This window comes from Populus alba, chromosome 3 (genome assembly GCF_005239225.2).
Source record: "Populus alba chromosome 3, ASM523922v2, whole genome shotgun sequence".
Classification (NCBI taxonomy): Eukaryota; Viridiplantae; Streptophyta; class Magnoliopsida; order Malpighiales; family Salicaceae; genus Populus; species Populus alba.
Window position 1 is genome coordinate 351,103 of NC_133286.1, and position 105,377 is coordinate 456,479.

Sequence of the window (105,377 nt, forward strand, 5' to 3'; positions counted from 1 at the left end):
GAAGGCTTGGCTTGAGGCATTTTGGTCAATTAAATTACATCTATATTATATTATATGGCACTTGTGTTTTAAATTCCATGCTTCCTAAAGATTTTGTATAAAAGCCTGACAAAATCAATCTTAAACTTAATAAAGAGAAAAGAAAAAAAAACTTTAAGGATGGAAATAAAATTATATTATACGGACTAAGATTTTTTTTCAAAAAAATAATATTCTTTTAGTTTCTTTTGTCAATAAAAGCCCCTCAAAATCAATCAGGAATTTCTAAATACTATTGAATAAAATGATAAACAAATGATAAATAAATGGTCGATGAATAAAATGATAAAACCCTCTCAAACCGAGATTAAAAAAAAAAAAAAAACACCATTTTCTTTTAGTTTTTCTTTTTATTAATTGTTAATATAGTTATTTGTTCCGAGTAAGATTTAAGAAGAATATATTTAGAATATTATTTATTATCTCACAAAAGGATGCATATAATATTTATCATTGTTACTGCACAAGTCCTTGACTTTTGTGGTAAAAGCTAAATCTATACTTCTTTGAATCAATAAAGAAGAAGAAGAAGAAGAAGAAGAAGAAGAGAATAATATCTTTTCAAGTTCCTCTTCATACATATTTTTGCACGTTATTAATTATGCTTATGGTAAATATTTGTGTATCACTTCCCCAAGTTTTTGAGAATAAATTTTTGAGCAAGAAAAATCTAGAATATTTATTTTTGTGTTATAAACTACTTTTCAAAATACTTTTTACTCGAAAAGATATTAATTTCATATATTTTTTTTATGTTTATAGATGATTTTAATTTGTTAATATTAAAAATAATTTTTTTAAAAAAATATCATTATAACTCATTCTCCATAAACAAATACTTTTAAAACTTATTATGCATCACAATATCAAGCTATTTGATCAAAATTTGTTCACTTTTCTTCATTTTTTTTCTTTTCAAATCTCACTCTTAGATTTCAATTGGATGAAATTTCAAGGCCAACGTTAATTTGGTTTCTCTATCTTTTCAATTGGAAAATGTGAGCAACAAAAAAACATCCTGCTGGAACTATACCGACGAATTTTGTCGGTATAGTTCTAACTTTTAAAGGATTCACTATCAATTATTAATGTCTATACAAATTTATTCATATAAATTTATGAAAATTACAACTCCGTAATAGCATTGATAAAAATTAAAATGGACCCGTTCAATAAGCTATTAATTATTTCACATCAACACATGTAATTCGGTAATTCAACAAAGTTACAATAATTTACAAATAAATACAATTTTACAAAATCTAAAACAAATCATAACAAGTCTAAAATTATACTTTCATACTACAAGTTTGTTTGAGAAATAACAATAAACATGTACATATACTAACAAAATAAATATACTAAAAAAACAATAAAATTAACATTTAAATGTTAATTTTTTTAAAAAAAAACATAGATTTACTTACAGAAAATAATAAAATCTACAATAAATCAGAACACGGATGTTGTGATGACAAAACTTAAAGAAATATGACTATGTTGAGAAGAGGGAGATTTTTTTTTTTTTGGGTGGTTGTTTGCAGTTTGGAAGGGGAGTGTTGGAATTGGAAAGAAGAAGGAGAAATAGAGGAGTAGAGGAGGAGAGGGTCGGAAGAGTGGTGATATATTCACTTTTACCTATGGAATCACCGACAAACTCATTCTACCGGTGATTGAATTGGTCACGTCACTGTACGAAGATTCGGGTTTGAATCCCTCGATGATTCTGTTAGTAAAATTATCTGTGAAAAGTTCCACGTTAGCGAACCACTTTTTTTTTTTTTTAATCCTAACTATTCCGTCTGTAATTCCGTCGGTATATATCAACTGAATTACAGACGGGATAATGTTCGTTGGTAATTATCACTGCAATATATCGACATAATTATTCCATCGATAATTCTGTTGATTTTAGATGAATTTCTGGTAGTGACTCCTACCACGTCAAGCTTTGTTAGGATATTGTGCAGATGGTGTGGTGCCCAGGAGCACATGCATTTTAATTTCTCTGGTTTTTTCTTTTCATTTGCAGCTTTAGTGCTTTTCCTTTGAATCCATAATAAAGAAGGATTGAGATGCTAAAGAGGAAATGATTAAGATTTTGAGATGATAAAGAGGATAGAGTATGGAAAATTACCTTTGAGTGATACAGAGGGAATGGGGATGCCCAGTGCCCGCCCACGGGATAAAGAGAATTGAGACTTGAATTAGATAATAAATTCATCTGACTATAAACTCTTAACCTAATGTTCATGTCAAAGACTGATTTTGTAATTTAAAAAAAAAAAAACCAAATTGCTTAGAATAGAATTAGTTTATACATTAGCTGATTGCGGGTTACATTTTTTAAAAACATTTAATAAAAAAAAATCCAAAATGTAGAGAACTAGCTGATATTTTTATTAATCTTTAGTCTAATAAGTTAATTTTAAGATCTTAAAATCTCATAAAAAAAATCAGGAATTTCTAAATACTGCTGAATAAAATGATAAATAAATGGTTGATGAATAATAATTTGTGAATCATCAAACCGAGATAAAAAATAAAACACCATTTTCTTTTAGTTTTTCTTTTTATTAGTTGTTAATAGTTATTTGTTCCCAGTAAGATCTAAGGAAGAATATATTTAGAATATTATTTATTATCTCACAAAAGGATACATATAATATTCATCATTCTTTTCTTCTTCTTTTTTTCCTTTTCAAATCTCACTCTTAGATTTCAATTGGATGAAATTTCAAGGCCAACGTGAATTTGGTTTCTCTATCTTTTTTTATCATTTTTTTCTTTCTTTCTTATTTGGTTTTTAAATTTTTTATTCACCACTTTACTTTATTCTTTTCTTCCTCCATTAAATTACAGATACTGCAGGAAGGAAGCTTTTAGGCATGCACCTTATTCAACGTGAAACATGTTAAGATCATTCAATAAGATATTTAAATTTAATTTTAATTATATATATATATATTATTGTGTTACATTTTTGAATAAATTATGTTATAAAGTCTAATACTATTATTAGTAGCACATATTCTTAATTGTTCGATAAATTGGCTTTTTTTTAATGTATTAAGGTTTTCCTAGTTAAGGTTCTAATTGCTAGCTTTTACTCATTAATTACATGAAAAGAAATCTAATATTTTAATATTTTGCCTCATCATTGACGATAATAATATAATTTAAAAAGAATTCTCAAATTTAATTTATAAAGATTTCTCTTTTTTTTTTCCTTCTTTGTTTTTTGAATGGAAGATAGTGACTTGATAAACATAAAACAAAAATATAAACAAATTGCATAGGCAGCATCAACCATTATAAAGAAGGTGAGATGCTAAAGAGGAGATGATAAAGAGCATTGCATACCGAAAATCATGTTGAGTGCTCAAGAGGAAATGGGGATGCCTAAGTGTCCATGGAAATCACGTGGAGTTTATAGAAAAAATTAACGAATTAACATTGATTCGGTTTGATTTAAATTTAAAATTGAATTAGACTCCACTACAAATTATTAATTCAAACAGTCTAACCAAAGAATTACTTTGTAAAAAAAAAAATATTATTTAGAGTAAAACTAGTTCGAAGGCTCGTGTAACATTATGGACGAGGCATTGGTTTTTTATTGAGTAAATGCAATCTTAATTTTTTTTTTTTTTTAATATATGCTCAATGTTAATGTTGATATGAATTATAGGTAAAATAAAAGCAGAAACAGAATTTTCATAACTAATATTGCTCTAATTGTTGAAAAGTGGCATCAAATAATAAATAAATCTGATGTATTTTCTATTTTTCAACATTTTAAAACACTTGTTGAGCATCAATTTTCACTTCAAATTAAATATGTTCAAACTGATTGAGGCGGTGAATATTGTAAGTTAAATAAATTCTTTTAGACCATTAGTATTCGTCATCGGTTAATCTGCCCTCATACTTGTTTTTGTAACCCATTTTTGGTCCCCCCATAAAAAAATACAAAAAAAGAAAAAAATATATATTATCAAAAAATATAACAGTGAAAAAAAAATGCCAGAGCGCCCTAAAAATGCTCAAAAATTGATTAAGGATGTTCAAAAATATAAAAATTAAAATTTGACGGTATATCATTGACTGATGAGAGCCCTATTGACAAATAAAATTCAATTTGAGGAAGAAAGGTCCAAAATTAGAAGTTTATGGACTCAATTAAATTTTATTGGAGGTTTAATTGAATTTATGGAGAGTTTAATTGCAAGAAAAATTGATTTTGGAGTTAATTTGGGCTTTTATTGAAAGAAATTAAAGTTTTGGGGTCAAATTATAAATTTTGAAAGTTAATTTGGTAAAATCAGAGGTTTAATTGAAGAAATCCGAGACCAAGGACCAAAATGCAAAACGCACGCAAATTGAAGGCCTACTTTGAATCTGATGCATTTTGGCGCCAATTCCCATTTAAATGAAACGACGGGTTTTTGAAAAAATGGCATCGTTTCATGCACTGTTTGTAAAAAAAAAAGAGGAGGGGGGGACCAAAACGGTGTCGTTTTAAAGGCATTGTGTGTCTTCTTCTTCCCCTGGACGCCCGAAGCAGGGGAAGAAGATTTTTCTTCCTTCCTTTGTCACCACCACCGACTCCTTCAAAAAGACGGCGCCTCACCTTTAAAAAGACACCGACTTGCTGACCACTTTCCACATGTTGGACAGGTGGTGGAGGGGCGGCAACACAGTGGCCGCCCCAGCCACGTCCCCCCTGTTTTTGCCTATAAAAATAGGGGAGGAGGATGAAAAAAAAAAAAGAGACGAGGAGGAGCCCGAGAGAGGGAACAGACCAAGAGAGAGAGAAGATAAGAGAAAGAAGAGAAAAGAGAGGGGAGGCCGAAAGAAAAACAAAACAGAAGAAGAAGAAGCAGAGAAGCAAATGCAAAACAGAGGAGAGAGAGGGAGAAGAAAAACAACACCGCAGGCCACCGCGAACCACCAGCGCCGTTGTCTGTCGCCTCTAGCAACTCCGTCAAAGACAACAACCACTGCAAGTGAGCTCTTCTTCCCTTCTTTCTCTCTTACTTCGTCCCTGCAATGCCTCCACTGTTCACGTAGCATGTGAACAGTGGAGTGCACTATTTCACATGGGCCAGGTTCGGCCCAACCCCTATAGTTGGGCTTAATCCAGCCCATTTCAAAAAAACTAATCAAAAGAAAAAATATTTTTAATATATTTGTGATTTTTCCACCTTTTGATTTATGTTATTTTGATTAATATTGGGTAGTATTTTTATGTCGTAAAAATACAAATCCGGCATTAACATACTTGATTTTGCGTCAAAACTTCTAAAAATACAAAAAAAATGTGAAAAAAGAGAAATAATATTTTTGTTCATACGACCAAGTGTCTCAAAGTTAAAAAATCATATTGTATTTTTCATACACCAAAAAACAATGTTTTAGCATGTATTTTGGCTTCAATAACCAGTTTATTAAAGTCAAGAGAACATTGGCCAAAATTTTAAAAACAACAAAAATTTTATTTTGTTTGATTTTAGTATCATGGATTATGAATTTATACGTAAAACGTATGCTCGTTACTAAAAAGATATTTTCTTTTGACGACTTAGAATAATTAGGTTTTTACCCGATAAGATAAGGATCTCTTTACAGAGGAGGGCTTTTCTTAAACCATAAACGAACCGATAATTAGAAACCACAACACGACTTTAGATTTTATCAAACAAAACAATGCATCTTACCTTAGGTAGGGCGTTGTTGGGGTGCTAATACCTTCCATTTACGCAACCAGTCTCCGTATCCGATCCCTTAGACCAGTTAGGGTTCCTAATGACCAAAATACTATGTGGCGACTCCCAGTCTATATTTTTCTGATAAGAGACAAGAATTCCTTGCCTCTCTACACATTTGCCAGGAATATACCATTCCATGTTTTTCCTTTAGGGTGAACGATCGCCACGCCACCGCATACATTTGACACTTGTAGTTACACATTTTTGGGCCCCACATGCTGGAGATGGTTATACCTCTCTTGAACCAAATAAAGGAGTTTATTTCATGATTGTTAAGGAATTGACAAAAGCAAAGAAGAAAGAAATGTTTTTCGAACCTTATTTAAGTTGTTTTCTGCCCTCTTTATCCTCCCCTTTTGCTGCCAAAATCATCAGGTTGCTTAGACTAATTATAAGTCTTGATAATGCTAAATTCGTTCGCATAATTTTTTTTGTTCCAACTTAGGTGTTGTAACCCATTTTTGGGTCCCCGCACAAAAAGGAGAAAATACAAATAAAAATATATGTTCGAAAAAACCCAAAAAATAATAACAGTGAAAAGAGGATGCCAAAACGCTTAGAAAATGGTCAAAAATTGATTGGGGAGGTTTAAAAATACTAAGATTGAAATTTGACAGTATTTTGTTGACTGGTGAGAGCCTTGTTGATAAAGAAAATTCAATTTGGGGAAGAAAAGTCTAAAATCAGATGTTTATGGACCAAATTTAATTTAATTAAAGGTTTAATTGAATTTATGGAGGGTTTGATTGCAATGAAAATTGATTTTGGAGTTAATTTGGCCTTTAATTGGAAGAAATTAAAGTTTTGGGGTCAAAATATAATTTTTGAGAGTTAATTTGGTCAAATTATGGGCTTAATTGCTTAAATATTGATGTTTGATGGCCAATTAGGGACTTAATTAAAGAAATATGAAAGCAAGGACCAAAATGAAAATCGAGCGTAAATAGAGGGGCTGCAATTAAAACAAATCAGGAGCAAAATTGAAGAAATTAGAAGTTTATTGATCACTTGAGGGTTAAATTGAATAAATTCGAGACCAAGGACCAAAGTGAAAAAGAAGGTCAACTTCAAGGGCATTGTTTGAATTTTGCAAGGATGTAATTGAATTGATTTTTACAATCAAAATTGCAATTGAGGACTCTATTGAACAAATCACACATTGAGGACCAATGTGAACTCTGACACGTTTTGTCGCCTTTTTCCTTTTAAATGAAACGGCGTGTTCTGTCCAAACCAGCGTTGTTTCATCCACTGTTTATATTTTAAAAAAAAACCGAAACGATGCCGTTTTGAACGGCTCTACAGACTTTCTTCTTCCCCTGGACATGTAGAGAAATAGGGGAAGGAAGTTGCGTTCCCCTATTTTCACCAACTTCTCTTTCTCTTAAAAGCATAAAAAAGACGTCGACCAAGGACCCATTTGCCCACATTTTCCATATGTTGGAGGGGCGGCAGAACAGTGGCCGCCCTGTCCACTTTCTCCCCTATTTTTTGCCTATAAGAACAGGGGAGCACAAGCAGGAAAAAAAAGGAGACAAAAGAGAGAAGAGAAGATAGAGGACGGAGTAGGAGATAGAGGGGAGGAAACGAAGAAAGAAAGTTAAAAAAAAATAAAGAGAGGAAAAGAGAAGAAGCAGAGAAGAGAAGGAAAAATAGAGGAGAGAGAGAGAGAGAAGAAGAAAAAACAAAATCGAGAGGGGTAGAGGGAGAAAACGACCGCCTCCAGCTTAGTAGTGCCACCGTTGTGCCTCCTCTCCATCGCCACCATCAACAACAGCTCGTCGAGCAAAGGAAGTAAAGAAGAAGAAAAAAGCAGAGGATCTCGCCTCTGCACAGAGGAAGAAGGAGAAGCAGCGCGCCACCGTGCCCCAACCACCCCGAGAAGCGTCGTTGCCACCACCACAGTTGCTAGAAGGACTGTGAGCCACCACAGGTAAGCTGTCTTCCCTTTCCCTTTCTTCTTCCTCTTCTGCATCTTCTCCTTCACTATCCACGTTGCATGTGAACAGTGGAGAGGCCCACTATTTAAATGGCCCGACAAACCCGCCGTAGTCCAAAATGTTTGGGCCAGGACGAGCCCAAATAAAAAAAAATCCTTTTAAAAATTGTAAATTTTCCCATGTTTTTAGACTAAATTTTGCTTAATATCAGTCTTTTTATATGTCATTTTGAAAAAAATACGAATCCGGTATTAAAATACCCGATTTTCGTCAAAAACTTCCAAAATACAAAAAAATTTAAAAAAGAAAAATATATTTTTGTGCATACGGCCTAGTGTCTCAAAGCTAAAAAAATCATATTGTGTTTGTTATACACTAGAAAAAAATGTTTTGGCATGCATTTTGGCTTTAATAATTAGTTTATTAAAATCAAGAGAACATTGACCAAAATTGCAAAAACAACAAAATTTTTATTTTGTTTGTCTTTTACTATCTGTGGTACGACATTACATGCAATACGTATTCTAGATATTAAATTATTTTTTTTGGACGCTAGAACGGTTAGGTTCTACCCCATTAAGATAATAACCTCCTTATTAAGGAGGGCTTTTATTGAACCTTAGACATACCAACAATTAGAAAACACAACAAGACATTAGATTTTATCATACATTCAAACAATGCAGTCTACCTTAGGTAGGGCATAGTTGAGGTGCTAATACCTTTCCTTTACGCAACTAATCTGCGTACCTGATCTTTAAGACCAGTTAGGGTTCCTAGTAACCAAAATTCTAGGTAACGACTCCTAGTCCATATCTTACTGATAAGAGACAAGAATTACTTGTCTCACCACATTTGCTAGGGATACCATTACATTTTCCAAGATAGGGTGGACGATCGTCGCGACGCCGCACACGTGCAACATTAAGCTCTGATTCTGACTTGGTTTCATACAATATATGACCATCTTAGCTATATTCTGTCACTCATGACATGTTGAAGGATTGACCTACATCTTTATTGGGTCCTACGGCTCACTGTTCTTGTGGAAGACTCTCAATTAGATTTGGATGCTCGACATTGTCAGTTTCTTGAATTAGATCATGAAATCCTTTTTGACCAATCAGATTGCAGCCAGATTCTGTTCTACAAAATAAATTTATCCCACTTTGGATCCTTCATCAAAATTGTAGTCTTGTATACGTAGATTAATTTGGGCTTTTGAATTGCTTGATTTCGATATCAAAAGCTCATGATATTCTCATTTGAATATCTAACATAAAAGTAGAGAATTCTGTCATGAGAAGGATTCTTACCCGAGTTTTGCATTAAAGACTCTGCTTCTATCACAATTTTATTGGTCATTGCTTTTAGGTCATACGCTCAGTCATATTGGGAGGCTCGGCATTGTCAGTTTCTGAATTAAATCAGGAGACCCCCTTTTAATAACCAGATTGCTGCAAAATTCTGTTCTTTAAAATGATTTTTTCTGACTTCGAATCCTTCATCAAAGTTGTAGTTTTAGATGCTTAGATGAATTTAGACTTTTGAATCACTTGATTTTGATATCAGAAGTTAAAGATATTCTCGTTTGAATATCTAAACGTGAAAGTAGAGAATATTGTTGCAAGAAGGATCTTGACCTGAGTTTGCAGGTTTGATTCGAGGGACCACATTTAATGTTTCAAGAATTTGTTGGGTTAATTAAAGACTATTTTCTTAGGACATTATTTGATTTCGTTCGAGGAATAAAAAAATAGGGACTGGATCAGGAAACATCAATAATATATGTTACTTGGTAGCGTAAAACAACCCCATAAGATTTAAACACTTGGCTTGTGTGTATATGTTAAACCAAATAAAAGCATTGTTTTTCTTTCCTTTTTTTTCTTGAAATCAAATTTTAATTCACTATAATAATAATAAATATTAAAAAAACTATGACAAGAAAAAAAAATCTAAGAATTTATACGACATATAAATAGATCCTATTTTAAAATTACTATCCAATTAACTTCTAAATCCTTATTTTGAACATCGTATTAATTAAGTTTTTATTTACTTAGTTTGGTTTCATTATTTATTGCTAACCCTTTTTATTAACTGAAATTAAGGATTTTGAATAATTAAATATTGTGATTTGGTTTAATTATTTATTGATAACCTTTTTATATTGAAATTCTCTAACTATTTTGTCTTATCAGTAGGTGACATTATTATTCATTGTTGCTTGCCGAGCATTAATTCTTTTTTTATATTTGTTTACTTTTTTTTGTTAGCACTTTTTAATTTTTCCATTTTCTTTCCATCATCACCATAGATCCCATACAACAAAATCATATTACTACAAACCTATATGCTTTAAACTTTAATCTTATAATCATAATTTGTAGATTATTATTTATTTATTTTTGTGGCATTCCTTTTTTGTTTATGAAGTATCAACTTCATATTATGTTTTCAAGTTACAAACTCAAGTAAGATCAAGAAAGATTTGACTTGGATTTCTTTATGGCTTACAAAGAGTTAGATATTGTTTCTTTGGATCCTTTTCTTTTATTGTTATTGGCTTGAATATCCAAAGTACAGGATCAAGGCATCTAAAGACTCCCTTCCATGGCAAGCAGATATAGAGCAAGGAGCACATGTTTGTGTAATGAAAATATCCATCTTAGGTTATAATTAAATGTCTCTATGAGCTTTGTAACTTTAGGACTTTTCCTTTATTAGGGGGTGAAATGGGGATACATGTCAGCAATTGATGTTAAGAAGCGTCTTCTAGCTAATGCCTTTCTAGACTTCTCAAATGAGTGGTTTCTTCTTCTTTCAGAGAGCTACATCCCAGTCTACAAGTTTCACCATCATGTATGCATATCTCATGCGATCAAAACATAGCTTTATGGAGTCTTTTATGAGCTTTCCACTCATGGATGTGGCCGCTACTTCCACCAAATGATTCTCGAGATTCAGCTCCATCAATGGAGAAAAGGTTCTCATTGGCTTGCAATCCAAAGGGACCTAGCTATTTATATAGTCTCCGAAACCAAGTACCATGTTGTGTTTAAGAAACATTGTTTTTCCTTAACATTACAGAAAGTTTGATGAACTCTACAAAGTTGGAGGCATGTGTTTGCAATCAAAATAGCTCTAAAGGCTTAAACAAAAGGCTTATAAAACATCCATCATACATATTGGTGATTCAAGGAGGAGTCATCTTAAAGAGAGAGGGGATGATACGTTCTAAGGAAGGGTTGAACAAGAAAATTCAGATTCTAGTGTAATTGTGCATACTGTAAAGTTTTATGACAACAATCATAATTCTCAATCCGATTGTTGGATTGGGTAGAAAATGTACCTAGAGTTTCCCATAATTGTTTTCTACGTTTGAGAAAAATTTTAGGTCAATCAGAGTTTTGAAAGGCCTTATGATATAGGTCAACACAGGTTGAATGAGTTTTGTTATTTACTTTATTTTGATTTGTGAACTTCCTATTTGGAAATGATCATTTTCCTACAAGAATGTGATAGTTTGTTTTGGAAATTTCCTAGTTCTACGAGGATTTTTAATGGGCTGCAAAGCTATTGGTATTTAATGATAGATTGGTCAACTTATTTTGAGGAGTTTTTTAATCCTACAAGGAAGGTTAAGGATAACAACTAGTTTTCTTTCAAAAGAAGTACAAATACAAGACTGCAATTAAAATTCTCTTCTATCTAAGAAACTACTTAGGTGACAACTTCTCCTTTAATTTCTATGATTATTGGGCAGCATTGTAGGCTATAAATAAGCCTTGTATTAGACTTGTAATATTTTCTTTTCTTCTTCTCTTCTCACGGCATCATAAGAATCAAACTTATAAACTTTATTTCTTTTACATCAGCTACAGCCCAAGGCTTGTTTGGGCTTAATTAATATTTTGTTTTTAACTAGAATCCAATACTTGTTTGAATCAAGGTTTGGGCTTAATAGCATTGGTTTTGGGTTAGTTTTGTAAGTGGGTCAATTCAGCCCACAAAAGTAGATCCATCAGGGTTAATTTCTCAAAAGTACTTAAACTCTTGTAAACCTTAGTTTCCACACCTTTTGATCAATAATAATTCTGAATTTTTCTCAACTTAACGTGTAAAAGTGATTATTGCATCCTTTGGTTCTTGAAAGAATTAAAACGAACTTACTAAAGATCAACTAGATAGATGGCGTCATTCGATACAATTCCACTAGTATCGATGCATTGGGATAAGTTTTCATTGTGTCACACTCCTATCAAACATTTTTTAGCTTTCTGGGATTAGATTTTAATCTTGATTGTGGGTTGTATGATCGCATGATCATGAGGTTTGCATCAAGACACTATAACATAGAGTATGTCTACCTTGTCAAATCATGTTTGTTCTCAATACTATAGTCATGATTCTTTGAATAGAATTTGAAACTTTTTTTCAAACGCAACCTAACTTTTTTACAAGCTGGGTTAATTTTGGAGCAAAATGTGAAAAATTTGATAGTATTCAATTGTTAATGAATAAGATTTAATATTGAAAGATCACTTGTGTATGTAAAAAACCTCATGTAAAACTTGTATAGGTAATCCTTATACTTTCATAAGTTTAATAAGTTGATCTTTTTGGAGGTTGGTTTTCATCCTAGAAAAAGATGGGTATGTTGCGGCGCCATACCAAACATGTTGCCAAACATACTTAATCCAATAATCCAAGGGATGAAGACAGTACTTTTAGACAAGGAACATATTTGGTATTAGAAATGAGGCATAATCATTATCAATTGCAAAAAGTAAATAGAGAAATTAATTTAAGCAACAATAACAAGCAAATTAATTTGAAACACTCTTTATTTCATAAGTAAGAGTCCAGTCTAGGACCAAAAACACAAGCTCCCCACAGGGAGAGGAGATTGCAACATTCCAAAGGGATGAACCAAAACTTGTAAAAAAAAAAAAAAACAAACAAAAAACAAGAAGCACCAGAGCTACTCGAGACACTCAATCCACACATACTAGGTAAGGTAGAAGTGGGTAGGGATACTATGGATAAAACCCAGTTCAGAGACCAAGAGAGAATGGGAAGGTAGTGGATTTCAACCAGCTACTACCAGTGATGAAGTTGCGAGCAGTAAAAGCTTGAGCCTCAGTTGCATCGGTGATCACCTTGTATCCTTTCCAGGGAACCCTTCCTGCGGTTCCGGCACCGGCCCCACTGTTTTCGTACTCTGCAAAATGTAATGTGTTAAGTGCGAATCTGCCCTTCCACTCACGCCATCCGGCCGGGCTTATCACATCACTTATGGATGATTGCATGATAACAGTCCTCGAATACTCCTTCCAGGGTCTACCAAGATACGCAGAGAAATTACTCCTGGCATGCTGTAGATCAGGAGTAGCACCGATTCTAGACTTCTGAATTACAATGCCAGTCTTTTGATTAGGATCACTCCTCCCTTGGGCAGTTATTGTGATTGTTTGTCCTGGATTGGGACGGCGAGCACGGATGTCACAATCTTGGAAAACAGCTGCAGAATTGCCGAAAATGAAATCAACCGTGCCTGCTATGTAGCAGTTTGTGAAGAACTGACGGTTTGAGTGGACATGGAGGGTGTTTTGGTAGGCCACCATGCCACATTTGTAGAACGCTGCAAAGTCAGACTCAACTCGTAGTGCCACGGCTTGGTACTTGGAGGCGCCGGCTGTGTTTTGGAAGGTTATGTCTCTGGCTAGGAATCCTTTACCCACCACGGCTGCGAGGTTCATCAAGATGTCCTATTAGAGTCTTGCATAGAAAATAATTAGGAAAAATAAAATAAAATGAATGGACATACCAACAGTGGCAGAATGGTAGGTTGTGCCGCCATCAACCACATTCCTACTTGATGTGATGATAGTTTTTTTCCTTCCATCTCCAAGAAACATGATGTTGGTTTTCTCACTTGGAACTTCCACATTTTCCCTGTAGACACCTGCCTTGATTTTGATAATATACCTCTTAGCGCTGTGCTTAGGTGCATCAGCAACTGCAGCTGACACTGTCCTGTACTTCCCACTGCCATCAGCTGCCACCACCACGTCTGGAGTCAGCAATGATGATTGGAACAGCCGTCTGTCCGTTACCGACAACCACTCCGGCCACCCTTCATCGCTGTCGTCCTCCTCCTTGAGCTTCCTGCTTGTGGTCTTGAGCCTATTGGCAATGGCTCTTGTTCGGTTAAACCTTCTTCTTCACATTTTTCCTCTAGAATGTTGATAGCTGAAAGGGTTCGTTGAAGGCCAACTTCTTGATTTCCAAATACAAGCTTATTCCATTGCCTCAATTTGACTGCAATATGATTAAGCTTTTTGAGAAATTTAAAGCGGCCAGGGTGAAGGGAGCATGCATCATTCCAGAAGCTTTCAATAATGTGCTTGAAATTTGGGTATTGAGTCCAACAGTCCAAGAAACGAAAAGGACGCCATCCATGGTCTTGCAAGAAGCTACATAGAATTAGAGGGCAATGATCTGAGAACTCTCTTGGAAGTCGTCGAAGAGATAAACTGGGGAAGTGAAGATGGTAGGTTGAGCTTGCGAACATTCGATCTAGTTTGCTCTTGGACCTTCCTCTAAACCAGGTAAAATAACCTTCTGCTAAAGGGTATTCAGTGAGCTCACAAGACTGCAGGAATCTGCTAAAAGAATTTGAGCCTGCAGGATGACAAATTCCACTGTTTCTGTCTTTCTGAGAGAGCGTTTCATTAAAATCTCCTGCTATTATCCATGGAACTTCAAAATCATGCTTCAGAAGAATGAGATCCTCCCAAAGTTTTTGTCTGTCCTGATAGTTACAAGGAGCATAGATGCCAATAACAAAGCAATGAAAATCACTGTGAACATGTTTACCATATAAACCGATCCAACCATGACCATATTCAATATTAGAGACTTCAAAGTTAGTGCTTTTCCACATAGCAAGCAGACCTCCTTTTGATCCTTGAACATCATTACTAAACCAACTCACATGATTTTCATTCCAAATACGAGATACAAAACCAATGGAACAATTAGCTAGCTTAGTTTCTAGCATGAAACATATATCAATCTTATATTCTGCTATTAATTTCGTGATTCTTCTTCGCTTCCTCATCATGCCCAAGCCACAGGAATTCCAAGAAAGAATATTCATGACAGAATTAAAAGGCCTATCTGCAAGGATGAAAACTTACTATTCATTGTTGTTTCTGCCAATCTTCCTTCTCCTTTTCTAGCTGTCTTATGATAAGACCAGAAAATTGTTCCAAGAGAGCTGAATTACCAAGACCCAAAGCTTCTCCCAAATGGATCATTTTGTTGACTTCATTGTGGGACGACTCTGCTGCATATTCTTTCAGGTTACGGGTATTATTCACCCTGATGTAAGAGTCTATAGAAGATATGCTTGCTGAAGAGTGCAAGGAGAGGAGACTCCCAGTAGAGGATATTTTCTTTAGTCTTGGTTGTTTGGCTGTTGGGGTCTGTTGTTGGTTAGAAGTAAGAGGCAAGCTTTGGATTTTGAAGTGGGATTCTAAAGAATCATCACTATTAACAGGGGTATAAGGTTGTGGCGAGAAGGAGGCTCTTTTGAAAGCCATGCTTGGATGTTCTATTGGGCTTGCTGAATTCACATCGTATAAGACAAGGCCCCGCTCTGGTTGGAGTTGAATTTGGGAGAGCTTGTTGGTAGTGAGACAGTGGTGGGGAGTTCTAGGAGCCGCTATTTCTGGAAAGAGATCTTCAACAACAATATGTAGTCGTTATGTGTTGTCAATGGCATTTATTGTGGCTGCAAAGCTATGATCGTAGACCTCATATGTCCCATGTCGGTTGTGCTTCCTTACCTCCATTGTGTGTCCCTTGTCATCAGATCCACAATTCTTATCAGCGATACCTACCCTGCAAATGTTGTCATCTCCTGCCAAGTCAAAAGTCAGATCAGTGTACACTTCATCATCTGAGTCACTGTCAGCACTATCTCCCTGAAGTAATGTGGTTTGAAATTCTGCCATCGAGTATGAAATTCCTTTTGCCTCTGGATATCTTAAAAGTTCAATCTCATCCAGCTGTATGTGTACTAATTTGGAGTTTAGCATGAGAGCTATAGAGTCGTGGATCTCCGGCAAGTGAGTACCTATAAGGATTTTCACACTGTGAAGTTCAGAGATTTTTAGGCTGGTTTTGTCAAAACCTATCACCCGTCCATGGTTCATGAGAAGGTTTGAGATACATCTCAAACTCCAGCCAGAGATAGGCAAATGAGAGATAGAGATCCATGCTAGACGACTCTCTGTCACATCTTCTTCCGTCCACGGGTGAACTTCATCAAAGTAGAGCCTCCAGCATTCCATACCTTTCTGCATGGCTTGTTGCATAGATTTCTCATCATCAAAACTTATGATTGCCTGTGATCCCCCCAGGAAACGGAAAGCAGAGAAGCAAATGCCTAGCTGAATTAATCCATGTCTGATTTGTGCATAATCTACTCCCTGAGATATCTTGCCTATAAGACTATTTCTTAACCATAGAATTTCCTCATCTGTAGTGTTGAAAGAAATGAAGTTATGAGGACGTGGTGTGGCATTATCAGACGCTTGATGCACTTGACTCCCTGATCTTACTGCCTCAAGATAGCTTCGGTTGTCTCTTACACGGATGGGGGCCTTGGCTTTGTTGTTGAGCTTGGGTATTTGTTTCCCTGTTCCCATTATTTTCTGTTTCGTCACTTCATCTTTTCTTCTGTGCTTAGCCACATTAACTCTCAGCTTATAGGAATCAAACCATATGTCATTTAAGCATTCTAGCAGAGTTTTGTCTGACAGATTCGAGAGGATGGTGACGAAGCCAAAATGCTTTCCTGCTTGATTTGTTTTTCGAGAAACAAACAGCTTAATAACTTTCCCCTGTTTTCTGAAACAGCCTTTAAGCTTATGGTAATCGACCCAACTTGGGAAGTTTTCAAAGTAACATTGTAGTTGAAAATCACGGTAGTTTGTTGAAGTCTGAGTGTTTAAGGTGATGGATGGTAGCTGAGGCTGGGGGTAATATGGCTTGTATGGAAGGTCAAGTTCATTTTTGTGTTTGTGAGAAGGAATTAAGTTTGTCTGGAACGGTGGCTGGGTTTTTTGAGAGAGAGCTTTCCCCTCCATGGCTGGGTTGAAAAGTTCTCTTTGTTGTTACTGTTATTGTATAGGTTCTTACCTCTTGAACCGATCCCAAATCACAGCTTCAATCCCCACCCCAACCAATCTCCTCTTTCCCGTGGTCTTCCATCCTCAATTGGGAAAGGATCCAAATCAACAACCGGTCCGGGAGATTGTTTGTGCGATGATTTCTTCTTAATTGAGTTTCGATTATTGTCCTTTTTTCACAGATCTGCGTTTTTTTTCTTCTCCTCCTTTAGATTGGCTTCTTTCGAATCTGTCACTGTTTGTTGCCCGAGAGTTCATCCCTGTAGCACATCTGGTTGTTGGGCATCGCCAGCGCTGATGGCGGCTGGATCTCGGTCCAGATCTGCTACACAAGTTCGAGTCTTTCTTGCTCTTTCAGATTTATCTCATTTTGGTTCTGTAGGGGCTGCCGTGTGGTGACCACTGTTGGAGGAAGATGAAGAAATCGATGGTGATGCTGACCTCCTCTGCTTCTGTGTTCTCTGCTCCACCGTTCGGTTTCTCTTCAGTGCTAAAGGAGATGAAGAGATCGGGGAAGATGGGTGTTGATGTGGTGGTAGACCCCTGCTTCTGGAGAAAGGAAATCGATGGTGATGCTGACCTCCTCTGCTGTCTGTGTTCTCTCCCTAAAGTAGATTACTACGATAGAAATGCTTAGGTGCATCAGCAACTGCAGCTGACACTGTCCTGTACTTCCCACTGCCATCAGCTGCCACCACCACGTCTGGAGTCAGCAATGATGATTGGAACAGCCGTCTGTCCGTTACCGACAACCACTCCGGCCACCCTTCATCGCTGTCGTCCTCCTCCTTGAGCTTGCTGCTTGTGGTCTTGAGCCTATTGGCAATGGCTTGAGCGTCTTCGATCAACCCCTTGATCAATGACAATGTATTACTACACATCTTTCCAGCATTATCTTCACTGGAACCAAGAAAAATATCCCTTAATTTCCTAGATATCGTTGAATGAGAGAAACCATCGAAACACGAGTCTTCATTTGATTTACAAGCACTCACTTTAGTTGTGAGCTCATCAGCATATGATTGTTGTTGAAGTTTTTTATTGTTGGGGTTGCGATTGAGCTCTCCCCAAACCTTGTCTAGATCGGCAAGACTGCTGTCGTAATTCTTCGTACAATCCTCGAGAGCGGTCTTTTGTTTTTTTGTAGGATTTTTGGTGGATAGGATCTTATTCGCTTCGATCTTTTTGCTATTAATAGCATCTATAGTTGCGTTTATGTTTTTCAGAATAACTGCCTTGGGATCACCCGATTTCGCGGAATCATCAGGGAAACTGGTAGCTGCTGAGTAGCACAAATCAGGATACCTTGTGGAGTTGCATGAGGCCATCAGCAAGGCATGAGCAGCATCATTTTTGGTGGAGTTTTTGTGAGAATTCACGCCAATGGCAATGGCAATTATAGCGGCAACTAGTAAGAAAGAAGCCAAAATAGCAAGGACAAGCCTCTTGTTTTTCTTGGACATGGAAGTGTACTGGCCGGCTTGGGTCATCTTTTTTGGTTTTTGGTTTCTTGGAGGATAGTGAAGTAGGGTTTATGGACTTTCAAAAGATGGTGTGGTGAAAGACTACACCATGAACCAATATATAGAGGGAAAAAAGGTAAGTAATGTGGGAATATTTCGATTGTTATATTAATAAAATCATTTTTGATAGTGAATAAAACAATAAATTAGGTTATTTGTCAAGCTTTGTTAGGATATTGTGCACATGAGCAGCACATGCATTTTTCTCTGTGTTTTTTCTTTTCATTTGCAGCTTTTGTGCTTTTCCTTTGAATCCATATTCAGCGTCAACCATAATAAAGAAGCAGAGATGCTAAAGAGGAAATGCATGATTAAGATTTTGAGATGATAAAGAGGATAGTGTATGGAAAATTACCTTTGAGTCATCCTGAGGGAAAATTACCTCCACATCTAGATAATTATAAAAATAAATTAAGAATAAAATTGAAAAAACTTCACCATTGATATAAATAATTATTCTCAAGGATTTGTTTTAGTATATAAGTAACTAGTTCGAAGGCTTGGCGTGAGGCATTTTGGTCAATTAAATTACATCTATATAATATTCATCATTGTTACTGCACAAGTCCTTGACTTTTGTGGTAAAAGCTAAATGTATACTTCTTTGAATCAATAATAATAAAAAAATAAAATAAAAAAAGAGAGAAGAAAAGAATAATATCTTTTTCAAGTTCCTCTTCATACATATTTTTGCACGTTATTAATTATGCTTATGGTAAATATTTGTGTATCACTTCCCCAAGTTTTTTGAGAATAAATTTTTGAGTAAGAAAAATCTAGAATATTTATTTTTGTGTTATAAACTGCTTTTCAAAATACTTTTTACTTGAAATGATATTAATTTCATATATTTTTTGTGTTTATAGATTATTTTAATTTGTTAATATTAAAAATTAATTTTAAAAAAAAATCATTATAACTCATTCTCCATAAAAAAATATTTTTAAAAATTATTATGGATCACAATATCAAACTATTTGATCAGAATTTGTTCACTTTTCTTCATTTTTTTTTTTCACTCTTAGATTTCAATTGGATGAAATTTCAAGGCCAACGTGAATTTGGTTTCTCTCTCTTTTCAATTGGAAAATGCGAGCAAAAAAAATAATTCTCGCTGGAAATATACTGAAAATTTTATTTCATCGATGATAGTTATAATCTTCAAAGGATTCATTATCAATTATCAACGTCCATACAAATTTATACATATAAATTTACGGAAATTACAACTCTACAGTAGTATTGATAAAAATTAAAACGGACTCTTTAAACAAGTTATTAATTATTTCACCTCAACACATGTAATTCGGTAATTCAACAAAGTTTCAATAATTTACAAACAAATAGAATTTTATAAAATCTAAAACAAATCATAACAAGTACAAAATTATACATTCATACTACAAGTTTGTTTCAGAAATAACAATAAAAATGTACGTACACTAATAAAATACATATACTAAAAAAACAATAAAATTGACATTTAAAATTAACATTTAAATGTTAAAATTAAAAAATATAGATTTACTTATAGAAAATGATAAAATCCACAATAAATCAGAACATGGATGCTGTGATTACAAAACTTAAAGAAATGTGACTTGTGTTGAGAAGAGGCGGATTTTTTTTTTAGGGGGGTGGTTGTTTGCAGCTTAGAAAGGGAGAGTTGGGATGGGAAAGAAGAATGAGAAATAGAGGATGAAAGGGTTGGCAGATTAGTGATATATTTACTTTTGCCGACAGAATCACCGACAGACTCATTCTGCCGCTGATTCCATCGACAATTCTGACAGTAAATTGGTCACGTCACTGTACGGAGATCCGAGTTTGAATCCCTCGATGATTCCGTTGGTAAAATTGCCCATGAAAAGTTCAACGTCAGCAAACCGTTTTTTTTTTTTAAAACTCTGACTATTCCATTTATAATTTCATCGGTATATACCGACCGCAGTATTCCGTCAACTTCATGATCAATGCCAATGTATTACTAGACATCTATCCAGCATCATCTTTACTGGGACCAAGAGACTTCCAGAATTTCCTAGATTTCCTTGAATGAGAGAAACCATCCAAACATGATTGTTGAACTGATATACAAGAACTCCCTTTTTTTTTTGTCGATAATTCCGTTAGTTTTAGGCGAATTTCTGGTAGTGACTCCTACCACGTCAAGCTTTGTTAGGATATTGTGCAGATGGTGTGGTGCTCAGGAGCACATGCATTTTAATTTCTCTGGTTTTTTCTTTTCATTTGCTACTTTAGTGCTTTTACTTTGAATCCATGTTCAAGATGGAGAGATGCTAAAGAGGAAATGATTATGATTTTGGAAAATTACCTTTGAGTGATACAGAGGGAATGGGGATGCCCAGTGCCCACCCACGGGGTAAAGAGGATTGAGACTTGAATTAGATAATAAATTCATCTGACTATAAACTCTTAACCTAATGTTCTTGTTAAAGACTGATTTTGTAATTTAAAAAAAAAAAAAACAAATTGCTTAGAATAGAATTAGTTTCTATATTAGCTAATTGCGGGTTATATTTTAAAAAAAAATTAATAAAAAAAATATCCAAGATACAGAGAACTAGCTGGTATTTTTATTAATCTTTAGTCTAACAAGTCAATTTTAAAATCTATTGATTGAATTCATTATTCACCTCGAATTTAAAATTATTATTCTAGCTAGTTTTGTTATTTTTTTATATTTTTTTTTCAGATTCCTTATTATTTTTCCGTTATATTTGGGGATTTTGATAGTGAATAAATCACTCCTACACTAACGTTGCCGAGGCGGGGAAAAATGAAGGTTCTGAGTATTTCAACCGGGATCTATCAAAGTTAGATGAGTTATGAGTTATGCCATCAATAAAATAAATTATATAGATAGCATAGCAAATGTATTTTCAAATCAGTGAAATAGAGCTAAGTCTAAAACATTAAGTTTGTTCATGTCAGACTAATAACTTGGCAATTCAATACAATTAGGATCAAATTCAAATATTTGTATTATAACCTGTTTTTAAAATATTTTTTACTTGAAAAGATATTAATTTGATATATATTTTTTATGTTTATAAATAATTTTAATTTATTAATGTTGTCGAGTTGGAAAAAAAATGAAGGTTTTGAGTATTTGAACCGAGATCTATCAAAGTTAGATGAGTTATGAGATATGCCATTATTAAATTATGTAGATAGCATAGCAAATATATTTTCAAATCAGTGAAAGAGAGCTAAGTCTAAATATGAAGCTTGTTCATGTTAGACCAATAACTTGACAATTCAATATAATAACTTTTAATCTCATTATAGGATCAAACTCAAATATTTGTGTTATAACCTGTTTTTTAAAATATATTTTACTTAAAAAGATATTAATTTGATATATATTTTTGTGTTTATAGATGATTTTAATTTATTAATATTTAAAAAAAAAATTAAAAAAAAAATCATTATAACTCATTCTCAATTAAAAAATATTTTTAAAAATTATTATGCAACACAATATCAAACTATTTGATCAAATTAGTAAATTTGTTCACTCTTTTTTAGAATAACTTTTTGAGTAAGAAAAATATAGAATATGATATTTTTTTTATCCGAAAAGATATTAATTTGATATTTTTTTGTGTTTATAGATGATTATAATTTATTAATATTAAAAATAAAAAAATCATTATAATTCATTCTCCATTGAAAAATATTTTTTTAAAATTATTATATACCACAATATCAAACTATTTGATCAAATTAGTAAATTTATTCACTTTTCTTCTTCATTTTTTTTTTCTTTTCAAATCTCACTCTTAGATTTCAATTGGATGAAACTTCAAGGCCACCGTGAATTTGCTTTCTCTATCTTTTCTATCCTTTTTCTTTCTTTCTTTCTTTCTTTTTAGGTTTTTAAATTGTTTATTCACTACTTTACTTTATTCTTTTCTTCCTCCATGAAATTACAGATACTCCAGGAAGAAGCTTTTAGGCATGCACCTTATTCAACGTCAAACATGCTTTTTTTTTTATCATCTAAAAGCAGATGTGTTAAGATCATTCAATAAGATATTTAAATTTAATTTTAATTGATGAATATTTTAGTTTGAGAATATGATTGTTGTGAGAGAAAAAAATCTTTGATTAACATGTTAAAATTCTTTAAAAAAAAAAAAACAAATCTTGGTGTTGCCCCAGTTATTTATATCAAATCTGACTATTATTGTGTTACATTTTTTAATAAATATTTATGTTACGACAACAATATAATTTAAAAAGAATTCTCAATTTTATTTTTTATTTCATATCAATGAACAGGAATTATTTCTTTTTTCTTCTTCTTCTTCTTCTTTCTTGTTTTTTGAAAGGAAGATAGTGACTTGATTAACATAAAACAAAAAATATAAACAAATTGCTGAGCTAATTAATCTAATCTTAGAATATGAAAGAAAATGTAAACAAATTGCATAGGCAGCATCAACCATTATAAAGAAGGTGAGATGCTAAAGAGGAAAGATGATAAAGAGCATTGCATGCCGAAAATCATGTTGAGTGCTCAAGAGGAAATGGGGATGCCTAAGGTTCCATGGAAATCATTTGAAGTTTATAGTTAACTTTAATTCGGTTTGATTTAAAATTTAAAATTGAATTAGATAAGAAAATGACTCCGCTATACATTATTAATTCAAATAATCTAATCAAAGAATTACTTTGAAAAAAAAAAATATTGTTTAGAGTAAGATTAGTTTGAAGGCCAGTGTTACGTTAGCATTGTTTTTTTTATTGAGTAAGTTATAATCTTAATAATTATTATTATTTTGAATATATGCTCAATGTTAATGTTGATATGAATTATAGGTAAAATAAAAGTAAAAACATAATTTATATTGAAATTAAGTGAAATTAAGGATTTTGAATAATTAAATATTGTGATTTGGTTTAATTATTTATTGCTAACCCTTTTATATTGAAATTCTCTAACTATTTTTTCTTATCAGTAGGTGACATTATTATTCATTGTTGCTTGCTGAGCATTAATTCTTTTTTATATTTGTTTACTTTTTTTTGTTAGCACTTTTTTAATTTTTACATTTTCTTTCCATCATCATCATAGATCCCATACAACAAAATCATATTACTACAAACCTATATGCTTTAAACTCTAATCTTATAATCATAATTTGTAGATTATTATTTATTTATTTTTGTGGCATTCCTTTTTGTTTATGAAGTATCAATTTCATATTATGTTTTCAAGTTACAAACTCAAGTAAGATTAAGAAAGATTTGATTTGGATTTCTTTATGGCTTACAAGGGGTTAGATATTGATTCGTTGGATCCTTTTCTTTGATTGTTATTGGCTTGAATATCCAAAGTACAGGATCAAGGCATCTAAAGACTCTCCCTTCCATGGAAAATAGATATAGAGCAAGGAGTGCGTGTTTGTGTAATGAAAATATCCATCTTGGGTTATAATTAAATGTCTCTATGAGCTTTGTAACTTTAGGGCTTTTCCTTTGTTAAGGGGTGAAATGGGGATACATGTCAACAATTGATGTTGAGAAGCGTCTTCTAGCTAATGCCCTTCTAGACTTCTCAAATGAGTGGTTTCTTCTTCTTTTAGAGAGCTGCATCCCACTCTACAAGTTTCACCATCATGTATGCATATCTCATGCGATCAAAACATTGCTTTGTGGAGTCTTTTATGAGCTTTCCAGTGATGGATGTGGCCACTACTTCCACCAAATGCTTCTCAAGATTCAACTCCATCAATGGAGAAAAGGTTCTCAATGGCTTGCAATCCAAAGGGACCTAGCTATTTATATAGTCTCCGAAACCAAGTACCACGTTGTGTTTAAGAAACATTGTTTTTCCTTAACGTTATAGAAAGTTTGATGAACTTTACAAAGTTGGAGGCATCTGTTTGCAATCAAAATAGCTCTAAAGGCTTAAACAAAAGGCCTATGAAACATCCATCATACATATTGGTGAATCAAGGAGGAGTCATCTTAAAGAGAGAGGGGATGATACGTTCCAAGGAGGGGTGAACAAGAAAATTAAGATTCTAGTGTAATTGTGCATACTATAAAGTTTTATGACAATAATCATAATTTTCAATCCGATTGTTGGATTGGGTAGAAATTGTACCTAGAATTTCCCGAAATTGTTTTCTACGTTCGAGAAAAATTTCAAGTCAATCGGAGTTTTGAAAGGCCTTACGATATAGGTTAAAACATGCTAAATGAGTTTTGTTATTTACTTCCTTTTGATTTGTGAACTTTTTATTTGGAAATGATCATTTTCCTACAAGGATGTGGTAGTTTGTTTTGGGAATTTTCTAGTTCTACAAGGATTTTTAATTGGCTGCAAAGCTATTGGTATTTAATGATAGATTGGTCAGTTTATTTTGAGGAGTTTTTTAATCCTACAAGGAAGGTTAAGGACAACAACTAGTTTTCTTCCAAAAGAAGGACAAATACAAGACTGCAATTAAAATTCTCTTCTATCTAAGAAACTACTTGGGCGACAACTTCTCCTTTAATTTCTATGATTATTGGGCAGCATTGTAGGCTATAAATAAGCCTTGTATCAGACCTGCAATATTTTCTTTTCTTCTTCTGTTCTCACGAGATCATAAGAATCAAACTTACAAACTTTATTTCTTTTACAGAAGCTACAGCCCAAGGCTTGTTTGGGCTTAATTAATATTTTGTTTTCAACTAAAATCCAATACTTGTTTGAATCAAGGTTTGGGCTTACTAGCATTGGTTTTGGGTCAGTTTTGTAAGTGGGTCATTTCAGCCCACAAAGGTAGATCCATTAGGGTTGATTTCTCAGAAGTACTTAAACTCTTGTAAACCTTAGTTTCCACACCTTTTGATCAATAATAATTTTGAATTTTTCTCAACTTAACGTGTAAAAGTGATTCTTGCATCCTTTGGTTCTTGAAAGAACTAAAACGAACTTACTAAAGATCAACTAGATACATGGCGTCATTCGATACAATTCCACTAGTGTCGATGCATTGGGATAAGTTTTCATTGTGTCACACTCTTATCAGATATTTTTTAGCTTTTTGGGATTAGATTTTAATCTTGATTGTGGGTTGTGTGATCGCATGATCACGAGGTTTGCATCAAGACACTATAGCATAGAGTATGTGTATCCTGTCAAATCATGTTTGTTCTCAATAATATAGTCATGATTCTTTGAATAGGATTTGAAACTTTTTTTCAAACGCAACCTAACTTTTTTACAAGCTAGGTTAATTTTGGAGCAAAATGTGAAAATTTGATGGTATTCAATTGTTAATGAATAAGATTTAATATTGAAAGGATCACTTGTGTATGTAAAAAAACTTATGTAAAACTTGTATAAGTAATCCTTATACTTTCATAAATTTAATAAGTTCATCTTTTAGAGTTTGGTTTTCATCCTAGAAAAAGATGGGTATGTTGTGCGCTCATACCAAACATGTTGCCAAACATACTTAATCCAAAAATCCAAGGGATGAAGACACTTTAGACAAAGAACATATTTGGTATTAGAAATGATGCATAATCATTATCAATTGCAAAAGGCAAATAGAGAAATTAATTTAAGCAACAATAACAAGCAAATTAATTTGAAACACTCTTTATTTCATAAGTAAGAGTCCAGTCTAGCAAGGACCAAAAACACAAGCTCTCTACTGGGAGAGTAGATTGCAACATTCCAAAGATGAACCAAAACTTGTAAAAAAAAAACAAAACAAACAAAAAACAAGAAGCACCAGAGCTACTGGAGACACTCAATCCACACATACTAGGTAAGGTAGAAGTGGGTAGGGATAGCATGGATAAAACCCAGTTCAGAGACCAAGAGAGAATGGGAAGGTAGTGGATTTCAACCAGCTACTACCAGTGATGAAGTTGCGAGCAGTAAAAGCTTGAGCCTCAGTTGCATCGGTGATCACCTTGTATCCTTTCCAGGGAACCCTTCCGGAGGTTCCGGCACCGGCCCCACTGTTTTCGTACTCTGCAAAATGTAATGTGTCAAGTGCGAATCTGCCCTTCCACTCACGCCATCCGGCCGGGCTTATCACATCACTTATGGATGATTGCATGATAACAGTCCTTGAATACTCCTTCCAGGGTCTACCGAGATACGCAGAGAAATTACTCCTGGCATGCTGTAGATCAGGAGTAGCACCGATTCTAGACTTCTGAATTACAATGCCAGTGTTTTGATTAGGATCACTCCTCCCTTGGGCAGTTATTGTGATTGTTTGCCCTGGATTGGGACGGCGAGCACGGATGTCACAATCTTGGAAAACAGCTGCAGAATTGCCGAAAATGAAATCAACCGTGCCTGCTATGTAGCAGTTTGTGAAGAACTGACGGTTTGAGTGGACATGGAGGGTGTTTTGGTAGGCCAGCATGCCACATTTGTAGAACGCTGCAAAGTCAGACTCAACTCGTAGTGCCACGGCTTGGTACTTGGAGGCGCCGGCTGTGTTTTGGAAGGTTATGTCTCTTGCTAGGAATCCTTGACCCACCACGGCTGCGAGGTTCATCAAGATGTCCCATTAAAGTACTCGTGCATAGAAAATAATTAGGAAAAATAAAATAAAATCGATGAACATACCAACAGTGGCTGAATGGTAGGTCGTGCCGCCATCAACCACATTCCTACTTGCTGTGATGATAGTTTTTTTCCTTCCATCTCCAAGAAACATGATGTTAGTTTTCTCACTTGGAACTTCCACATTTTCCCTGTAGACACCTGCCTTGATTTTGATAATATACCTCTTAGCGCTATGCTTAGGTGCAGCAGCAACTGCAGCTGACACTGTCCTGTACTTCCCACTGCCATCAGCTGCCACCACCACGTCTGGAGTCAGCAATGATGATTGGAACAGCCGTCTGTCCGTTACCGACAACCACTCCGGCCACCCTTCATCGCTGTCGTCCTCCTCCTTGAGCTTCCTGCTTGTGGTCCTGAGCCTATTGGCAATGGCTTGAGCGTCTTCGATCAACTTCTTGATCAATTCCAATGTATTACTACACATCTTTCCAGCATCATCTTTACTGGAACCAAGAAAAAAATCCCTCAATTCCCTCAAAGGCGATGAATGAGAGAAACCATCCAAACACGAGTCGTCATTTGATTTACAAGAACTCGCTTTAGTTCTAAGATTTTCAGCGTATGATTTTTGTTGAAGAAGTTGATTGTTGGGGTTGCGTTTGAGCTCTCCCCAAACCTTGTCTAGATCGGCAAGACTGCTGTCGTAATTCTTCCTACAATCCTCGAGAGCAGTCTTTTGTTTTTTTTTAGGATTCTCGGTGGATAGGATCTTATCCGCTTTGATCTTGTTGCTATTAATAGCATCTATAGTTGCGTTTATGCTGTTCAGAATAACTGCTTTGGGATCATCCGATTTCCCGGAATCATCAGGGAAACTGGTAGCTGCTGAGTAGCACAAATCAGGATACCTTGTGGAGTTGCATGAGGCCATCAGCAAGGCATGAGCAGCATCATTTTTGGTGGAGTTTTTGTGAGAATTGACGCCAATGGCAATGGCAATGATAGTGGCAACTAGTAAGAAAGAAGCAAAAATAGCAAGGACAAGCCTCTTGTTTTTCTTGGACATGGAAATGTACTGGCCGGCTTGGGTCATCTTTTTTGGTTTTTGTTTTCTTGGAGGATAGTGAAGTAGGGTTTATGGGCTTTCGAATGATGGTGTGGTGAAAGAGTACACCATGTACCAATATATAGAGGGAAAAAAGTAAGTAATGTGGGAATTTCGATTGTTATATTAATAAAAATCAATTTTGATAGTGATATTAAACAATAAATTAGGGTTATTTGTGTTCACCCACTACAAGATTTCACTGTTTTACTAATGGATCTAATCCATCGATGTGAAATTCAAACTCTGTTGGTAAATGTTTTACCGACTAAATCACCGACGGAAAGTATCCGTCAGGATGCCTTTCGTTGGTAATACAACATTCCGTCGCTAACTCTGTTGGTAAAAAAAAAATATTGTCGATGGTTTTATAGACGGAAAATGCAAGCAAAAAAAAATTCTCGCTGGATATATACCAAAGAATTTATTCCGCTGATAATAGTTATAATATTCAAAGGATTCATTATCAATTATCAATGTCCATACAAATTTATATATATAAATTTACGGAAATTACAACTCCGTAATAGCATTGATAAAAATTAAAACCGACTCGTTAAACAAGCTATTAATTATTTCACCTCAACACATGTAATTCGGTAATTCAACAAAGTTTCAATAATGTACAAACAAATATAATTTTGTAAAATCTGAAACAAATCATAACAAGTATAAAATTATATATTCATACTACAAGTTTGTTTGAGAAATAACAATAAACATGTACATACATTAACAAAATACATATACTAAAAAAAATTAACATTTAAATGTTAAAAATTAAAAAAAATATAGATTTACTTATAGAAAATGATAAAATACGCAATAAATCAGAATACAGATGTTGTGACGACAAAACTTAAAGAAATATGATTTGTGTTGAGAAGAGGGGGATTGTTTTTTAGGGGGGTTGATTGTTTGCAGTTTGGAAAGGGAGAGTTGGGATGGGGAAGAAGAAAGAGAAATAGGGGAGGAGAGGGTCAGCAGACAGGTGATATATTCACTTTTTCCAACGGACTCATTTTGTCGGTGATTTCGTCAGCAATTCTGACGGTGAATTGGTCACGTCACTATATGGAGATTCGAGTTTGAATCCCTCGGTAATTTCGTTGATAAAATCACCTGTGAAAAGTTCCACGTCAGCAAACCATTTTTAAAAAAAAAAATTTAACTATTCCGTTTGTAATTTTGTCGGTATATACCGATCAACTGAATTACAGACAAAATAGTATCCGTTGGTAATTATCACCACAATTTAACGACAAAATTACTCCGTCGATAATTCTGTTGGTTTTAGGCAAATTTCTTGTAGTGACTCCTACAACGTCAAGCTTTGTTAGGATATTGTGCAGATGGTGTGGTGCTCAGGAGCACATGCATTTTAATATCTGTGTTTTTTCTTTTCATTTGCAGCTTTAGTGCTTTTCCTTTGAATCCATAATAAAGAAGGATTGAGATGCTAAAGAGGAAATGATTAAGATTTTGAGATGATAAAGAGGATAGAGTATGGAAAATTACCTTTGAGTGATACAGAGGGAATGGGGATGCCCAGTGCCCGCCCACGGGATAAAGAGGATTGAGACTTGAATTAGATAATAAATCCATCTGACTATAAACTCTTAACCTAATGTTCTTGTCAAAGACTGATTTTGTAATTTAAAAAAAAAAAACAAATTGCTTAGAATAGAATTAGTTTATTATCTAATTACGGGTTATATTTAAAAAAAAATAAAAAAAAAATATCCGAGATATAGAGAACTAGCTGGTATTTTTATTAATCTCTAGTCTAACAAGTCAATTTTAAAATCTTTTTAATTTAATGAATTATTCAGCTTGAATTCAAAATTACTATTCAAGCTAGTTTTGTTATTTTTTCTTACTTTTTATGTTTTATGTTTTTTTTTTCAGATTCCATTTGAACTATCTAGTTTTGTTATTTTTCCTTTATATTTGGGGATTTTGATAGTGAATAAATCACTACGCTGCCAAGTCGGGAAAAAAAAATGAAGGTTTTGAGTATTTGAACTGGGATCTATCAAAGTTAGATGAGTTATGCAATTAATAAATTATGTAGATAACATAATAAATGTATTTTCAAATCAGTGAAGTAAAGCTAAGTCCAAACATGAAGCTTGTTCATGTTAGACTAATAACTTGACAATTTAGGATCAAACTCAAATATTTTTGTGTCATAACCTGTTTTTCAAAATATATTTTACTTGAAAAGATATTAATTTGATATATGTTTTTGTATTTATAGATGATTTTAATTTATTAATATTAAAAATGAAAATATTAAAAAAAAATCATTATAACTCATTCTCAATTAAAAAATATTTTTAAAAATTATTATGCAACACAATATCAAACTATTTGATCAAATTAGTAAATTTGTTCAGTTTTTTTTTAGAATAACTTTTTGAGTAAGAAAAATGTAGAATATGATATTTTTTATTCGAAAAGATATTAATTTGATATTTTTTTTGTGTTTATAGATGATTTTAATTTATAGATATTAAAAATAAAAAAAAATTATAATTCATTCTCTATTGAAAAATATTTTTTAAAATTATTATATACCACAATATCAAACTAATTGATCAAATTAGTAAATTTATTCACTTTTCTTCTTCATTTTTTTTTCTTTTCAAATCTCACTCTTAGATTTCAATTGGATGCAATTTCAAGGCCACCGTGAATTTGCTTTCTCTATCTTTTCTATCCTTTTTCTTTCTTTCTTTCTTATTAGGTTTTTAAATTGTTTATTCATCACTTTACTTTATTCTTTTCTTCCTCCATGAAATTACAGATACTGCAGGAAGAAGCTTTTAGGCATGCACCTTATTCAACGTGAAACATGCTTCTTCTTTTTTTATCATCTAAAAGCAGATAATGTGTTAAGATCATTCAATAAGATATTTAATTTTAATTTTAATTGATGAATATTTTAGTTTGAAAATATGATTGTTGTGAGAAAAAAAAAATCTTTGATTAACATGTTAAAATTCTTTTTTTAAAAAAAAATCTTGGTGTTGCCCCAATTATTTATACCAAATCTCACTATTATTGTGTTACATTTTTTAATAAATTATGTTACGACAACAATATAATTTAAAAAGAATTCTCAAATTTAATTATTTTTTTTTTCATATCAATGAACAGGAATTATTTCTTTTTCTTCTTCTTCTTCTTCTTCTTTGTTTTTTGAATGGAAGATAGTGACTTGATTAACATAAAACAAAAAATATAAACAAATTGCTGAGCTAATTAATCTAATCTTAGAATATGAAGGAAAATGTAAACAAATTGCATAGGCAGCATCAACCATTATAAAGAAGGAGAGATGCTAAAGAGGAAAGATGATAAAGAGGATTGCATACCGAAAATCATGTTGAGTGCTCAAGAGGAAATGGGGATGCCTAAGGTTCCATGGAAATCATTTGAAGTTTATAGTTAACTTTAATTCGGTTTGATTTAAAATTAAAATTGAATTAGATAAGGAATCCGCTGTATAATCTAATCAAAGAATTACTTTGTAAAAAAAATATTGTTTAGAGTAAGACTAGCTTGAAGGCTAGTGTTACGTTAGCATTGTTTTTTTTATTGAGTAAATATAATCTTAATTATTATTATTTTGAATATATGCTCAATGTTAATGTTGATATGAATTATAGGTAAAATAAAAGTAAAAACATAATTTTCATAACTAATATAGCTTTAATTGTTGAAAAGTGGTATTAGATGATAAATAAATAGCATCCTCGTATGGCTTGTGTGCCTATGTTAAACCAAATAAAAACATTGTTTTTCTTCCTTTTTTTTCTTGAAATCAAATTTTAATTCTCTCCAATTAATAATAAATATTAATTTTTTTTTCATTTTTCTCTCCATCATCATCATTGATCCCATACAACAAAATCATATTACTATCGACCTATATTCCATCAATCAAGTGCTTTAAACTCTAATTTTATAATCTATTAACCTTTTTTATATCTTTATAATCATAATTTGTAGATTATTTTTTTAATTTCTTTTATGGTATTCCTTTTTGTTTATTGAAGTATCAACTTTATGTTTTCAACTTACAAACTCAAGTAAGATTTGGCTTGGATTTCTTTTATGGCTTACAAAGAGTTAGATATCGTTTCATTGGATCCTTTTATCTGATTGTTATTGGCTTGAATATCCAACTATTGAAGTTATTATTCAAAATGATCATCAAAGATTTTAAAACTATTTTTAAATATAGATATCATAAACTCATGTAATTTTTTCTTTAAAATCCCCATGAGTTTTAAGGGGGCATATTAAAAAAAAATCAAGAAAGTATATTTTAGACTAATAAAATCAAATTAACACAATCACTAATTATAGAAAAAATCAAGCACGGGTTTTGAATAATTAAAGATTATAATTTGTCATAATTGCACGATTGTAAAACCTAGTGATCAGGGTGTTATGTCTTTGAATATATATGGAAACATCTTTCAGGCAAAACAGTTTGTCTCATGACATCAACTATTCTGGACTGCCTATGTGGTGCCATACAAGGAGGACTATCCCTTTGACATAGTCCCTAAAGTGGCTTTCATGTTTTTGACCAGGGGGCCATAGGAATCAAGTGGCATCCTGTTTGATGCAAGGTTGTTAATTATGTTTCGTTTCGTCTAAATGATCAAAATACTTCATACCAATTTAAAAAATAGAACAAAACGAAACAAATTTCATCTTATTTTAAATCTCGGTCCGTTCCGGATTTTTCGACTAAATTCCGCTCGAAACGTTACGATTTCATTCCATATGTTTCGTTCCACTCTTAAAAAGTCATTAAATCAAATTGAACCTTACTCAATTTCATTAATTAAACCACCTGATTATAAAAAGCTTTTTTTCATTACTATTTTCAATAGCAATGATATTAATAATAATATTGAAAATTATTATTACTGTTTTCATTAACAATGATATTAATTTTTTAAAATTAGATTTATCACTAATATATATGATTTATATTTATGTTGTTTTTTTTCATATTTATACTTTGTAAGAATTTGAGCAAAATAAAAGATGTTTTACATTCCATTGGCCACTTAATAACATTAACCTAACTTTATATTTAAAATGTTTTAACAATGTTTTTGTTAAAACATTTTACTTTCATAATATTTTGATATTTTGTTTAAGTTGAATTATTTTAAATTAAAGATCTATTTAATATTAACTATTTAGAAAAATTTTAAATTTTAAAATTATATTTGTTTGGCATTGTGTTTGTATTGCATAATTTATAATTAATTTATCTTGAATTTGAATTATATTTGTTGAATATATATATATATAAAGTACAACCCCGAAATAGTACGCCGAAACACTTTGAAGCTGAAACATTCCATTTTAATTGAAAAAATAAAACACCTACCGAAACGGAATTGATAACCTTGGTTTGATGAACTCTATCAGGAATCATGGGGCACCATGTTCTTACAGCTCAGAGATTATATTTCTTTGTTGCCTCTTCGCTCGGAAGTTTGCTCCAGGTGCTTTGGAGCCCTCGCTTAAAATGGCCGCAGAGGTCATGCAGTACTGATTTTGTTTCTCAATCTTGTTCCAATGATCCCACATACAGCTGTAAGAAACCAGAATAAGAAAAATGCACGATTTCATAAATTAATGAAATGGGTTCAAAATTCTTTGGTATCATCAGTGGTCACACAAATGACCTAAAAATTTACGTTGGTCCAGCAGATTTACATGGAAAGACAAATGCGCTAACATTTACAAATCAATGGGACATCTTTATAAATATGAAAATAAATATGAAGAATTGTTCATCTTACAATACTGATGCATTAACCATTTCCTAGACTAACAGTGGCCCTTCTACCATTTATGCTTGCAAGTGAAACTACAAACCAGAGAATCAAAACCTGAGAGAAACAGGCATTTTATCAAGTCATTTAATGCCCGTGAGTCATGCTGCTGCCTGCCGGTGGCTGTGTTGCCATTCAAGGGCTGCTGACGGATACTCACCAGCCATGTCTGGAAGTCCATTTGGCTGGTACAGAACAATAACAATAACCAAATATTAGGAGAGTATGGGAATACAATCTACATGTCCAGGAAACTCAAAAGAACAGCTCAGCCAATTTATAAAGTTTCTTTCCACAACACCTAAATGAATCTAAACATGCACATCTAAACTTCCAGATTCTGAAGTGAATGTTGAATTATATAACAATTCTACAGAAAAAAACAAATGTAGATACACCATTCTGTATGCGATATTTATAGACATGGTCAATGAAAATCAAATGACAGAGATAAATGAACCAAATGTAAGAGTACATTAAAAAAAAAAAAATGTACTGAAATGAACTAGTTCAATGTTTTAACTGCTTATCTTGCTATTTGTACATAATTTTGAGATAATTACTTTTTGGGAAGTTTTGATTTTGTTAGAGAAGCACACGAAGGAAAATCAAATCCATCTGTAATTCCTTTTCAGATGGATAATTGACGCTAGAGGGGGGCCATCTAAAAGTATCAATTGAACTACTAAATCCTTTTCCAGGGTCTTGTCAAAGGATCTTGGTACAAATAAGGGAGGTATACCTTTCCCTCAAATGAGCAAAATCTACTCAGCAACAACAATGGTTTAGAATTTTCTGTCAGAACCAAAATAGAACAATGAGCAAAGAGGATTGCATAGCAAGGATTCAAGCAGTTACCAGCTGCTGGTTGTCTTGCCATTCGTGTTGTCCAACGATCTGAGAGGATCCTACAGGATGGTGTCTGACCACCGAAGGTGATCCATAAGAATATTGACCTCCATTCTTTGAGGATTCAAATGGTACCTGTCCTGACATCTCTGGAGATTCATTTGGATGGCGTTCAATCACATGCGAGGTTCCTGATGGCTGCTGTTCCATATTACGAGACCATGATGCCTGCTGTACCCTACTTTGAGAGGACCATGATGGCTGCTGCTCTCCTGTGTGAGAGGACCATGATGGATGCTGTCCTGTCTGAGAAGACCATGACGGATGCTGGCCTGCTGCTTGAAATGACCATGATGCCTGCTGTCCCCTACTTTGAGAGGACCATGACGGCTGCTGCTCTCCTGTTTGAGAGGACCATGACGGCTGCTGTCCAGTTTTAGACGACCATAACGGATGCTGTCCTGTCTGAGAATACCATGACGGATGCTGGCCTGCTGCTTGAGAAGACCGTGACGGATGCTGGCTGGCTGCTTGAAATGACCGTGATGGCTGCTGGCCTATTGTTTGGGATGACCATGTAGATTGTTGCCCTGTCATTGTAGTTGCCCATATCAATGATTAAAGAACAGAATGAACACGATTCAATGAGATTTAAAGAAGACAAAAGAATTACAACTTAAAAAAAGTTATTATTATAAACATTTAAAGAAAAACAGAATGAAGTAGATTCATAGAAGATAAAGCTTCAATTGGATAATCACTACCTTGATAAGGTCTTAATGGAGGTTGCCGATCCATATCATGTAATCCCGATGGATGTATCTGGTCCATGTTATGGAATTCTGATGGATGTTCCCTATTATGAGATCCTAGTAGTGACGGTTGCCCTGTCATCTGAGGAGATCCTAAATGTGCTTGTCTTGACATTGGATGGACACCAAAGGACTGTGATCTGGCAATCTGAGATTCACTTGAAACTGATCTTCCTGTCATCGGAGGATCCATATTATGTAATCCCAATGGATGTTTCTGATCCATATTAGGGAATTCTGATGGCTGTTGCCTATTATGAGATCCTAGTGACAGCTGCCCTGTCATCTGAGGAGATCCTAATTGTGTCTGACCTGACAATGGATGGACACCAAAAGACTGTGATCTGGCAATCTGAGGTTCACTTGAAACTGATCTTCCTGTCATCGGAGAAGGTCCTAATGGCTGCCCACTTGCCATTTGAGCAGGTTCATGTTGAGAAGACCATGAAGATTGTTGTCCTGCTGTTGTATCTGCCCATATCAATGATTAAAGAAACAGAATGAACAAGATTCGATGAGATTGAAAGAAAACAAAAGAGTTACAATTTTTAAAAAATTAATTATTATAAACATTTAAAGAAAATCAGAATAAAGTAGAAAGCCTATATATATACACATACGATAAAAAAGATTCACTGCTTGTAGTAAAATAACAAAAAAATAACAACCTGATCATAGAAGTTAAGGCTTTGATTGGATAACCATTACCTTGATAAGGTCTCAATGGATGTTGCTGATCCATATTATGTAATCCTGATAGAAGTTTCTTATCCATATTATGGAATTCTGATGGCTGTTGCCTATTATGAGATCCTGGTGATGGCTGCCCTGTCATCTGAGGAGATCCTAATTGTGTCTGTCCTGACATTGGATGGACACCAAAGGACTGTGATCTTGCAATCTGAGGTTCACTTGAAACTGATCTTCGTGTCATTGGAGAAGGCCCTAATGGCTGCCCACTTGCCATTTGAGCAGGTTCATGTTGAGAAGACCATGAAGATTGTTGCCCTGCCATTGTAGTTGCCCAAATCAATTATTAAAGAAACAGAATGAACAGGATTCAATGAGATTTAAAGAAAACAAAAGAATTACAACTTTAAAAAAGTTGATTATTATAAGCATTTAAAGAAAAACAGAATAACGTAAAACACATACACACACACACACGTGATAAAAAAAGATTCATCCCTTGTAGTAAAAAAACAACTGATCATTGAAGTAAAGCTTTGATTGAATAATCACTACCTTGATAAGGTCTCAATGGATGTTGCTGATCCATATTATGGAATCCTGATGGATGTTTCTGATCCATATTATGGAATTCTGATGGCTGTTGCCTATTATGAGATCCTCGTGACGGCTGCCCTATCATCTGAGGAGATCCTAATTGTGTCTGTCCTGACATTGGATGGACACCAAAAGACTCTGATCTTGCAATCTGAGGTTCACTTGAAACTGATCTTCGTGTCATTGGAGAAGGCCCTAATGGCTGTCCACTTGCCATTTGAGTAGGTTCATGTTGAGAAGACCATGAAGATTGTTGCCCTGCCATTGTAGTTGCCCGTATCAATGATTAAAGAAACAGAATGAACAGGATTCAATGAGATTTAAAGAAAACAAAAGAATTACAACTTTAAAAAGTTAATTATTATAAACATTTGAAGAAAAACAGAATAAAGTAGAACGCAAAATAACATTTAAAGCTTCGATTGGATAACCACTACCTTGATAAGGTCTCAATGTATGTTTTTGATCCATATTAAGGAATTCTGATGGCTGTTGCCTATCATGAGATTCTAGTGATAGCTGCCCTGTCATCTGAGGAGATCCTAATTCTGTTTGTCTTGACATTGGATGGACATCAAAGGACTGTGGTCTTGCAATCTGAGGTTCACTTGAAACTGATCTTCCCATCATTGGCGAAGGCCCTAATGGCTGCCCGCTTGCCATTTGAGCAGTTTCATGTTGGCTTCGAGGCTGTCTTGCATAAGCAGGTCTTGAAATGTTAATCCACTTACTTTCATCCAAAACACTCTTAATCTCACTAGCCCGTCCAGCATTTCCAAAAACCTCAATTAAGAATTCCTTCAATGCAGGTGGAATACCAACACCGTATTTAATCATTTGGTCCAGCATATCCTTGCTTGCATCTAATTCACCAGCACTACAAAGCCCTCGAACCACAACATCATAGATTGAGGAGTCTGGTTTAGGATCTTTGTTTCCCATTTTGGTCAAAATCTCTGCAGACTCCACTTCCTTGCCATTCTTAATCAACTCACCAAATACCCTAGTCCCAAAGCTTGCCACAACTCTCAAACCAGCATCTGCCATTTTATTGAGCGTTCTCAAAACATCATCAATCTCTTCCCTCTTTAAATATGCATCAATTAAAGTCCTAAAAGTCACGACATCAGGGGTCAAGCACTTGGCCAACAATGCTGCAAAAAACTCCTCTGCGTGCTCCATCATCCCATTCTCGCAAAATCTTGCGATAATATTGTTGTACCCCGCAACATCCATTTGAAAAGGCTTAGACCCTGACTTTGCCCCCACCTTTTTAAACGTATGAATTGCCTCCTCAAACCCTGCTTCCTTGAAGCACTCATTCACTATTATATTAAAAGTATCAGAGTTTACGGCTTGGTGAGTCGGTGGGGTATGATTATCCAGCATATGCTCAAACAAAGCACAAGCAGCCTCTGTCTTCCCATATCTAACCAAAACCTCCAAAATGGTATTACAAGTAGCAGGCACCACCTTAAAATTTTTATCCTGCCACGACTTGTAACTTCCCATAGCCTCCTTATCCTTCCCTTGCTTAAACCACCAATCCATAAACGTGGCATTAATCACTCCATCATAAACCAAGCACCTCTCTTTCAACTCATCAAAAAACTCATTAGCCTTCTCCAAGTTCCCCAACTCCAAAAACCCTTTGATAACATTATTGTAAACTAGCGAATCTGCACCATGCCCTTTAGCCAACATCTCCCTCAACAAAGCAACGGCATCCTCAATCCTCCCAGCATCAATCAACCCTTTAGTCAAATGCCTATAGGTCACTGCCGACGGTGAAAACAGAGCTGTCTCAATTATACGCCTATAAATCTCAAGCCCCAAATCAACTTTTCCCTCATCACAATGCGCATTGATCAAATTATTATAAGAAACAACATTAGGCACTATATTATGTTTTTCAAAAAAGAATTTAATTAGCGAAACTGCATCATCATATCTGCATATCAATCACAATACAATCATTAAACATCACAAATTACATTCACAACAATAACTCGCAGAAAACAGAAACGCCCACAATATATAATTTAGCTTAGTCTGTATCAAAGAATGTACCTTTTCGCGCGATACATAGCAGCTATGATGGCATTGCAAGTAAAAACAGTGGGGCGAGTTCGGGAATAAATAGAATTGCGAGCGACAAGGGAAGCAGTGTCGAGATCATAAGCGCGGATTAGGGATTGGACCCGATTGTGGAGGTTAAGGCGATGGCCAGTTAATGCGTTTGTGGAGTCAGGGAGGCGAGGAGCGTTGGGGTCAGGAGGGGGAGGGGGAGGGTTGCTTTGCATTGCTTGGAATGGAGGGTCGATTCGGAGACGACGCCTTCTTTTCCTACGATCTGCTGCGGCTTCTTCGGCGGAGGAGAAGGCGAGTGTGCGGGACGGTGGAAGGAGTGGGGAAGTCGAGATTGGAGGGCTAAGGTTTGGGGTATGATCGAGGGGAGAAAGACTGAGGTGGTGAAGAGCACGGATTAGAGGGTGATTGTTGATTGTTAAAGTAGCGGAGGAGCGACGGAGGAGGAGGAGGAGATAGAGGGACATCTTTTAGTGTTTTTGAAGGAGGAAGTGGTGGTGGTGATGAGTCACTGGTGGCAGAGACTAGGGAGAGGGGGTGCGAAGCAGAGGAGAAGAGGGTTTAAGGCTTAAACCCTGTAGTGAGGATTTAACATCAACCCTTGGAAATGAAACAGCTTACGGTGTCATTTAGGCTGTGTTTGGTTGTTGTTCTAATACACACACACACTAATATTTGAGCTTTTTATTGTTATTTTCCCCTAAATAATTATATTACAACATAACTACAAACCTTAAAAAGCTAATCCGAAATAGCTGATAAATAATTCGTTTATTTTAATATTATTTTATTTAAAATATATTAAAATAATTTTTTTATCTTTAATATTAGAATATTAAAATTATAAAAAAAAAAATCTTAAATAAGTATTAATTTAATATTTTTTATTTCAAACACTCAAATGTCGTGAGGTAAATTTTTTTATTTTCCCATAAAATCTAGCTGTAAAAAGAATACATCAAGAAAGATGTTTGATCATTGATGAACAGAAGCTTGAATAATAAGAAGACAGATTTCAATAAATCAAAAATTATTCTCAAGATACATCAAGAAAGATGTCCAGAACCACTCCTTTCAAAACCAAATCTGTAAGAATCTCCAAAACCAATTGTATTTACACCATTTAAGGAATCAGACCCCTATCTATGGAAACCAGCTACTGATACAATGGGTGTATCTCCCATTTCTTTTCTAGCTGGGGAAGATAAAGACCAAAGAATCATAACATTGCAATAATCTCTTTCAATGCTGGCTTGCGAAACATTCGCCCCGTTTCTTCCGATCATCATCGATCACGCCTGAGACCTGGCTGTTTAGAGATCTTCTAGCGTCACCAAGAAAATGCGTCAGCATTAACATTCACTTGATAAACACAGTTCAGTATCTGGTTTGGTTGGCAAACTGTTGATATGGATCAACCCAACATCTGTCCTCATTCACTGCATCTTCCCATCTCTTGTGGAAGATGTTCATCTCAACATATGACTGTGTCCTCACCTGCACAACACAACAGCACACTAAGCAAAATGGTTGAAGGTAAGTAAAGTATATAATGAGTACAGAGATTGAGGAGAAGAGTTAAGTTTGCAAGATCTGCAGTTCATTTGAACAAAAAGAAACCGAATCTACTAAATAAAACAAGGCAAAAAAAAAAACAGCATACTTGGGGTCTTTTATCAACTTCCTTGGACTCAGACGGTAGTACCTGCAATATACAAGACATGAACAGCCATTATTTGCTGGCAAAGATCCTGGTGTGTCATTACAGAAAGTTCAGATAACTCCATTAAGCTACTGTGTTTCCAAATTAGTATTTGCAAGAAAAATGAATTTGGGCATTACTTGTAAGAAAAATGAACCTGGGCATCACAATTTAACAGTATGAACTTCATAGTACAGTGCAATAGAAAATCCTGGTTTGTTCAAAATCATTGCAGCAGATTATCCAGCCTATCGAACTGGTGATTGCTATTATGTTTTATTCATGTAATATTTATAATCTTGTTTTGGATGAATTCGATGATGTTTGTTTCGTGTAATATAATTTCATGTACCAACATTACAACACACCAAAGCATGGCATCAAAGGAGGCTTTAAACCACACAAAGGTCTAACTAATACAGGCAGCAACAGGCAAGCCACAAGAGTTTGTAAGACTAGACTAGCCTTTGCTAATTAATCCAAGAACGAAGAGAAGAAGAAGAAAAAATAAGCAGTTATAGCATCCCACTCCTACAATTATGCTATCATAAGGAATACAAGAAATACTTGCCTCACTTCCATTGAAGACGCCGAGGGTCGAAAGACCAAGATGAACTACATACTCAGCATCAACCACGCCAACATTTTTTGTCCAGTCACCCTAAGAACTAGAAACATCACTACCGTAGCCAAACACAAAGATCCTTTTTTTTTTTTTTTTGACAAGCAGTAAAACCAAGGGAATCACAAAATGAATAGAAATTAAAGGGTTACTTGTGCACAATGACCAAGTTTTCTATCCAGGCCCCACGCATGAATCAAGTCATTCTGCAAAGATTAAAAAGCAAATTAGAGATGATGGAGCAGCTAGGTACTACTTGATCTGTAAAGCACAAAAGTAAATTGTGATTAATTCCACAGCCAAGCCAAGTAAGGGATGTAAATTTAAAGGGCAAGCACTCCACTCTAACATAATGATTAAGAAATAAAGAACACCATCCTTCTATTTGGATCCATTCAATCTAATTAGCAATATACCTCTTCTTACTGAGACAAAGTGGTCAAGATTTCAATTTGTTGTGGGTTGTTAACTACTGAAGTTCACAATTTGGTTGAGTGCCACAAACACACCCATCATTGTCATGATATGGAAAAGATTCAATCATTCAAGGGTTTGATACCTGGATCATGTACCATGTACATCGCCAAGCTGCCTTTGAGAAGACAGGTGCCATCATTTCCACCCATCTGCATAGAAAGAATTTTTTTTTTTTTTTTTTTTTTTTGCAACATAAACAGTGTACTTGTTCAATTAAAAAAATCTTTTTCCAACAAAAAGGCTACTCTTCTGCAGCAAAATTCACAATTATAATGATATTGCAATTACAAACTACAGAGATGGTCATTATTTAAGATTTACCCTGTGCACGGAGGCAAAGTGCTATTGTTATAACACCTTCCTTTGCCTTTGAGCTTCAATATTTTCCTGTTGAAAAATCAACCTAAAAGAGTTAAGATAGAAGTCTATCCACCATCCACAACTAATTTCCTGAAATGAAAAGCATCTATACTGGACAATCATACAGTACAATAATAACAACCACAGATTACAAGGACTTCTCTTCTAGAAGCCGAGGCTCCCTCCTTTGATAAATATCCTATGGATTCATGATGCATACATACATAAAGCCATCACAATGCGAAGAAAATAGACTTCATTGCTAAAAGCACAATGGAGTCAGAATTGTCAGTCTGCATGATGAAGCTGAGCCAGACAGATTATGATGATTCTCTAATTCCTACAACACCCTGGAATAATTTTCAGTGTTGGCATGCTCATAAACCTTAAAGAGCCTTGGACCTATTATTTTGAATTATCATAGACAGGTAGAAGTAAGCATTAGAAGATTAAATGACTGCACCTTTACAGATATTCCAGTTATTTAAAACAATCTGACCAGGGAAAAGAACAGCCCAAACAGGAGGAGGAAATTTTTAAGAGAAGAATTACTTCACATCTTAAGAGTCACCTTCATTACCACAAATTCACAATGGTTGATTACTGGATAACCTAGAAAAGTAGGTAGCTGAAACAGAATTGGATTGATTCAAGCAAAATTTGTGTTTGATTCATATGGTAATACTTTTACATTCTTAGTAATTTCAGCTTTGAGTGTGCTTGAAGGTCTTGGATAGTAACAATAAACGCTCTTCACAAACAAAGATGCCAAGAAGAATTTTATTAAAATGTTTGTATCCAAGTAAACTCCATTGCAATGCTCTTCATCTGCTCGACAGAATTTGATGGCATACAGTAGCTAGAATGATCAGTGCAACCATTTAAATCATTCCAGAAAGGAATTTATTCTAATTTACACAAACCTGTGCGCCCTGGAGTTCCTTGTACGTGTAGTAATTGGATTATGAATGGTAGATCTAGCAGGATCAAGTGCTGGCTGTGATACTTCTAGTCCCTCCTCTTTAACAATTGACAGATATCTGCAATGAATTCAACATGTGCGATACTTTTCATGAAATCACAATCCACAAAACCACTTGTAGTCCTATTCAAAAAGGAAAAGAAGAAAATAGAAGTGCTCGTCAGCTTATATCACTTGGTATTTAAGATGTTTAACTTGTTTGACCTAAGTCAGCAAGGGCATTCAGTAGTGAAAAGACTCCTTTTCCATTACAACAAGAAAATAACATGCGCGACAGGAAAGACACATTCAGACAAGGAGCTTTCACTGTTTTTGAGAATTTCACTAGATGTGAATATTTTACTTGTATGTTAAAAAGCATGGGCACCATGACCATAGAAGATGGCCATCCAAGTAGTAGTTAGTAAACATTGGGATACCCTTTTTAGGAAACAAAATGGAGACACAGTACCACTTTTCATTTCCAAGAATGCTTACCGTCTTGGATTAAAATTCTCAACTCCAAGGTCTTCATCCCAAAGAAATATATAATTGTATTCAGCAACTATATCAGGATGCAAGAAACGCTTGGCAAACCACCTGTGCAATCAAAGTAACTGTTCATCTAAGGATGGATGATATGAGATGGTATAAACAATACTTAAATAGACATGTGCACATCAACATGAACAAATGCATGGCAGTGTGTCCTGCAAATGCATATAAACATATATGTGCCAATCTGTGTGCACATGACCAATTCCATTTGTGATTCAAGGAAACATCAATTTGGGATGAATCAAGCTTACCATTTTGTTTGATTTACTGCAGATACATGGATGGCACTGTCACTCCATGATAAATCTCTCCATTTGTCCACAACACCATCATAATGAAAAAGCATCACAACAAAATCACTTAAAGGAAACTGCAGGAAAAATATATATATATCAAGTACAAATATGCACTAAATATTTGAACACCAGCAATATATCAAGATTGGCAGCCACCTTTGTAACAATTCGGTCCACTATTTCCTTTTGCTTTATTCCAACTGCAATTGCTAGCAAGCTCGCTGAAGGTTGTGGATTGTCCTGGAAAAAACAATGCCATACTCGATAAGGAAAGATGAGAAAGGTTTCCATCAGGGAATACAAGAAACCATTTCTGAAAGTTGATTCTGTCTAGTTCTGGACTGCTAGAAGAAAATACTCATTTGGATTTTAAATCTACAAGCGCTTTACAAATTAACTCAAAGACTACATTTCCAAATCAATCTAATGAAGACCATATCCTCATATTTGAATGACGTATGTACTCAAGTTCATGTGTCAAATCTTGTCTGAAAGAGCAGACTAACCCTTTTTTTAAGGGAAAAAAAAACAATTAACTATGGTTTAAGATAGTATAAGTCAACACGGAGCATATTGCTTGTTTTTGCAGTGTACTAATAAAATTTAGAATAGTTCATGTTATCCTATCCCTGGTCTATGATGCGATGTTAGATCTTCAATGTCTACCAAATCACGCTTCACATGTAAAGGAACAACACCATTACCCTTCTGAGTAATGTGATGCAAATGTAATTGCTATGAGCTAGAAAACTATCATATAAATGACCTGCAGCGCTTAAAGACTTTGATGAAGATGAGGTTCCTTGCACCCACTAACCATTCTGATGAACCTAATGTTCCTTCTCAAATATAAAGAGCATCAGAATGGAATTTACTTACATCGTTCAAAGAAGAGCCCCATAAAGGCTGCATTTTATAGTTAGATTTCTCGTTAACTATGCCTTGAGGCAATGCCACACTTCCAGAAGGCCTGCAATGATCCTGAGCAGAAAAAAGATAGAAATCATAAAGAAATTCAAGTCTTGATGAACCACTTTAAGATCTTTAAAATGTCTTTTCATTTCAAACTTTTTCTAAAAGAGACAAACCTTGCATTCATCAGATTTCTGCATCGCCTCAATCAATTTCCATGCATTCAATCTCTGCATGGATGAATACCAGTAGAAGATCATCTTGTAAGTATGTTTTAGATCATCTAAAAATTTGACACATTCAAAACAAATCAAGGACAGGCTAGTAAAATTTCAATCACTTGAATCTTTTATGTCTATAACAGCTTGGTTAGTCTCCAACTAGAGCAGACACACCACACTACATTAGTCTGCTAATGGACCAGATACAATTTCATTTTAAGATCACAGTTCAAGCCTGGATTTTCCGATACCAAAATCATATATCCCAGGTGCTTTCAATGTACATAACACCATTAATTCTGAACCTCATGGCAGTAACTTTCCAATTCAAATAAACTAGACAACAATTGCTAAAATACCCAGAAAACACCCCTTGCTTAATTTTCCAGTAACTTTCATATTAAATGAAAGAAACAAAAATTGACAAGAAAACCAGAAAATCCCCCTTGGTTAATTTTCCAGTGTTTCTGTTCATCCCAACATTTCATTCTTCATTACGTAATTTTATCTCTTCATTTAAAGGACAGTCTGTCATGTAGAAATTGACTGCCTTAACTAAAAGCACTAATCAATATCAACTTCTAAAAAGAATCAATTGAATAGTGACTTTGTATGTGACGAAAAGAAGGTAGAAACTCAGAAGAAAAGGCCCTTAAAATTTCAAGAACAAAGCTAACATAAAATCATTCTTCTATTTGTAAATAAACCTCATTCAGGCTCTGCCCTAGAATATTAAAATCTTCTTAAAAGATCATGCCACCATCATTTCACAAAAGTAAATTTTAACAAAACACCACCATAAGAGATACTTACTTCCTTGTACTGCTTCCCAACAAATGCAGAACCAACAAAGTAAATGCTACATATCATAGAAACTGCAATGAGGAGACTGCAGAGGCATGATCCTTTCTTAGGATCTGGTGGTGCAGAAGCCTGAGAAGGTAATGGAACATGAAAACATGAAAACTTATAATCTCATTTTGTTTCATGGGAGCAGGGCTGTAAATGTCCATGCAAAGGAAAAGAAGTGCATAAAACAAAGATTCAGTTGATGAAAAAAGAAGTTCTATAAGTCTGATAATCATGAGCACTCTTCCAGGCATGTTTGATGCATTCACCAATATGCTTCTCAGAGGACAGTCTAACAATACAATCCTCAAAATTCTAGCAAGTCAGCTTTAATATTAAGAAGCAAGACCAACCAAAATCATATTGAGGTTTGAGTGACCTCCATGTATCTCTCATGGTATATGGTCATGACCCGGGGGAAAAAAAAGTCCACATAAAACCTAGATATCCGACAACTTAAGAAAGCAGTCATCAAGTTATTGACTCCCAACACTGAAATATATAATGAAGTAATTCACAGACAGAAAAATAAAAATCACATCTTGGGCTGATGTCAAGTAGGACATATAACTCCAAATCCAAAACTTAGTTTGTCTGAGGAAAACATCACATGTAATTTCACATCATCAGCCAAACATTTTAGCAACAAATGAGAAACAGTGGTTCTAAACTCTAAATCAGTGGCTTAATTTCTAGACACTGCACCCGTAACCGTAGCATTGCAGATATTACTGTTGTGGTTTATTCCTCAACCATTTCTGTCAGAAACTGAATAGCTAAACAAATTATCTCTGTCAAGATTTGAAATTGTCTCACAATCAGTTATAGAAAAAGTTTAGAGAATTGAACACATAACTCTTTAAACTTCAATAAAGACAACAAGTCCTATGTGCAATCATTAAAATATAAGTCCCAATTCAAGCACCAAGACAATTTGAAAACAATGACCTCTTACCTTTTCTTTTTAATATAATAAACGGCAACAACTTTGGCTAAAACTAAGGTAAAGAAACAAAAAAAAAAATGAAGTTCTACAGCAATAGAAACTCTAACTTGAAATGTTCTCCACTCAACCATAATATAAGAGAGAGAAAGTAACACTCTAATAAAAAATCCACATTTAAATCACAAATAACAAACCTGAGAAACCAAAATTTTTAACTCTCTCTGCATCTCCTCTTTTTCTCAGCAACCAGACAAAAGGTCAAAGAAAAGATGTTTCAATTTCCAAACAACAGGGTCATCCATCCATTTCCATTTATCCCACCATAATTATGATAAAGTAAAACAAAACAAAATTGACTGCTTTAACCATACCCGCTGGATAACATCAGCATCCAAATATAAAAATCAATAGAATCAGTACTGATTGAGACTACTTGTCACAAAACAATCAATAGAAACATCTTGAGGTTCTGGTGACCTCAGAATATCTCCCATGATATTTTGCCACCGCCGGAAAATAGAAAGTAGAAAGAAAAGAAAAGCCCTCCTTCATAACCAAACAATCAACAACTTAAAGCGTTCAGAAAGCCATCCTCAAGACATAGACCAACCACTCATGAAATATTAACAAAGAATTCACTGTTGGAAAAAAAAATCATATCTTGAACTATTACCAAGTAAAACAAACGGTCAGGTGGTGAAAGTAAGAAACAGGTCACAGACAACTTCATCTTGACAAAGTAGAAAAGAACTGATTTCCAAAGTTTAAACCCGTATTGCAAATATCATCATTTCAATTCTCTCTGATGAAAACTGAGCAGCTAAAGGCCACGACTTTTGGTCAAATTTTGAAATTGTCGCACGAGTCAGTTATGGCACAAAGTTTAGACAATTGAACATATGAACGAACACTTTAAAGCTCTTCATGAGATTACAATTCCTGTGAAGTAAATGTTCGAATCCAAGCATCCACTCCTTCCACGATGGAGAGGATTGCCAGCAAAACCTCTTCAATTATGGCTATAAAAGCAAGGTCTTGTTTTATTATTATTATTATTTGGAAAGCCAATAAAATAAAATTTGAACTTGAAAGCTCAATTTCATTTCAAAAAGAGAATAAAAATTTGAAACGTTTTCCAAGGGATCCTAAGATGAACGTTTCTCATGCAAACACAAACTAAAGTAACAATTTTTAAGTCTAGAGAACATAAACAAACACATAGGATGAGACCCAAAAGTTTGAAAGCTCCTCTGGTTCTTCCTCGGCAATCAAACAGAAGGGAAAGAAAAGACATGAAAAAGTCATACTTTCCCATTTAAACAAACATAGACGTATAAAACGATATATTTAGAGAGAGAGGAAGAGAGAAAAAATGCAACAAGTCAAGTTCACAACCACTAAAGCTCAATAATTTAAACGAAAAAGAAAAGGAAAATGATCACAGAAATCATCCCAAAACCCACCAGACTATGCATGTGAGAGAAAGAGTGAGCTTACACAGTTAAGAGCCTTCATTTTGCTGGAACAAAAATGAGAAGCAGCGCGGTGTCAGAAAGAGAAGATGCCCCAGAAAAGATGGAAAGAAAAGGAGGAGACCCTATTTTTATTTCTTGGTGATAAATGAAAATGAACATGAAAAAGAAGAGCTCTGTAGTTGGGTAAAGCTAAGGGTCTCGAGGAAAGTTGATGAGAGAAAGTAAAGCAGAAAAGGCAAAAAGAAGCCAAAATCCACCAAAAAAACAAACATTTTGTCAAACTCCGTAACAACTTCCTTCCACGAACGACACCATAATTGTTAAGCCAAAGCAAGGTAGGACACAGGAGCAGAGAGAGTACTTGGTGAGAGACACGGATTGTGGAAAAGGCAAGAACACGGACATGCTAGAGAGGGAGGAGAGAATGTAGGGAGAGTGGGGAGGTGTGTAACTTACACTAAGTTAGTTCTCCAACTTAAATTAAGTTATTCTTGAAAAGGAGAGAGTGCATTGAAAATATATTAAATTAATTTTTAAAAAAATATTTTTTAATAATATTAATATACTAATAGTAAAAATAAATTTATATCTTAAAAATTACAATGTATCCTACTATTAAAAGAAAATTGATAAAAATCTTTATCAATCAACTTTTAAATTACTTTTTTTAACTTTAAAAAAATATAATTTAATTAATCAACTCTAAAATTACTTTTTAAAAATTATTAGTTTGAATTCAATAAACCTTATACTCATTAGAGGTTTATATTATTATTAACTTTAGAATTTGTGAGATTAATCGAGATACATGCAAATTAGTTCGAATATTTATATTAATAAAAAAAATATTTTTTTATTGTTTTATTTATTAATAATATGTTATAGTTATTGTAAGATTTGTATTATATATCCTCCAAGATGCTATATGATTTGCAACATTTAATTTTATTTATTGTTTTTTATTGGGTCATGATTAGTGCCCTGTGGTGAAATCATGCCCAAGCCCATGTGATTTTTCTTCATATTAATTAGCATTAGCATGCCAATTATCCAAAATTAATGAAATCATATAATATTGTACAATGAAGATTCCTATAATATTTTAATTTTGAAAAGCTAGGACTAATCATGACTGAATTAATTAATCAATAATTATAAAAAGTAAAAGTTAAAAATCACAAAAAACAGTTTAAAAAATATATATTTAATATTTTTCAAATAAAAAATAATTTTAAATATATTTTAAAAACAGGTATAAAACAATCGAAATAAACCTCAAACAACTAAACAATTGTATAGAAAATTAATTATTATTTTATTTTATTTGAAATTGAGAAAAAAAAAAAACTCTCAAAACCATGCTGATTTTTCTTTTATTATGTGAATAAAATGTATACATATGATATTAAGTTTCAATATAATATTGAGATTTTTTTTGCAAATATAAAAAATTTAATTTCAAATCTCTCTACTCATTTATACTCTAATCTATACACGTTTAATTTCAAGACTTGCTTAACTATTTCTTCTTCTTCTCAAGTAATTATTCAGACAATATATACATCTGACTTATTTATTTTCCATTAGCATATATTGTTTTCAATTCGAGTTCAAATTTTAGTCATCCAAAACAACAACAAGAAAAAAACTTATATAATTAATAAAAAAACAATTTCTTTTTTTTTTTATCAGACCAGAATATGTGTCTGAAAGAAGCAATCGCTAAGGAGATATGCCTAGAACGAAACATGCACCTTGCATCTGACAGACATGTTACCAACATGTATGTCTTTATACGCACTCTCTTGGCTCTACCATACTTGAGAAGCCATTTCTTCGCGGGGATGCCTGCAGCTGGGCCTTCGAAATCAATTAACGCTTCCATCCGAAGGTTTCTGAGTGCTCAGACACAGCCTGCACACTTTGAGGAACAGGTATGCTACAAGTTACTGGTGTTAGAGGAGGAGAAAAGGTTGCTAGCAGAGAATTTGAGGGCTTGATTTGGCAGTTTGAGTAATGGCCGCGGATCCTTCTTCTTCGTACAAATTGAATGCTGCTTTCTTAATTTGATAATGAAAATGAAATGCAGCAGATGGGGTGAGGATTGCTTTCGTTTACTTGTACTGTAAGATGGCTAAAGAATTCAGATTTTGATTCATGGTGGTATATTGTGGGTAATATAATTCTTATTTTCTGATGATAAATTTTAATTAAATATATCTTTGCAGAAATAGTTATAAAATCAGACCCCACACATAATCCAGCCTGAAGCAAGCTCAGGTTGAGTTGATGAATCCAGGTTTAAATTTTATTTTATTTTCATGTTAAAACGATACTGTTTTGGAAAATATAAACTTATAAAGAACTGGGTTTAGTTTAAGAACACTTGTGCGATGATGGTTGGTGTTTAATTTGTACCTTCGGCTTAATTTTGTGGGCTCTAACAGTAAAACTTTTGTGTGAAAAAACAAACTCGATCAAGTTTTTCTTTTTTATCGTATCAGAAAGCCCCAGGGCTAGAAAGAGCTTCCATGCTTTCTCCTCTTTCTTTCGTCCTATAATTACGAGAAAACCCCTTCTTCCTCCTCCTCAATAATTCAATGGCTGCCGCTGCTGCTGCTGCATCTTACAAGAAATATGAGACAAGAAGCCGAAACCCAGACCCGAAAACCTCTCTTCTTTTAGTCATCGACGTTCAAAACTACTTTTCCTCCATGGTCAATCCCATCCTACCTCAACTTCTTACTACCATAGCCCTCTGCAGACGGTCCTCCATCCCTGTTCTCTTCACTCGCCACAACCACAAGTCTCCCCCCGACTACGGCATGCTTGGGGAGTGGTGGGACAACGACCTCGTTCTTGATGGCACGGTGGAGGCAGAACTCGTGCCAGAGATCCGACGTCTCGCGGGACAGAACGAGGTGGTGGAGAAGAACACTTATAGCGCGTTCGAGAACACGGGGTTGCAGGAGCGGCTGGTGGAGATGGGTGTGAAGGAGGTTATCGTGACGGGTGTTATGACTAACTTGTGCTGTGAAACGACGGCGCGTGAGGCGTTTGTGAAAGGGTTCAGGGTGTTTTTCTCCACCGACGCGACTGCCACGTCGGATTTGGAGCTGCACGAGGCCACGTTGAAGAACCTGGCTTACGGGTTTGCTTATCTGGTCGACTGCGACAGGCTTCAAGATGGGCTCTTTGGTAAATAAATAAAATATAAATTAATTACTCTTTAATCGCGTGCTTTAGCGCACTTTGGTTTGTATTTATCTTCTTGGAGTTGAGCTTTTCTTTTCTTTTCTCTTTACATGAAATGCATGATTGTGTGTTTTACGCACACATAAATAAAGGTTTCGTTTGCCATGATTTGTCAAAACTGGAAATTAATAATTATGATAAAAATAAGTATTTGATATATTTATGAAATCATCAAACTGAAATCTGAAATCTATATGTGTGTGTGTGTGATCGATTAATTGTAACCAAACTTGTTGGTAGCATACTCAAACAAGGATTGGAAATGGCTTTTAGATGATTCGCCATGAGGCAGCTTGAGAAAACGAGCAACTTTGGCGAAGCCAGCATGGTGCACAGGCACGGAGTCTTCCTTGGCTTGTAACTTCATTTCCTGCCGGTGAAGCTCCGGTCTTGACAGGGCCCACTGCATTGCCCAGATGGCCAAAGGCCGCATGTAGCACAAGGATCTATACTGGTCAATGGTGTTCCAACCTTCAGGAGTTTGAAAGGAATATCTGCAGCAGACAACACAACATCAGCCTCTTGTTACTCAGCATTCCATGGGTTATATTATACATGAAGTTTAGGGTTTCATGTGTGTTTGTCTAAGCAGCCGGTTGTGTTTCAAACCGTGGTTTTGCACAGCGGTTTGAAAGACGGTTGGCCGCATAGACAAACGAGCTCGAACCTACCCGAGTCCTTGTTCAGCCCACACAGCCTCGTAGACTCCACTAGCAGTATGAAATGCCATGTCTGTCAGGTCTTCCTGGATCATGGTTGCAGCAACTGCGTATGTGACTCCGGACCATATTTCTCTTGACTGCATGCTTGACATGTCAACTGTTCCATCAGGTAGCATCCCATTTACAGCCCCTCGTTTCCCATCCTGCACCTTCAGGACATTGTAATTATAAATCTTCTCCAGTGTACGTCGAGCTTTGTCCTCGTCAACAATAGGCGAAAGTCCGCATGCTCGTGCGTACCTGCCAACAAAACCAATTGGTGGAGAAGTTAGAACTCTCAAGCATGGACTAATCTTCATCCTGCAAGTAATCTATGGAAGTAATTTCATGTCTGCCTTCTGTGCCTTTGAAAGAACACATAAGAGCTGTTTCTGCTGCTTTCAGAAGCAAGTGAAATGCTCTGGAAACTTCAAGCAAGCAATCTACATGCAAAATGATCTAAAAAGGGCATAATTGCAACGCACCATTGTCCGGCCAATTGATCTGCTTGAATGGATGAGCTATTGGTACCACCGCTGTTGTCATAATTGAAGTAAGAACCATTCCATAACGTGTCATACACAATCTTTGCCTTCTGAAACCTACACCAAAAATATTCTGCAGAATCCTTGTCTCCTACTTCCCATGCCAGGGCTGATGCAGCCTGCAAGGCCGCCACCCATAGCCCACCACAATATGCACTAACCCCTGACAACGACCACGTATCATATGTCTGATCAGGAAAGCCGTCGTTCTCAATCATCCCATCACCATCCTTGTCAAACTGGTCCATGTAAGCCATTGCAACATAAACCGATGGCCAAACAGCTCGTGCAAACTTCTCGTCTCCGGTGGCAATTACATCCCTGTAAACCTGGAGAACGAATTTTGGATTCAAGTCTTTCCAGCGATCAGTGTTGTGGAGGTTGTAGGCATTTACTTCAAACCATGGGTCATGGATCCCAATGTCATGAGGGACAGCTCCAATAACCTTTCTGGGGACACGCTGCCCATCTTGTAGCAGTGGCATCATACTGGGATCATGCATCATAACTGCTGCCGCAAAGTCCCTTTGAATGCTCAGCTGAAGCTTGGGAAACAGCATAATGAAGGCGAAGGATGCATAAAAGTGAACATCGTAGGTGTTCCACATGTGATACTCGATCCCTTCCAGATAAAGGAATTGACCAACATTCTCTTCTCCTTCTTGTAGTAAATTAGTTCCAAAAGCAGAATTGGTTGTTAAAGGAGTGTGGATTTCCTCGAGTACAGAAGTCATCCTTCCAAGAATGTCAACAGCAGTATCACCTTGATGGCTCAGGTTGGAACCTGCCCTGTCGAGAGAAAACTTACTCCCTTCAATAGTTGCTAAGCTATGGAATGGAGGGGATCCATCTGAAATAAATAAACAAGCAATTACAACGTTAGCTAGTCAATAAATTGAAAATTCAAGATATTGATAAACGCTCGAAGGACTGCAAGACAAGAGGCTCCATCATCCACATACCTGTCCAAATTGTCCCTCCTGAATTAAGATAATAGAGCTCATTAAAGAGAGTGCCAGGATACCTGCAAGGAAGCATCGAAATAACTTCAGGTTCTGGGTTTACATGAAATGAGAAAACACTGCACACTGAAGCTAACCATTCAGGAAGTCTCTTGTCTTCAAGAATTGGTCTTTGCCAGGCTTCTATCTCTGACTCCCAAAGGCCATGCTCTGTATTCCAAGGAAACATACAAAATAGGGAATTCAGACGAATTTATTTTCTCGCCAATTCAAGATTGTGGTTGCCAGATGTCAAACCAATCTCCAGACTTCCAATTCACAGTCTGGGTTTAAAATGTTTTTGGTCCACGATTGCATTTTTTTTTTTTTTAAAGCAAAGCGGTATCATCAAAGATGACAGGATAGGAATTCACCTAGAATAGCATCATGTGCAATATTTGCAGCAGCATCTCCATGAGTACCATAGAATTTTGTGTAACGCCTGTTTATGAAAACTTTTTAGTGTACAGATAACCTTCCAATCTGTAGGCCACTTCAGACAAAGCATTTGGCAACCCACCTGTGGTAAGTCCTTCCACTCCCAAATTTTACGTCAGGGCAGTCCCATGCCAATGAAAAAGTAACTGTACATACACCATCTGGTGGGACTGTTGAGGTCGCTGCAATGGCTGCCCCAATAGATGATCCTGGTTCCGAAGGCACCGGCTTTCCAGGTGAGTTGAGGTTGTCGAAGGATCCATGCTATTAAAACACAAAATGCACATCAAGTTTGGTAGAAAATGATGACAGAAACGATACTAATGAGCAGGCTCAGGGTTGTTCCTTCTGGATCATCACATACACCACTAGAGCTAAAATAAGGAATTGTGTTATCTTTCCTCTTTAAAGGAAGGATATCCTCCAGAAGCTTTGGTATATTTGGGGTGTGGAAAATGGAAAGCATGAGAAAATCGTTAGTGTTTAGAGAAAGCCTGAAAAACCATCAGTAATAAAGTATGCATTCACTTGTAGAGAATCAAATCTAGCTGTAATGAAAGCCAAAATGCCCCAACCGTTCTCGATCACACTGGTTTTCAACACGTACTCTCATCATCTTCTTGACTTTTCCATTCAATAAGATTTGAAACGGAGGCTACCTGATTACAACCAGCCCCTATACCACATGAACTAATGCCCAGGGGAAGAAATACCTGGTATATAAGTTCTCATTAAGCAGAATATCTTGTCTGATCATCACTTTCCCAGTGGAAACTAAATGCTAGTTGTAGATATAAAAGGACCCGAAACATTTGACAAACAACTAGTTCCTAGTCGGGAAAGCAGCGCTATTTTTTTGCGAAAGAAGATAGCTAAAACCTGGTGAAAGTACATGCAAATATGAACAGACAACATCCATATATTGTATGACATAAGGCTGTAATTTTCCTGAATCCCCTCATTACGATTTGAAGATAAAAAAACCAGTGGGATTTTAAGTAGGCGTTGTTAGCAGAAGACACAGAATTATGCATTTGAGAACATTTTCACAAAATGAACAAAGTACAAGTCTGCCAACCTCTTTTACTTCATTCCACATTTCTTTGGCTGTGACACCTTGTGAGTTTCCAGATATCACGAAGGAAGGACATTTTGAGACATGAACAACAGGAGTCTCTTGTGCAGCGATTGCAAAGGATACCGAGGGATGCCCGTTTGCTGTCCTGTATTAGTAAACAAGATGGGTTCATTACAATAAAATTTCAACACATGCCATAAACTGACAAACAAATCCCATCAAATCTCGAAATAATATAAATTTCCAAAGAAAGGAACTTACTTGTGATTCAGAAGTAAACAATGTACACCATCCTCCATCCTAGAAAATCAATAATCTTGTTGATTAGCGTCAGTTACAAGCATTACATGCACATCCACATGCTTTATACACAGACACAAAATAAAAGAACATTCATGACAGTCTTATATTAACAGTTATACTGGAAATTACAGCAACATAATTTTTTTTTAAAAAAAAAAAAAAACCACCATATGCCTTACATATTTGTTGAGTTGAGGTGCTGACCAGAAAATTCAGAAACCCCTCCAACAGAATTCTGGAATGGGCACAAACAATAAAGTTGCATGAGTGTTGGTGGCTTCTCAGTTGTCAGACTACTTTGTTGGATCTTGAGACATATATTTAGCACTCATTTGAAGAAATAAACAAAGAAATGTGCCACAAAATAGTACACACAATACAAAAGCATCGGTGTAAAGGTTAAAAAAATGCAAGTACTTACTGCCCATGTGAAAAGCAAGGTGACATCTGCAGAAGTCTTCCCAGAATTGTAGAGCTGGAAAAAACATTTCACTGTTAGTAACAGGGTAGACTGTACTGAATCTCGAAGAATCAAACTTTGTAGAGACGCATTCCAACCTTGAAGGTAAAAACTGATGCAGGGAAGCTGCTCTCTTTGTAATTATGAGGAATAATAGGTGAAATTTGACGACAAACAACCCTGAGTTCTGGATCAGGTTCGCCTGCAATCAAAGAGGAGGGCATCCAGATATAAGATAGTATATCCAAAATGGCAGGCATAATAATTTAATATGTATACAACTTGAAATGTACATTACCCTCATATACAGTCCAAGCCCTGGGGTATAAAGCATGATATGTGGAATTATTTCCCTTCAGATTCCAGTCCCAAGATTCAATCCCTGAGCCTGCAGCTTCTCTGATTACATAGATGACATTCAGTAAGTTTATATTTTACAGTTTTTCGTTTCTTTGTCTGTATTTCTATCGAGGTCAAGCTCAATATTAACTGATTTCCGAGTTGAATAAGAAACAACATTCATGTTGTAAACTAATCAGGAAATAATGCAATCACTTACTCAAGCACATCTGGACTCCTTGAGCAAAGTACACTGGAATATTTTTTACCATTTGAGCGCGAAACAAAAATCTGCATGCAGTAGCATTCAAATAAAGAAATCACACATCATTTTGCAAATGAAAAAAGGTTCACAAATTCCAAAAAATTATTTGCCTCGTGAATATTAATTTGTGGCATCTTCATTTCCCATTCATATCTTGTCTTAATTCAACAAAAATCATCGACTAAGGGCAGCCTCAACCAGAGGATGATTGAGTAGGAAACAGAAATAAGTGAAAATTTAAACGGGATAAGCAAAATACAGTCACAACCACCGAAAAACATTTGTGGAGGCTACAGGATTATCTTATAAGTCAAGTTATATTGATGATGGTAGCGATTCATTTTTCTTTTATAATTGCCTCTAGCAAAGAAATGCAACAGTGCAAGTGAGAAGATCGAGTATTTGCTGAATGCAAGAAACAGAAAGGAAAGGTATCCAGAGTCGATCTTAAGCAATTCGCTTTAAAGGTTCAAGGTTAGAGAAGATACATTTCCCCTATCCCAAATACCTTCAGCAAAATTGGTGTTTTAAGACATTTCAAGCAGATAGAGAGCCAGTAATGAAAACAACTCAGTCTGACATAGAGCCACAAACATGACTGTTGTGTTCTGCATGGCTAGACATTATCAAACACAGGAAAACTAACAACTCTATGTTGACTTCTAGCAAAGGATTGCTTGGACAAAATACTAACAGTTCCATAGATCGCAAAACAAACATATTTCTCCTCGTTGATTTTGTTTCATTACAGGTCCCCCATTAGACATGGATAATTTCCATTTAACTAGTCACAGCTTCCCAATGAAATGAAGTGTAAAAAACATGCATTGACAATTCTTTTTTCCAGGAATTTTGAGTTAAACTTACAGAAAATTGATTTGCTAAAACAGGTTTTTCTTCGCATATTCTAGGGAACAGTTGCCAACGCTGAAATTCACCTTTGTAACTTCTTCCAATGCTTCCTGAACTGTAAATTGTTAATTTTATTTAAAACAAGAAAAAGAAAACAGGTATTAGAAGGGAACTCATTAAGAAGATCAATGAACTTTTACAGCAACAATGTAGCAGATGATGCACTAATTTCACATCGCATCGGATAAACTCCTGTCAGCCATAGGCAAACATGATATCAATATAGTTTATCAAGAGTACAAACTTGACTATGAACATATGAATATTCTACCATATGTTGCCTATTACACAAAACTTTCAAATAAAATGCATGCAAATCATTATTTCAACACATTATTCTATTCTAGTTTATAGATGACTAGGTAGTTCTAAATATATAAGATGACAAGCTCGCATCCACCTTGCTAGAATGAGTCTGATGTCCAAAATAAATAGTGAATGGATTGAGTTAAAGTTTGGCTTTCCTAGCCATACAATGAACAAATATAAATGTAATTTTTTTTTTTATGAGTAAGCACTTGCCCAATACCGCCTACTGGAATGCCAAGACAAGATGTCACATTGCGCTTAGCAAATGGATCCATATAAAAACCCCCCTGCAAAGAGTGAATGCAATGATTAGTTTGTTCTTTGTGGTTCCTCACCAAAACTAAACATATCAAGGTACAATGGGCAATTATGATAAAAGTTATTACCCTTTTTCTGGCATTTTCTTCTCGGATATGACGCCATATCCGAATACCTATAGGGGCCTGCCAAAGCAAAGAAACCATCTCATGGATATAGATAACAAGGACACATTTTCCACCTAAAAGATGTTGATGATAGAAAACAAGGGATGTTATGAAGTCTCAGAAGTGTGGAAAGGTCTCATTACATAAAACAGAGTCGATTTGGTACTTTGGTATGCTTCATTTGACTCATCTCGCATCATCTTTTTCAATAAACAACCCACTTAAAGAACAAAGGAGAATCATTCAGGTGTGCACGATTCAAAACTACAAACATAGCATGTTCACTATAATTTTTCATGAGTTAGCACATCTTTCTCTTTCGAGATATACATCCCAAATTTACCATTGTGTCATCTGCTAATGTTTCACGCACGGCATTTCAAATATCCGTAGAGAATTTCACTCCACAACAAGGCCTTTCCATGACAATGGTTTGAGTTTGTTTTTGAAATAGACATGATAATAAGGAAGACTAGCATCTGTAAGGCAGAAGGAAGAACCCATTTATTATCTAAATTGGAACACGTACCATTAAAAGTTTCTCTTGCAAACTTAAAGTGAACTCCGAAAGGACAGTTTCGTCGCCGTCTAATTTCCGCTGCCAGGTCAGTGGTGCAGGTTTCCCAGCATCAACCTTAATCCAGACATTCAAAGGGGAAAGAAAGAACTTAGATACAAGACTAGCATTGAAAGGTTTAATTATCAAACAACTGTACTCTTCCAGATGACAACATTAAAAGTTCCAAAAAAAAAAACCGCCAGACATTGGGCAAAAGGATGACAATAAACTCAAAGAACTGCTGTTACAGAACGCAGAAGAAAAAATGTCCAAATACTGAAGAACTCAACTCAAAACCTGCTGAAGTCAAACAAACACAATTCAACCCTTCCAACCAAGCAGAGAGAAAAACCCGTTTACATTATATATAAGCATACCTTATCCACCGGATAATTTGAAGGTTCTCCTTGTTCTTCATGAAAACCATTCCCTGGTATCTTTCTCTCAAACATCTTTCCTGAAATAACCAGAAAGTTAGCCCGAATGGGTTTAGACAATGCAATCAATACTTCCCTTTCCTTTAAAAATAAGAGCACCAGCAGATCCTATCTTTTGTTTTGGTAAATTAGGAGACCAATGTCCTAAAATCCTCACCTTCACAATGACCACCATCCATCACACCCAATAACAATACCAACTACCATTATATTATAATAGGTGCCTTGCAGCTAAAGATCAAATTAATCAAATTGCAACAACTCAAGCTCTATTATTTTAATTCATAATCATTATCATAAAGACATAAACCCAAAACATCCCTTGCTCGCTTAAAATGCCGGCCCCTTTAAGGGTTTTCGTCTGGTGGGACCCATCAATGGCTGATTTTATTGGGAAAACTGCAAGGGTTGGATACTCAGGGATGAACACATACATGTCCACAGTCCATTATATTATAATCGGTGCCTTGCAGCTAAAGATCAAATTGCAACAACTCAAGCTCTATTATTTTAATTCATGATCATTATCATAAACCCAAAACATCCCTTGGTCGAATAAAATGCCAGCCCCTTTAAGGGTTTTCGTCTTGTGGGACCCACTAACTCAGTCCACTCCATCAATGGCTGATTTTATTGGGAAAACTGCAAGGGTTGGATACTCGGGGATGAATGGCGCGCGCACATACATACATACATACATGTACATACATGTCCACAGTCCACCCCGTCAATGGTTGACATCATTCAGAAAAATACAGCGCTACCCTTCCCAGACAGATAGATTCTTGTATATAAACATATACAGATTGTATGCTGTCTACAAGAAATTCTTGTAGTGAACTGCATGACAGACGTGCATAAATATATTTCAATTGATTTCACAACATGTACACCACATGGTTTAACAAGCCATTGACAGTACAGTACAGATAACAGAGAAACAAGGAGAGAAATCATCAGTTTAGCAAGAACTGCATCGAAACAGGAATGCATAATTAAGAAAACTAACCTGGAGAGAAGTGGGATCGCTTGTGTAGACGGTTTGGTTTCAAGACTGAAACTGCAGGCTATAGAGGGCTTGCAAGGAAGTGGAGATCCTAATATCCCTTCTTACCATTCATCTTTTCTTCATTTGAATAGCCAAAAACATTGACCATTACTTTGAATGATGTCTAGAACATGTGGTGTTTAAGGATCTCTCTATTTACTTTTCTTGTAATAACAACAACAGTTGTTCTTGTTCTCTGGCCCCACATCTTTGATTAAGAGACAGCAGTTGTCGAGAAAACAAAAACTTGACGAAGAGCTTTTATTACAATTATAAACCATCCATATTCCTTGATATTTGTTCTTACTTATCTCTCTTTTTCTATTATAAGTATCTGCTTTCAGCATCTAGAAAAATCTTTATAAATAGATTATTATAAATCATTAATATAGTGGATTGCTACAAAATTAAAGACAAACATCTTCTTTCTTGTTGCTTTCTCAGTCAAGCATCTGGCCATTGATTTGTCGTCTATGTAGTATACAGTATTATAGATTAGGGATTGTCACCAATTAAAGGATGACAAGTTTTCTGAGGATTCCATTATTGACTCGAGAAATTAGTGAATTTATCTTTTCATCATTTTGAAATCATTTATAGATTTTTCTTCATGAGTTTAGTCGCGCGAAGGCTGTCTGGAGAATATGGTTGTAACGTGTTCTTAAAAGATTTTAAAAATTTTTCGTTTAAAATTAATTTTTATATATTTTTTTATTATTTTAATATTAAAAATAATTTTTTAAAAAAATATATATTTAACCAAAAAAATTTAAAAATAATTATTATTACACTAATAAACACCCATTAAAATCACTAAATTAAAAAAAAAAAAAACACAATAAAAACAAAACAATATTCATGACAGGGAGGTCCATGGCAACAAAGAGTCATACGTAAGTTAGCCCAGGTCCACATACACACCACACATGTGCATCACTACACAAAAAAGTCATAACTAGGCAAGTCAATGATATTTTTCACGTGATTTGATTTTAGATGTAGTTATTAAATCTATTCCAAAAATAATGGATTTACTTGAAAAATTCAGAATTTAATTTGGGCTGAGCTGTGATTTGTACAAAAAAAAAAAAACTTAGTTAAACATCATATAAACCTTTAAAAGTCTACACTAAAATACTTTCAAGAAAAATAAAAATAATATCATTTTAATTAAAAAAATTGTCACAAATCATACCTAGGTAAGCCTAATGTCCTCAAGTTTCATATTGACAATCTTGTTTTTTATTTAAGCATTCTTATTAAATATATAGGTTTTTCTCAAAAAACCTGCAACTCAAAACATGACACGAGTCAAGTTAAAGTTTGAACATAAAAAAATATTAACTTGGTCAAATCCAATCTAAACCTAACAGATCAATCTTTACTTTTTTTCTTTCTTTTTTTTTACAAGAGATACACAATACATGGATAAAAACATAAAATTTAATAAAATATTTTTCAACTTCTTTTCTATAAAATTTTCAATATTCCAACTTATATCCTTACTAGTCAATCTTTAATTTAAACCGTTAGATTTGATTACACAAAAAAAATTAAAAATATAAAATATAAATTATAAAGTGCTTGGCATGCTATACAATAATGATCAGGATATAACAATTTTTTTGTGAAGTTTGTTTGCTTTATTTTTAGACAAAACAAAAACCAATTTTTATCTCATCCAGGGTTATTCTTATAGAGAAATTTTTGTTACACTAAAAGAGATATGACAAGCTTATTTGATACTCCGCACAATGGTTTATCTAGTTGATTAGGGTTAAAATAAAAATAAAAATAATTATTATCATAGTTTTAAAATCTGACTTGGGAGTCCACTCAGGTCCAAGCATAGGTCACAAGTCGGGTTAACTATTGATTTAAGTCAAAATAAAGATAAAAATAATTATTATCATAGTTTTAAAATCTGACTCGGGAGTCTACTCGAGACCAAGCATGGGTAGCGGGTCGGGTTGACCATTAAATTGGGTAAACAAAAAGATAAAAATTATTATTATCATAGTTTTAAAACTTGACTCGGGGGTTAACTTGATGTCAGGCTCGGGTCACAGTTTGGGTTAATCATTGACCCAGGCTAGCCACATTATAAAAATAGTTATTATCAAAGTTTTAAAACTCGACTCGAGAATTGACTTGGGGTTAGGCCTGATCATCTAGGCTCGGGCTAGGGGCTGGGTCAACCATTGATATAAGTCAACATATGGATAAAAATGATTATTATTATAGTTTTTAAAACTTGACTCAAGGGTTGACTTAGGCTCGGCTAGGGGGTTGAGTTAACCATTGATCTCAGTCAATATATGGATAAAAATAATTATTATCATAGTTTAAAAATCCAACTCGGGAGTCTACTCGAGACCAAGCATGGGTCGTGGGTCAAGTTGACCATTAACTTGGGTAAACAAAAAGATAAAAATAATTATTATCATAGTTTTAAAACTTGACTCGGGGGTTAACTCGATGTCAGGCTCGAGTCATAGTTCGAGTTGACCATTGACCCAGGCTAGCCAAATTATAAAAATAGTTATTATCAAAGTTTTAAAACTCGACTCGGGAAATGACTTGGGGCTAAGCCTGATCATTTAGGCTCGAGCTAAAGGTCAGGTCAACCATTGACCTAAGTCAACATATGGATAAAAATGATTATTATCATAGTTTTAAAACTCGACTCGAGGGTTGACTCAAGCTTGGCCAGGGTTCGGGTTAACCATTGATCTTAGTTAATACATGGATAAAAATGATTATTATCATAGTTTTAAAATCCGACTCGGGAGTCTACTTGAGACAAAGCATGGGTCGTAAGTGAGGTAAACCATTAACTTGGGTAAACAAAAAGATAAAAATTATTATTATCATAGTTTTTAAACTTGACTCGGGGGTTAACTCGATGTCTGGCTCAGGTCACAGTTCGGATTCACCATTGACCCAGGTTAGCCACATTATAAAAATAGTTATTATCAAAGTTTTAAAACTCGACTTAGAAATTGACTTAGGGTTAGGCCTGATCATCTAGGCTCAGACCAGGGATCGAGTTAACCATTGATCTAAGTCAATATATGGATAAAAATGATTATTATCATAGTTTTAAAACTCGACTCGAGGGTTGACTCAGGATCGAGTCTAGGTCACGGGTCACCCGACCTTTGACTCAGGTCTACATGATGATAAAAATGATCATTATCATAGTTTTAAAACCTGACTTGGAAGTCAACTTGGGAAAAAACCTGGGTCATGGTCTAGGTTAACTAATGACCTTTGTCAATGTAAAGATAAAACTTAAAAATGATTATTATCATATTTTTAAAACTGGACTCGTAAATTGACTCGGAACCAGACTCGAGTCACAAATCGGTTTGACCATTGACTCGTATTAACTTTAGAATAAAGATGATTATTATCATAGTTTTAAAACTTAACTCGAGGGTTGGTTTAAAGTTAGGGATGATCAACCAGGCCTAATCCATGATTTAGATTAACCATTGACCCAGGGTCAATGTAAGAATAAAAGTGGTTATTATCATAGTTTTAAAATTCGACTTAAGGATCGACCGGATTATAAGTCGGGTTGACCAATGGCTCATGTCTAAGTAATGATAAAAATAATTATTATCATGATTTTAAAACTTGATTCGAGGGTTAAATCGAAGCCAAAACATGGGTCACGTGTCAGTTTGACAATTGATTTGGGTTAATATACGAAATAAATTGATTATTATCATAAACTTAAAACTTACTTGAAGGTCAACCCAGTGCCATGCTGGGATCATAAGTCGGGTTTGAGATCATAAACCAGGGCTTTATGAGTCATGTTGATCGCTGACTTGTTGTAAGCGTTTTGGGGCATTAGGCTTAGAGATGGGCTTGTGTCACCAAGAACAAAACCATGAGGACGGTAATGGCCAAAGCGGATAATATATGATAGTTTGGGCTGGGCTATTACGGGGTTAACCATTAACTCGAGTTAACCTTGAAATATACATAGTTATTATTATAGTTTTAAAACCTGACTCAAGAATCAACTTAAGGTTAGGCTTGATCAATCAATCTCGGGTCACAATTTAGGTTGAGAATTGACCCGGGTCAATGTAAAGATAAAAGTAGTTATTATTATAGTTTTAAAACTTGACTCAAAGATCAACCCATGCTAGGTTCGAATCACAAGTCGGGTTGACTACTGACTAGGGTCTAAGTAATGATAAAAATGATTGTTATTATAGTTTCAAAACTTGACGCATGGGTCAAACTTAGGGCCAAAGCATGGGGCGCAGGTCAATTTGACCATTGATTTGGGCCAGACTTGGGTCTCAATAATGATAAAAATAATTATTATCATAATTTAAAAACATGATTCAGGGGCTGACTTGAGGCTAAAGCATGGGCCAGGTTGACCATTGACTTATGTCAAAGTAAAGATAAAATTGATTATTATCATAATTTTAAAACTCAACTCGAGGATTGACCTAGGGCTAGGTTTGAGTCATAGGTTGGGTTGAACATTGACTCGGGTTAACGTTAAGATAAAAATTATTATCATCATAGTCTTAATCCCAAGATAGTGGTTAACTTGGGGCTAGGGCTGTTCAACTAATCCGGCGTCACGAGTTGATTGACCATTGACTTGTGCCAATGTAAAAATAAAAGTGATTATTATCATGATTTTAAAACCTAACTAAAGGGTCGACCCTAAGCAAAATCCAAGTCAGGAATCAAGATGGTTAGCTTGGGTTAACCCAAAGTAATGTAAGAATAAAAATTATTATCATTATAGTTTTAAAAACCAACTTGAGAGTTGACCCAAGGTAAAATTCGAGTCACTTATCGGCAGGAAATTGACCCAAATCTAAAAAAAAATTAAAACAACCTTTTTTGACCAAAAGATATATATTAAAAAGTCAATAGATTTTTTTACCTATATTTTATCTCGAGTTGATCGAGTCACAAGTTGATTTGAGTTTTTGATTGGGCCATAGATTACTTTTTTTTTCTTAAACCCGAACTAGTCCAGACCATGTGTTAATTGATTCTTGTCTAATGTCTACCAAACACAAAATAAAATAAATTGTTTAGTCCTATCCAAAACACACCAACACAAGACATGACTGCTATTTGTTCAATTCAATTCATTCTAATTAGTATTGTCCAAGACACTAAACACAACCTTAGCGAACAATATTTGAAAAAACTTGACCATGGTCTTTGGAGTTTTTATCTCAATTTGGTCCCTAAAAATTTATATTTTTACATTTTAATCCCTCAACTTAATCTCCATCATGTTTTAGTCCCTAAATTATGAGGCATGAAAGAAAAAAATGTCCAAAAAACAAGAGAAAGCTTTTAGACAGCCACATTCCAGAGAACAAATAAATTCGACATATAATTCTTTATCCATAAAACATTTAACGCAAAATAAATAAATTCTGTTTGTTTGTACAATCAAAGTTTGCTGGAACCAAACAGAGCGAGTCACACTAATCCCTGTCCCTGGATTCGCTTAGCCTGATGGCCAATCGCCTCCTCTTTCATTTCTTAGCTGTATCTTTTTGAAAAAAAAATAAAAGACAGCTCGCCGTAAACGCCGCCAAAGCAGAGCCACGTAGGAAAGGGGTAACCACGGAAGCGAAAGTCTGGAATCCAAACCTTTAGGTTCGGATTTCACAGCTGGAGACAGGCTGTCTCCAACAAAGCCCCACTTAACTACATGGTCTGTCTTCCCTCTGGTCTCTCCCTACCTTTCTCTGTCTCTGTCTCTCGCTCGTTTCGTGTTTTAAGTTAGGGTTTTCTTGATCTCGTTTAGTGGCTGTTGGAATCTTCATTTCTCTTCACCAGATCAAGTTTCTCTGATTTGTAAGCTCTCGATTGATATCTTTTTTTTATCATTTTCGTTATCATTTTATCTGTTTGGATTTTTTCTTGTTTTTCGATGAGATGTGTTTATATTTATCTTTTCTTTTTACTTAGTGCATGATGATTTGGAAATGCCGATTATCGTATGAGGATGTTTTTTGTGTTTTTTTTTTCTTAAGCTTTTGTGCATGTTTTATGTTTGGTTGCTGAGAAAGAGAAAGAAAATAGAAGGAAATGAAAACGAAAAATCTGATCATGCTTTTCTTTTTTGAAATTGGAGAACTGAAAATTTTACTGAGGTTAATGTTTTTGAGATCTATATAATGTGGAATATTGAGATTTAAATTTGTTTTTGTATTTTCCGAAGAGGAATTAATGAGGCTGGAACTGTTTTTTTTTTTTTTTTTTTACAAGAACATGCGCGGTCGTGTGTATTATTCACAATGCAGCCTGATGATAGTTGGGTTAATTATCAATTATTTACTGCATGCCAGTGTTGTTCTTACCTGGAAATGGTTTTTGTTTTTGCTTTTGGTGGTGTATAGTTGTTTAATGTTTTTTTCTTGGAATTCTTATGTTAATTTACGAATGTAACTGCTAAAATGCATGATGCCAAATTCGGATGAATCTAATCATTTTGGCTGCTCTTGAATGTCATGGAAAGTATGATACATGTGATTTTGTCCGAGTCCTTGTAAAATGTGGCCCTTGTATAGGCTTAAATTTGGGCAAGATATGCTCATTGCAACTCGTCAAATATGCGATTGGTTGATAAGCAGCCTTGTTTTTTGCAACATGACTCGCTTTCTTGCTGGCTTACGTTCAATTATGAGCTTCTCCATATGTTATTTTCTTGTTAAAAAAGCCTCCATGGCTTTTAATTTTGTTTGATGCTTCATTGTCTTAATAAAGCCTTTCTGAGCTTGGTACTTGAAGGATTTGGGCATTGATATATAATTGACAAGTACGATTGAAATTTGAGTCCTTTTCTGAGTATTTTCAACTTTCATGCTATAGGGGACTGGGCTGGATAGCTTGAGCCAGACAGAAAAGATTATTTGAAGTAGTGATTTGGTGTGTTAGCTTGGGATTGGCTAATGCCTGTCTTCATGCATGGCTTTGTCATCATTACTGGAGTGCATGGTGATGGTTAATTGCTCTGAGTGACCTGTTGGTTTGGTTTTTAACAAGCTAATTCCAGTATTATTTTTGGAACTGCCAATAAAAATTAATCCTCGGAAGGAAGTGAATACACGACCAGAGGAGGATTCCTTGTATCCATGCTGGTAGAGAGCATGCGTGGAATTCGTGCTTCGGGTAATGCCCCTGACGAGTGCTGCTGCCGATGCATTCGGTGTGGTGACAATTTGTCTAGTCACTATTTTGATTCTATTTGGTTTGTTGTGCATTGCCTACTCATTTTACTTGCGCTCTCGTGTTCGTAGTCAAGGCTATTTTCAACTCAGTTATTTTAGTGGTCCCTGGATCATCCGAATCATATTTATTTTGTTTGTAATCTGGTGGGGTGTTGGTGAAATTATCCGGTTAAGTTTGTTGAGACGGAAGGGAAGGGTGTTGAATGCCCTTGACTACAAATGGCAGGAAACTGTCTGCAAAGGCTACATTGTCTCGAATTTGGGTTTTGCAGAGCCTTGCTTATTACTCACCCTCATGTTTCTCCTCCGGGCTCCCTTACAGAAGATGGAATCGGGAATTCTTTGTCGCAAGTGGAATGGAAGAACTGCTGTATATGTTGTTCTCTATTGCCTTCCAATGTTTGTCCTTCAGCTGCTTGCTATACTAATTGGACCGCTATTACGCAAGGATAAGGGTATATCGAAAAGGTTTCCTCATTATTTTACCTCTGCTGCTCATGGGATGAAAAATGCTGCCGCCTCTGATATTGCGCTTTGCACTTACCCTTTATTGAATACAATGCTTCTTGGTTTTTTTGCTTCTGCATTGACTGTCTACCTGTTTTGGCTTGGAAGGCGGATTTTGAAATTGGTCATCAATAAGGGTTTGCAGAAGAGAGTGTACACATTAATATTCTCAGTTTCAAGTTTCCTTCCATTGAGGATTCTCTTACTTGGACTATCTGTTTTATCTAAACCAGAGCATTTTCTATTTGAAGCTCTTGCGTTCTCAGCCTTTCTTGCCCTCTCATGCTGTGCTGGGGTGTGTATTTGCATGCTTGTATACTATCCCGTCGCTGATTCTTTAGCACTGGGGAATCTTCGGGACCTGGAGGTGAGTAGAAGATATGCTGATGAGCACAATGAAACCATTTCCCTTGATGCAAACCAAAACCATCTGGAAGAAAGTACTCATATAAGCCCCGGCAGAAACTCTGACGCCTCAGCTAAGCGCGGATCAATCTCTTTCAGGGCTTGCCAGGGAGATGAGACTCCTTCAGGGCCATTCGTGGAGCTGAGCCTTTTTTCACCTGGTCGAGATGCGACTCCACCAGGTTCGCCTCCGCTGCTAGGCTGGCCTATGCGACCACTCGTGGACCCAAAGACTGGGCAAGGAACTGAGTTCTCGTGGTGAACATCAATTTTGTGATAAAGAAAAAACTGATTGTAAAGGGTTAGTTCCAATAAGGATTTTTATTCTTGGTTTGTTGTCTATTTTTTAGATTTTGCTGGTTTTTGATTCCATGATCTGCTGCTTCCTTTTTTTTATTCCTCCCTTTTTGTAACATTCTTAATCCTGATTTCTATTTACCTCCTCCTTCCGAGCCCCTCTTGAATGAAAGCAAGGTGCTTCTCTTCCTATCGCTCAATGATGTGATTATAATTTTTGATCCACAGGTTTGACGGTAGATTTGGATGAGTCTGAGGGAAAACTCAATTTTTTTATTTAATTTATGATCATTTTTATTTATTTTTGTAGAAGCTAGCAGTGGTATTGGTTGGAGATGAAGGGGGTGTTTGGCACTTGGCAGTGTATAATATATGTTTTTTAAAGCTTACGAAAATAATATTTTTTTAGATATATATATATATATATATTAAAATGATGCAAAAATATTTTAGGTTGTACTAAAATGTCAACGAACTAAGAAAAAAAAAAAAAGTAACACCTAATGTAATAATTACTTCACTAAAAGAATTTTATAATAATTCAACCTTAAAAAAATCAAATATTTTAGGTTGTACTACTGAAAAATTTTGAAATATTATTTTCATTGCGATATGTGTTTCGAAGAGCCTAAAGGGCCATCTACTCATCTCTCTCACTCACTCACACACGCCACTAGTGAATAATGATTAAGTTTTCGGCAAGAATTCGCAGTTAATAAGACGCAAGCATACTGTAGATGTCTCTTGACCAGTTCGTTCTTGCAAAATACCGTCTTTTTCCATCGACCGAGGTACGTCACCGGAGAATCTTGGAGAAGGGAATGCAGCTTCAGAGCTCAAATATAGTATTTTTCAAGTTTGATGTAAACGTCATTGCTGGGTTCTTGTAGCGGGAATTAATTCGACTTCGATTTTCAGGGGAAATCATCGATGTTTTACACCTGTTGGGGCTATGGTATCGGGTGCAGATCAAGCCCCCCCCCCCCCCCCCCCCCCCCCGACGAGTTGCTTTTAAGCTTCTCGCTAGTGTTGTGATGAACTTTGTCTACTGCACAAATTAACCGCAGAAAATGTCGAAGTATTCTACTTTCGATTCGAAGACTTCGCCTTGATGACTACGAGTGCCAACGAAGATTGAGAATTGAAGGCATGGTCAGATACTGGATTGGTGTTGTAGGCAAGTTCAAGATTTCCTGGTGGTTGATAATTTTAGTAATCTTTTGCTTTCATAGCTTCTGTCTTCTGTGGACAGACTAGAGTGGTGGTGCCAAAACCAGAGCAATTTTTGACGATGTTTTTGAAAGAGATGAGCAGCTAACAGTGGAATCTTGTACACGCTGCTGGTGTGCAATGACTTTTAATTAAAAATATATTAAAATATTTTTTTAAAAAATTTAAATTTAAAAAGCACAGAAGTGATCTGTTTTCTAGAGAGCTATCTGGATTTTGTTTTAGCTAATTTTAAGCTAAAATTTAGTTATAAAATAAAGAGCATGGACGCTCGTAGCATTCTTTTTTGTTTCATTGCCTGTCATGTTATAAAAAAAAAAAAAAAAACACTAAAAAACAGAGGTGAAGATAGAAATAACAGCACAACAGCCTGTCAAAACTCAAGTTATTTCTGATTTTCCAAGGTTATTATTCAGATCCGAAATATGCTCTATATGTTTGTCGCACAATAACTATAAAAAGTAAAAAATTATCTATTTTGAAAAGAAAAGAAAAGCTTCCATGCTTTTGAATACTTTTCTAAATAAAATAATAAATAAATAAATGTTTTTCTGTGCTTGCTCATTTCATCAATCTGTCTACCTGATTGGTGATCTGGGTTCTTTTTGAAATGCCCAAATACTTTGTTTTTTTTTTCTTTTTTTGATCTTTTATTTTGGGATTTGAGTGGTTGTTCTGAGTTTCTTTTTTCAAAATCTTATTCTGGGGGATTTACCATTGAGTCTTGTGTTTCCCATTGGTTTCCTTTGATTTGGATGAGGGTTCCTCTTCTTGTGTTGAATTTGATATTAAAGATGAAGACTTTTTGGTTTTCAAGGACTGCATTGATTGATCAGAGGCAGAGCATTGGAGAAAGAAGCCATTTTGATTGATGGGTTGAGATATTTGGGGCTAAATGCTACAAAGGATTGGAGCCAATAATACCAGTCAACACTGTTGAGAATTGTGGATTGGGATTATGGGCTGCATTTGCTCGAAAGTCAGTAGAGCCACTAAGTATTTAGAGAGAAGAGTCAAAAGAAAAGAAACAACCAAGCCTGCCAAACGGTTAGTTTCTTTATCCAAAAGCGATGAAGTTGTGGTAGAGGTTGATGGTAATGCTAATGGTTCCGCGGCTAGATTGATATCCGATCAACCTGGAAATGATAATGCGGAGTCTACTCCAGTTTCATACGATGAAGGAGAAAAAAAGGAAAAAATCGAACAGGTTAATAATCATCAAAGGACTACTAGTATAGTGAGTATGAGCAATGGAGAGAGAGGAGCACAAGTTGTTGCTGGTTGGCCTTCCTGGCTGACCTCTGTGGCTGGAGAAGCAATCAATGGATGGGTGCCTCGAAGGGCAGATTCATTTGAGAAGTTGGATAAGGTCAGTTTGGTGTTTGTCTCTATGATTTGGTTGTTTTTGTATGGTTCATTGATAATGTGAGTGATTCGTCGAAAAAAGTTGGGTTTTCACCCCTTTTAATGTACTTGTATGAACTTACTTAATTGCAGCTGTCTCTTTCTGGTGCATGGGTTTTTCGATGCCTCAGGTTTAAGCTTTTGCATTGGTCATTGTTTCAAAAGTTGGATGTTGTCTTTTTACACTTTTGTTTCCTGTTTTCCTACCCTCGAGTACTTTGATAATCTTGTAAGAATAAATGATTTATTCACCCCTAAAAGTTTTTGAACTTCGGCAAAAACGATGAAGCATGGTAGTCTGAGGGATGGAGGTGCTGTAGGAAATGAGTCGTGTCCCTAGAAGAATGGCCTCTTCCCTGAAGAAAGCTTTCTTCTATGTTCTTAGATAAGCACTCCTCTCTCAGATTTGTTTGTTTCAATCAGTTTTGAAACTGAAAGTTCCTCAGCAACTTGGCATGATTTTTATTTGATATGCAATGCTTGTTTTCCGAGCAACCACCATTTTGCCGTTAAATGTTGGCCGCTCTTTGGTTTACTGCCCAATTCTTCACCCAGTTAGTTAACTTTCCTGCAAATAATGCAGATTGGACAAGGAACATATAGCAGTGTGTACAAAGCTCGTGATCTTGAAACAAACAAGACAGTGGCATTGAAGAAGGTGTGCTTTGCTAATATGGATCCTGAAAGTGTTCGTTTTATGGCGAGAGAAATCATCATTTTGCGTAGGCTTGATCACCCAAATGTGATGAAGCTTGAGGGTGTCATTGCTTCAAGAATGTCTGGCAGTTTGTACCTTATATTTGAATATATGGAGCATGACCTTGCAGGGCTTTTGGCTTCACCAGGGATTAAATTCTCTGAAGCGCAGGTTCGTGCTCTTTCTCATTTGAACTTTAACTGCTAATAATAATTGATGATGTATTATTGTGGATCCTAACACAATTTGACAAAAAAAGGAAGAAATTATGACACTCTAGAGTGGCTATTTCAAGAACAGTTTTGAACTTTTTTAAAAATGTCAAGATCCACGGTGAAAACTTGCCTAATTTAATATATTGAAGCGACTATCTGAAAACCACCTAATTTACCGCGGATTAGCTCTGTGAAATGGCCTTGGTAATCTATAGTTACCATTTATGGTTTTTCTTTGTTGAACCACCAGAAAGGCAACAAGATGAAAACCTCTAAAATGAAGGAAGTTAGGAGATTTTTACCCTCCTTTAGAGAAGCTTGTTGTACACGCAATGATGGTTTTCTACTGAATTTTTGTCTCTGTGATGCATTCTTGCCCAATTTCAAAGATTTTGCCTTTTTCTGGATACTATTTCTTAATAGAAAATGAATGGATTTGGCTAATATGTTACTGAAGTTTTTCTTATCATTACAGGCTAATCTAGATTTTTTCCCTGTAGATTAAATGTTACATGCAACAGCTTCTTCATGGACTTGAACACTGCCACAATCGCGGGATATTGCACCGTGATATAAAGGGCTCAAATCTTCTGATTGACTCTAATGGCAATCTCAAGATTGCTGATTTTGGACTGGCAACTTTTTTCTCTTCACCTCAGAAGCAGCCTCTAACAAGTCGGGTGGTTACATTGTGGTACAGACCTCCAGAGCTTTTGCTTGGTGCCACAGAATATGGAGTTTCTGTGGATCTTTGGAGCACTGGTTGCATTCTTGCAGAATTGTTTGTTGGGAAGCATATCATGCCTGGAAGAACAGAGGTAACTCCCTTTTATTTTATGGCAATAATGCCTTCATGTATTATAGACTTTGTTAACCATATTGAATCGTTTATTATTGATCCTTGACTCAAAGTAGCTATTTTCTCGTGGTGAAATACCCTAAACTATGCATTATGCGACTAGAAGAACACTAACAAAAAAGTTTCCTTTTAATGAAGAAGTATTTCCGCCTGGTGATCATCTCATGAATGCTGTCTTGATAGACCTGCTGATCAAAAAATCAGTCTTTGAGTATTGTCCATTAATGGCCTAACCAGTTTTTGGCCACAGTGACCTTGATCACCGCAATGGTGGTTGTATGATTTCTTTTTGGTATGTGGATTTTCCTGAAGATGGCTTCTACATATGAGAGCAGCAAGATCAGCATCATGACTTGATTATGGCATTGTTTAGTTTCGAATTTAGGATCACTGGCAATTGGGTTCCTGAAACTTTTGTGCTCTTACATTCAATGAAATTATCTTAATCCATCATGCTGTGGCTGTTCAGATTTTCTAGAGCTTATATTACTGTCATCTGTTGATTATTATGACTAGGAACATTTATCAAATAATGTTCATAAATCTTGGCATTTCGCCAAATTATTTGGGTGTTTTCGGTGTTAAGATCTTATATCTATCATATGTAGGTGGAGCAACTGCATAAAATCTTCAAACTTTGCGGGTCACCTTCTGATGAGTACTGGAAGAGATCAAAACTGCCGCATGCAACCATTTTCAAACCTCAACATCCTTACAAACGTTGTGTTGCTGAGACATTTAAGGACTTTCCTTCATCAGCTTTGGCCTTGCTAGATGTCCTTCTTGCTGTAGAACCCGAGGCCCGTGGGACAGCTCTTTCAGCACTTGACAGTGAGGTAATCTGAGCTCTACATTACAATATGATTGCACCTTGTGAATTCTTGTCGAGTCTTTAATGTTTTCAAGTGTGACCCTACTTCAATTGCTATATTTTCACATATTTTCACTTGGCCAAAAGGAAATCCGAGTCCTGAATGTCTGTTTTTAAAAGTTTTCGGCTCTTTGTCCATGCATTATTGATGAAAAAGAGGTACCATCGCTAATGGTGAGGATAGTGATTATTTATGATTTCCCTTTTGGCAGGTTAACTGCCACAACTTGTTTATGCACTTCTATTTCTATTGGTGGTATTGTCACGGTTTATGATGCTTATATTGACCTTCTTTGCATTCCTTTCTGTTAATTTGCAACTTGCGTGCTTAAATGATTAAATCTCAGGATTTTTTTCTCTTCTCCAGTTCTTCACGACAAAGCCTCTTCCTTGTGATCCATCAGCTTTGCCGGAACACCCACCAACGAAGGAGTTTGACGTTAAGTTCCGGGATGAGGATGCTAGAAGGTAAGGAATATCCCTACTTTATTTTCTCCTGACGTCTGTCTCTTTGACAAGAGCTGGACGAGGCCTTCTTATTGCATTACATCAAAAGCAGTTAAGCTGCTCCTTTTCCCTTTGTTATTAATAACAAAAAAAGTTGTTTCTGTGACGAATATAGCTCAAAGTAATGACAATGTTTGTTTTTGGATCACTGTTATGCTTTAATTAGATACTTAACCATTGAACCTGACGACTATTTGTTTAGCTTACATCACTAATATAAACTTGGCAATAAAAAGGAATATAAATCTTGAGCTGGAAAAACACAGACGGTTCTTGAATTTCTAATTGGTTCAATGATGGAGAAATCCTCATTTAGGATCTTCTATCTATTCACTCATCATTAAAGTCTATTTTTTCTGCACTTTATTTATGCTACCTCTTTATCATCTTGCAACCAGGAGGAGAGCAGCCGGAGGTAAAGGGCGTGGATATGAATCAACTAGAAGGGGTTCAAAAGAAAGTAAAGTTGTGCCAGCACCTGATGCCACTGCGGAGCTGCAAGGATCCATACAGGTAAGTCTTGACAATACTTTCCTGAAGCTTCCTACAGTCATTTATCTTATGGAGAATTAGTTTCTTAGGTAATGGTTTATCTTTGTTTTATGTCTGATATAGAAGCGACAAGGACAGTCTAAACAAATAAGTACTAGTGAAATTTACAATCATGAAGAGGATGGTGTTTCTCGCTCTCCCATTGGGCCTGCTACAGGAACAGCAAGAAATATTTACTCACATCCTGGCCAGTCGGTGCATCCTATGAACCTTGGATCTTCACATAATATGAACATCAATGAAACTTTCAGGGCTCCTGGGCAAGACTTTATTTCTTCAAGGCAGGCTGCGGAGTTGAGAGCTCAGAGATCTTTCAATGAACGGGGAGCGGTCCAGCTGTCTAGATTTTCTAACTCAGTTGCAGTTAGAGGTGATTCACAGTTTCATGGTAGCAGTTCAACCAATCTGAATTCGCACTGGCCAGAGGGGAGTTTTAATGCTAGATATAACAGTCTGGATGATTCCTCCCACGGTCAATCAGACAGGCCAAACTTCTCCAATAAGAAGCCTGGTTTGGATTCTACAACGGTAATCTCCATTCTTGTTCTTGCCATGATTCATTCAATTAAAGAAGTTGAAAATAACAACAAAAACCATGACTCCTCTCATACAGCCACTCGTTTTTCGAGTGAAACTGGACTTTGTGAGCTTCTAAGTTAGATTACACGAAAAAATAATTTAAAGGTAAATGGAAGGTTTATTGCTTACTGCTCTTGATATGAGTTGTTGAGGAGTGACACTGGCTCTTTCAAAATCCATGAAAGTGTGAATCTCAGCGATGTGCTTGCAAAGTTAATTCCATGCATCCCTTGTTTCAGAACAGAGACCTTGAATGGTTGTTCTGAGACTTCTCTTTTACTTGGAACTTTTTGTAGACGTGTACTAATCACTCGCAGTTTTTGCTTGTGGCCTCAGGGTTACTCAACAAAGATAGGCCATGTCCACTACTCCGGACCGTTGGTGCCTCAAGGAGGAAACATCGAGGAGATGCTCAAAGAGCATGAGAAACAAATCCAGCGAGCTGTGCGTAAAGCTCGTTTGGACAAGAACACCGGTGAAAGCGGACACACTGAATCACTGTTTTATCACGGGAGAATAAATGGTAGATGACCCCGGAGAAGATTTGACGGAGCATCGCAAATGACATAAATTGGGGCTATTCCTTTGGGAACACAATGACGATTATGGAATATCAGAGGCAACTTTCCATAACTGTCATGACCTTGAACCACAAAAGGGAGATGCATGAAACGCCAATCAAATCCATCACTAACAGGCCAAGCATGTTTAGGCCAGATCACTATCTTTGGTCCTAGCATTTTCCGGTTTCAAAGGTATGCTTTGTACAGCTGAACATCTGATTTTTTGGATCAATTTTCCCCATTCTGTGGAGAGGCTGCAACAATCCCATTTGCCACTCCAAAATGTTGCTCAAGTTAGCTTTATAACTATACTACGTAAGTGTAACTTGCTCTTTACTTTGCCCTAGTTGGGCACAGATGGATAGCAATATAATGAAGGAAAAAAAAAGATTTATTTTGATCCTGGATTTTTTAGCTGTGTTTCCTTTGTTTTCAGTCACCAATACACTACAGCACAAACTAGATAGGGTAGCCATTTTCGAAGCAGTAAGAAAAAAAAAATCTAAACACGCTCGTTTTTGTTTTTAAAATATTAAAAGAACGACAAGTTATATTGATTCGATTCCACCTGAGCTTATATGATAATTACATATTCTGGTTTATAAACCCAGCAAGGTTAAATTATTTTATTATTTTAAATTTTTTTTTTATTTAATTATATGATAATAAAGATAAACCCTGTAGAAAAAGTAATCAAATTTTTTTTTTTTAAAAAAATAAATAAATGATTGCATAAAAAAATGCTTGCTAAAATCTTAAAAATAATTTTCAAAAACAAACTAAAATTTTAATTGTATTTAAAAAAATATATATTATTTCTCGTGAAAATTAAACATTAACTTAATTGAAATTTTTTTTTTTTAGAAAAGATTACCATATAAAAAAGGAAAAGATTGAAATAATTATCAATCTTGTATTCAGCAACATTAAGGATGAAATTGAAAAGTAAAAAACATTTCCTGACTAAAGCCAAAAAAGGACAGGGTTGACACTATAATTTTCTTAAAAACAAAAGGGCTACCATTCTTTATTTATTTTAAATTTGGTCCCCTCACCAACCCCCCGATGTCTAAATTCATTCAAGAAAAGACGAAAGCAGCAACAAATGAATTCTTTCTATTCAATCCGTTCCAGGTAGCCACAACACCACCATCAATGGTTTCTAACCAACCCCTAAAATATCCTCTGAGAATGCACTGAAGACCACAGCAACGATGTTCTTGCCGCCAGCAATCTCACAAGTCAGCTAGGATTGAGAAAATCATACGGGATTTCAATCACTAGTGTGTGTATTTAAGTATAAAGACATTGATTCAAATGATTCATGTAATTAGGACACAGCAGAACTTCAAGCTCGAATGCATGCATGCATGTTCATGCTTCTTGCTGCTTGCTGACAGGTTCTATGTTTTCAATCTGTCATTGTTTGCCAGAAAATATCAGCAATCACAAAACTGGGGCTTCTTTGATTGTTTAGATAAGAATAAAGATCAATGTTTTTCAAAAATCTTGTCCTTTTTGTAACACTTACCTACTCAGCTTGTTGCAACTTACAACACTGAAAGGCCACAGTAAGATCAGTTAACAAAAAGATAAATGAGAACGCAGAACATTAAGAAATTTTTTTTTTTCTCTTCGCAAATCTCATGCTTTCTTTGTAAAAATGTGTAGAGGACACCAAATATCAGTTGATCGTCATTGTGTATCAATCAGATTACAAAATTTATACATCTCCAGAACTGCAAGCTATATCCTGACCATGCATAGCTTCACATTATGATACAGTAGATTTGGTTTGCAGTTAAAAAATCTACTTCCAAGTAGTTTTGGATTAAAATAATGGCAGCCGCTATCCTCACCCCTCTATATCCAGTGGTAAAAGGTCAGAGCAAGTGTAGCAGGCAGTTTGAACCTACTCATTTGGTAAGCAAAGCCATCGGTTATTTTGAAGGTCATGTGAGCATTTGATAGACGTATTCATCATAAAACAAGCAAAGTGTTGAATTGACCAGATGGGGAAAAATCTGTGATATGACAGAAATACACATATATTGACTGTCCTCTACTTGCACAATGATCAAGGAGGATAGCCATATCTGTGTAGAATATCATTTTGGAAGTCAAAAGTTTATTTTCTGCATCTATTTTAACCCTTCCCGCAGAGAAGGAAGAACAATCCCTTTTAGAAAATAGACCTAATATGACCATGAAACAAGAATTAGAAATAATTTTAACATCATAAACAAACTAAGAAGAACAGTTTACAACAATCCACCAAACTTGAAGACATACCAACAACAGGGTTGCTTCATCCGAAAACTTGGCAGCTATTTGGTCTTCATCAAGTATCTATCCAATTCAATGTCCCTTTCCTTCATGTCTAAGCATCAACAAGCAATCACACCACCTTCACCTCTCAAACTCTCTACTTCTCAACTCTCCCTCTCCCTCTTCCAGCTCAAACCTACTCAAATATAATCTTACATGCAGCTTCAAAACCTCAGAGTATCCAAACCCCTTTTATTTTTTATTCCAAATCTGAAAAGAGAAGAAACCTTTTTTTTTTTTGATTAAAAAAAAGGGCTGGGAAATATGAGGCCTAAAAGCCAGCAAATCTCCAACCTTAAGCTGCTCCTCCTTGGTGTCTTCCTTGCTTTCTTCGTGCTTTTTGTGTTACGATCAAGCATGTCGTCTTCCCAGGAAAGTTCGTCTCCCACCGCTCAACCAAAAACCTCAGATTCCATGAAAGAAGCTAGAGCAACAAATTGCTCACAGGGATGTAGTAAGGTCCCACGCTTCCTAACCCAAGCTCTCATTCACTACACAACCTCAACCATCACCCCACAGCAAACACAGAAAGAAATATCAGTGAGTGCCAAAATTTTAGAAAAGAAGTCTCCATGTAATTTCTTGGTTTTCGGCCTCGGTCATGATAGCCTTATGTGGAGTGCACTCAACTACGGTGGACGAACAGTTTTCCTTGAAGAAGATGAAGCTTGGATTGCGCAAATTAAACGCCGGTTTCCTATGTTAGAGTCTTATCACGTCACATATGACAGCAAGGTGAATCAAGCTAACAATCTCATGGAGGTAGGCAAGGGGCCTGAGTGCACAGCAATTAGTGACCCAAAGTTCTCTATGTGCCAGCTTGCCTTGAAAGGTTTGCCTAGTGAAGTTTCTGAGATAGAATGGGACTTGATCATGGTTGATGCACCAACAGGGTACTATGAAGAAGCACCAGGGAGAATGACTGCCATATATACTGCCGGAATGATGGCAAGAAACAGGAAAGAAGGAGAGACCGATGTTTTTGTGCATGATGTGAACAGAGAGGTGGAAGACAAGTTCTCCAAGGCACTTCTTTGTGAAGGATATATGAAGAAACAAGTAGGGAGGTTAAGGCACTTTACCATTCCTAGCCACAGGGATGCCTTGGACAGACCTTTTTGCCCAGAGTAGATTTTTCTTTTCTTTTCTTTTTAATCTCTTTTCCTATGCAATTTTTGTGCATCTAAGAACAAACTTGGTGTCATTTTCAAAGAACATGCATGGCTTCTGTTGAATGTTGAGTAGGCAGCTAAAACCAAACTGGAAGTTTCTCTACATTGTGATTGAATTGATATTTGATAAATGGCAGAGCATAATAAGAAGGTACAAAAGATTGAAGTTTCTCAAGTCCAACCAGTGTCCTTTGATAGGAACTCCTCTTATGCCTGATCATTCTCCAAGTATTGATCAAGAAGCTGGTCATTTTCAGATGAGACATTCAATTTTTTGTTTTTCCAAATTCATCCATAAAATAATTACCAGTTTGTCCCTGACAAAACTCCTGTCACAGTAGATTTGAAACTATAATTATTGAGAGCAGAGCTACAATATACAAACCTGACAGAATCAATATCTATAGCTGCGATCAGATGCATGTTAAATAAAAGGTATCAAAAAAGAAATGAATTACAGAGAAAACAAGATAGTATAGTAAGGAAAATGCTTTTATAGGAGAAAAACTTGACCCTCTCTGGATTTTCAAAACATCTATATCTGGTTTGTAGGAACCAATAATAGAAAAATCAACATCATAGCAACACAGGATGACAGTTAATTCACTGATAGAAGACCTTTTACAACTGCAATCCAGGAGCAGATTTCTCCAAAGCAAACTGTATTGGCTACCTGATTACTTTAAAGAACTAGGTAAGAATTAAGATAATCTACAATCCAGTAAGTATAAGCAAGCTATACGGAGACAATATTTAGTTGGACAAAAAAAGAAAAATCTGTTCCAAAACAGAGATGGAATCAAAACAAGCTGATAATGTCAGCACATGCCGAGGAAGGCATAGGCTGAGCTTTAAATTGATACCAATATAATGTTACCATATATAATCTCAGGAATGTATACATCTTAGGACTCTTAATGTTAGCTATAAAGATTATCTTATCATATAAAGATGCTGATTTTTGGGAAATGGGTTAGACTCCTTGTACAGCAAAACCTTCTATGTATAAGGGAGCTCGGGGTGTGCAGATCCGGGGGACAGCAGTTTTCTTTTGGAAGAAAAACTCTCTTGGTATTTGGTGGTCAGCTGAGTGTATTGACAGAGAAGTGATTCCGCAAAATTACTTGATTCAAAAACTCTCTTGGTATTCTAGTTTTGGCTGGGTATATTAACATATAACTCATAAGAAGAAATTAGCATGCATGCTGACAACTTTCTGTACTTATTTAAGCAAGAGGGGCGTAAGGTAAAAGCAAATAGAGTTAACATCAGAAAATCTAAAGACAAATGCATGCATGTGATTATATTAATTAAAGGAAACAGCTTGCTGGCAGAGGAAAGACAAGTCTCGCATCAGCTAAAGCCATGTCCCTGAAGATAGATTTAAATTGCAACTGAATGAGTCCTCTCACTGTATCAAGAAGACAGCAGTCGGATTTCCAGGAGAGGGAGGATTCTGATCCAGTACAGAGGACAAAGCACCAGCTTTGGCTTTAGCATCGTGGTCTGTTGCAGACAATATTTCCACCGACCCCAGACCAATTTGCCTCTTGATCAAGTCCAGGTTCTCCTGAAGAACCTCAATCTCCCCAAACGGAAGCTTCAGATTCAAGGCTTGAGCCCCGATAGCTATAGCTTCGTCCTTTTTTAACCTCAAGAAAGGCATACAAAGCTTTTGCACTTTCTTAAAGTTAGCATCTTGACCAACTGAACTTTTTTGCAGTGCCTCCAATATCTCCTCATCTGGTGCAAAAGTACCTGTTTTCCTGTCAAATTTACTACGAAGTATATTCAAGCACTCTGCTTTCCATCCATCAAACTCCTCATTCACGTATATCAAACTTGTTATCTTCTCTTCAGTTAGAGTAGCAACTGGAGCTGCCTTCTTATTGGATTTCTTTGAGCCCGTGATTTGCTTTTGAAGAAGCTTCCTCATCAAAACAATCGAGTCTTGCAAGTACCTGTTGGCAGCCTTAAGAGTTTCATCTGGAGAATCAGCTATAGGCCAGCCTGCGTTCACTGCTAATCCATCCTTCATCAAAAGCTCCCTCCAAACATGTTCTGCATAATGTGGGCAGATAGGAGTAATAAGTCGTGTCTGCACATCAATAAAACGCCATACCAAGCCATGATTCATGCCCCCGCTACCACAAGATAACCTGTACTCGTCTCTGGCAGCTTGGAGATCATAGAATCCAGTCTTTAACGCCTCTCTGAACATGTATTTTTCATAATTCTTTCTTGTCGTTTCAACAGCAATGTTTATTTCATTTTCAAACACCCGGTCAGCAAAGGTAGATGGGGGACCAGTTCTCAGGGATGCCTCTGCAGCTAGAACCTCTTCAATCCATGCAATCTCTTTAGTAAGGCGAAGGATAGCAGCATTCGCAGTCTCAAATACAAAGTTGGCATCGTCCACACCATCTCCAGCATCAGCCAGACTGAACCGAGTAGCATCCGCAGAGAATTCATCAATGGCCTGACGCAGCGTCTTGAAATTTCCTGTAGACTTGGACATCTTCTCAGAATTGAGCATAATGTGTCCATTACACCTGAATCCACGTGGCCAGTGATGCTTAGCCATGATTGCTGTGTGGTTGAAGACGCAGAACGTCAGATGATTCTGAATGAGGTCCTTCCCAGACACTCGAAGATCAAATGGGTACCAATATTCGAACTCCTTCTTCATCTTATCAAGAACAGACGAATCTATTTTTGATGATGTGGGGTATGGACCATCACAGAAGATGAAATTCCAGACATCATCGGTCATTTCTTCAGGTTTAATAGGATGAGCCTTGTTTGTACCGTACATGTCCTCGTTATGTAGCAAGTGAGCAACAGTGTAATAAGCCATGTAAATAGTAGAGTCAGACAATGATTCAACAAGAAACTCTGGATCCCATGGAATGCGAGTCCCAAGCCCAAAAGATCTTGAGCACGCCCACCGATTTAGCCAGCCCAAAGTATGCTCAAAGCCATGTTTTGTCTCATCAGAGTAGAGATTCATCTTGGATAAGCACTCCTCAGCTGATTCCTTCCATTGAGGATCATCATAAGTGAGGTACCATTGGTCCGTCAGAGCCACAACACATTCATCACCAGACCTTGACATGACACGCTTCTCAGGCTCACTGTACATGACTGCCTCACCTGTCTCAATGAGCTTGGTCCTTAACAATGACTTTGCATCTTGAACTTTCTTCCCTGCATATTCTCCAACAAGCATTGTGCCATCAGTAAATCCTTTCAAGTACGTCAACCTCTTGGCTTCAGCAAGCTTCTCTTTGTCATTTTGGCTCTTAATTTTCAGGTCCAAGCAAACCTTTTCAGCAGCCTTATCGCCCAATTCTGGAATGTTGATTATAGGTACAATCTCAAAAGGCACTACCCACTCATCCTTCACGCCATACTTTTCCCTGAAAGCTGGTTTCGCTTTCAAAACCCGCAATGCCATATAATCATCAGGGGCATCGCTAGGCACACTGGTAACAATCCCTGTACCTTTGTCTGTCAGAATGGTCAGCATGGGAAGCGCATAAATGACCTTGTTGAAGGAAAGCGGAGACTTCAATGGCAGACCAATCAGATCATATCCAGTCAGGTCAACCAAGCAACTAGGGTGTTTGGGGGTCTTTGAGAAGCCCTGATAGGCAAGGTTGAGGGCAGCTCTTTCTGTCAGGATGAAGACATCAGTATCATTGACTTCAAAAGCTCCATAATTGCCATCAGGCAGTACCCATGCATTTGTTTGTCCATACATAGTCTCAGGTCTCAATGTAGCAGCAGCTAGAAACACTTTTCTTCCCTCCAATGCTTTGAATTTAAGTGGGAAAGGGGGCAACACTTCCATCTTGACAAGAGTGTAATCTTGGGGCAACACACCTTCACCGCTTGCCCTGTCATGATCTGCACATGGTTGGTCATCCAAGGGAGAGTATATAGTGTATCTTTTATCTTTGATAATCTTCCCCATGTCCTTCAACTTCCTCATCTGCCACTGCACAAATGAATCAAAATATGGATTCATTTCTGTTGTAATAAATGATCTTCTCCAATCACACCCCAAGCCAAAATCCTTCAGATCTTGCATGGCCAGTGGCGGAAAGTAAGTCAGCCATTTTCCTGGTTTCTGGAACTCTGCTATTTCACTGTCAGACAGCCCAAAACTGCGCATAATCTCCCACTGGAACATCTGTCCACCTGATTTCGACACAGCCTTGGACTTTTTGCCCCTGAACTTATCCGGAGGTGGACCTGCACTTGCATCCTCAGGCTCCGGTTGCGATTCCACTGGCTCCTCTACCTCTTTCGAGAACAAGGGTGGATTGCCAAACTTCTCAATCTCCCTTGCAAGCTTATCTGCTGAGGCCTGTATAGGCATACCGGTGCAGTGAAAACCAAATGGAAGGAGCACGTTAGCCCCATCCAATCTATGGAAAGCAGCAGCAAATTCAAGCTTGGAGAGCGAAAACGCATGTCCAAGATGCAAGAACCCATTCATATATGGAAATGGGAAGTTGCCAAAGAACTTCTCGCCTGGTTTAGCTGGCCCTGCACCAGGTTCAGCCCGGAAAACATCTTTCTCATCCCACCAGCCACGAACCTTCTTCTCTATCTCCAACAGCCGGTCCCTCCTTGTGAAAGCTTTTCCACTCTCGGTTGCCATCATCACACAAAATCGACAAGTACTGCACAAAGGAAAAAATAAACATAACACCTCAGTCAAACACCTAAAATCAAACCCCGTGAATGAATATCAAATTGATATAAGCTTAATTTACCACATGAAGTCAAACCCCAAAATTTCTCAAAAACTACATATATTCACTCCCTTTCAAAACTTAAATTACAAACACGTAAAAGACCAAAAATATTAAGAAAGAAAACCCGACGCCGGCAATATATTTTCATGGCTCCATCATGAACTTGGAAAATAGCCAGAGCACATTATACACATACCAAAGAAAACGAAAAAAAAAAAAAAGAAGCCAACCTTCCAATAAACTGAATTAGCCCACAAAATATAAATGATTAATTATACCTTAAAGCAATAAAAATTACAACTTTAGAAGAAATAAAGGAAACCCGGTTTAGCTTTGATCATCCGAGACAAGCATGCACGACAAAATAGAAAGGAAAAAAAAAAAAAACAGTGAGTACCTGTTTTGCTTCAAGACAGATCGAAGAAACAAATTCCGAGGAAAGACTTGAAGGTTTTGCTTATGAAGAGCCAGAGGGCCAAAGAGAGACTTTATAAACAAATGCAGAATGAAGTTGCTTGGAGAGCAAGGATTTGACAGTGGCTTTGCTGCTGAGAAGAAGAATAACGCTGAAGGTTGTCTGTCGGGTTCAGAGAATCCAAGCCACTCAGCTCACGGAATCTGACCAGAGGGAAAACTAAGTCCACCAAATTTACGTGTGATTCCAATTTAGTACCCAAAGTTATACATCACGCAATATATATTGCCTAATTAGTATGATTTTAAGTTTTTAATCAGAGAAATTATCACACAATGGATGAAGTTGAAAGAACTTCCATATATCAGTAAATTTGATCACTTTATCTTTAAAATTAAATTTGGAGTAAGAACATTTAGCCATTTGTTATATAATTGTGCATTTCTTAAAAAACAAAAAAAAAAAAACATTATTTTTTATGTTTTATTATATGAATCGTCATCTTCACCGCGTAGACAAATGGTTGTAATAGCTAAATACCTTTATTAATGTCGAAAAGCTGGAAAAAAAAAAAAAAAAAAAAAACAAGGAAGAATAGGATTTCAATGCCATTTCAAAATTACTTTAAAAAAAAAATTATTTTTTTATTTTAAATTAATATTTTTTTGGTATTTTCAAATGATATCAAATTTTTTTTTAAAGAATAAAAAAATATTTTTTGATGAATTTTCAAATAAAAAACATTTTGAAAAGTAATCACAACTATATTCCCACATAAATTTTTTAACCTGGATTTTTAACCCAAACAACTAATTTTACTTATTTATTTTTATTTGAACCAATCCATATATAAATTAAAAGAACTCTAAAACGTGTGGGGAAATCACTGTAGCAGCTGTATTTTTTATTTTTATTTTACAGAAGTAGTTTTTTTTTTTTTTTTTACATTTTTTTTTCCTGTATCAGTTTTTTAACTGTAGCTTTTTTTTCTTTTTTTGGTTACATTTTTTTTTTTCTTTTTTTTTACCCAAAATTGACTTCTTTGTCTTTGTTTTTTTCTCTTTTTTAATTTTTTTTTCAAAATTATCTTTACTAATTTTTTTAAATATTAAGCTGGTTAAAAATTTAACTATATAGTTTTTTTTCTTTAAAACATTATGGATTGCTATAATATTTTTATACATTGGTTTTTTTCTTTTTATGATTTTTTTTTTCAACATGATCCTTGTAGATTTTTTTTTATATATTAAGTTGGTTGAGAATTTAGCTTTGTAGTTTTTTTTTTAAAAATAATATGGATTGCTACAGTGTTTCCCCTATATAGTTTTTGTTTTGTTGCAGTGTTTCTCTATATATTTTTTAAAAAAATTATATTTATTGAATTTATTTTTTCAATATTGAGCTGAATGATAATCTGGCTTTAGCTTTCCTCACATGTTTTTTTATTTTTTTATTTGTTTTTCTTTTTTTTCAAATTGTCAATTTTTGTATTTTTTTTCAAAAATTTTTTTTGTTGATTTTATTTTTTTACTATTGAACTGGTTGAAATTATAGTTTTTTTGTTTATTTCTTTAAAACACTATAGCTTTCCCAACGTATTTTTTTTTTCCGCTTTTGTTTTCTTTTTTTTACATGTTTTTTTTTCATTTATTTTACCCAAAATTGATTTTAAAAAAAATAGTCTTTGTCGTTTTTTTTATGTTGATCTGGTTGAAAACTTAGCTTTGTAGCTTTTTTTTTTAAAAAAAAAAAAAACACTATGGATTACTACAATATTAGCTTTGTTTTTTTCTTTTTAATTTTTTTTTTATGAATTTTTTTTTTGATTTGGTTTGTTAATGTTAAAAATTTTTTTATTTAGTTATCAGATTTTCATGATACGAATCTCGGGTTTGATGGGTTGACTTGATTTGACGAGTTATTTTTTTCATTTAGTTTAGTTTGTTAAAGTTAATTTTCTTTCTATTTAATTATCAGACTTTTATACTTTCATGATACATATCCTGGGCTTGACAATCCAAGGTTTTACGGCATAACCTGGTTTAAAGGGTTAACCCAATTAATTCATTTTTTTTTCTTCATGAGTTTTTTTCCTTCTTGTTAATTCTTTTTCTTTGTTTTTTTTTTAATTAGTCAATTTAATTATCACACTTTTATGACACGACCTTATAGCCAGACCCACATCTAATATTCTTGAGTCCAGTATTGCAATAAGGCTCACTTAAACTTGGGTCATGCAAGTTTAATTTTATTATTAATATTATAAATATTACTTTTAGGTCAGACGTTGCAGCCAAACACAAAATTTTTTGTGTATGGCCTTGCAAAAAAACCCAAGATTTTTAAATTTTTGTTTTTTTTAATATTTTTATACAAAAAATGTCGCGGGTACCGAGGCTAGTATTAACTAAAATTTGAGCTAATTTTCCGAACCAGAATAAGTTTTTAAATATCAAGTACAAGTATATTGAAGCATTGTTTGGGAAAAATTTAAATTTTTTATTTTTATAAAAATTTAATTTTTTTATATTTTGTATTGTTTTGATATATTTATATTAAAAATAATTTAAAAAAAAATAAAAAATATATATTATTTTAATATAAAAACTATTTTAAAAATAACTATAATCAGAGCACTAGAAAATATTATCAGAAGTGACACCGTGCTTATTAAAGACGCTTTTTTTTTTTTTTTTTATTGGTTCCTTTCAGTTTCTATGTGCGGAAGAATGGTATGAATCACGACGTGAAGTATATATGCTGCAGGAAAATGATAATGCTATCTATCAATCAATCAATCAGGTTTTTGGGAATTTGGGACGAGGTTTCCTCAACTTTATCCCCTTTCTTTTTTCTTTTTATTCTTTTTCGCGATTCTCAGCTTTTTTTTTTTTCTTTTATTATACTGGTTCATCGTCAGATAAGATGCTGCTGATCAAATTTTATTTTGTTGAAATCAACATGTATATGTAACTGTTAGATATTATTATTAAACTTATTTTAGTAGATTAATCTTGGAATTTATTTACATGACTGTTTATCTAACTCGAGTTTATAATTAAATTATAAAAGAATTGACTTCATATAACTTATTTGATTTAGTTAGTTTAACAACCCGACCTCTTGACTCAATTTCTTTCATAGCTCAACTTAAAATTAAATTGTGTATGAGTTTTTTTAATATAATTTAGTCAAGTTGACTGATCCAAAGATAGCTTGATCAACCAATACAAAATACCCAATGATTAAATTGAGAAAAAAAATAAATTTGATAAAAAAAATATTTTTTTATTTAACTCGAGTTTAAAATTAAATCTGTAAGAATTGTCTCAACATAATCTAATCAGCTTAGTCCCAAAAAGGATCGATTTGCATATTAGTAATGGGCTAAATAGTCTACAACATTTATAGAGTATTTGGAAACGCAACAAATCGTGTTTTAAAAAAGTTTGATTTTTTATATTTTTAAATTATTTTAATGTACTGATATTAAAAATAATTTTTTAAAAATAAAATAATTTTATTTTAATATATTTTTAAATAAAAAATACTTTAAATTGTATCGCATACCTATCAGTCACTTACCTCTACATAATTTTTTATTTGAATTTCAAGTCAGTGGGCTATGTGAGCCTCAAGCACTACTTACCGCTGCATGATTTCTTATAAGTCAGTGGGCTAAGTGAGCCTCAAAGCATAGCCGAAGGAGAAGTATAAGTTTTTAAAGATTAGTAAATTATTTTTGTGTTTTAAAAATATTTTTTTTAAAAATTTAAAAATATTTTATTTTTTTAAATTAATATATTATAAGTATTTTTAAATTATTTTAATATACTAATTTTAAAAATAAGTTTTAAAAAATAAAAAAATATTATTTTAATATATTTTAAATAAAAATTATTTTTAAAAAATAACTATAATCAGTTAAATTTTAAGAAGAAATTCTATCCATGGCCTATAGGTCACTGACATTTGTTATATATAATGTTGAGTAGAATCAGGTTACAAACAATGTTTTATCTTATTTTTTATTGTTTTAATAAAGTGATATTAAATGTATTTTCGAATGGAAAATAGAACTCAAAAGTAAATCATCAACAAGGGGGATTTTATTAATGTAAAGTACAAAATTATAATCATAACTATAATCAAAACCTTAAACCAGATATCAGCATGGATTAAGAATGCAAAACCACGTAAAAGAGACCAAACCAGGATGATTTTCATGAAAAAGAAGAGAAAAAGCATGGAGGTAATGGAATAAGAATTCGATTAAACCACACACTGAGCCTAGCAGTACCCGCCATGAAAGAAGGTTTAGAGGGAGGTTCCCAGCATAGACATAATGCAGCAAAAGGAGGTGAATCGAAACCCACCACCATCACCACCTTCCCCGTCAGCAACCGGAGAGCATGCCACTTTTTTCTTCCTGCCGCGCCTCCCTCCCTCCCTTTTCATTCTCTCCTTCCTCTCCCGTGTCATGTTTCAGAAATGGGAGAGGTGACTGAGAAAAGAAGGAAAAAATATGGTTGCCATGCTTCCACGTCTCCTAAAAGCAGAAAATGTTAAAAATAAAAAAAGCTAATAACACTGTGTATCATGTGTCTAGGTACACGGTACCTTAAGCAACGCCTCTTAGTGTTTTTGTTAATTGTTAATCGTTAATGATAGAGTAGTGGTGGGCACTCCTTGCCTCGACATGCGAGACAAGCTCCAAAAATCAAACACACAGACTATCTCTCTCTCTCTCTCTCTCTCTCTCAATCTCTCTCTGCTTTTCCCATTTCTTCATCAAAGAGAAACCCCTGAGAAAGATACCCCCTTCTCATTTTCCATTTCCGTTTGGATCCCAGTTATGAGCAACGAATAGTAAGCCATTTTCTCTCTTTTAATACTTTCCCTTTTCTATTTTGTTTTTGCTAACACAATCTTTTTTTTTTATAGTGATTATCTGTTTAAGCTTTTGCTAATCGGAGACTCATCTGTTGGGAAATCGTGTCTGCTTCTCAGATTTGCTGTAAGTTGAGAATTATCAATTATAGCTATCCATTATGTTTTTTTTTTTTATTATTATTTTTTATGAATGTGATTACGAGGAAGAAAGGTTGATGCTTTAGTAAAAAGAGCTTAATTGGGTTGCTAATATGTTGTTAACTTTAGTGGGTTAGAGAGTAATCAGGAGATTATTTATTGTTTAATGAGCTGGAGATTAGTGTTTAAAATTAACTTGGTTTTTTTATTTCATAATTTCTCAGGATGACTCTTATGTAGACAGCTATATCAGTACCATTGGTGTCGATTTTGTAAGTCTCTGTCTACTGTCTCTCCGGACGTCCATTTTGATGTTTTTTTATAGTCTTAAAGCTGCTAGTTATGTTGTAGAAAATCAGGACTGTGGAGCAGGATGGAAAGACAATCAAGCTGCAGATTGTGAGTATAGATAGCTGCTTTTTTCTTCGAATATGGTCTTTTGTCTTGCGGGTTTTTTTGTTTAATATTGAAATGGAGATTAACTGTAATCCCTAACTAGATAGGTGCACACCTGTCTAGTTGGAACAAATGGTTGAAATGGGTATTTGGAAATTTATTTGAGGTCGAATGGTTCACTTGCATGCAGGAATTAAGATGTTTACTATAATGAGCCAGGCAATATTTAAGTTAAACAGATAAAACCCTATGCATGTTGTGTGTCTGAAAAAATGGTGCATATTTCAGAAGCTTCAAGGACTGTTGCCAATGTTGTTGGTTGGAATTATAAGATTTATGTAATATAATCATTGTCACAAATATGTGTCATCTTTCCTTTTGTGTTCAAATATGTTTCTTTGTGATTACCCTTTAAATTTAACTTTGACATTTAATTTGTTTTTGAAATTTCAGTGGGATACAGCTGGACAGGAGCGCTTCCGGACCATAACAAGCAGTTATTATCGAGGAGCACATGGGATAATTGTGAGAATTTCTCCTATTATTTTGAAATATAGAAAAGCCACGTGCGCCCACACAACAAACATACTGATTATACGGTCTTCCTGATGAACTGCTTTTTCCTGATTTCTGAAAGAGAACTCTTATGCTTTGGGACATTGTGCCATGATTATGCGCATTTTATGTTGATACAATTTCAAATCTCACTATGCTATATGAAGTCATGTTCAAGAATCTGATAGTTTGTGTCCCATGGGATTACAACAGATAGTCTATGATGTTACCGAGATGGAGAGCTTCAACAATGTCAAGCAGTGGTTGCATGAGATTGATAGATATGCAAATGATAGTGTCTGCAAACTCTTAGTTGGAAATAAGTGTGATCTAGTTGAGAACAAGGTTGTGGACACACAAACGGCGAAGGTATATCTATTTAAATTCAGTTATCTTTGATATGATATTAAGTTTTCCCAAGGGCCTGTCTGTTGTTCCGAGTTTCTTCTGGCCAAGTTTGCTGAACCATCAGGGACAATCTTGTGCTGAGTTAGGACTGATGACCAGCTGTGATATATTCAATAACCTAGTCCAGCGAATTATTTTCTTTTACTTTAGTGATGCCCTGCATATGCACCGAAGGAAAGTTTTTCTTACAGTTTTAATAAGACAGATAAAAGTTTGTTGAAGTGTGTATTCCTTGAAGGGATACTTTCATGTAATCTTGTCTAGTTTCAGTTATGGGTAGGCCTGTGTTTTTTTGCAAAATCTGAGATTGATGATTCTAAAAAATGTACGGAACTAGAGCTTTCTTGCATAAAACTGATCTTATCCTTCTTGAGATAATGGCATGATGTTCCTTGACATTGTCATTTTCGATCACATAGCCATATTGAAAGTTTGCTTCTGTGCATGTGTCTTCTAGTATAAGAAAAAATGAAAGCTTCCTACAGATGTATGTAAATTAAGCTGTTTCCTTTACGTTTACCGGTGATGCAGCTGCAACTTTACTAGTTGAACATCAGATGGCTTAATGCAATCTTAGCAGCTGAAATAATAATGATGATATATTGTTAAACTTGAAGGGCTTTCCAAAGGATTTTCTTTGATCGGATAATGGTTTCTGTTTGTAAATTGATTCTTCTTTCTTCTACCTGGATAAACTGCAGGCATTTGCAGATGAGCTTGGCATTCCCTTCCTAGAGACAAGTGCTAAAGACTCGATAAATGTGGAGCAAGCATTCTTAACCATGGCTGGTGAAATTAAGAAAAAGTAAACCACAAATCAACTTGTTCCTGCTGTTCTTAATTCAAGTTCTATTTTTTTATTGATTGCAAATGTGTGTTCTTAGTGATTAATAATTTCTGTTTTACTCTGATGTTATCTCAGTTAGATTTTAGATTTCTTAATTTTTCCTCCACTTTATTCGGAATGAATCATTATATGTAGAAGATGCAATCTTTTGACAACCCTAGCCGTTGTCGATAGTGTAGATGTCTTGTTCTATGTGCACCCTTAAACTGGAAAGATCAGCTATTTTAAGATATCCCAGCTAGAAGATATTAGATTCTTACTCAATCTACTTTTCCTCACATCTGTTTTGTTGCATAGATGAACTGGGATGGTTGTCATATTATTTATCTCCCATGCATTATTTCTGCCAAAGTTGCTTCGATTTGGTTGCTGTGATACAGTGTATGTTGCCCGTGTGATTTCATGGAATAAAATTAAACAGTGTTCTTTTACTAATAAAAATTCTTCTTCTTCCTTCTTTCTACTAACTCAAGATTTTTTGCAGGATGAGTAACCAGCCAACTGCTAACAATTCAACAGGAACTGTTCAGATGAAGGGGCAGCCAATCGAGCAGAAGAACAACTGTTGCGGTTAGCTATTCGCGTGTACTTTTAATGGTGCCCCAAGGTTTTTAGGCAAAAACATGCTGTTGACTTGGTAATCATATGGATCTCCCAGAAACTGCCAATTATGCTGTGCTTGAAGTTGTCTAATCTGTGAAAATTCTTAAGTTTTATCAAAGGGATCCGGATTATATTGAAATGTAATCGAGACGTTAAATTTCTGAAAAAAGGCAACTGTTTTATCTATCAGAAACAGGAAAGTGACTGCAAGGGAACGAATGACATGCAAATTGGTTGGGAGAAATCTCAAGCAGTGTAAATGGTATTTATTCAAATGCAATTACATGTATCTTATTAATGCCAAATCTCCAGATAAATATTCTAAAAACTAGAGCTATGGCTTCGTAAGCTTGTAGAATTGAACTGCAAGGTAGGCGCAGTGGAAAAACAGTTGGCATCTAAATGTCCAATGTGTGCAATTATCTCAGGACTATTTATCATTTGTGCTGCCATTCCCTTCCTCGGCTATTGCATTGCCAGAAATCGGAAGGGCCTCTGGGTTGTTACGAAATGATGGAAATGAACAATCAACTGCTGGTGGAGAAGAAGAAGAAGAATAATTCAGTTTACGATTGGATGTTGGCTTGTCGGAATGCCTAAGGAAACCACAAAGTGCTCGGTTGCACAAGACATGAAGCACTTATTAGGTAAAATCATGGCAATCAACAGCTAATGCACTGATCAACCATTGCATTCTCCGCGATCATTAACAAAGAGATCTTGAAGCAAAGCACAAGACAGTAAAAAACTAAACTTTCAATATATCATGCAAAGGGATATGAAATTCAACCACAAGAAGTTCGAAAACAGAAAAATCAGGGGAAAAAAACAAGGGAAAGCCAATGTAAATCACATGAACAAGACGAGGTGGGAAACTGCCCACAACTACACGTATCATCTTCACTAAGAAGAAGAGCAGCAGGTGGTCTTTTTAGTGCTGGGGTCAGGTCCTCCAACTACAATGGTCTTCCCATCTTTGACACTCACAGGTGCTGCTGACTCTTCCGAAGAAAGTGTCTTCTTACTAATAATCCTATATATCTCAGAAAGAATTGTTTGAAATGCCTTGTCAACATTGGTGGCTTCAAGAGCAGATGTCTCTACAAAGGCAAGCCCTTCTTTCTCAGCATAACTTTGAGCATCCTCGGTAGCTACTGCTCTAAGATGTTTAAGATCAGTCTTGTTCCCAATTAACATGATCACAATATTGGAATCTGCATGATCCCTCAGCTCCTTCAACCACCGACTCACATTTTCAAAAGTCGTTGGTTTTGTTACATCATACACCAGAAGAGCTCCAAGCGCGCCCCTATAGTAGGCACTCGTGATCGCTCTGTATCGCTCTTGCCCTGCAGTGTCCCATATCTGCGCCTTCACCGTCCTTCCTTCAACCTATCAAGAACAACACAAGTAAAATTCCGATCTAAATTCCGATCAAATTGAAACTAATTAGAAACACAGATCAAAATGAGGGCTTGAAGTAGATCAAGAAAAGTGTGTTAGTAGAACAGGAGTTGGGGTTAGTTACTTGAAGAGTGCGAGTGGCGAATTCGACGCCGATGGTGGACTTGGACTCCAAACAAAACTCGTTGCGAGTAAATCGGGAGAGGATGTTCGATTTTCCGACACCGGAATCGCCGATTAACACTACCTTGAACAGGTAATCATACTCCTCGTCGGGTCTCCTCGCCATCTCCTCCTCTTTCTCTGTCTGTAGCTCTGAGAGAAGAAAAGGGTGAGAAAAGGAGAAGACGATGTCCGTTTTATTATTGTTTGATTGAAATATCAAATGCTACATTTCTACCCTTATAGTTTTAAAATAGTTTAATTGTACCCTTTTAGTTTTAAAATATTTTAATTCTCCTTAGAGGTGTCATCGGATTAGATCATGCATCAACAAGACTAAGTTATGCGTTTAGTTGTTGTTTCGCGGCTTATTTATTTTTTTGTTTTAAAAATATTTTGGAAAAATTTTGAAATTTTTTTATTTTTTTACTTTAAATTAATATTTTTTAAGTGTTTTTAAATTATTTTGATACAATGATATCAAAATATTTTTTTAAAAAATATATTATTTTATAAAAAACAATTACAACTATATTTTCGATACATGAATAATAAAATGGCATGTTTCCATGTTTTTTTTATTTTTAAAAGAATAAAAATTTATTCTTAAACTAATATAAAAATAATTTTTTTTATTACTCTCCAATCAAATAAGCTTACATGTTTTTTATGTCTGTCACGCTAATCAAATGCAAATTTTTCTTTAAAAAATATATATATAAAAATTAAATAGAAAAGAGTGTATTTTTTATATATATTTTTATTTATTTCTTAATTTTCTCTCATACTTTACTCTCAAAGCCACGTGTATGTTATTGATGCTATAAACAAATTAGAAATCTTAAAAGAAAAAAAAAACTCGAAAAAAGTATAAGAAAAAAAGAAAGGCTATTTAATGGTTAGAGATGATATTGTTACTTTAGAAAATTGGAAGGGTAATATTGAGAAAATATAAAGAACAAGGGTTAAAATTGAATTGTAATGATGATAATAGGACGAAAATGCCCATATTAGTTGCGGTCCAGATTCACATGGTAAGTGTGTTTAATGATGACGGATTAATCATTTTTCAAATTGAGAACCTAACCGGCAATAAAGGAAAATTTATATAAAAAAAAAAAAGTCGTGTTTTTAGTTATTTACAAACTCGTACTAACATGTTAGTCCCCACTGTCTTAGACCCTGGAACAGGCTGTATTGTTGAAATAATTTGGAATTTCTTTTATAAAAAAAAAAGTGTCATGTAATTTTGGGTAAAAAAATCTTGGATTTATCCAAGTTAATTTATTTAATCTGAAATTTATATTTTATTTTAAAAAATATTTAATTTAAAAATTTAAGTTATTATTATTTATATTATTTTGTTTTTTAAACCGAAAATTTTTATAAATTCGTGCTATTAATTTTATCAAATACAATGGGTGCTGAGATTTTAAAATGTAATTGTTTAGTTAATAAAAATTTAAAATAATGTTAATTAATAATTTTAACTCAAAAATTTAAGTTGAGATTAACTCGAGTCAATTCTTATAACGTTTCATTCGGGATTGAGGTTAAATTAGATTTTCATCAAATTTTTATTTTTTTCTTGCTTTGAGTTAATTTTTTTTAATGTTTTTAAATTATTTTAATGTACTATATCAAAAATAAATTTTAAAAATAAAAAAATAAAAATAATTTGCGTACCTTGCACTTTAAAAAAACAATATTTATTGCACTCTTAAACACACTTTAACTTTTTATTACTTATTCCACATTTTATTTTTAATTATATTTTTTATTTTAAAGTTGCTAGCGAATTCAAAGATGAGATTATGTATAATTTCTAGTAATTTTAGTACTCACAAGTACCAAAATGAATCTAAAAGTGAAACATTCAAGAAACAGAAAATCCTTGGATTGATTATTCAAGGAGTGAGAAGAAAGATATCATTTCCATTGATTACAAACAAAACATGAACACTCCTCACACCACAAGCTTGACGGCTGCTTCCACCACCACAACCATCACTCACACAAGCTTGACGGCTGTTTCCACCACCACGACCACCATATTTTATACATGCTGAAACATTTGTTATATACCAGAAGCAACAAGAAGAAGAAGCAGAAAACTTCAGTATATATATACGTATTACATGTTGTTTAACTATATTAATGTTTGTTTAAGCCAAGAACATCAAGGAAAGGATAGTCAGTGTAGCCGACAACAGGATCGGGAGTGTAGAAAGTGTTCCTGTTGTACCCATTAAGAGGAGCATCTAACTCAAATCGTTTTGGCAAATCTGGATTAGCCAAGAACAATCTTCCAAAAGCCACCAGATCTGCGCAGTTCTCCGCTATAGCCTTGTCACCACCATCTCTACTGTATCCTCCGGCGGCTATAAAAGTCCCTTCAAAGGCATGTTTCATCGGAAGTAGAATCGGAGGAGCTTCATATCTGTCATTCATTTTAACCTCTCTTGCCTCAATTACATGGAGATAGAGAATCCCCAGTTTGCTCAACGCACTTGCCATGTAAAGGCCAAGTGCTTCTGGGTTTGAATCACCGGCTTCCATGAAGTCAGTGTACGGCGATAGTCTGATGCCAACTCTATCAGCTCCGACTTCATCTGCTACAGCTTCCATTATTTCCAACGGAAAGCGGCACCTGTTTTCCAAGCTCCCGCCGTAGTTATCAGTTCTGTCATTTACTTGATCTTTAAGCAACTGATCAATCAAGTAACCATTGGCCCCGTGAATCTCAACTCCATCAAATCCTGTCAAATACACACTGTTTTTCATCATAAAAGTACTTGGATTTGAATAGCTACACATGCACAGTTCTGATGATCCCTTCAATCACAAGTTTTTTATGCCTCAGAAGTACTCATCATCCGGAGACATTATGATCATAAGTGGCTATATAACAAGCTATAGAGTGTGTGTGTGTGTGTGTGTGTACACTATAGCTAGCCAACATACACACCAGCTTCAATGGCGTTGCGGGCGGCGAGTCTGAAATCATTAACAATGCGAGGAAGCTCGTCGGCTCTTAATCGACGAGGAGGTGACCAGTCTTCTCCGTAAAGACCTGGTGTCACTCCTTTATCAGTGCATGATATGGGAGCTTCCCCATTCGGCTGAAACCCTGTATATATTACAAAAATCATGCTACATTTGTCAAATAAATGGTGGGATTATGTTGGAGATTTCTTCTTTTCTTTGATTTCTTGTGCATCTTGATAGTAGATTGAAATATGGGACTTGAGACTTTCTGGTTCGATTATTTTGGTTTGATTCGATTTTTTTTCCGGTTTAATTTAAGTTTTTTTTTTTAATTTTAATTTGATTCGATTTTTTTTTTTATTTTAAACTTATAAAATCAAAATCAAAATCAAACCTATTAATTTTTTTAAATTTTAATTGATTTCACCATATTTGAAAATCAGCAGAAAAAGCACATACCATAACTGGAGACGCGACCCACATGCCACATTTGGCAAAAAAAAATGCCACCTTTCTCATGAACAGCATCCACAATTGGCTTCCATGCTTTCACTTGTTCTTCAGTCCAAATTCCAGGTGTTTCAGGATATCTTAATTAAATCAAATAAGAAAAATAAATGAAAATCATGGTAATATGTTAATAATTATATATATATATATATATAAATTAAAATAACCTATGATTTATTTTATGACTTTGTCTTCGTCCCTCTAATAAAATACATTTCTATCCCTTTTGTTCTAAAATGCTAACCAAACGCAAAACTAATAATTTCTTTATTCTTAAATACAGTAATATTAGTGAATTGATACATAACCATTTAATTAGTAGTAAAAATATTTTTCATTATTTTTCTAGTCAGTAATCACCTAAAACTAACTTAATAAACTTGCTTTGGTCCCTATATATTAGTCCTCTAACACATAAATCTTTATCTGAAATTTCTTCTATTTTACAATAAATATAATTTAAAGTCAAATCAATCACAAAATAGTAGTACTTGAACTAAGAGGAGAAAAAAAATAAAAAAACTGATTAAACTAAGAAAACTGAAAAAATAATAATTGAAAAAACTGAACAGTGAAGAAAAACCGATTAAAATTTTGAAAAAACTGACCGGTTTGGTTACGATTTCAGAAACCTGAAACCAAAAAAAACCGAACTCAAACAGGAAAAAACCAAGTCAAACAGAAAAAAACCAAACCAAATTGAAAAAAACCGAACCAAACTGATTTGAACTGGTTTTTATCCTAAAAAACCAAACCGAAACCTGTCGATTTGAAAACAGTTTTGGTTTTTTTTTTAATTTTTTTAAATTTAATTTAATTTTTTAATAAAAACTAAACCAAACCGAACAAAAATAATCACCCCTCACTTCAACTGAGCCCATACAAAGAAATTTATATTTTTCTTTGAACTTTTCTATTTTATCTAATTGAACAAGGCGAAGCACTTCTGCACGAGGTATATACTACTTGAAGGTCTAGATCTAGAGGATGATATAAATAATGTAGACAAAAAAACAGACTGACAGAGTAAAATAGTAATGAAGTTCAGCAAGGTAAATCTAACAATAGAAACACCGCCTGAGACCACCGAAACGCCTAACTTTAGCTACCGCGGCTGACGAACGGCCACCGCAGGTTACCAACATTGCGAAATATGCTTTGACTAAACTTTCTTAGATTAACAGCCTAACAAGGCTGTGATACCACTAGAATTTTTCAAACAGTTTAAAAGAAATTTTGATAAGTTTATGAGTGAATTTAAATAGGTGTCAAACTAGAATTATACTATTACTATTTTATTTTTATTTTTTTATTTTTTTATATTTCACATTGCATTTGTGTTTGAAATAAAACACAGTAGCAACATATCTGATAATGAAAAATACAGCATTTACTATTTTGTAAGTCACTTTGTTTATTGTGCTTACAACACAGGATCAAAAGATACAGTCAAAAGAAACAGTCAAGGGCTGCTTTTGTGAAGAGTGAATAACTCTTTACTATTCACTTAAGTGAACAATGGAGTTACTCTTTACTATTCCGGCTGGACCGGATCCGGTTCAAAGCTAAATGCATTGAATCGGGTCTGACCTAGTAAAATAAAATAAATTAGTGTTGTTTTATTTTAATTGTGTTTTATTTAAAAAAATTAGTGTTTAACATTATTCAATAACACTACATAAATTAGACGGAGATCGCAATCTCAATTTTATACTTGATGATATTTTACTTGATATTGTTACGCGCTTAAGAAACCAAGAAAACAGTAGTCCTTGTCAGATGTATTCCATATGTGATGGAATTGTAGATAGTTTAATGGAACAATAAAAAAATATTTTATACAAAACATTATTTATTTATTTCACGATATGTTAGCAGTAGTTAAATTTTACAATATTTAAATTAAAAACCATCAATATTAATATATATTTTTTAAAATTATTTTACAACCTCAATTTGAAAACTATTCTTAACCAAACACATCAAACTATTTTTTTGTTCAACCTTAATTTTAACTATAATTTTATCCAAATATATATATAAATACCAAACCAATCTCAACTAAAATTACCTTTTATAAAATATTTTTTAATAATAACCATAAAAACTACTACAATATAAAAAACACAAACTTAAAAATTAATGGCATGATTTATTTATTTTCTCGAACAGGTACAGAATTAGTAAGGAAGTTCCTAAATGGAGAGTAAAAGTGGTGAAATAAGAGAGTTTAATTACCCCTGAGCTGTGTCAGAAACCCCAGTGGCTTCGGTGATGAGGAAGCCTCCATTGGAAGCGCGTTGAGAATAGTATAGGATGGCATGTGGCTGAGGCATGTTGTTGTAGGATCTATTCCTTGTTAATGGCGCCATAACAACCCTAGCAATTATAAAAGGGCACAAACACAACATTATTAACAAACAATAATAACCCTGCTTACCAACATGATGTTGGCTCAGTGGTTGTTGGAGCAGCTTTCTTTTCTTTGAACTTCGGTTCGAGTCCTAGTGGGAATGGAGCTAGAGAGTTTGTTCCTTTCCTGTCTCTATTGGGTCCTTCCTGTGTAGTATGTCTGTCACCCCCGCGGTGCTTTACTTGCTCACTGGGCTTGCAGGATGTTCAGTGAATCGTGGGATTAGTCGTGGTATGCGCAAGCTGGCCCGGACACCCACGTTAATAATAAAAAAAATAATAATAACCCATGCTTACGCACACTTAAGTCGTGGTCTAGCGAAGAAGGACTTGTTTTTTTTTTCTTTGTATATGGGTTCGAACTTCACTGTATATACATGTCATTTCCGTAGTGATTTATTTGTTTATTAGGCTTACAAGGTATTCAATAGGCTTGGAGATTAATTGTGATGCGTGTAAGTTGATCCAGATATCCCATATATATATATATATAACCCATGATTCAGCTCCGCATTGAAGCGCCAATCATATACAGTAGAAGTAGATGGGGCAAGAGGGTTGGATGATAGACATAAAAATTAGTCGTAATGTATGTAAGTTGACCCGGATAGATATATAAAAACAAAACTCATGATTCGGCTCAGTATCGTAGCGTAGATCATATACAGTAGAAGGAGATGGGGGCAAGAGGGTTGGATGATAGACACGAAGCTAAGAGAGAGGTTGAATTTCCCCATCTTGTATGGAGTGAGTAAAGGGATGGGGGTGGTGCTGGCTGCCATTTCTGTCCTTTCCTTTCCTTCGATCTCTCTGCTTTCTATCTTCTCTTCTACACCCTGTATTCAACTCGGCTTTGGAGTCATGATAGTTATTTATACACACAAACTGCTACGTCTACTGCTGGGAAGTCTGGTTCAAGATATTATTTACTATTCTTTTGTTATATATATATATATATATATATGAAAATGAAGAGCCGGCTCCCTCCTCGATTTTTTTTCTTTTAAAAGGGAAATAATTGAGATGAAAAAGAACAGGTGGGGTGTTGCTGATGCAAGGAGAAAGGGGAGCTCGTGAGGGTTCTTTAATATTCAAAGCAAAAGCCATCAATAATAACAACGGTGAGAACTTTTTTTTTTTTTTTTATGGTTTAGTTTTTTTTAATTATTTTTTTTTATTTTTCGGTTTAATTGGTTTGTCGATTTTTTTAATTTTACCTTTATTATTTTAATTTTTTTATTAAGATAATATTATGTTTATTTAATAAAAACCATCGAGTTTGGTATAGTTTTACTAAAAAACAAGGTATAATCTAATGAAAATATGGATGGAAAGGTTTAGAAAATGAAGGGAAGTTCTTAGCCGAGAAATTTCTCAAATCTTAAAGATTGAAATTTTATAAAAAAAAATTGTTTGGTGATAAGATTAATCGTAGTTTATTATTTTGGTTTCTTGATCAAAAAATTATTTTAACATTAAACATCAAGTTTAGGTACAAAATGATGAATTTTACCATCAAAACTACAATAAAAAAGAGCATAATTTTAATGAAAATATAAATGAAAAGTTTTTTAAAAATGTATGGACGTTCTTGGGCTCATTTGAAAGTGTGATGAGATGTGGTTTAAATTTTATTTTGCTTTCATTATGTTTTTGAAAATGTTTGATTAATCAATATATACCATTGTTTTTATATAGATTCCATAAAAAACTCTCTTTTGAAACTTTAATTAGGATAAGGCTATAATATGTAGTTTTTTTAATTTTATTATTATTATTATTAACGTGAGTTGTTCGAGTCAGCTTGCGCGTATCTCAACTAATCCCACAGATCCTGAAGTTAACGATAATATAAGCTTGTAATAGCCCTGAAATTTGTGGGACTGAAACTGGTAACTTCTTAAAAGCAAACTTGGGGTCTGACTAGTTAAATTACACCTTTTAGGATTAGTTTTTTTAAAAAATTTTATTTTTTAAATCACAATCATAAAAGTTACCACAATACTAAACACATAGTTTCTAAAATTCTAGAGATGAAATTAATATAAAAAATTGTTTGGGTATAAAATTGGAACTTTTGATATAATTGGAGGGCTTTTTTTTGGCATTGACTAATTGTGTTGCCTCGCTAGGTGGATTTTCCACACATTTATATTTATATATATAGGACCGGTGGACCCCCGTTGATTCGCACCCAGATGTACCCTTCTGTTTGATGTCATGGTGTATGTCAAACCACCCCACAATCTTATTTTTAAAAAAATAAAAATAATAATAAAAAATTAATTTAATACAGTAAAAAATATTTTATGAATCAACCTCCCCACAATCTTAAATGTTGACAAAATAAAGCTTGACAAATGCAACGTTTACTTTTGATGTCACTTTCCATTTTTACTTCTGATTTTTTTATTAATATTATTTTACTTGGAATAAAGAACATGGATTTCACGACAAGATGGATTTGCCTTTTTGTAATGAATATAATTGTTTTTTTTTTTTAATCGAAATGAAAATGAATCTTAATTTAGTACGAGAATATTCATTATATTTTATTTAATAATTAATAATATATTTATCTAGATAAACATAAAGTTTTTCTTATTTTTTATATGAAAATTTTCCACATATATTTTTATGATAAAAAATAATCTTTAAAAAATACATATACATCTTAAGTTTCAATGGTAGTTGTACTGAAAGATTCAAAGTAAAGATTTCATAGAATTCAATAATTCTTATATATATATATATATAAACTAAGTTTTTTATTTATATATATTTTCTCATTACTTGAGTTTTATGTGATTCAAAACAGAAACGTCAAAGAATTTTTTATTTAAAAAAAAAAACTAAAATGTTTTTTTTATATATATAATTTAGCATGTTACTTAATTTTCATGTGATTCAAAGCAGAGATATCAAGAATTCATTAATTTTTTTTATAAAAAAAAAAATTTACATGAGTTTCACGCGCTTATTTAAAAAAAAAAAATGATCCATTGAAAATGTAATTGAGATGAAAAAAAAAAGTTGAGGATCTAATCGAAACTACTTTTAAAGATTGGGACTGGCTTGCTAATAAAAAATAAATATTATAAAAAAAAATAATGAAAAAGATTTGTGTTTTACTGTGAATTGTAAGTGATTTTCACTATGGATTATATTATTTGGGTTTACTCTCTCCAAAACTCTTTCAATGCTTAGCTCTTTCATTCATGAAACATTTGACAAATAGCGTTGGGTTGTTTATTATATTACACTCTAAACTAAAAGGCATCAGTACCCCTTCATTGTTTACCTATATATAATTCATTGTGGATTAGAGTACTGCAAATACAGAGTTGTCCTTGTTACATAAACTTGCAAAGCATGTAGTGGGGACGTGGGGTTGTCTTTTCAATTTAGCATTGAAAGAATGGTTGGGACAAAATAGCCCGTTTGAATTTTGTTGGAGCCTTGTCAGGCTATTGGGCTCCAGCGTTGGGACATGACATGGTGACCCCTTTAAGACACTTGACACTTGGGTTTGGCACCCCTTTTCAAACCCAAGACACTTGGATCTGGAATAGGATGCCTGACCTAAGTTGTTTGGGTGTGGTAAGAGTGTAGACTCAAGTCCTTTGGATCTTGCAGCCTCGCTTGACCCAAGATTCTAGGGTTCAGCGATGAACCCTCCCGATACCAGGACCCAAGGCTCTTAGGTACATCGTCTTACCCAGATCTAATAGGTTCGGCGTTGAGCTAGATTTAAGGCTCTTGAGTCTGGCATTTTAAGAGGAACCCAGAGAGTTTTAGGCCTGGTGTTGTAGCTAGACCCTTAAACTTCGGTAAGTTTAAATAATTATTAATAATTATTATTGTTATATTATAAATATGTTATTTTTGTATTATAATTAATATTATTAATATAATAATTAATAAATTTGTAAAAAATATCATTAATATTTAAAAAAGCAAAACAACCATAGATTTTATTTGAAAAGGCAAAATAAATTTTTTTCTTATTATCATCATCATTATCATTAAATAAATTTGAAAAAATTATATTATTACATCAAAGAAAAACAATAAATTTTATTTGAAAGGATTTAAAACTATAAAAACATGGGCCAGACAAATTTAATATTACTTAGTTAATATTATAAAATATTATTAATTCATTAATAATATTAAATTTAAAATAAATTTTAATTTAACATCGAAAAAAACATACATGTGATTTAAAAGGGTAAAATCAATTAATTATTATTATTATTATTATTATTAGTTATTATTATTATTATTATTAACTCAAGGTCTGACATTCACGACTTCGAGACCCAAGAAACTTGGGGCTGGAAAGGGGCACCTGAGCCAAGTTGCTTGGGAAGTGGTAAAAAAGCGGAGATCCGAATGTCTGGGTTCTACAGCGCCCGCAATGGTCCAAGACACTGAGTTATGCGTTTTGGACACATAGAAAAATGGGTCTGATGTCCTGACCGCAGAGTCCATATAGATCTAGTGTTGCAGCCAGACCAAGGCTCTATGTGTCTGCCATTTAAGAGATGGCTCAAGAGCTCTTAACTTGGTGTTCAGTCAGACCCGCTTAAACTTAGTAAGTTTTAATATTGTTTATTAATATTTAAAAATATTCATTATTTGTTAATTGTAAATATTATATTTTTATATAATTAATATTATTAATATAATAATTTTTTTAAAAAATATATAATTAATTGCAATAACCCTGAAACACCCACTTTTTTTATAAATATATTATATTATATATATATATATAATTATATATATATATATAGTGAGGAATTGTTCATAAACCGATTCTGAGTTTTTTCCTATAATTCTTTTTTTCAACATTAAAAAAAAAAAAAAAGTTAGGCAAACGTGGAGAAAGCAGCCCGAAATATTAAGAAGCATTTTGAGGAAATTGTTTAAGCACACCATTATGCCTA

At 34.7% G+C, this 105,377-nt stretch overlaps 13 protein-coding genes across 19 annotated transcripts; 5 read left to right on the plus strand and 8 right to left on the minus strand.

The window, feature by feature from the left end:
• Window positions 1–12,582: 12,582 nt before the first annotated feature.
• On the minus strand, window positions 12,583–18,598 carry LOC118062369 (pectinesterase). The gene is made up of 3 exons (XM_035076094.2): window positions 17,773–18,598; window positions 13,584–13,942; window positions 12,583–13,502 (listed from the first exon to the last, which is right to left on the minus strand). Exons 1-3 carry the CDS (start codon window positions 18,444–18,446, stop codon window positions 12,811–12,813), a joined length of 1,725 nt encoding a protein of 574 aa, XP_034931985.1. The 5' UTR covers window positions 18,447–18,598; the 3' UTR covers window positions 12,583–12,810.
• A 7,492-nt stretch (window positions 18,599–26,090) lies between these two features.
• LOC118062397 (pectinesterase) lies at window positions 26,091–28,205 on the minus strand. The gene is made up of 2 exons (XM_035076128.2): window positions 27,097–28,205; window positions 26,091–27,012 (listed from the first exon to the last, which is right to left on the minus strand). Exons 1-2 carry the CDS (start codon window positions 28,127–28,129, stop codon window positions 26,321–26,323), a joined length of 1,725 nt encoding a protein of 574 aa, XP_034932019.1. The 5' UTR covers window positions 28,130–28,205; the 3' UTR covers window positions 26,091–26,320.
• A 5,294-nt stretch (window positions 28,206–33,499) lies between these two features.
• On the minus strand, window positions 33,500–39,681 carry LOC118062351 (uncharacterized). 2 transcript variants are annotated; one of them, XM_035076069.2, is made up of 8 exons: window positions 39,033–39,681; window positions 37,400–38,913; window positions 36,921–37,220; window positions 36,384–36,683; window positions 35,628–36,146; window positions 34,873–35,453; window positions 34,072–34,199; window positions 33,500–33,770 (listed from the first exon to the last, which is right to left on the minus strand). In XM_035076069.2, the coding sequence occupies exons 1-7, from the start codon at window positions 39,515–39,517 to the stop codon at window positions 34,116–34,118; spliced, it is 3,783 nt and encodes a 1,260-aa protein (XP_034931960.1). In that variant the 5' UTR covers window positions 39,518–39,681; the 3' UTR covers window positions 33,500–33,770; window positions 34,072–34,115. The 2 variants fall into 2 exon arrangements, with proteins under 2 accessions (XP_034931960.1, XP_034931952.1); XM_035076061.2 differs by lacking the exon at window positions 33,500–33,770 and having other exon boundaries at window positions 33,878–34,199.
• Window positions 39,682–40,043: 362 nt separating this feature from the next.
• Window positions 40,044–48,875, minus strand: LOC118062337 (uncharacterized). 3 transcript variants are annotated; one of them, XM_035076041.2, is made up of 14 exons: window positions 48,452–48,875; window positions 45,973–46,092; window positions 45,115–45,168; window positions 44,906–45,007; window positions 44,183–44,266; window positions 43,982–44,100; window positions 43,671–43,772; window positions 43,135–43,251; window positions 42,173–42,238; window positions 41,934–42,000; window positions 41,527–41,580; window positions 41,324–41,413; window positions 40,714–40,755; window positions 40,044–40,547 (listed from the first exon to the last, which is right to left on the minus strand). In XM_035076041.2, exons 1-14 carry the CDS (start codon window positions 48,467–48,469, stop codon window positions 40,428–40,430), a joined length of 1,155 nt encoding a protein of 384 aa, XP_034931932.1. In that variant the 5' UTR covers window positions 48,470–48,875; the 3' UTR covers window positions 40,044–40,427. The 3 variants fall into 3 exon arrangements, with proteins under 3 accessions (XP_034931932.1, XP_034931927.1, XP_073264043.1); XM_035076036.2 differs by lacking the exon at window positions 48,452–48,875 and adding an exon at window positions 47,149–47,950; XM_073407942.1 differs by lacking the exon at window positions 48,452–48,875 and adding an exon at window positions 47,149–47,952 and having other exon boundaries at window positions 40,426–40,567.
• A 1,972-nt stretch (window positions 48,876–50,847) lies between these two features.
• LOC118062326 (nicotinamidase 2) lies at window positions 50,848–51,792 on the plus strand. The gene has a single exon (XM_035076030.2). The coding sequence runs from the start codon at window positions 51,030–51,032 to the stop codon at window positions 51,633–51,635; it is 606 nt and encodes a 201-aa protein (XP_034931921.1). The 5' UTR covers window positions 50,848–51,029; the 3' UTR covers window positions 51,636–51,792.
• LOC118062313 (uncharacterized) lies at window positions 51,793–60,800 on the minus strand. Of its 2 annotated transcripts, XM_073407926.1 has the most exons (21): window positions 60,466–60,800; window positions 59,614–60,273; window positions 59,397–59,476; window positions 58,990–59,094; window positions 58,422–58,478; window positions 58,249–58,322; window positions 57,682–57,781; window positions 56,770–56,840; window positions 56,509–56,609; window positions 56,309–56,412; window positions 56,172–56,225; window positions 55,930–55,985; window positions 55,709–55,747; window positions 55,448–55,592; window positions 54,452–54,633; window positions 54,306–54,373; window positions 54,030–54,102; window positions 53,893–53,954; window positions 52,871–53,780; window positions 52,356–52,646; window positions 51,793–52,178 (listed from the first exon to the last, which is right to left on the minus strand). In XM_073407926.1, the coding sequence occupies exons 2-21, from the start codon at window positions 59,633–59,635 to the stop codon at window positions 51,899–51,901; spliced, it is 2,874 nt and encodes a 957-aa protein (XP_073264027.1). In that variant the 5' UTR covers window positions 59,636–60,273; window positions 60,466–60,800; the 3' UTR covers window positions 51,793–51,898. The 2 variants fall into 2 exon arrangements, with proteins under 2 accessions (XP_073264027.1, XP_034931913.1); XM_035076022.2 differs by lacking the exon at window positions 59,614–60,273 and having other exon boundaries at window positions 60,466–60,799.
• A 5,405-nt stretch (window positions 60,801–66,205) lies between these two features.
• On the plus strand, window positions 66,206–69,141 carry LOC118062298 (uncharacterized). Its single transcript, XM_035076021.2, has 2 exons — window positions 66,206–66,366; window positions 67,384–69,141. Exon 2 carries the CDS (start codon window positions 67,687–67,689, stop codon window positions 68,914–68,916), a length of 1,230 nt encoding a protein of 409 aa, XP_034931912.1. The 5' UTR covers window positions 66,206–66,366; window positions 67,384–67,686; the 3' UTR covers window positions 68,917–69,141.
• A 1,746-nt stretch (window positions 69,142–70,887) lies between these two features.
• Window positions 70,888–76,815, plus strand: LOC118062276 (probable serine/threonine-protein kinase At1g09600). Its single transcript, XM_035076005.2, has 8 exons — window positions 70,888–71,550; window positions 72,169–72,453; window positions 72,998–73,315; window positions 73,965–74,192; window positions 74,595–74,695; window positions 75,133–75,247; window positions 75,350–75,814; window positions 76,202–76,815. The coding sequence occupies exons 1-8, from the start codon at window positions 71,140–71,142 to the stop codon at window positions 76,394–76,396; spliced, it is 2,118 nt and encodes a 705-aa protein (XP_034931896.1). The 5' UTR covers window positions 70,888–71,139; the 3' UTR covers window positions 76,397–76,815.
• Window positions 76,816–78,969: 2,154 nt separating this feature from the next.
• On the plus strand, window positions 78,970–80,109 carry LOC118062288 (glucuronoxylan 4-O-methyltransferase 1). The gene has a single exon (XM_035076013.2). It carries the CDS (start codon window positions 79,021–79,023, stop codon window positions 79,885–79,887), a length of 867 nt encoding a protein of 288 aa, XP_034931904.1. The 5' UTR covers window positions 78,970–79,020; the 3' UTR covers window positions 79,888–80,109.
• Window positions 80,110–80,402: 293 nt separating this feature from the next.
• Window positions 80,403–85,248, minus strand: LOC118062265 (leucine--tRNA ligase, cytoplasmic). Its single transcript, XM_035075998.2, has 2 exons — window positions 85,092–85,248; window positions 80,403–84,619 (listed from the first exon to the last, which is right to left on the minus strand). Exon 2 carries the CDS (start codon window positions 84,598–84,600, stop codon window positions 81,337–81,339), a length of 3,264 nt encoding a protein of 1,087 aa, XP_034931889.1. The 5' UTR covers window positions 84,601–84,619; window positions 85,092–85,248; the 3' UTR covers window positions 80,403–81,336.
• A 4,515-nt stretch (window positions 85,249–89,763) lies between these two features.
• Window positions 89,764–93,254, plus strand: LOC118062247 (ras-related protein RABD1). Its single transcript, XM_035075986.2, has 8 exons — window positions 89,764–89,978; window positions 90,054–90,126; window positions 90,365–90,412; window positions 90,492–90,539; window positions 90,990–91,061; window positions 91,305–91,460; window positions 92,201–92,304; window positions 92,831–93,254. The coding sequence occupies exons 1-8, from the start codon at window positions 89,809–89,811 to the stop codon at window positions 92,919–92,921; spliced, it is 762 nt and encodes a 253-aa protein (XP_034931877.1). The 5' UTR covers window positions 89,764–89,808; the 3' UTR covers window positions 92,922–93,254.
• A 430-nt stretch (window positions 93,255–93,684) lies between these two features.
• On the minus strand, window positions 93,685–94,694 carry LOC118062257 (ras-related protein RABA2a). Its single transcript, XM_035075992.2, has 2 exons — window positions 94,478–94,694; window positions 93,685–94,341 (listed from the first exon to the last, which is right to left on the minus strand). Exons 1-2 carry the CDS (start codon window positions 94,640–94,642, stop codon window positions 93,853–93,855), a joined length of 654 nt encoding a protein of 217 aa, XP_034931883.1. The 5' UTR covers window positions 94,643–94,694; the 3' UTR covers window positions 93,685–93,852.
• A 1,801-nt stretch (window positions 94,695–96,495) lies between these two features.
• On the minus strand, window positions 96,496–101,244 carry LOC118062405 (putative 12-oxophytodienoate reductase 11). 3 transcript variants are annotated; one of them, XM_073407829.1, is made up of 6 exons: window positions 101,131–101,244; window positions 100,252–100,392; window positions 97,963–98,093; window positions 97,472–97,645; window positions 97,335–97,383; window positions 96,496–97,288 (listed from the first exon to the last, which is right to left on the minus strand). In XM_073407829.1, exons 1-6 carry the CDS (start codon window positions 101,205–101,207, stop codon window positions 96,670–96,672), a joined length of 1,191 nt encoding a protein of 396 aa, XP_073263930.1. In that variant the 5' UTR covers window positions 101,208–101,244; the 3' UTR covers window positions 96,496–96,669. The 3 variants fall into 3 exon arrangements, with proteins under 3 accessions (XP_073263930.1, XP_073263932.1, XP_073263931.1); XM_073407831.1 differs by lacking the exon at window positions 97,335–97,383 and having other exon boundaries at window positions 96,496–97,274; window positions 97,484–97,645; window positions 97,969–98,093; window positions 100,252–100,362; XM_073407830.1 differs by lacking the exon at window positions 97,335–97,383 and having other exon boundaries at window positions 96,496–97,274; window positions 97,484–97,645; window positions 97,969–98,093.
• Between the last annotated feature and the right edge of the window lie 4,133 nt (window positions 101,245–105,377).

What these genes read in the sequence shown, in the direction of transcription:
- LOC118062369 (XM_035076094.2), bottom strand. Translation starts at nt 18,446, where the DNA reads ATGACCCAAGCCGGCCAGTACACTTCCATGTCCAAGAAAAACAAGAGG. An exon ending in GCTCAAGCCATTGCCAATAG is followed by an intron (nt 13,943 to 17,772) that starts GCTCAAGACCAC and finishes CATTGCCAATAG; the next exon opens with GCTCAAGACCACAAGCAGGA. An exon ending in CTACCATTCTGCCACTGTTG is followed by an intron (nt 13,503 to 13,583) that starts GTATGTCCATTC and finishes TGAACCTCGCAG; the next exon opens with CCGTGGTGGGTAAAGGATTC.
- LOC118062397 (XM_035076128.2), bottom strand. Translation starts at nt 28,129, where the DNA reads ATGACCCAAGCCGGCCAGTACATTTCCATGTCCAAGAAAAACAAGAGG. An exon ending in CTACCATTCAGCCACTGTTG is followed by an intron (nt 27,013 to 27,096) that starts GTATGTTCATCG and finishes TGAACCTCGCAG; the next exon opens with CCGTGGTGGGTCAAGGATTC.
- LOC118062351 (XM_035076069.2), bottom strand. Translation starts at nt 39,517, where the DNA reads ATGTCCCTCTATCTCCTCCTCCTCCTCCGTCGCTCCTCCGCTACTTTA. An exon ending in TCCATTGAGACCTTATCAAG is followed by an intron (nt 36,684 to 36,920) that starts GTAGTGATTATT and finishes CTACAATGGCAG; the next exon opens with GGCAACAATCTTCATGGTCT. An exon ending in GGCAAGACAACCAGCAGCTG is followed by an intron (nt 34,200 to 34,872) that starts GTAACTGCTTGA and finishes GTTCTGTACCAG; the next exon opens with CCAAATGGACTTCCAGACAT.
- LOC118062337 (XM_035076036.2), bottom strand. Translation starts at nt 47,181, where the DNA reads ATGCAGAGAGAGTTAAAAATTTTGGTTTCTCAG. An exon ending in AGGAACTCCAGGGCGCACAG is followed by an intron (nt 42,239 to 43,134) that starts GTTTGTGTAAAT and finishes ATTTTTCAACAG; the next exon opens with GAAAATATTGAAGCTCAAAG. An exon ending in AAGTTGATAAAAGACCCCAA is followed by an intron (nt 40,548 to 40,713) that starts GTATGCTGTTTT and finishes TGTGTTGTGCAG; the next exon opens with GTGAGGACACAGTCATATGT.
- LOC118062326 (XM_035076030.2), top strand. Translation starts at nt 51,030, where the DNA reads ATGGCTGCCGCTGCTGCTGCTGCATCTTACAAGAAATATGAGACAAGA.
- LOC118062313 (XM_073407926.1), bottom strand. Translation starts at nt 59,635, where the DNA reads ATGGATGGTGGTCATTGTGAAG. An exon ending in CCTTGCTTTTCACATGGGCA is followed by an intron (nt 55,986 to 56,171) that starts GTAAGTACTTGC and finishes TGCCCATTCCAG; the next exon opens with AATTCTGTTGGAGGGGTTTC. An exon ending in TGGGCTGAACAAGGACTCGG is followed by an intron (nt 52,179 to 52,355) that starts GTAGGTTCGAGC and finishes TGTCTGCTGCAG; the next exon opens with ATATTCCTTTCAAACTCCTG.
- LOC118062298 (XM_035076021.2), top strand. Translation starts at nt 67,687, where the DNA reads ATGCCCCTGACGAGTGCTGCTGCCGATGCATTCGGTGTGGTGACAATT.
- LOC118062276 (XM_035076005.2), top strand. Translation starts at nt 71,140, where the DNA reads ATGGGCTGCATTTGCTCGAAAGTCAGTAGAGCCACTAAGTATTTAGAG. An exon ending in TTAAATTCTCTGAAGCGCAG is followed by an intron (nt 72,454 to 72,997) that starts GTTCGTGCTCTT and finishes TTTTCCCTGTAG; the next exon opens with ATTAAATGTTACATGCAACA. An exon ending in TTTCAGCACTTGACAGTGAG is followed by an intron (nt 74,193 to 74,594) that starts GTAATCTGAGCT and finishes TCTCTTCTCCAG; the next exon opens with TTCTTCACGACAAAGCCTCT.
- LOC118062288 (XM_035076013.2), top strand. Translation starts at nt 79,021, where the DNA reads ATGAGGCCTAAAAGCCAGCAAATCTCCAACCTTAAGCTGCTCCTCCTT.
- LOC118062265 (XM_035075998.2), bottom strand. Translation starts at nt 84,600, where the DNA reads ATGATGGCAACCGAGAGTGGAAAAGCTTTCACAAGGAGGGACCGGCTG.
- LOC118062247 (XM_035075986.2), top strand. Translation starts at nt 89,809, where the DNA reads ATGCGAGACAAGCTCCAAAAATCAAACACACAGACTATCTCTCTCTCT. An exon ending in GTACCATTGGTGTCGATTTT is followed by an intron (nt 90,413 to 90,491) that starts GTAAGTCTCTGT and finishes GTTATGTTGTAG; the next exon opens with AAAATCAGGACTGTGGAGCA. An exon ending in GAGGAGCACATGGGATAATT is followed by an intron (nt 91,062 to 91,304) that starts GTGAGAATTTCT and finishes GGATTACAACAG; the next exon opens with ATAGTCTATGATGTTACCGA.
- LOC118062257 (XM_035075992.2), bottom strand. Translation starts at nt 94,642, where the DNA reads ATGGCGAGGAGACCCGACGAGGAGTATGATTACCTGTTCAAGGTAGTG. An exon ending in TCGCCACTCGCACTCTTCAA is followed by an intron (nt 94,342 to 94,477) that starts GTAACTAACCCC and finishes TGTTCTTGATAG; the next exon opens with GTTGAAGGAAGGACGGTGAA.
- LOC118062405 (XM_073407829.1), bottom strand. Translation starts at nt 101,207, where the DNA reads ATGGCAGCCAGCACCACCCCCATCCCTTTACTCACTCCATACAAGATG. An exon ending in GGGTCGCGTCTCCAGTTATG is followed by an intron (nt 97,646 to 97,962) that starts GTATGTGCTTTT and finishes TAATATATACAG; the next exon opens with GGTTTCAGCCGAATGGGGAA. An exon ending in GAAGGGATCATCAGAACTGT is followed by an intron (nt 97,289 to 97,334) that starts GCATGTGTAGCT and finishes GATGAAAAACAG; the next exon opens with TGTGTATTTGACAGGATTTG.